Here is a 144,179-nt window from a genome sequence, read left to right as displayed (position 1 = left end):
CTCCAGCGCTTCAGGGAGGTCACTATCTACGTAAGAGCGTGATTATGTATTCTTTGCCCAATGAGGTACCGTCGCTCTTGCAGACAGACGTAGGACACTCGTCATAAGGTCCCACATGCAATTTGTGCTTCAAGGTAAAAGTGTTTGATGCTTGTGACAATCAGCTGGAGAGGTAATGCACGCACATACGAAAAGAAGAAGGGGAGAAGAACTAATCTGGAACTTGAATGGCTTTTGATTTTTATCTGAATAAACACCACTCACGAACTTACGTAAGTGAACGCAAAGTAATGCTTAGAAATTTGATCTCACAACACAATTCCCATTCCCATGACACGATAAGATGCGTAAAGTAACGAACTATTCATTATAATAGTTTCTTTTTAGAGATCGCAATCATTGTTAGAGACCAGATAGATGTCAGCCAAAACGTCTAATTGCTAATATTCAAGATAGTGGTGTATTTAAGGGGGAGGTTTCGGAGCTTAAACCCCTCCTTTAGCAAGATATTATCGAAAAAATAAACATTTACTGTACTAAAGTATATTTGTGGTTTCTGGGTAAAGGAAAACAGCTCCAAACACTCAATTTTCAGATCAAAATTGTACTCACAAGTAATAGTTGATCCTTAAGGGTCTTCACTACAGCGAAATTAAACTACCGCTAATTTTAGAGTTTTTCTGCAATCTCTTCAAAACAAATAAAAATATTGGAAAAGCAGAAACGTAGTAAACTAGACAATACGATTTTGCATGTGATACCTTTACCACAATTCACCTATCTGTTTTTGGTATACCGCTATTTACAGAACCCGCAAAAAATGCTAAATCTATCTTCAGTTCCAAATCGAAAACAGATAGGTGAGTTGTGATAATGGTATCACATACAAAATCGTATTGTCTAGTTCACTACGTTTCAGCTTTTCCAATATTTTTTATTTGTTTTGAAGAGATTACAGAAAAACTCTAAAATTAGCGGTAGTTTAATTTCGCTGTAGTGAATACCCTTAATATTTGAAATATAAATATTGAAGAAGAACAGCATTCTATGGTATTCCCAGCAAAAAGCGCTAAGAAAATGAGTAAAAATATTTAAACGTCACATCTGAAAACTTGTTTCTCTTTTCCCACGCACCAAATGTACGAAAATTCAGGTTGTCCTGAAAATACATATAATTGATTGCTTCAATCCTTGATAATGCAATTAGAATGTGAGCCTAAACTGTATCGCTGGATTATTATTATTATTATTATTATTATTATTATTATTATTATTATTATTATTATTATTATTATTATTATTATTATTATTATTATTATTATTATTATTATTGAATTTGTTATAATTATATACCGGTATCAAATGCATGGAAATGGATATATTCTACTTCGACAACATACACAAAAAATTTTAAAATATACAGCTATATACATAAATAGCACACAATATAGATAAATAGATAAATAAATAGGAAGATCATACAGAAATATTCTCAATTACTATTAATTAACATTATATATAATATACTAAAACACAATAATACACTGAGCAAGGCTATGTGATAATATGTAACAAAACACAGGATCATGTAACAGTTTCGACACAATAACTGTCTTCATCAGACTTCCACTCCTTCTCTGAGAAGTCTGATGAAGACAGTTATTGTGTCGAAACTGTTACGTGATCCTGTGTTTTGTTACATATTATCACATAGCCTTGCTCAGTGTATTATTGTGTTTTAAACGGCGTGACAAACATTTGAAGGCGGCGCTCCAAGTTCTCTTTAAATGCTGCTAGCAAATGAGAGGCCAGTGGTATTGCCACGTTTATTTTGTGCACATCCACGTCTATCCCCTGTTACCTGATCACGCTATAGTTTGTCAGCTGAGCCATAGCCACACCCCTTTACTACTTGGCAACGTCGCGCCATAGCTTGCGTTTTATTCGTTTAGCTGAAATGCCAAGATGTTTGTCACAGGCTTTAGTACAAAATGGAAAGAAGGCCTGATAGAATAGTTATATATAATGTAACTTTAGTAAAATCTTCCATTTACAGTTTAAACTTCCAGGTAACTGTTAACACGGAATTGTGTAATATACTAGCGTCAATTAACATTTCGCTTTGTTAAAATAAGAAAAAAAAATAGTAATATGTTTCGTTAGTCAGTCATTTTTTACTGTTACTGAAGCGTTCTCTGATATGTCATTTTTGATCATTTTTATATATATCTCCCCCCTCCCCTAAGTTGCGGGGCTGAATTTGGATTTAAACAACATCGAAAGTGTCACTGTTCCTCTCAGGGACCCCGAAAACTGTTTATTCCACACTAATATCGGTCACTTTCGATCATTTTCGTATATCTTCCCCCTCCCCAAGTTGCGGGGCTGAATTCGGATTTAAACGGCATCGGAAGTGTTCCTGTTCATCTCAGCGATCCCTTAACCGTGGATTCGATATTAATATCGATAACTTTCGATCATTTTTATATATCTCCCCCTCCCCTAAGTTGCTAGCCTGAATTTGGAATTAAACGGCATCGGAAGTGTCCCTGTTCATCTCAATAACCCCGTAAACTATGGTTTCGACACTAATGTCGGTCATTTTTATATATCTTCTCCCTCCCCCAAGTTGCAGGGCTGAATTCGGATTTCACTTTTGATCATTTTTATATATCTCCCCCTCCCCTAAGTTGCTTGCCCGAATTTGGATTTAAATGGCATCGGAAGTGTCTCTGTTCATCTCAATAACCCCGTAAACTATGGATTCGAAACTATTATCGATCATTTTTCATATAGACTATCTCCCCTCTCCCTCCGCTAAGTTGCACCTTCAAAGTGAAATGATTAAAACCATCCCAAGCTGAAACCTCATCTATATTGAAAATTTGATCGAAATCGTTTGGGTGGTTCGAGAGTTATTAAGTCACAAAGATATTCACTTTCATTTTTATGTATACTGTAAAAATTATACAAATCTTTTACAGCATTTTCTGGAGAGATTGTTTATTTTTCTTTCTACATAATAGATCAGTTGTGCTTGTTTTGTAAACTGCAATTCGAAATAATAATAATAAAAAGAAACCTTCAGGATAAATCGATATCTGTTTTGTTGCAAATTGTCAATTAATTTGTATTGTTACATTGCCTTCTTGCAAGAGATTCTCGTTCAAAATGGTTAGGAAGTCCCGTTATATATGATATGGTTGGAGATGATATAAAAAAGAAACAAGTCTTTCCTGTATACTTTCAACGAGTTTTTCCCCTCTCTCTTATTTTTTTTTTAAATGTCTGTGCAGTAATAATAAAATTGGTAGAATTTACAGAGACCATAATCAGTTTTACGTCATTTATTGTTTGCTTATCTGGACTATATTATGAAGAATAACAAAACATTTTCTTATCATATATATTCAAAAGGTTTAGCGACACTTGTAGCGAAGTGGTACTGAATAATAACTCAATAGGTTGATCCAATTTTAACCGATTTTTCCCATTTTAATTATTACACGTTGGAAGGAAATTTTTCCTTTAAAGCGATAAGCAATGTAATTGCATGTTTGGTGTTGTTAGAAATTTAGTTCCAACGAGTTAAAAATAACTGTATTTATTTGTATTGATAATTTCAACCTTTTTTTTTTTTTCCTTTTCCTGCTCTGAGCTTCTAATCTCGGCTAATTACTGTCAGATTATGACCTATTGGAAATTCGAAATAAAATGAAAGCTCTTCATTTAGTGTTGCATGTTTATGCTCTGTAGGTTGAAGTAGACGAATTACTATTGGTGGAATTAAAAGAGTCAGAATAAACGACAGACCTTGACACAAAACCTCATAAATCAGAGCATTCATGAGCACCAACTTGTACAACTTGGAATCAAGATTTGGGCCATATACGAGATATGATCAAAAATACGGTGAATAATGTTATTAGAAACAAAGTAATAACTTTATTAGAATAATTTTATTAATGGTGAATAATTTTATTAGAAACAAAGTAATAACTTTATTAGAATAATTTTATTAATGGTGAATAATTTTATTAGAAACAAAGTAATAACTTTATTAGAATAATTTTATTAATGGTGAATAATTTTATTAGAAACAAAGTAATAAGCTCACATGGAACTTGATTTAATCTCCTTCAAAGTATTCTCCTTGGCTAACAATGTACCAAATTTCACAGAAGTAAATCCCCACGTTAAGCGGGTTTGCATATCCAGGCTCCTAACTATGAAAACTCCAACCCCAATCGTTTCACAGATTCAACCTGTTGTATATAAGTTATTACGACGTAAAATTGAATGTAGTTTATACGAAAAAGACTTTTATGCATTGCAAGACCTGTATAGGAAAGGGGGGCCAGAGTACGCAAATTTTAATTAAACTTATATATTTTGGTAAAAAATAGTTACAACAGAAAACTTTTACATGGAACACAAAACTTTAACTCTCCTTTACGAAATAAGAACTGAACTTTTATATACCTCTATTCTTAGAGGAACTAGAACTCATAAAATGAAAACATTCAAATTCGTACTCTTGCCCCTATATGTGGGGCAAGAGTACGAAATCAAAGGGGCAAGAGCACGCACCCAAAAGAGCATTAACTATTATCAGAGATGAAGGTGTTTAGTCTTTACATGATGTGCATTGTTCGTGCCACCATTCATGGCATCTTGCGCACTTGATCCAGTCTTCTATTGGTGGATCACTGTCCATGATATTGCATAATGGACACTCGTACACTACTTCCTCACTGACCTGAGGAGTTGTAGCTACAAATTCGGTTGTAGCTTTCCTGGTGCAAGATGATGTTTGCCTTTGCTCTTTGGAGGGCGCCGTTTCGGAAGTAAGTTCTGCTTGAAAGGAGAGGATGTCAGAATCTCTGACTTCGAGAAGATCAAGATCTACTGGTTGAGTGCTTGGTAGCAGTTGGAGGAGGACTGACAACCACCAAAGGAGTGCATGATGTAGATGGTCCACATGGGCCCCTGCTTACCTCTAGTAAAGATCAGTTTACTGGTTGAAGGTTTGGTAACCGATGAACGAGCAGCCAGTAAAGAAGTGTTTGATGTGGACAATCTACATTAGCTCCTGCTTGCTTCTAGTGAGAATCCAGTATTACTGGTTGGTTAGGTAACAGATGAATGAGAACGAGCAACCGGCAGAAGAGTATTTGAAGTGGACAGTCCTCATGAGCTTTTGCTTGCTTCTAGTGAGGATCTAGCGTTATTGTTTAAAGGTTTGGTAACAGATGGAGGAGGACGAGCAACTGGCAAAGGAGTGTTTGAGCTGGATGAACCGCATGGGTCCCTTTTTACTTCCAGTGAATCATCCGATGAACGATTTTGGGCTCTATTCAGGTCTGATGCTTGATTTGTTGCTTCAGGAATGCTTTTGTCTTCAGACCTGGCTTCTACATTTAAGTCTACCACATCCACAATAGAAGGAAGAAAATCTTCTTCAGTGAACACATCTGGATTCAGTAGGACAACTCCAGATTCTTGAAGGCTGGATACCAATGGTTGCAGCTTTGTAGTAAGCCTCAGTAAACAAGCTCGCAACTTGGAATTATGTGGGACGGATGATTCCTCATCCATTTATCACACGCTGTTGAATACCAGGATTTCAGCGGGTCAAAAAAGGAGCGATCTAATGGTTTCAAATTATGACTGGGATTTGGTGGTAAACTCAACATCACTATCCCATTTTGCCTGCAGAAATTAATCGCTTCAATTGAAATGTGAGAGGTCTGATTGTCAACAAGTGAAAACACCTTTTTCGTAACCAAATTTGATCGCACATGTTGGTGTAAATAATATAACCATTCTACGAAAAGTTGTGAGTTGATGAACCAGAATTAGATATTCCCACAGAACCTGGCGGCGAGCCATCGAATAATTCTTGTGTCATTTGTTTTGTGGGAAATATCTTCGGAATAAAAGAACCAGATGCACTCCGTGAAACAGCTGTTATGTTAACTCCAAAATCACTAGATACAGTTTTATTCACAATTGATTTTTAGTCGACTTTTGGAACTTTATGAGGAACCGTATTTATGCCAGTTTCGTAAATATTGTAGATACCCCGTGGAGAAAAGCCGTTTTGTCTTACAAGATTTTTAGACAATTAAGAAAACATTCAACTTGTGGCTTGCTAAAACCACGAACTATCACAAGACCAGTCTTTGAAGGCTGTTGCAAAGCAATTGTTAAATGTCTACGACGGAAAGACTCTGTCCAATCTCTTTCTGCCATTCGATTCACATGGCTAAAGGATATGGGGCAACTAGTTACGTTTAGCAAAATTGTATGCCATTCTTCTTAGATCTTTTAAAGTTAATTCATAGAAGAGTTGATCCAGTAATGTGATCTATTCCACTAATTCGTTCTCCATTTCTTCGGTAAATAGGCCTACTGGCTTTATTGTACCTAAAGACGTTGCAGATTCTCATTCAAAAAAAAAGAAAAAGAAAGAAAGAAAGAAAGAAAAAGAAAAGAAAAGAAAAATCCTTAATTCTCCTCATATCAGTAATGGGAATGCATAGGATACAAAAAAAAAAATCAGATAATATTTAGACCCTTTATAAAAATATATTTCCAAATTCAGCTTATTCCATCAGTTACAGAATGCTTGTAACCTACGAGGGTAACTTGAGAACTTCTCGACCAATCCTTGATGAAACTACATACAGATGGTAATAAGAAAAATGGAAACACCTGAACGAAATTGCAACTTGCCAGATTAATATGGTGTCGGGCCACCTTTCGCCTTCAGAACAGCCTTGATGCGACGTGGGATGGAGGCATAGAGGTCGTGAATAGTAGCAAGTGGAATTTTACAGCATTCCTCGTGCAGGGCATCGGCCAGTTCTGTGAGAGAGGATGGAGGTGGAAATCGTCGCCGGAGTCGTGTTTCCAAGACGGACCACAGATGTTCAATTATGTTGAGATCTGGGGATTGGGCGGGACAAGGGAGGTGTTGAACTTCATCCCGATGTTCCTCAAACCACGCTGCAACAACGCCAGCTGTGTGAATGGGTACATTATCATCCTGGAAGATGGCGTCATTGTCCGGGAACAACATCCTGACCATAGGATGCAAGTGGTCTCCTAAAATTGCGACATAATCGTTGGCAGTGATTCGTCCGCTAAGTGTGACCACAGGACCCAATGAAAACCATGATATGGCGGCCCACAGCATCACCGAGCCGCCTCCATGTTTCACAGTTGGGCGGAGACACTGCAGATCATAAGCTTCTTTGGGCGTTCTCCACACATAAACACGGCCCGTGGTTGAGAATAGGGTGAAGGATGACTCATCCGACCATATCACACGTTTCCAGTCCTCAACAGTCCAAGTTGCATGGTCGCGGCACCATTTGCGGCGTGCGAAAGCGTTATGGTCCCTGATGAGCAGTTTGGCCCGTGCAACACGACCCCGTAAGTTCATGTCATGTAATTCGCGGCGGACTGTGATTGTCGAAACAGGGTGGGGGAGATGCTGATTGAGTTCCTCCGTCACTTGCTCCGCAGTGGCACGACGGTTCTGCGTGACAATGCGCTTTAATACCCGGCGTGACCTGTCACTCATGATTTTCTTCCGCCCACTGTTCCGCTTCCCCGATGTGGTTTTCCCATGTGTTGTGTAGGCCGTCATCACCTTCGACACTGTCCCACGCTACACACCTAACACAGTAGCCACTGCCGTCACACTCACTCCACATAACCGCGCACCAACAATTTGCCCTCTTTGAAAATCTGAGAGGTCTCCCATTTTACACTACCTCCGTTTGCTGCAGCCACTGGACACTGCTGTTCCACTGCGCCTGACGTAGTATGGAGACCGGCCTAACACCCCACCAGCAGCGGTCCGACGCTGCGGGCGCCACGACACCACTGCCAACCCATACATCTGACGTGTTGCCAACTACAGGTGTTTCCATTTTTCTGATCACCATCTGTATTGTCAAATGTTAGGTTAGCTTCATATATCTTTATAGGATCCCATAAAAATCATTGGACTGATACCGCCTTATGCAGAGTCGTTTTAACGTATGATTACTAAAGGACTGACTACTACAGGAAATATACGGTAGTCGAACTTTTTAGTATGGCACTAATCACGCGTCAGAACGACTCTGCGTAAGGCCCATTGAAATTTCTTACTGAAGACTACTGACATTTAAGATAAAAGAGGACAAAGCATAGTATTTCTGAAACCTGAATAAAATAAGCAAGCGTAACGTTATTCAATAACTGCAGATGTCACTATCTCACACGTTTATCTGTTTCGAAAACAAACACCACCTTAGATACTGTTATGTAAGGAATGGTATTTAGAATAAAAATGTATCCCTCGTACATAAGAAAATATCAGGATTCTTCAGAATTCTTAACGTTAGAGGCTACATATGGGAACCAGTATTCGTAAAGTTTACCGTCACTCTCTATTATCTACATTCTTTTTTGATTGTTAGTTCTAAATCAAATTGGATTCTTTTTCATAGAACAGAAGGGGCAAGAGTACGCACGCGTACCCTTGCCCCGTAGGTATCTGCGTACCCTTGCCCCTCACTAAACAATGGACTTTCCCGTGATGTTGTACAGCCAACTGTTGGAAGAAAGGCAATTTACTCCATCCTGTCAAACAATGGATATGTTAGAAACTAACGCTTTATAGTACTATGAAATAGTTATAAAATTATGTAAGTTATTCCTTAAGTACTTATGTCCCAATATTATATCAAACTATTAGAAAAACATAAATAATTACCTAGATAGCTTGTAGTTTGCCGCAGCACACTCAAGCTTGTTTAAGTTCTAGACGCCATTAACATCAAACTCCACGTGACGCATTATTGCCATACGCGAATATATTCACCTGATTTTAGGGAATCGTATCCTTACCCCCCACGTACTCTTGCCCCCCTCTACTCTAACGCCCAAATATTCACCACAAACTTATAGTCGCATCGACATAAACAAAAAAAAGTGTGGAGCAGGAAACCATTTTACACAGAAGTCTAAAGAAGCACAGTGAAGACGTATGAACTGCTCGAGCGGTTTGGGTCAATAGTCTATCAATCATAAGTTTGTGTGTTCAAACCCTGTACGAAGTGTTCGTTTTGCTTATTTTTCTTAAAAGTGTGTTTCTATTTTCATCAGAGGACTGAGAACACTTCTTTGAATAAATCTTTGGCAACTACTTTTCTCTCAAATTCGATTAGAAGGGAACATTATATGAATTGCAAATCTAAAATCCACAGCTGAAAACAAAATATTAAGTATGTTCAATATTTCATTATTACCTTTGATTTGTAATGAAAAACTAATTATTAGAATTGATGATTTCAGAAGATTCTCCCCGAGTAGTGGTCAATATATGAATGCGAAAATTGATAGAACACTATTAGTACACTTTGAGTATGATCGAAGATATGGCCACGAAGGGAGAAATTTAAGTCGACAGGGTCTCAAATTCTCTCACAGGTCATGCCCTGAAATCATCATTGTTTAAAAGGTTACCTTAACAAATACCTAGGTAGAATATTACATTTATTTCTCGTTCTACGTTTTGAAATGGCAAAATCATAATTTTAAAAAGAATTATAATACGATAAGCATAAAGATTTATAGAACTAATGAAGTAAATATTATTGTGTAAGTTATCGATTTCTAATCGGATTAAAACTAGAATATTCGTTTGCATCGCACTTTAAAGTAAATAATCTCTATATAATTCTTACTAGAAAGCATGTTTAACTCTAATTACTTAATCAATATTTTTAATAATATATTTTTAAAGTAATATTTTTACTATTCAATGTCGTATACACTTCATTTCCCAAGCAAAACCTCGCAAATGTATAGTGGGCTAGTGAATATTATCAAATAAATTATCATTTAGTTTACGTAAATACTGCATCACCTGATTTGAAACTTCGTACTTTAACTAATAATAATAATAATAATAATAATAATAATAATAATAATAATAATAATAATAATAATAATAATAATAATAATAATAATAATAATAATAATAAAATCATAGCCATATCTGATAAGAATTTCAGGGTTACTCAATAAATGAATTCAACGTAGTCTCTATTCGAAGTTCTATTTATTCGAATCCGATAGAAATAAAAAGAGAAACTTCGAGAACAGGTAAAAGAAAAATGTTACTTTGGTGGGACTGGAACTAACCTTTAAGAGTTCCTTACAATTTACAGACAAATGCCTTAGACACTTTGTTTCTTTTCTTTAAGTTAACTGATTCAACGAATATATCTGAGTTACTTGTTTCTATTTTCTACTCGGTTATACACGTTTCACAATCATTTCTTTTAAGCTTGAAAGACAGGAACACGAATACAAAAACATCTAGAACGGTTAAAATTCCTAAGTTCCCCACCGGGAATCGAACCCGGGACCCCGTACACCAAAGGTACACGTACTAGCCAGTAGGCAAGCGGTAAGAGCGAATGAAATGTATTTTATAGTGTCTGAAGTTTATACCTATTTCATCCTGATATAATATGTCTATTGATTTTTTAATGTTTACCATATTCGTTACTTTGAGGAATGGTGTATGTTATTGATATAGGCTCTATTACTTATTTGTCCATAAATATTACATAAATTATCAGAATTATTCATGATCTTCCATGGAAATTCAAACGTGCATGCGCAGTTGAGACAGAAGAATACAGTTTACTGATATTAGTTCGAATGCAAATTTCTAACAGGCTGTCAGAATTTCTTAATGGAAGCAGTGGTTCTTAACCTGAGGAGGCGCAGCTTACTCCTGGTTAAGCATGAAGAGGGAGTAAGGAGGCAAAAGCGACTGGCAGAAATGAATTGTGAAATAAATAAATAAATAAATAAAACACCACTTATAATGACTCTTTTTCTCTCGACCCATCTATTTCTCTCCATTCTTCTCCACGCACATATTTCGAAAGCTTTCAATTGTTTCTCATCATTTTTGCGTAATGTCCATGTTTCTGCCCTATAAATACAGTAAAATACATTACACGAAGCATTTTATGAGCCTTTGTCCTAAAGGCCTCTTCCGCCATTTCTGTCCTTGCTTTTATTTCACGTTCGCAAGTCATATCATCACTAATAATACTACTCAGATATCGAAAACTAGTCATTTGTTGTTTTCTCCCGTTCCTACTTCTATATTTGACACCGATCGCTTCGTTTCAATCACCATGCATTTTGTCTTTCTAACATTTATTTTCATCCCATATTCTTCAGAAGCCTTTCTGAAGTTTCCTACATCTTATTAATTTTCTTTTTAGATTCTGCAACAACAACCATATCAACCCCAAACCGTATACACCTCATCATTTGATCTCCTACCGAAATTCCATCTTCATTAGGTAGACTCGGTGCGGATTTAGACGAAATCGATCAACTATCGACCAAATATTTACCATTCGCCAAATACTCGAAAAGAAGTGGGAATACAATACCCCGGTACATCAACTATTTATTGATTTTAGAAAGGCTTACGACTCGGTTAGGAGAGAAACATTATACAACGTTCTTACAGAACTTGGAATACCGAGAAAGCTAATTAGATTAATTAAGATATGTTTAAGTGAATCCCAAAGTAAAGTCCAGGTAGGAAAATTTTTGTCCACGAGCTTCCACGTCGAAAATGGCCTGAAACAAGGAGATGCGTTGTCGCCATTATTATTTAACTTTGTGCTGGAATACGCCATAAGGAAAATCAAAGATAGCAACCAGGGCCTAGAGTTGAACGGCATTCACCAGGTTATGGCATATGCTGATGATGTGAATTTAATAGGGGATGATAGGAGAACAGTAGAAATAAATGCAGAGATCTTATTAAACGCTTGCAGGGACATGGGTTTAGAAGTAAATGCAGAGAAAACTAAATACATGGAAGTGCGTCGGGACCGTAATACTGAAAATTGTGAAGGCGTTAAAATATTAAATAATACTTTTGATAAAGCGGATACTTTCAAATATTTAGGATCAATATTAACAGACGAAAATCATATTCACGAAGAAATTAAATGTCGACTAAAAGCAGGGAATTCGTGTTACTATTCGGTTCAAAAATCTCTTGTCGTCGCGAATTCTGTCGAGGAATTTGAAGCTTAAAATATATAAAACGATAATCATGCCTGTTGTTCTGAATGGTTGCGAAACATGGTCGCTTACTCTGAGGGAAGAACATAGACTGAAAGTATTTGAGAACAGGATCCTCAGAAGAATATTCGGACCCAAGAGGAACGAGAATGGGGAATGGCGGAAGCTTCATAACGAGGAACTACATAGTTTATACGGTTTGCCGAACATTGTTAGGGTCGTCAAGACTAGGAGGCTTAGGTGGGCAGGTCATGTAGCTAGAATGGAAGAAAGTAGAAACGCTTTCAAAGTCTTGACTGGTAGACCCATAGGAAAACGACCATTAGGAAGACCTAGGCGCAGATGGGAGGATAATATTAAGATGGATCTGGCAGAGATAGGAATACAAAGTAGAAACTGGATGCAATTAGCTAAGGATAGAAGTCAGTGGAGAGCTTTTGTGAACGCGGCACTGAACCTCCGGGTTCCATAAGCCATAGAGTTAGTTAGTTAGTTAGAGTTAGTTAGGTAGACTCGTTTTCGCTATTTTTTCTACATAGTTATTAAATAATGTCGGCGAAATACATAATCTCTGTTGAACGCACCTTCCAATTACACTGTCTGTCTACTGTGCATGCACCAGTGAATTTCCATGAAAGATTATGAATAATTCTGATAATTTATATAATAATTATGGACAAATACGTAATAGAACATATATGAATAACATATATCATTCCTCAAAGTAACGGATACGGTAAACATAAAAATATCAATAGACATATTACATCAGGGCGAAATAGGCATAACCTTCAGACACTTCAAAATGTATTTTATTCGCTCTTACCGCTCGTCTACAGGCTAGCACGTGTATCTTTGGTGGACGGGGTCCCGGGTTCGATTCCCGGTGGGGAACTTTGGAATTGTAAACGTTCTAGATGTTTTTGTATTCGTGTTCCTGTCGTTCAAGCTTAAAGGAAATGATTGTGAAACGTGTATAACCGAGTAAAATGAAATGAAATCTTTAAGTTTTGCGTCCCACGGTTATGCCGGTTAGGCTAAAGGAGATGGTGACGATGAGAGACGAGTGAATGGTGGAATGAAGAAAGTGGGAGGAAATGGGAGAACCCCGAGAAAACCCACAAGCACGGTGTTTATCCACTACAAAGTCGACACGGTGCGAGGCTGGGATCGAACCAGGGACTCCAAGCACCGGAGGTGAACGCTCTACCACTGAGCCACCGCGTATTTCGACATCGTAAATTGAGCTGTCAATAAACAAAAGTTGAGACATGTTTTTCTAAGGAACATATTCTAAGAATGGTAAACATTTATATCTTTAGCCCTCTCGTTGGTCTAGGGGTAGCGCGGGTCCCTTTGATGTACGAGGACCCCGATCGATTCCCCGTAGGAGAGCATCAAACGCAACAGCTGTCGTTCTTATACCCTTGCTGCTGCAAAAGAGGTATATTAAACCATTAATCTATTTTTAGAACTATTTTTTGAAGATTGAACACACGAGGCCAGTTTATAATGGATTCAAGTCGGTAGTCAGTGTTTGCATTTAACCCTCGCATTCCTAGGTATTTTTTGTAAAGCGGACTACCGAGGGGGGGGGGGGGCATTTTATACTCACGTTTTAAGATTACATATATCTCGCAAAAGAAACAAATCAGAAACTCTCCCAAAAATCTACAGTGACTGAAGTGAACAGTACATGGGATAAAACTATATATTATGTTGCCATCTAGGAAATGAAATGAAATGAAATCTTTAAGTTTTACGTCCCACGCTTATGCCGGTTAAGCTAAAGGAGATGGTGATGATGAGAGTTGAGTGAATGGTGGAATGAAGAAAGTGGGAGGAAACGGGAGAATCCCAAGAAAACCCACGAGCATAGTGTTTGTCCACCACAAAGTCCACACGGCGCGAGCTGGGATCGAACCAGGGACCCCAAGCACCGGAGGTGAACGCTCTACCACTGAGCCACCGCGTCCCCCACTGCCATCTTTTAAATGTCAGTCACATTTCCTACCAACGAGGGCGTAATTTGTGCCCACCAACTTAAAATAGCAAATTTATGAGAGACACTAACGTTCAATTTGCAACATCGTAAGGTATATGCTTCAGTTAAACATGTTGAGCAATAACATTCTTTTTTTTTTTTTTTTACAGTTTTGAAGAAATTATTAGAAAAGTAATTACATACTGTCGTGGGCACAAAGTACCCCCCCCCCTGTTGGCAGTGCAAGGGTTAAAGATACCAACCCGACATTCACTAGGTTAAATTGAGGGAAACCCTGCAAAATCGTTCTGAATCAGAATGGACGATCCCTGGATAGGATCCAAGACTTCTCGAAGTAGGAACGCTACCCACTAGCCTACCCCAGAGATAATTACAAGAAATAAAGAAAAATACTTCGATTCCGTTTGAGAATAAAGTGTAATATTAATTGCTCTGTTCGATATTTGAATATTAAGGCACAATACAAAATAATACGTTGTTATCGATTTGGAATGGGAATTGCTGATAGTCCTTGGATGCACTATAACACGAGGCCATGCACGCTTCGCCGTATCACTGCATCTGTTATCACTAAACACCAGCCATACTTTTTATCGTCAAGCAAGTTGAGCTTGTTCTTCACATGTAAAGTGTTATTTTCAGTTATCTTCTACCACTAGACACAAAAGAATAACAGTATCATAGATTTATAGCACATTCTTTAATGAAAATCTATTCAACAGAGTATATATATATATATATATATTGGCCCCGCCTAGTGTAATCGCTAACTCTCTCGTCTTTTATACGAGTGGTCCTGGGTTCGATTTCTGGTGGGGACACTCGGTAGAAAGAGTGTAAAAGCTTTTGCAGACCAGTCATTCTAAGTGAGATTTTCCTCATTCCCACCAGGCAAATGGCAGGATGGTACCTAGCATATAGGTTCCAGACAGGGCTGTAGTCGAGGGTAAATGGTGGTACACGCCGTATACCCTCTGCTTAATCTTAGCCATGAGAGTGTACCTTCTGCTTCAAAGCGTATAGCACTTTCTACTTTTGTTTCCTTTATATTTGTTTCATCGAGGCATGACTCCAATGATAAAGTGACTATATCACGTTGTCTTTTTTTCTTTCTGTTATATTCTTAGCAGATATTCAAATATGTGAGTTCTTATTATACACGAAGGAACCAAAACACAAAATTGTTAGTTTTAAGATAAGGGGATAGATCGATACATGCTTGTTCTGACAGGATATCAAAGCGTTTTAAGGTCGATGGCTGTGATATTTCAATTCCTTAATATCTTGTTCTATGCTGAAGAAAATCAAACTTGTTCGATATTTTGAAAGTAAGATATGAATATTTTCAATGTCATGTCGATGGTAATACGTAACTTTGAGCAATATAGAACGTATTGTTGAAAAGAAAAGTCTTAATAATTTTATAAGAGTTAAATTTGGGCACAATTTTCTTGTTTCTGACACATCGGGCGCGATTTTTTGTTTCTTCTCGGAGTGGTTCTTTTCCCATCCATTTATGTTATTAATAGTGTGATTTAAGTAAAGAGTATCATCAAGAGAATAGCATGAAATGCTTTTGAATATGATACGTAATGTATCCTTTATATTTTAAATGAATTACCTTGTATGTCTTTATTGATAATCATAGATGATCACAAAACAGCGTATACCCTCTGAAAATTTTAGGACTACAGCACTGATTCCAGATCACTTCCTTCATTTCCTTTCCTTTGATAGTATTATCACCGAGGGTCATCATCCCTCATACGTGACTGTTTAACATGGCAGTAGATGCTGAAAGCTCAGAAATCTAACTTCTAATCCTAATCCTAAAAAATAATATAATAAATTATTGACTTTACAATATTTACAAAAGTTATACTATAAATAACTTTCAGTACGCACTCGGATTTTGTCCACCCTGTACACAGTTATATCTAAGCACTGTTCTAGTAGCTAATACGTGGATCTTGGGTGCACGTAGTACCGGGTTAGCTTCCTACCGGAGAGGTGCTAAAAAGAGACGTTTAACTTCAACAACGCAACTAAATCAAGGCCCACACACAGGCCCGTAGCCAGGGTGGGGCTACAGGGGGCACTGTTCCCTCTCAATTATTTTTGCCCCCTCTAAAAATAACGCTGAAGAGAATTTTAAAACTGACTCAAAACCAGTGACATTCTTGCAATTATATTTACCAAATTAAATTCGACTTTGTGAATTCTACTCATTTCTGAGTGAAATTATGTTTGTTTGCTAGATGCACCAAACATTTTCCATTGCCTTTATCCATTTCAAGAATTTCAAACCGTACCCTATCATTGAAACCATGACAAGCATCCAAGGATACCAGGTGCACTTCCAAACAACAGTATCATAGTCCACAACGTTAGTTGTGAATAATAATAAACTGTAGTGTCTCGCTTATTTTGGAAGGTAGAAAATTGAGTGCAAACGTTGAATAAAACATATGCTTCTATTTTGTATTGATATAATCTAAAGTTGATGTAATATAATTTTGTTCTAATGTTTAGAAAATAAATACTTCAATTTTAATTATTAATATGAAACGAAGCACCTCACAAAGAGCTTGTATTAAACACACAAAAATGAAACAAAAATTTACAATTTCGATAATTCAAAAATAAATACAGATTCTGTAAATAATAAATAATTTTATGATGTTCTTTGATGTCTTTGTCACTGCCCCCCTCAGTCTTCATTTCTGTCCCCTCCCTAATAAATCAGGCTGGCTACGGGCCTGCCCACACACGCCTGCCAACTCAGGCCTTTCTCGAATATCATAATTTCGTTTTCCATAAAGATAGTGCAATGAAGATTAGCTAAGCCACTAAACTGCATCAGGTCATTTTCATTATTCATAGATTCTTTACCGATTTTTTTAGTGTATCAGTTGTTGTTGTGAACAAACACGACATGCAAATAATTGAATTTGGCACTCAACGAAAACCATAATGACTTTGAAAATTTTAAAAAAACGTCGTCCTATATCTAATGCTGAAAATTCTATTTTCCATTGTTTAGAATGAGAATTCGGACGCCAAATTCTCTTGCAAGATTAAGTCAATGGGTATCCCGTTTTTTCGGTGATTATTCCTCAATGGTATGTCCAATGCGGGACATGCGACTCCTTACGACTCTCAGCGCGCACTCTCGACTCATCATGTCAAATTTGATTAAGAGTCTTCATCCCGGCGAAATTAAAATACCGCTAATTTTACATTAATTATGTGATTTTTCAAATAGATAAAAGATAGTCGAAATGTGGAACAAGAGCGCCCTAGACAATATTATTTTACATGATAAATCGTTATCACGACTCACTTATCTGCTTTCGATTTGCAGTCATTTTGAAAATCGGCATTTATTTTCGCGTTTCTAAACAGCTGAAAACATAAAGCCACTAACTAGGTGACTTGTGATAACGGTACCTCGCGCAAAATAATGAATACGCGACAAAACGTACTAGCGACAAAACGTACCACCGACAAAACGTACCACTTACCCTGAGGGCTGCTTGTGAAGGGTTTTCTTAAAACACTTTAAATAATGACAAGCGACAAAACGTACCACTTGCCTGCAGGGCTACTTGCGAAGAGTCTTCCAATCAGCCATCAAATAATGTCAGGCGACAAAACGTACCACTTGATAGGACGGTATATAAGTATATATATATCGGCCAAAATAAGGTTAAAAGTTGAACAGATTGGTGGTGAGAAAAGTACCGATGCAAGACCAAGACTAGGACTAAGGCTAAGACTAAGACCATGCCTGCAAGATTCTCGCAACACCAAGACCATGCCTGCAAGATTCTCGCCAGACCAAGACCAACAAGAATCTTGCATATGCAATATTTGAATATTTGCTGATTTTCATCACACTTTATCCAGGCTTTGGACCAGAGACGGATAGGCATTATTAGAGGGGCGCGGGCGCTTTCTCCCACAAGGGCCACCACCATCTCAATGTCACAAATCAATTGCACAGTTTTCTTTCTACAGGAAGTCAATAGTATTAACAATTGACAATTAAAACCTGATATTCTTTGAACAGTATATTATTCTGAATTGTTCAAAATATTATATGAAGTTCAAGGAGAACGTATACTATATTACAAAATTTTTTAGTGTACTAGTTTTTGATGCTACTGTATCTATCACTTTTGCATTCGAAATATTTTTTTAAATAAATCTTTTTCAATAGACATCAACAAAATGTTTTCAAATGTTCCTGAGACATGGTACTCGTTAGCCTATTTTTAATGTATTTCAGTTTATTTCAATTTTGAAAAATTTCTTTCACATGTTACCTGAGTTATGGGCAAAGTCAATAAAAATTTGTATGTTGGAAACCTGGATAAGTATTACTGCACAAATTACAATTCTTCAAAATTAAAAAGCAGCACATTGGACAATTTTGCAATACGTTTTGCATTCGCTTTCCTTGTAAACAAATGTATTTTCTCCTAATTCTGAATCATTTACACCATCAGCACAGCCATTTTTCCTCGGTTGTGTTCGTCATCAAAACTGACTTTCAAGGATATCCACGTCCCTCAAAAGTCCAAGAAAATACATTTATAGTATCATTGGAAACTTCTTAACTGAAGGTTTTCAGAAAATATGTAAGTTTACCGAAAGGCACGTCTGGAAGTTCTGTTACTTGGTTCAAGTGGCTAGGGTCCAAATAATCCATAAAGTACATTGCTTCTTGAATCTTGAAGAAATACTCAAAACTACCATGTCCAATATTGTGTTGAATGCTTCGATGCAGTACCTGGTCATTGGATAGAAGCAGCTTCATCTTCATATTCACAGGAAAAATCTTTGTCCATCTCTGAAGGCGAATTGTCGACAGGCCAATAGAAAAAAAAAATCACGTTCTAAGTCTTCAAATTTGTTATTGGCCCATTCTGCAAATCTTAATGCTGCATTCTTAACGGATTCAAAATCATCTCTCTACTCTTTCAGTTTGAATAGAGTAGTCTGCACCATGCGATAGGGCTACACTAGCAGCGCCCTCTATTTGGAGATAGTTTGACAGAGAGGTAGTCACTTGAAATATCTTAAGGAACTTTTCTGCTGTCCGAATTGTTTTAAACTTGAGAAGATCTTTTATATATCCTTTCGCTTTACACCTAGCTTTTGGTTTGATATTTTTTGTAGAAGCAATTTTCCTAATTGTTATGTTCAACTCTATATACAAAGCACTTTTTGGGTTCGAAAAATGACCAAACTTTTTCTGAACAACAGTGTTTTCTACCATCTTGTCTCCGCAATAACTCTACGACGCCTTTGTTAACATTTGATCTTCCAAATGTACATTCGCTGATAAGACTCACGCATAAATATCGCACAGTCATTCAGCAGAACAATGACACAGAATCAATGGAATTTTTTGTCAGATCACATATGACATGATTGAGTATATGAGCGTAACACCACACGTGTAACTGAGTTTCTTAATAGTTAAGCAGTTAGCGTATGCGCCTTTGTGGTGGGAGACCTGGGTTCGATTCCCGGCGGGAGCTCATGTGCTTCGGATTTCCCGTAGATCAGTATGCCCCGTCTCATATGGCCTCGCTGCTAAAAGGGCCGTTAAACTCAAAATCAACTGAATCACACGTGTAACTGATCATAGGTGAATTGAAAAAATCCGAATATTGTCCTTGCATGTTACTTGAGCCATCGGTTGAATTTCAAATACACTTCTTAATATCAAGGTTCAACTTCTGCAGAATTTCCAGCAGTAAACCGCAAAGACACTGGCCTGTGGTAGATATGCATTTTACAATGACAACAATACTTTGTTTAACAACCATTTTAACAACATACCGTAAAACAACAGAGCACTGGCCTGAAACTACTATATCTTGAGTAGTGTCTAATAGAACAGAAAATATTGAAACTTGAGAAAATATCTTCTTTGATAAGTGTGCTGATAGCATTCAAAACATAATTCACCGTGTTTAGTAGAAGTTATGCCACCACAATCCTTCTTACTTCCTCGTATATGACTCTTCTCGGTGACCTTATCTAAATTACTTTTAAGCAGAAGATCAAATTTGCTTAAGAGAGGAATAATATCCAAAAAGCTTCCATGATCTAAAGCTGTGTCTTTCAGTTTATAGGCTGCTACATTTCCTCTGTAAATGAGCCCTCTTTTACCAATGAGTTTCTGCACTTTGACAACTCGATACATTACCTGTCTGTTCTTCTCAACCTTATACTGCCGTTGTTTTACCTGTTCATGGGGAAGTAGTTTCTTAACATGAAGTGGTACGTTTTGTCGCGGATTAAATATCCGAAATGTTTTAATTAGTCCATGACAGGTTGTAATTTATGTAAGTGGTACGTTTTGTCGTGGAATAAATATCAGAAATGCTTTAGTTAATCCATGATAGTTTGTCATTTATGACAGGTCGTCAAAAGTGGTACGTTTTGTCGCGAAAATTCAAGTGGTACGTTTTGTCGCTGGTACGTTTTGTCGGGACACCCAAAATAATATTGTCTAGGGCGCTCTTGTTCCACATTTCAATTATCTTTTATCTATTTGAAGATATCACATAATTACTGTAAAATTGGCGGTATTTTAATTTCGCCGGGATGAAGACTCTTTAAGAACGATTCCGGCATCTCGGAGCAGTTGTCCACAGAAACGATCGTCTAATTCGAATAAAAGGGGGCTTCGCTCCAATAACATAGTTTCTATGAGAAATTAAGATACAAATATGAGCAAAATAAATGGCACCTCTTTAATCTAACTTTTTTTTTTTTTTTTTGAAAATATATCCGTTTTCTCTATATGTTTGAAATTTTGGAAAGTTTCCACAGCAAGAAAGGTTAATAACAAACATGTTTGCAATGGTTGTATTCAATATTATTTTAAAATAAAGAAATTAGGAACAAAAAAGCCTTAATTTGCCCGAAAACGCGAAAATTACCAACTCTGTTAAAAAGGGTATTTTTCTAGACCGGGAGGGAATTCTGTACTATCGAAAACGACGAAAACTTACGAAGTTTGACAATTTACAATATTAACAGGTTTCTTGTGTTTCTAAATATAAAACCGAAATTAAGAATACACTTCTAGTCCAAATCATTATGTAAAAAAATACATGAAATAAGTAAAATTTATAGTTTTATATCCCACGACTATTCCCTGTAAGCTAAAGAAAACAAATGACTATGAAATTTACTAAATGAAATTGTGGGAGGCAACGGGAGAACCAAGAGGAAAACCCATGGACACGATGTTTTCCATCACAAACTCACGTGCTCTGGGGTCGAAACAAAGACTCCTCATACTAGAAGTTAGCGCTCTACCTCTGCGCCACTATACCAACCCCCGCATAGGAGAGACACAAGCAATCATTAAAATATTATAGGTAGGCCTACTTTTTATATTATTAGAAATTTATCGAAGTACTGTCTCCTGGATACAAGTACAATTAACGAACACGTCGGTTAAGTCCTCAACAGGCCCATAGCCAGCCCAAGAATGTAGGGGGGCCCGATCCAACCATATTATAGTTCATCACCATATTATAATTCATTTGCAAGGTTACCGTGAAAATTATACGGGGCCAGCAAAAATTTGGGGGGGAGCCTTAGACCCCCCTGGGTACGGGCCTGGCCCTCAAAGCAATGACTGGATCTAATTTATTCAAAAAATGTTTTGAAGTGCAATCAAGTTGCACGAAAAGCATTACTTTTCAGTCAAGTGGCCTGTTCAAACCAAAGAGCAATTTCCGAGCAATACACTTTTAGATCATTAAAAATGTATGAATGCAAACAGGATGTAAAAATAATGCAACACATAATGGAATATGAAACGCATTGTTAATTGTCGTTTTAAAAAATTCAAGTGGCAGAAATCTTACGTCAAAAAATAAGTAAATTTTGTACTCTGTATTTTCCTTTTGTATTGATCAATTACAAGGTGACTTCTTACATAATTGCCAATTAAAAAAAAAAAAAAAGAAAGAAAGAAAAGAAAAGAAAACAAACGAGGGTTCAATCCATAGTAAAGGATTTTTATTCATGAGTGATACAAAGTACAGACTGCTTCATACATTGATGCCACGAGACGATCACATGCAGAGTGTAGTTTGTACTTTTGTTCCCACACACGTATACTGCCGAGCACATGCCGGTAAGGCAGGGTTGCACACCGTATAAGGTGTTTTTATCTGTGACAAAGAAAACAATTAGAAACGTCTGTAGCTTTGTTCGTTTAAAGCAGAGAGACAAGTAAAATAAATGTGAAATCAATCGCCATGATAAATGAGAGAGTTTTTGTGAGCTTATAACATCTTTAGGCCAGGGCCGGATTCAGGGGGGGGGGCTTAAGAGGGCTATAGGCCCGGGCCCCCAGGGGGCAGGGGTCTCCACTCTGATCAAAATCTCAACTGGCTATCTAAAAAGAATCATGAAGATACAATCATTATCATAAAATAATATGACAAAACATATAAAACATACTAATTTAACTCTCCTACTGTACTTCCACAGAACTGTATTAGGTGAGATCAGCAGGGGCCACATATTTTTTCTAGTCCAGGGCCTAAAGATAAAATCTAAAGGGGGAGGGTAACCAGAACTCAGAAGATGATAGGTACATCATGAGTTTATTATAAACTTTCAAAATATATAAATCATAGCTTGAATTACTCTTCTCACTCAAAAAACTGAGAACCATAGACCTCTAAGACCCCGAGCTACATCCTGGCTTTAGGTATTAACTTGGCTTTCGGATACCGAATGAGTATTGGTTCTCGAATCATAGATTGAGCTCCTTCAGGGCTAAGCGGTTAGCTTACTCGCTTTTGGCGTGGGAGACCCGGCTCGATTCCCGGTGGGAGCTCATGTGGTTCAGATACCACGTTAATCAGTAGATCCACGTCTCATACAGCCTCACTGCTGAAAGAGACGCTAAACTCAAAATCAACTTAACTCGAATTGTAGGTCAAGATCCGAAGTTCGAACCTTGATCAAGCCCATATCCAGGGTAGCCTGGATCATGGTTCTCTTTTCCATGGTCATGTAATTTAGAACGAATAATGGTACGTACAAATCTTCTAATTTTATGCAGTAAACTCATGATTATCCGCGGAATTCGGTGGCGCGGTTAAGGTGGGAAATTCACAAAATAGGCGAGAAAGGAGTCATATCAACACGAAAATGTTTTTGAACACTTTCTATTTATGGTAGAGGAAATACACATGCAAATATGACTTAATAAACTTTTTTTTTTTTTTTTTGTATTTTCAGCTTTGTTCTTTTACTTTTTTCATCAAAAATGATCAACTAATTTTGTATTTTCATGTAAAAGAACACCTCTTCTTTATTTGTGATTGGAGTTTTTAACAATATTTCGTCACAAAGTTTTTTGGAATATTTGTTTTTAATACGGTAATTAGAAAATGAAATAAAATGAAATCTTTACTTTATCATCCCATAATTATGCCCTTTAGGATAAAGGAGACGAATGATTAAGGCAAATAAATGATGGAAGAATTGGTGGAATGAGAATGTGGAAGGAGATGGGAATACCCACAGATACAATGTTGTCCACTACAAACTAACTTGAACCGGAGTTCGAACCAGGGAGCCCACACACCAGAAGTAAGCACTCTACTACCAGGCCGGTAGCCAGCTCAAAAATGTAGGGGGGCCCGACCCAACCATATTATAGTTCATCACATATTATAGTTCATTTGGAAGCCTATTGTGAAAATTTTCGCGGGGGGGGGCAGCGAAAATTTAGGGGGGCTGGCCCCCCTAGACCCCCTGGATACGGGTCTGTCTACTACTGAGCCACCGTGCTTCCGAAATTACAAGAAAGAAGCCACAACAAGTAAGCTATTATTATTATTATTATTATCTTTACCAGTACAATTGAGGACTGCTGCCTTAGAAACGTATAATTTGAGATTATACACCATGTATGTGTGTATTACCCGTTTCAATCTGTTTACATACAAAACAAAAATCTTTAAATACGTATATTATCAACTTGTATTCATTTCTAACGGCATTTAAATAGGTAAAAGTGTATTTTCAGTACAGTACTTTATCACTTTCATTTTCAGTTAGGTTAAATGCCGTCTTCAAATTGATGTTAAAATAATACAGAATTGAACTCATTTTCTGACCTATTGCCTTGGACATATCATTTCATGTAGTTAGTAGCAAAAGGGAATATAGTCTTATCGTCAACAAATCTGTGCTTCTACGCTTTAGAAAAAAAAAATCTTTTCTTATCTTTCTTTTTTCTCTCTTTCTGTAGTACCAGTTACTTAAACAGCTCCATACTATACTTGCGATGCGCTAATTTCTTCTGGGCAGAACTCGTTTTCTACAACTTTCAGTTGAACTTCGGGTTATTGGCTTTGTTAATAAATAAAAATCACGTTTCATATCAATCCAACAGAGCTCCAAAACTAGAACAACTACGTGTGAATGTTATGAGGTCTAAACGACCTAGTCCCCACTTAAGAATGTGCAATTCTCATACACGTGGCTACACCAGTGTGGGACGGAGATTGATTTTTTTTTTTTAAATTTATTTAGCGCAGAGGGCTATATGAGAATTAAGACAGCACGTACTGCAAAACTACGGTCTAAACTCTAAACCAGTGTTTTTAAAACTGTAGTTCGCGGACCAGAGCTGGTCCTCGAGAACTATTTTGTGATCTTCTTACATTAAAGGTTAGTCCATAAAAGGCAGAAAGGTAAACTCCAAGTAAATTTTGTATAGTTAAGAATCAGAGTTTGAAAATTAGCCCCACATTAGCAAACGTCTTTAACTTTGTCTCTCATGACTAATATTTCATGAAGTTTAATACCCTATTCTAATCTCAGTAACAAACATCGGCGCAAATCTGTCTTCAACATTGTGGGGGGAGGGGGGAGTAAGACTGTTCCCAAATATTTTTTTAAACCAATGTCAAATTATTTATGAAGTTGAAAAAAATGCCTTCAACATTAGGAGGCGAGCAAATTTGAGGCTTATTCTGGGGGGGGGGGCACCAATTTCATTTCCTTTGTGGCAATCCGATAGAAATCATCACATTTCTCCCCCAAAAAGATACATTTCAAATTGGATTATTAGGGAGACAGTTCTCCCAGTTAAAAGGTTGGGGGACATGTCACCCTCATCCCCCCGGGATTTACGCCAGTGATAACATATTCTTCTTCTTCTTCTTCTTCTTCTTATTATTATTATTATTATTATTATTATTATTATTATTATTATTATTCTGTTGCAGAAATACATGTTTAACAATGTTTAAGTCAGGCCTAATGAGTCTGGAATTCAGGCAGAACATTTCGAATCCTTCTCTCCCATTATTAATATCATAATTTAGAAAATGTATTTTTTATTGCAAAATATTCTGAATAGTCTTTAATTATTTTAAAAAAACAAAAAACAAATATCAATGTCACGGTGTACCCCACTTGACAGAATTTGGTTTATCACAGTGTATACAACGGGAAAATTCAAGTTTGAATTTTTGTATTTACATTCATTCCATTCCCTATCAAAAAAAAAAAAAAAAAAAAAAAAACTAAGATGAATGAATGTTTGAAATAGAAAATATTTTAAGTCCTTAGATCTGTTCAATAGAAACTCATTTTGTTTCTTTTAGCATTACCTTCACGGACAGATTAGAATTTTACATCCTGAACATTATACTAACCCGCTAAGCTAAACATGACTGCGGGTAGTCTATCCAACAAGGATAATATCTATACTTACTCCCATAGGAATGCATGAGGAACCGGTTTTTGATTGTTCATATCTTGGGATCAACTTCAAAGATGACTCCATCAAGGAAATCGATTCTGAACTTATGATCTAGATCCTGATCGAAACTAAATAATGATCCATTAAGTAGATCTTCAGATTTATTGTCTCCTGAACACACACGGACAAACAGGGTAAATATACGTATAAAGGAGTGTTTAGTAAAGCAAGTACCTTAAAAAATAAGATGTACTTCCTTGTATTAACATCAATATTAAATTAAAGGCATGTTAAAACTATTTTAAATATGTATACTCGTATTAACACGCGCTTAATTAGTGTTGGAATGTTTCACGAAGTCCGTGACCCATGACCCATTAGACCCAGTTTCCTAGATACATCCATGACCCGGAGAGACTCAAAGAGAACCAGTATGATCCGGAGAGACTCGGACAGACTCAATATGACCCGGAGAGGTATGGCCAGAACCAGTATGACCCGAAGAGACTCAGACAGACCCAGTATGACCCGAAGAGGCTCGGACAGACCCAGTATGATCCAGAGAGACTTGGACAGACCCAGTATGACTCAAAGAGACTTGGACAGACCCAATATGGCCCAGAGATACTCGGATAGACTCAGTATAACCCGCAGAGACTCGGACAGACCTAGTACTACCCGAAGGGACTCAGATAGATCCAGTATGACCAGAAGAAATTCCTATAGACCCAGTATGACCCGAAGAGACTCGGGCAGACCCAGTATGATCTGGAGAGTCTCGGACAGACCCAGTATGACCCAAAGAGATTTGGACAGACCCAATATGGCCCAGAGATACTTGGATAGACTCAGTATGACCCGGAAAGACTCGGACAAACCCAATATGATCCGCAGAGAATCGGAGAGATCCAGTATGACCCGGAGGGACTCAGACAGACCTAGTATGATCCGGGAAACTCGGACAGACCCAGTATTACTCAAAGAGACTTGGACAGACCCATTATGGCTCAGAGATACTCGGATAGACCAGTATGACCCTGAGAGACTCGGACAGACCCAGTATGACTCAGTATAGCCCGAAGAGTCTCGGACAGACCCAATGTGACCCAAGAGACTCGGACAGACCTAGTATGACTCGGAGAGACTCGGACAGACCCAGTATGACTCAGTATGACCCGAAGAGTCTCGAACAGACCCAATATGACCCAAGAGACTCGGACACGAACAGTATGATACGCAGGAATTTGGACAAACCGAGCATGACCCGAAAAGACTCAGACTCAAACAGACCCAGTATGGCCCGCAGGGACTCGAACAGACCCAGAGAGACTCGAATAGACCCAATATGACCCGGAGAAACTCGGGTAGATATAGTATGTCCCGGAAATGACGAAACATTGTCATATACACGGATAGCTAATGCAATTCTAACAAAACACGATCTCTCTCTCTCTCTCTCTCTCTCTCTCTCTCTCTCTCTCTCTCTCTCTCTCTCTCTCTCTGTCTTCTCACTAAATTTATAATATTCTTTCTCGCTTTTATATGCGTCTGTGTATGTCAAAGCATTATACAGAAAGATATCTGTCCATTATCATTCCACCTTTTACTCCATTATCATTAATTTGCCCTAATCATCTGTCTTTCTTAGCCTAAAATTCATTTCAATAATAATATTTCCTGGTGCTACAGCTCACTGAAGACTCTGATCAACCAAATTATTCATTATTCCGCCAAGTAATCCGTGACCAGCAAATTGATTTGAACGCCTGCGACTTTCTTTTTCATATCTAACGAGTCAAGTTGCGCTTGAATGAAGGAAGAACCATTAGTGTAGAGATTAGAAGAGGAGTCAGACAAGGATGTAGTATGTCGCCCCAATTATTTAACATTTACAGTGAATGTTTAACGAAGGAAGCATTAATGGGAATTGGGGATTTCAAGATTGGAGGGCAGATCATTAACAAGATCAGGTATGCAGTTGATACGATTATTATAGCTAGAACCGAAGCACTACAGAAGACGATTGACAAAATAGTTGACACTGAAAAACTATATGTTATGAAAATCAACATCCCAAAATCGAAAGTCAAAAAAATGTCCTGTGGAAACGCGCCCTTACGGATCAGAGTAGAACAAAGAGTACTTGAAGAGGTTGACCATTTCAAATATCTGGGAAGTATTTTGACGAGAGATGCTTACTGCACCAAAGAGATCAGGTCAAAAATTGCCATAGCCAAAGAAGCATTCAATAAGAAAATGTTACTCTTAACTAATAGGCTTAATATTGGACTTAAGAAGAAGTTGGTCAAGTGCTATATATGGAGCATTGGACTGTACGGTTCAGAGACTTGGACATTACGGAAGTTAGAGAAGGGATATTTGGAGAGCTTCGAAATGTGGTATTGGAGAAAATTGGAGAAGATAAAATGGACACAAAGAATAACAAATGAAGATGGTTTGAAACAGATAGGAGAGAAGAGGACGCTTCTAGCCATCATCCTTCGCAGAAAGGCCAATTGAATTGTACACATCTTGCGAAGAAATTGTCTTCTTCTTACCGCCATAGGAGGAAAGATGGAAGGCAAGCGAGGAATAGAAAGAACACAAGTGATCGATGATTTGAAAACTAGAAGAAAATATTGGGAATTAAAAGAGAAAGCTGAAGATCGAGAAACGTAGAAGAAACATTTCCTGGTTCAAAATTAAAATCAAGAAAAAGAAAAAAAACTCGTTAGTCCCAGGATCTACCAAAAGGCAGAATACTTAATAATAATAATAATAATAATAATAATAATAATAATAATAATAATAATAATAATAATAATAATAATAATAATAATAATAATAATATAGATAACAATTACGCACCAAACATATGCATCATACACTAATATACTTGCTTCGTACAGGAGTTCTTTCGATTTTTTTTTCACTTCCCAAAAGTTTGGCAATTGAGGCGGTCGCATCAGTTCTGCGCTCGAAGGGTCCCGCATCATACGAGAAAAGAGTTAAACCCTTCAGGACAAATAATAAGTTTCCCATTTCAAATTCATTTTTGGAATTCGAAATATTTAGAGATTATAGACAATCATTTTCTGACATATTTTTACAACTGTACACTGTACAGGCCAGGTGTATATCGAGTTGAACTGATTTTAAAACCCTTTCAGCAGCGAGGCTATATGAGACGTGGATCTACAGCTTAACGTGGAATCCGAACCACATGAGCTCCTGTCGGGAATCAAACCCGAGTCTCTTATGCCAAAGGCCCGTATGCTAACCGCTTAGAAACAAGGGAGCACAGCTGGGATGTCAAAATTGAGAGAATAAAATGTAACTGTTAATTTGCACTCTGTCACAAATAGGGATGCGCACGAGACAAGATTTGAGACTGTCTCGTCTCGAAAATGTGCTGTAAAAGTGATGTCTCGACTCGAAAAATATATATTTTTGTATTGGAAGAGCTGTGCCTCGACTCGAATTTTGTGTGGAAAATTCTGTCTCGACTCGACTCGAGCGCATCCCTAGTCACAAACAATAATAGGCAACCGATGGCAGGGCTTCGGCTCATAAATACAATTGCAAAATTAATTTTAAATATTAGCAAAATTAATATGCATAAATTAAAACAGATTCCCCTATTAAAACGAAAATTTCCATAACGTAAAAACAATATGTAGGGGAAAGATTAAAGGTAATCGAATTCAAGGCCCAGAATGAAATTAAAGCCAAGATTTTCTTCCCTCATATACTTTATTACATATATTAAGATCTCTAATTAAAACTTTCTTTAAGTTTTGTTTCCTGTAAACAAAAACCAAAACAAGATCTCTGAGAAAATCTCTAGCTTTTTCTCCAACTTGAGAAAATATCTCCTCCATTAAGTAAGAATGGGTTTTCGCTCCATTTTGCCACCAACGGCCCCTGGCTCAGAACACAAGGTCCCTCACCCGGGGGCAATGACCTAGGGGTAAATACGATCATTCTCTCTAAATTTAGGCAAGAGTACCACGACCAACCCCTTAAACTTTAGAGAGAATACAAGGAGCTCGCACCTCTAATTTTAGAAATTGCCAAATTTAAAAATTTAGTACTGTAGTATAGGACTGGAGTAGGACTGGACCTCTGTAAGTTCGAGTGGTCCATCTCGTTCCCTTTTATGAGTAAAAAATGTCAAAATTTAAATTCCGGAGTTTTTGACCTATTTTATTCTCTTTGATTAAGCTTTATTCCCTTATGGATGAGTACAGGGGGTCCATTCACTTTCATAGATATTGATACATTCATACACTCCTCTTAAATTTTGGAGGGGTACATTGGCCTACTACTTAAATTTGGGAAATGTCAAAAGCAAAAAATGGTCAATATTCTCTAGGATCCAAATATATATTTCTGTATGGGTAAAAGCTTGCGTAAACTACAAATAAGTAATACGTAGTGCCACATGGTAGATTAGATCGTAGAGAAAGAACATTGATGAATTTTTGTTTTTGACAATTCCCAAATTAAAGGTGTGATCCAATGTAGTTTCAGTTCTAAGTAAGTATTATTATTATTATTATTATTATTATTATTATTATTATTATTATTATTATTATTATTATTATTATTATTATTATTTTGGCCAATTAACATCTCCATTTAGGACTAAAGCATTAACATTTCCTCTGAATGGTTGAAGAATATGGCATTCCAAATTAAGATAGGTGGCTTAAGATTGAACAAGACTAATTGTAGGCTACCTGAAAACGAGACGGAACATTATTGTAACAACATCTTAAGAAACGTATTTTCAATCCAAAAACTAAAGGACCATGCTCCCTCTACTAGTAAAACTTTGCATTACTTAAGTGGGTGGCTCTTATGTTTTTTTTCTGAGGCTTGAGTTCTTTCATTTTATCCCAAGTTTCATTTTTAACTTCTTCTTCTTCTTCTTCTTCTTCTTCTTCTTCTTATTATTATTATTATTATTATTATTATTATTATTATTATTATTTCCAAGAATAGCCTCTCATGAACCCCTGAAGTTAAGGAGATAAAACTCAACTTTAAAGTCCCCATTGAAATAACTGAAAACATTTCAACGAGTTCGAAAATTCCACTTGTAAAGGGGAAAGAGTGGGACAAATGTCTATAATATTCTAATTTGCGATTTTGTATTTGTAAAATGCTCAATGTGAGGATTTTCTTTGAGTTGTTGCGTGTGAAATTTAGTACCGTTCATAAATTCTTCGTTGAAAGTAAGCGAATATGTGTTGCAACATTTTCAAAAATTCCGCTTCTTAAAGGGGAAAAATTGGGGAAGGGAGTGTATGAGGATTAATGTAACTCCAGTGGAAAGAAATTTGCATCAACAAGTATCTTGATCAGAAATAGTTCGCATATACTATTTCACTTTGAAGTCTATTTTCTCAACTTTTGATTATTTCTTTCTTTCTTTCTTTGTTTTTTCAAAGCATTAGAAAAACAAATCTTCAGCTGACAGAAATGTATACCGGTATATTACGCAGCACAATAAATGGTATTCAGACAGTGAAAAAACTAATAGGAAGGTCAAATGAGTATGCATTACCTTTATGTTCTGTGCTCATTGACTATGGAAAAAAGCTTTTGATTTGGCGGTTATTGACTCTCTTGACTCACGTAGTATCAAGAAGCTTATGTCAAAAGTTATAGATAACGTCTACATGCAAGCCAATGCGAATTTAAAACTGTTTGAGTGTACAAAGACTAAGAATAGAAATCGCAGTATGACAGGGTGATATTTTTCCCAATCTTTTACAAACGTATTTGATTATGTGTTTCAGACTCTCAGCCGAGGAATCAAAGCGATAAATATAAGAAGGAAACACCTGACACATTTTCATGTCACTGATGACGTTGTTCTCTTTGCAGAATTGCGAGATATGACGTAAGAACAAACTTAATTGGAGAGGAGGGAAGTCGGTTGAGAATAAACATGGAAAAGACAAAAAAAAAAAAAAAAGTTGGACAATGTTGTAAGAAAGTTTTGGAATTAGAAAAGAATGAATACGTACGCCTATCGTGGACGGCAACATTAAAGAACAAAACGTTTTGAGTTAGGTTAGAGTGCATTCCGAAAGAAGTTCATATTGAAAAATCGGAATGCCAATGTGTCTAAAGCTTTAAGTTCTTAATGAATATATTCTGCCTGTTTTAACATAGACATTAGGAGACTTTCTATTTCAACTGTGCCCTCGGAAAATATGTGAAACATACTTCGGCCCCACCCCGCCGCCCTCTTACGGAGAAAACCCCCCTTTTGCTTTGGTGAAAGAAGTGAATGACCTCAACTGTGTTGCCAATTTGTCATTGAATCTTGGCGAGTGAAGATCGTAGGCTACTTAGAACGGCTAACAAGACACTTCACAGCGAAGCCCGTGAAATAATTCAATGTGGCAACTCTGTCCATATCCAACTAGTGAAGGAACTCAGCCACAGCAACATATCTCACCTCTTTCGAGAGAGGTATAGGAAAGCAGCACCACACATGGACAGCAGCACCAGCAGGGGCACATTTGAAATAGGAAGGCTCTAACACAATCAGACGTTCACCGTCTGCAGACTATATAACGAAATACGGAGAGATCTATGTTAGAACAATGGTTCCCGGTTACTTTAGGGTTGTGGACCCCTTTTCTTTTATTTCTAATGCAATGTAAGAACTCCACATCTTTGAATTTTGATTAGGGATGCGCACGAGACGAGTCGAGACAGAATTTTCCTGACAAAATTCGAGTCGAGACACAGCTCTTCCAATAGAAGAATATATATTTTTAGAGTCGAGACATCACTTTTACAGCACATTATCGAGACGAGACAGTCTCAAATCTTGTCTCGTACGCAACCCTAATTTTGATATCTATGTAATATTCGTGGTTTGGAGATGGGTAGCAGTATTACCAAGAATTAAATTATAAACTGTTATTTATGTTATAAGTATACAACATACAGTATATTGATACACGTATTCCATAGTAATATTTGCGTCTCTTATAAATTATGAGAAGAGGGATGACCCGCGGGTAAATCCCCCCTCCAGGAGCTCCGAAATTTCCCTATGGGCATATTTCTGATCGTGCTCAACATAGGCTACCAGCATTTTTGCAGTCCTGTCCGTGCGTATATTGAAAGTCTTTTTTAAATCATCACTGATGCCATATAACGACTAAATTTGTTCCACTTATCTCCCAGGAGTTTGCGGACCATCAATTGGGAAACCACCCACAAAGAGAGGAAAAGAATTACATGAGTAAGAAAGATAACAAGAAATGACAGATATAATCGTGGAAATAAGGATATAAAAGTAGCAATGGGCAGGAAATATCGCAAGAGGAAATAATGATTGACGAACAATAGCAGTTATTGGCTGGATATTAACAGGCAAGAAACGACTCAGAAAACGCCCTAATACGAAGTTATGTGATGAAATTATTAAGCGCTATGGTGTAGAGCAGTCATTTCCAAACCACGTGTGTGCCGGGAGAAAGTTAATATAATGTATGCTTTATAGACAAATGTATTGTTGAAATGTAGCTTGAGATCCTGAGTTGCACAGTTAGTGTGACAAAAACTGAAAAAAATATTTTAAAACGCTGGTGGAAAGCAGTGGCGGATCTAGAAGGTAAAAACGGGGGGGGGGGACAGCTAGAATTCAGACTATGATAGGTATATCATGAGCTTACTATAAACTTTCAAAAATATATAAATAATAAATTAAATTATTTTTCACTGATTATTTCACTGATTTAAATTATTTGCCACTGATGGAAAGTAACATGAAAAACAGTTCCCAAGATAAATGAATCCGCTGCTTTATATTTAAGTTGTTATGATCTTTTCACCCCGTTTTCATATGCCCTGAGGGAAGGAACATGATGGCTTAGTGGTAGAACGCTCACCTGGTTGTGTGTGTCTCAAAATTGATTTTAACCAGGGATAAAAACAACCGGTTCTGACCCACTATTGAATCGGTTCAGGCACCAAGAACCCATGCTAAAGATAGGAACCTAGTCCGGAGCATTTTCATAAGAACCGGTTTATTTTCCATCCCTGATTTTAACTTAATTGTTAAATGCTTCATGATTTTAAAATCTTAAATCGCGATACATTCTATGGGACTATACAACACATCGGTTTGGAATAAATGTCTTAAACTTATAATACACTTGCGAAACGCTTTACCTCAAGGCAGATAGTCCATATAGATGTTATCATGCGTGTTACTTTCCTTACATTGATGATGTAGCCAACTGGAATAAAATAAAATATCTCCTGGTGCTGGTTAGGTACTTTCTACAGAGGGCGTTCAAAATGTTTTGCATAGTGGTCTTTATTGTTTTTTATTTGTTGCAGGAGGAGAATGATTTTTTTTTTTTTTTTTTTTGTGAACATACTTGCAACATTTAGCTATACACTGAGCCTACTCAATGTAGCCTCCATTAGCTGCGACGCATCTGGTCCAACGTTCTTTCCATGATGTAAATGCACTTTGGTAAAATTCTGGGGATTGACATTTACACTATCGCTTGACACAGGAAATAAGGTCTTTCTCACTATCAAATGTTCTACCGCGCAGGTGGGCCTTCAGACGACCAAAGAGGAAAAAATCAGACGGAGCCAAGTCCGGACTGTAGGGAGGATGAGGAACAATTTTCCAACCCATTTTCGTGAGTTTCTCCTGTGTCACAACAGCTGTATCGGGTTTGGCATTGTCATGGTGTAGTCTGATGAGCTTACTCTGAAGGTGTGGTCTGTGGGTCTTGATGGCACGTCGCAGCTTGTCCAATGGCAAACTGTAACGGTCCTTGTTAATTGTGGAGCTTGTCCTTGGATGATTTGACATCACTTACTACCGTCGATGGTCTACCGCATCGTGGATTGTCCAGTAGAGAAAAATCAAATTCTTTAAACCTCTGCAACCACTACTGGATACTGCTGCGATCCAATGTGTCCTCCCCATGAACAGAGAGCAACTTCCTGTGAATCGATGTGGCAGAGTCATCGCCGGTCTTGAAGAGGAACTCCATCACCGACCGTTGTCGCAACCTGACATCTACTTCACGGTCCATTATGGCTCACCTGTAAATAAAAGAAAATACTTTTATACACCAACTTATAGCTAAATGTTCCAAGTATGTTCAGAAAAAAATTCATTCTCCTTCTGCAACAAATAAAAAAAATAGAGACCACTGTGCAAAACTTTTTGAACACCCTTTGTACTGATGGAAACCATCTCAGTTTAGTAACCCTATACTTATATATATACGTGTATGAGGTTCGATTCCTGCTGAGAAAGATCAAGCGCACAGCACGTAATATGTGTTTATGTGATCCTTCGCTAATACAATCATTCTAAGGGAGTCTGGTTTACCAACCAATACCCTTATATATAGGCCTATCTATATCTGTTCTATATAGATAAAAGTGACTATATTTGTGATTTAATAACTCTTGAACCATCCGACCGATCTCGATCAAATTTTCAACGTATATAAGGTTCGGGGCCTGGGATGTTTTTTTATCGTTTCACTTTGACGGAGCAACTTAGGGGAGGAGGAGGAAGGATATATTTTAAAATGGTTGAAAATGACATTTTTGTCGAATCCATACTTTTCGGGGTCGCTGAGATGAATAATAATACATCCGATGCCGTTTAAATCCAAATTCAGCCCACAGAACAATAGTAATATTTAATTTTTATAATTTCGATTATATATTTTACTAAAAAGTGATTGACTAACGAAACATATTACTAGTTTTTTTCTTTTTTTATTATTTTATCCCAGCGAAGCGGGTTCTGTCTTTCCATATGTGTATCCGTTTGCATTTGATTTCAATTTGAGCTTAGCATCCCTTTCAACAGCATAGCAATGTGAGACGCAGAATTACCACATAAGCTCCCACCGGGAATCGAACCCGGATCCGAAAATGTCCCCGCGAGCTATTATTAGCTCGAGATCGACGGTTTGGTTATCACTACTATAGACTAAAAACGGTAATAGATAGCGATAAACTGTTTTCTGCAATCAATTAAAACTCTTAAGAATATACTCCACCTCCATTCGAATCTTTCTACTAACTAACTCTATGGGCTAATGGAACCCGGAGGTTCAATGCCGCGTTCACAAAAGCTCTCCACTGACTTCTATCCTTACACAGAGAAAAATCCGTTCTCCGGACAGCGGTATACTGTACAAATATACGGAATCCTCTTGCTTACTATAGAAATCAGTACGGAGCATACGTTATCTGTATGCTACATAGGCACTGCCCTTAGATGTTACATCATGCCGTTGCAGGATGTCTGACATCTAGCAGTTTTCCATATATCACATGCATATACTTATGTTACCTTCGTCAGCTATATGTTATATACGTCTATTTGTGTGTGAGATCCTTACCACCTACATTGTTTCATACAGAAAGTACGTACAAATGGAACACTTATACAGAAAGTATTATAAAACATGCGTTTTCAGTTATACGTCTGCTGTACGTTAAGTCCAAAAACTACAGGAATTACACATGTAACCTATCTTTTTAAGTACGCCACCTACAATTTTTTTTTCTCAGTGTAGCCAACTGGATCCAGTCTCCAGTTTGTACTCCTATTTCTGCGAGATCCATCTTAATATTGTCTTCCCATCTGCGCCTAGGTCTTCCTAATGGTCGTTTTCCGGTTGGTCTTCCAGTTAAGATTTTGAAAGCGTTCCTACATTTTTCCATCCTGGCTACATGACCTGCCCATCTGAGCCTCCTCGACTTGATGACCCTAACAATCTTTCTACTACCCCATCAGGATTCTGCCGCCTATAGTCGGACAATTTGTCCACGCCGACCAGATGCCGCGGTCGGATTGCCGGCGCCGGACGCCGGCATCTTTCAGCGCGATTTTCGACCGCGACGAATAGTTGCCTTGGCGAGCGGTCGGCAAACAGCCGGAAATGAGCATTAAATGCGCCGGCACCGCCGTCGGAAAGTTGTCTTGCCGAGCAGTCGGCAAACAACCGTAAAGGCGCAGTAAATGCGCCGGCGCCGCCGTCGAAAAGAGGCCGGTATAAAGAGTCGGCAGAGGGTCGGAAAGAGGCCTTTCCGATTGTTTTGCCGGCTCTGACGGTCGGCAACAGTCGGCAAAGAGTCGGCAAAGGGAATTTTACTTGACGATTTTCGACCGCTTGCCGCCTCGGCAAAAGGTCGGCAACTTTGAACAAGTAGATCGTCGTGCCGCCGCGGACGGGTGCCGGCTACCTCTGGCGGCCCGCCACCGTCGACGGCGGCAATCCATCTTTCCGACCGCGACGTCCTGATGGGGTAAGACCGGAAGTTGTAGACATACTTTCGGTTTCAATATCGAGAAAATATACAAATCAAACACTTTCACGTGACATTGTTGCTTGTTTTCTGCTTCAAATGCTGTGAATTGTTAACATGCAATATTATACGTACATAGCTACATTGATAACGATTTTTAAATAGTGTGTGTGAAAAGGAAATATAATGTTTCTGGAACACGGTCTTCACGAACAACATAGACGATTAATCTCGGAAACAGATGTTCTCATTTCCTTAGTTTTTAACGGTACAGTACAAATAAAAGGGACAAATACAACACCGTGAGTCCCGATTGTATTAGCTATTTTGTTGAAAAGCAATCGGCTTATTGGAATAGCGAAACACATATTGTCCAATTCGTTTTACTGTTTTACACCATATTAGAAAACCGTTTATATTTTCTCAGTTAATCTGATAAGAAATGTCTGGAGAAAATGAATATTATACTTACATTTGACACTATTATTGTTGATGCAGAAAACTGTGTTTGCAACTTCAATAATTCGAAACGCACGATTTCCTCGCTTTTAAGTGTTTTACAAATTCTCAAGAGAAATTGTCCCTACAAAGGACGGGATTATGTACAGTATATATTGGCTACTTTCGATAGGACTCAAATATTCAAAACATGAACTTTTACACTTCGTTGATGTTACCTGCGTGAAATCAACAGAATGGGCAATGAACTGATATTTACCAGTTTTAAAGCAATAAAATTAAGCTTGTATGAATACATCGTTGCAGAATACAAATGGTTTTCTTGAAATGGTTCTTTCGTAGAGTTGCTAGCTTGAACTGAAGGCAACCTCAGGGACCAACGATATTTGAGGGTACACAAATTTGTGACAAGATTTTTGCATGGTTTATATTACCACTGTTACACTAGCGCTTAAAATACTATTATTGTATTACTATACTAACTACTGGCATTACTACTAATCAAACGTATAGATAGGCTACTGTGGGCCTTATGCAGAGACGTTTTGACGTCTGATTAACGCCATACTACGAGGTTGACTAACGGGTGGTTATCAAAATTGTATTCAGAGTCTTTGATTAGGACGTAGTATTTGACGAAGTTAATCATATGAGACTGATTAATCTAGAGCAAAGGCTAATCTTTTACCCACGGTTTAGCGTGCGACACAACATTTCGTATTTCATATATTTTCATTTTTACAGACTACGCATGCGCTCATCTACTTTTCCGTAGTTGCCACATTTATATTTCTCACCCGATGCATTGGGGTTATATAAGTTAATCATACCCAAATCATCATTTTAGTTGTACTCAAAGTAGACTCTGAATACCATAACGTGCACCTCCTTAGTAAATTGTTAGTATGCGTACCAACTAGTCTGAGATTAACCCTAGATTAACGAATTCTCTCTGAATACCGCCCTGTATTACTATACTAACTAACTACTGACATTACTACTAATCAAACGTATAGATACTGTACTGTACTATACCAATATAAATGAAAATGGGTTATGTTTAGCAAAAGGTGTCCAGAAGCACGTAAAAACATCAAATTTACAGAAGAAATGGATGATGCAAGTGCTTAGACCTAATATAACGTAACCAAATCTAACCTAAACTAACCTAAGCTAACCTGAACTAACCTTATATTAGTAGAAATAAGCCAAATTCTATCATTTTTGGAAAATTATGCTGGACTCCTACACTAACATAATGTAACATAAATTAGCCTAACCTAACCTAACCTAACCTAATGTGAACAGAAATTACCTAAATTGTAACATTTTTTGAGAAACAATTGCTGGACTCTTTCTGCTAAACATTAGCCATGAAAATTAATGATTATTCACACTAATCTTATTATTAATATTTTAGATCTCTCTCTGAAAGTATTTGAGAACAAGATCCTGAGACGAATATTCGGATCCAAAAGGAACGGGAATGGGGAATGGTGAAAACTTCATAACGAGGAACCACATAATTTATACGGTTTACCCAACATTGTTAGGGTCATAAAATCTAGGAGACTCAGGTGGGCAGGTCATGTAGCCAGGATGGAAGAAAGTAGGAATGCTTTCAAAATCTTAACTGGAAGACCAACTGGAAAACGACCATTAGGAAGACCTAGGCGCAGATGGGAGGACAATATTAAGATGGATCTCACAGAAATAGAAATACAAAGTAGAAACTGGATGCAATTGGGTAAGGATAGAAGTCAATGTAGAGCTTGTGAACGCGGCATTGAACCTCCGGATTCCATAGGCTATGCTCTCCGCTGAGTCATAAGACGTCTTCCATTAGGGGCGCATCCACAGGTTTCACCGGGTCCAGACCCTCCAAAACTTCCTAATTAACATACATTTGTATACTTTCGCAATAAAACTAAACTTGTTTAACATGGAAATGATTGTTGTAGTATGAAAATTCTACCTTAAACTTTATCTGTACCGTACTCTTTCTCTTATAAAAGCAATCTACTGTAGTTCTTTCATTTTTCTGAAAATGTAGGTGGAAAATTTTACAAAATTACTTATCGGGCACAGAATAATACTTGTTCAATACTGCATAGACGTAGTGGCTCATAGTATTGTACCCCCTCCCTCAATGCTTGGATCCCTCCGAACAATAATTTCTGGGTGCGAGCCTGTCTTCCAGAACAGGGGCGTCATTTCAGAATTCGCTTGGGAGGGGCAATAGCACCACCGACATAAGACTTTCACGTTTTGTACTAGTATATTAGTAGACAATCGATTAAAGTACATGTATTCCTCAAACTCTTGGGGGGGGGGGCAATTGCCCCCTTCTGTCCTCCCTAAATGACGCCCCTGTTCCAGAACCGTTTCCTGGAAATCTTGACGAATTATTTTCAGGTAAATTTCAACACCAATTTCGATCATCATAAGTTCTGTCGTTTATATTTGTAATCATCTGACCCAACCCCTTTCATTTACAATAAATATTGGTTGTGCTTTGCACTGGTAGAGCCAAAAATACTGCATTATTTCGAACTGGCTTGGTGTATCTGTTCTCTTGATAAATGTATTTAATAATAGTTACGATTATTCTCTCTATCAAGTGTTAATATTATGCAAAACAGTAGGCAAGATTTCGTAACAGAAAAAAGTTCATTTCCATCGAAACAAGTTTTTTAGTTTCAAATCATTAAATGAAAACATTGTTGCTGTATCGCGATAATACAGACGCAACAATGAAAAGATTTTAATCCTAGTGTTTGGAGACAATAAAGTTAAGTTTTGAATAACTAAGAACAACGAAGTGCAAGATATAAAGTATAAATGCCAAAGATCAGGATTTCTCAAACTATTTCATATCACGCCCCCCTTTAATCCAGTGGTAGATATAGAAGGTAAAAACTAGGAGGCAGCCAGGACTTAGACTATGATACACAGTGGCGGATCCAGGATATGATCAAGGGAGGGGCTAAACTATAGTTTGCCGCTTTATTCAGTGTAAAACAGGATTGAAGTCCATTTTATCTAGTGTATACCTGAGGGTCAAGGAGGGCTATAGCCCGTATAGCCCCCCTTGGATCCGCTCTTGATGATACGTATATCATGAGTTTTCTATAAACTTTGAAAAATACATAAATAATAACTTCAATTATTTTTGTCACTCAAAACCGAGGTCCCCTTCCCGGGCTATATCCGCCACTGCTTTTATCGCATTCTCTTCCCAGCGACTGTCCACAAGTAATTTTCGGTACTTTTATTAGTCCCAATAACAAATCACCCTGCTCTTGCCCTCTTCGAAAGGAACATTTACTTTATTATTATTATTATTATTATTATTATTATTATTATTATTATTATTATTATTATTATTATTATTATTATTATTATTATTGTTATTATTGTTGTTGTCTCTCCATTGCTCTTATGCTGGTGGCAATATCGAATCGACTGCTTTCGGCCTGAGCTTCCGATCACGAGACTCAATCCATTGGCGATTCGAGTTCCTCTCAAGAGCAGATGGTTGGGTTTCTAACTGTTCTCGATATCTTTCTGTAGGAGGCTCAGTGGTAGAGCGCTTACCTCTGGTACGTAGGGTCCCTGGTTCGATCCCCGGCCAATTAAATTTGTGGTGGACAACATCGTGTCCATGGGTTTTCTCAGGATACTCTCTTTTGGTCCCATATTATCATTTCATTAATTTTTCCATAATCATTCACTTGCCTTAGACTAAAGACCATAACGTGGTACTTTAAACTAAAAGATTTCATTTCGATATGTTTGTATTTGTGTGCCTGGTATGTTTGATTACATAGAGTCATGAAAAGATAACCATGGACACAAGTATCCTGGTTGGGACAAACTGAAAAAAAAAAAAAAAACAGTGGCTACTGCGTGCACCTTTTGGTACATGTGACCGCAGGTTCGATTCCCGGTGGAATAATATGAATACATTTGAACGCATTATGATGCTTCGGATTCCACCTCATACTGTAGATCCATGTCTCCTGTAGCCTCGCTGCTGAAATCATCATCATCATCATCATCATAGGTATTCTGCCATCATTGGCAGGCCACTTGCCGCAACTGAGAAGCTTCCATACTCCACGGTCTTCCGCTAACCTCTTTATCTAACGCTAACTAACTAACTCTATGGCCTATGGAAACCGGAGGTTCAATGCCGCGTTCACAAAAGCTCTCCATTGACTTCTGTTCTTAGCCAACTGGATCCAGTTTCTACTTTGTATTCCTATCTCTGCGAATCCTTCGTCTTCGTTTTCACGTACGATTTCTTTGATCTGATATCGTCCATCAATTATAGTCTTCTTCATCCTCTCCCTCTCTTTCCTGTTATCATACCTTCTAGCACGTCCCTCATGATAGAATTCCTTCTTAGCCAATGTCCCAACTAGTTTCTCTTCCTCTTCTTAATAATCTAAAAATGTTCTTTTTTTTTCGTACCATCTATAACACCTTATTCGTTTTTCGCTCGACCAGCTAATTCTCTTCATTCTTCCCCGCACCCACATTTCGAAAGCTTCCAGTCGTTTTTCATCACTTTTGCGTAGTGTCCATGTTTCTGATCCATACAGTACAATACTACACACGAAACATTTTATGAGTCTTTTTCTCAACTCTTTATTCAAGGTCCCACAAAATAGTCTTCTCTTTCTCCTAAAGGCTTCTTTCACCATTCCTATCCTTGCTTTTATTTCACGTTCACACTCCTTATCATCACTAATAATAGATCTCGAAAACTATTCACCTATTTGACATTGACCGCTCCGATTGAAATGGAGCAGTTCTGAAAAGGGACGCTAATTTTCAATGAATAAAATTATTTAGTTTTAAATATGTAGCCTATCAGTACATATATTTCTAAATTAGTATTACCTTAAATTCCCTTAACTTAATTGATACTAAAGAATAAAATAACATTAGTTTCATAATAATGGAAGAATATGAAGAATACTTGTAATAAATAGTATATTTACATAAGCTTTTACGGTTTCTATAATCTTTACTTTGTTAAATTTATAATCCATTATTTATATCTTCAATCTATAGCTTCAACCTTAATGTATTATACGCAATTCATTTGATTTTTTTCGGTCTTCTTGGGCAAGAGTTTAACCTAAGAGGATCACAAAAAAAAATAACTCGAGGACTATTTAAGGTTCGCGTACCACAATTTGAGAAACGATGCAAATAGACTCGGAGCTTGATTTAAGCGTTCTATATCTTAGCTTCACCAGATCAATACTTTAAAAAATGTTCCACTTGAATTTTAACTGAAAAAAAAAATCAAAGATGAAAGAAAGCATTATGTGTTTCTACTTTGTTGCATTTTTCGGCCTCCGTTCCGCCAACGAAGCTAAACAGAACAAGACGTGCTGTGATGTACCTTGCCGGGAAATGTAATCCGTGACAAACTGGTGGGAAGACGAAGAATATCACTCACTAACTACTCGTCCGATTTCCGTGGCATGCACAGTCAATGTACTGAAAAAAACATTTAACAGGTGAGCAAGTTTTTTTCTACGTTAAATTGTAATGAGCTGGAAACCCTGTTTGCAGAAAAGAGTTTGAAGCTGACGTGTTGTGCGAATTTCAGCCTTATCAACGTCCACGCCGCCGCACTGGGCACGACGGTGAGTATGGTTATGGGGTTCAGCGGAATCACGCCACCCTCCAGGTCACATGACACCGTGGTCCGATGTACACGTGAACCGGGTGGCTCAAATCATCGCGAAGCTCTAATATAAGAGTGGACGCATTGAATTGCAGTTACAAAGCTTGTGTGCAAGTCTGTGAGTGAAGTGTGATTTTTACTTTTTTCTAAAACATTCATTAGTGGTGAGTGGAATATATAAATTCGTAGATTTACTTAGAAATTCGCAAAGTGACTTCTGAAATATAACAGGAAGCATCGTGTGTAGCAGAGCAAAGAATATTTGTGATTTTTTTTCGTTTCTGTGAGCAGTGCTATATATATATTTTTTTACTTTTAAATCTTCAAATTGTCTTCGTGATATGATGTGAATATTAACTTCTACCATTATCAAGGAGAATATTTCTTACAGCATTCAGTTTAAGAAGTGGCTTTTTGTTATTTCAATTTGGGAAAATTTGTTCTATCGACAATGTGTTAAAAATTATTATTATTATAGTTTCAAACGACTTGGATTATGTTTCGTAATATCGTAAATAATTCGTGTTCGTGCTGTTTCACGTAGCTAGATAGAAATTTAATCTCAGTGTTCTTAAACAGGGAGTCGAACCATGGACATTATAATTAGAAAGCAATCCTAATTGTGTTTAGACTGGAATATTAAGGGCGTTCGAGGGATTTTAGTTTCTTTTACTGTGAGCACAGGACACGATAAATGAAATATAAAGACTAAATAATTTGTGATCTAATGCAAGTAATCTCTATGTGGTAAATAAACAAAATACGATGTGACCCGGGTTCGAATTCGGGAATCTGCGTTTCTAGAGTTAGCGTTTTCCTTGGATTGGTGTTTAGTATCCTCTTACCATCGAGGCTAAGCCATATGTGTCGTGCCCAAACTACTTTAGGTACCGGAACCTAAACCCGGGTACCAACATTTTGTTTCAGTAGTACAGTTACCATAACTTCAGCCTTATTAGAGAGGCACGGTGGCTTAGTGGCAGAGTGTTTACCTCTTATGCGTGGGGCACCTGATTCGATCCCTGGCTAAGTAATCGACAACATCGTGTCCGTGGATTTTCTAGGGTACTTCGGTTTCCTCCCACATTGTCATTCCATCGATTCTTCAATTATCAATCACTTGCCTTCTCTCTCAGCCTAAAGAGCATAATGGTGGGACGTACCGAAAGTTTGAAGGTCAACCAGACCGTAGGTAGCGAAAACAGCAATTGAAGTTTATAACTTCACTTCTACTTGAGGGAGAAGATACAAATTTTGAAGATGACTTGATGGGTCTATAGTATAGGAGCCACGTATACATTTCAGTCTCAACCCCGTAGAAATTCGAAATTGCTGAAATCATTTTCGCTAACTTAAATTAAAAATCAGCGTTATCGCCTACACATAAGCTATCCGTGGAAAAGAACTCTTGTTTCTTGCTGAACGATATTTTATTTCTCTCGAAGTGCGTTGAAGCAAGTAGTTTATTGGTTTGTTATAAATTCGTTAAATGTAACAAGGAAAAATAATTGCTAACGGAGACAGCCGGTTAGTCGTACTAAGCAGAAAAATGTACAACGTTTGCATATCGAGGAACTCACAAGAAGCTGAGAATGTAAAACTTGCAGTCGATAAAGTTGATTTTTTTTCTAGGTGACAAAAGAAAGAGAAAAAAGATCATACGATATTACCTTAGATATATTTTATTAGCGATTTATTCTTCTCTTTAAAACCAAAAAAAAAAAAAAAAAAAGAGCGAATTTTTAGTTTAACGTCGTAAGGCTATGGCCTTAAGCTAGAGGAAACAGATGATTAATGAAAGTGATTGATTTTGAGATTAAGTTTTTGTGCTCTCCCACCGGGAATCAATCCCAAGACTATTGGCACACGCACAATAGTCTCTAGACCGGCGGAGAGAAGAAAAATAGATTACAATTCTTAAATACATGTATTTATATATGCAGTCGGACTTATTGCGAAAATGCATTTGATTAAGATAGATTACTGTGCATTAAATATTGCTTTCTGATGACTAAGACATGTTAAATATAAGTTACGTGTAAAGTTTGTAAATTAAACGTCCATTGTGCAGTGGTGGATTTAGAAGGTAAAATCTGGAGGGGGGGTGCAGCCAGAACCCAAAGTTACAGTAAACTCACCATGAGTTTTCTATAAACTTTCAAATATCAGCTTAAATTATTTATTCATTCAAAAAAAAAAAAAAAAAATGGGGGAGGGGTCCTAGGCCAACCCCAAGCTAGATCGCCACTGTTATCGCGATGTGTGCCCTCAAGGCAAAATGGTAAATGGAAAGGTATGATTATTGGTAACAAATTTTGGGAAGGTCCTAGAATGTTAGCCCGCTCATATGGGAAGATGAATTAGTATCCAGTTTGGTTCACAAGTTACGCCGAGCGAATGAAAGAGAGTGAAGGCGGGTTAGTAACCAGTTTGATTACTTTCTTTATTACAATGGGGCCGCGGTAGCTCAGTGGTAGAGCGTTCACCTCTGGTGCGTGGGGTCCTTGGTTCGATCCCAGCTCGTGCCAAGTGAACCTTGTGGTGGACAAACCGTGTGTGGTTTTCTCGGGGTTCTCCCGTTTCCGTCCACTTTTCATTCATTTCTCATTATCACCGTCTCCTTTAGACTAGCCGGCATAACTGTGGGACGTAAAACTTAAGAGATTTCATTTCAGTTTTTCTAAAACAGTGCCGGCGGAAATGACGTTAAAAATTCGCTTGAAACTAAGGGAAGCAAATTTATCTAATATACTAATTATTATAGACAAGAATTGAAACATTGGACAAGTTTGTTTCTTTGGTTTGAATCTATAAAATTATAATTTTATCAGCATTGGACTTCCTTCAAGAGCCACCGTTGCTGAAACATAAAACAAAGTACGACTGTTTCCGATCAAATGTTTAATAATTTTGTTGTTCTTTCGAACATGAAATTTGAAGGTTGACATGGAGATAATTCAGCTGATGCTTATTAGCAACACTTTTCTCCATTGACAGTTTTGTAATACGTCTCTTTAGATTGATGTGTTAGTTATCATGGCGCGTGGCATATTTTCGTATCTCATTTTACATGTTATCTGAAAAACATGACCTTTCACTAGTAATTTACATCTTATTAATTTCATTTCTCTTTCTTGAGAATATGTTTATAAAACATAATGACTTGAACGAACCAAAGTTAAGAGAGTAAAATAATAAAAAATAAAAAAAACGAGTTTTTTGTGTGTACATTTATCGAGAATAGAACTCTTCAACGCCTTAATTACAAAGCTAAAAATGCACACTAAAAAGAAAATCTTGTCCCAAAATATGTAATGAATTTATATAGCCTAAATAATTATTGCACAATTTAATGTAATATTTGCATTTGATACACGTCATTCAACTAATGTGTATGCGTGGAAAACCCCCTGGCTGTTGAAAATGTTATACATAATACAAATATAGCTACAAATGGGTTAGAAATGACACAATCTAATGAAAGCAGGAAATATTATCTCGAATACATCTCCCCACATTTACCAGGAAATGTACCGTATGAAATTGGTAGCACGTGCGTAATGATTCACATACAAATTAACATTTTATTTTGTTTATTATATGTAAAATTCAAAGAAAAAAACTAGTTTATTTCGAGTCCCATGAGCATAAGGGATTAAGTTATCTTTCGAGTAAGCATTTGTATGGTTACACACCGTATCTCTAAAACATGCCATTTAGAACAGTGGTTCCCAACCGGTGTGTCGCGTAGTCCTATAGAATATATCGCGAAATTTTAGAATTTAAAAAACCATGGAGCAGTTAATAATCTAGTTAAAATTAATTTTGAGACAGACTTTACCAGTTAATACTTCGAGCTGCAGCAACAATTCCGAGTACTATGTAGTGTTGCTACTTTATACACACTTATAAGCGTATACTATTACAATTTAGGCTATATTATTACGAATAAAATAATAAAGAGGTTTGTCTCGATGTTGTGGGCATTCAGAGAAGAGCGTCATCCGTCAAAAAAGCTTCGGAACCAATGCCTTCGGAAAGGTTCGGATCGTTAGTCACCAGAGAATGTATCTTCATCATGACAGCAAATGAAGCCAGTTCTGAAGCGAAGAATTATCCAAATTCTTTTGGTATTATATAAACACAGTGGTCGTTTTATAATAGGAATGCCGCGGCCATAAGCCATCTCGACAATTACTCTGTAATTGTTAAATAATAAGAAATTGTTTTAAAACAAAATTGATATACACTTTAATTGTCTTGATAAATCAAAATCAAAATGGCGCAGGCAAAGAGCCCGAAGTCGCCCGTGTTAAAATGTTTTGTTATTTAGCTAACTTTTCGTTATATTGAAAACTTGTGATACTAGAAAAGTCCACAGTCTTTAAAAGTTGTAACAAACGTAAAATGAACTAGTAACAAATATAACATCCTGTCACGACGGAACAGTGTTGCCTATCACGACGCCATTTCGCCCCGAACTCCTCAATTCTTTTGCTTTGAAACTTGTGATCCTTTTTTGTAACAATTAATTACAATGTTTTATGTTGTTGTCAGTGATAAAACCTACCATTGCGGCAACAATTCGTACAAAATACTATAGCACTACATTTATATGTTGTTATTAAATTTGTTAAAAATATATGTCCAATGAACTGTAGTATTTAAAATTTATATTACACTGTGCCATATTATAATGTACATCTCTTCTTTGTTGCAGACAGTAGCTAAATCAAGCTTAGACAACTAAAACAAGAAAAAATGGCCCCCAATATCACTAGTCATCATCCAACTGGCGTACTCAACGAAGATGATTTGGAAGTGTCGGCACCGGAAGTGAGGGAGGTGTACAAGAAGCAAAAGCAGCGATATGAACTTCAGATCGTTTGGCGAAACGTTATTCTCTTTGCATACCTGCATTTAGCTGCAGTTTATGGGCTATACCTGATGCTGACGTCTGCTAAAATTCTCACAATAATTTGGGGTGAGTTGACAGGATTGTAAGAAAAATATATTTCGGTAGAGTTTTGAGAAATAGTCCTTATACGTTAATAAGAACAAAATGGCAGTTTTTCAAGTTTTCCATTGACGCCTGCTAAAATCCTTTTTAAAATTTATCTTGCAAAAAGAAATAAAATTTTATCTCGTGATTATGCCCTGTACGTAGAGGAGTCATATATCAATGAAAGTGTATGATTATGGGAGAATTGATAGGAGGAGAATGGGAAAACCCCAGACACAATCTTGTACACAAGAAACGTAGATAACTTGGAATCGAATCAGGGAGTCCTTGCATCTGAAGTGAGAACTCGTTTACTGACCCACCGTGGCCTTCCGGGCTACGATATATCTTTAAGAATACCCTTCTGTGTCATCTTTGCCTAATACACGGGTTTTTGTTTGTGTCTTCAAGTGTCGAATAGGTAACGCCAAATATTTAATGTTCTCGCTTGAAATTAAAAAATTGTATTTCGAGTTACGAGGTTCAAGGTTCAAATCCCACGAACATCCATCCTAATTGCGACATTCTGGGTTTTGTTTTTTGTATTCACTAAAGAATTCCGACAGAGTATCTTCGAAACTGATATCAACCATGTTTTCACCTATATTGTTAAGCTTTCTTATAAAAAAAAAAGTCATACCAGATGCATGGATATCTGTTGATAGATATATATGAATCATTACACTCAAAATCGGAGAAAATACTGAAAATTCCCGGTGCTTTTGATTGAATGAAAATTATCACCAGATGGGAATAACATAACAGGATGGATACATGAAGAAGAAAATATGAATTCGCCTTAGTTGTGTTCTTTTTCAATTTTTTGTTTCTTATATAATTTCGGCACTTTATTTACCCTGCGATCTTCTTCAAAGGAAATAGAAATGGAGAGTTAAGGGATATGAGGTATTTCAGAAGATAAATTTATATGAAATTAAAATGCTTTTACTTCAGTAAACTGAATGTCTTTGCATTATGTGCCATTTGCATTCTTCAAACTATGGGTAAACGATAACATTAGACAATAGTTATTTCATATCAAGGGCAAGTTCATAATACAATTACTTTATCACAAATTGGTTGCTGATGCACAATGTACTCATTCAGCAGTTTGTTATCTGGCAACACTAATAAAGTTTGAATAATAGAAAGCAAAAGATAGAGGAAATGAAACAATACTTCATCATCAGGACTACTGCAAAGGATAAGATATGTTTATTAATGTAAAAATATTTTAATTTCATATAAATTTATTTTCTAACATGTCTGAAATCTCATTAATTCTTTCTAAGTATCGTGATTAAAGATTTCAGAGTAAACAAATCACCGAAATTAAAGACAATTAAAATCTTGAAATAGAACACAATTGAAGTGAATTCGTATTTATTGTAAATACTGTCGTCTGGTTGATGCTTATAGAAAATTTGAGGTATTCATGGTGTATTTGATGAAATAAAAGAGCAATGGGACTTTTCAGATGGTCTATTCGATAGCATTGGGGTTTATAGCAATATTTTGCTGTTATTAATTTGGAATAGTATTAAATATATATAAAAAAAATACTAATTGATATCTGTTATTCCCTTGTAGCTGTTCTGTTGTACCAGGCTGGAGGATTTGGCATAACTGCAGGAGCTCATAGGTTGTGGTCTCACAAGTCATACAAGGCCAAATGGCCACTGAGGTTTCTGCTTATGATCTTCAATACTTTAGCATTCCAGGTGAGTTTTTCTTATTCCTGTATTTAAACAATAATTAAATATGACACCTCTCTTTGTTGCCGAATATAAATGTAAATAATTTGTAATCGAATGAAAGAAGCATACTTTATATCCAATAGAAGTAACTAACCTTTTGTGTTCCAATTTTTGAACTCTACAATTTTGCTGCGGTCTTTCTTAGGTGTTAAAGTAAGGATAGGTTAAAGAAGCTTACGTATTGCGTGTATGGAAAAGGATATACATTCCTACAAGAACTTTTTCCACACTTTTATTAGGATTGAACACTCTTTTAAATTATTTTCCGTTAACACTAGAACTCGTAAAATTTTAATTTTGATGTTATTTCATATACAATATATTGCACATAGTATTAACAGACATGCCTTATTTTCATTGATTGTTGGATGTTTAATGGGAACACTAGCACCGATGCTCTTTGTCCCTAGAAATACATTATTTTACCAGTGCTACTGCAACTAATAAGTAATTTGAGTGATTGTTTATGGTAAGTCCTGTTGAATCAAAACAGACAAAATCCTGCACGAGTGTGTCCGTTTTATATACCAAACCCAAACCAAACCACTTAGCATAACGGCCCGTTTGTGATCCTAAGCCTCCTCCAGCGCCATCTACAAGCAACCGGCTGAACTATGTCGTCTAGCGGCGGGCACATGGTCAGAACACTGCGACGCCCTGTTCCTAACAGACGCACCGGGAGCTTTCTAGACTTAGTGGTCGTCACGTCTTGTTTTCACGTGACTCCCCAGTTTGCCTCACCACACGGTGCACGCCGAAAACAAGCATCGGCTGGGAATCGAACCCGAGACCACGCTGACATAAGTGCAGCGTTATAACCATTAGACTGCAGTATTTCCTCCCTTTTATATATAGACAATATTAAAGTGCTTATACCGTATTTCTTTTTGCTGATGCAGCGATTGAAATTAGGCTATTCGAAGCGAAGAGTCCGGCGATAGGCGAAGAGTTCGAAAACAAACAGAAAGTTTTTAGTTATTTCTGTTTGATATATATATACACTGTAATACAATATTTATCCAACAGAAATGACTAAATTTGTTTCAGTTTTTGAACTCGCGAGGTATAGTATTTTTTTTTTTCCAAGTAGTATTGAAGAGAGAGGTCTGTACTTAATTTATTTCATATTTTTTCTAATTTCGCAGCTAATTTGTATCTTAAAATTGGATTTTATAGAGTAATTTTGAGTATCATTCTATGTACAAATTTCTGTAATTTCTGAATTTTTATAGTTCCAAGCTCTGGACTGGCTCCTATCGCCTTGGTCACGGAGGTTAAAAACATGAAGAAAAAGAATAGGAACATAAAGGAATAAGAAGGAATGGACGTACCAAGGGAAGAGCGTGTTGTACGGAAACACGTAAAGTACGTCAGCGATCAACGGATGAACATGTTATAGTTTGCATCAACTTCATCTGAAGATTACTGACGTTCTTGACAACGGGTCTCCATACAACATAGCTCTTCCCTTGATAAGTCCGTTCCTTTTTATTCCTTTATGTTTCTATTCTTTTTCTTCCTGTTTTTAACCTCCGTGACCAAGACTCCAGGGAAGAGTCCAAAGCTTGGAAGTTTAAAGAAAATTCAGGAATTACAGGAATATAGTGTAGAATGATAGTTAGAATTTCTGAGCGTGGTTTTGCAATCTCTAATTTCGAGAGTTTAAATACAAATCTGTTCCTCTCTTTAGCCTGAAGATGTACAAAGCCTTCATAAAGATAATTGGAAATATTGAACACACAGTATATTTTAAATAGACATGGATACCAATTAATTAAATGAAATATTTGTTTGTAAGTACTGGGCGATTTACATTATTTTTATTTCTCTTTTCTATTACAGAACCATATCTACGAATGGGCCAGAGATCACAGAGTGCATCATAAATTTAGTGAGACTGATGCAGATCCACATAATGCCACCAGAGGCTTCTTTTTCGCCCACATGGGATGGTTGTTGTGTCGCAAGCACCCGGACGTCAAGGAGAAGGGAAAGCAAATTGATATGAGCGACCTAAAGAAGGATCCTATTGTCATGTTTCAGAAGAAGTAAGTTTATTCTTTATATATAATGTCAGTATTCTCTTCTTTGTTGCTAAAGTAGGCAGTCTTCTGTTTCACTTAATCATGTAAACATTTTCTTACAAAAACTATGAAGATATATATAAATATAAATAAAACTATGTATAAAACTACATGAACTGACATAATATAAAGGAGTATTCCCGTTTGACGTGGAAAATTGAAATTTGGCATGATTGTAGCTTTACGGGACTAATCTGCAGGAAATTTGCCAAAAGGGAAGATTTTTAATTTTTAGAGGGTCTAAAGAGGGGATGAAGAGATTCCCCACATGCTATGTAAATTTTTTTTTTTATACCTATGATTTCCTGTTTTAGGTACTTGGAATAAAAATTAGAAATTCGGTATGCTTGTGCGTTTTCTCTCAGATTATTTAACAAAATCACTAAATATAAAAATTTTCAAATTTAGAGTGGTTTTATGGGAAACTGAAAAATCTATCCCATGTTATTTATATGGGACACCTTTTACACTCCAAAATGTTTAGGCACTTCCTGTAGGGCTACAATGATTAAATTAAACATAATTGTAGTTTTTTCGGGACTAAGCGACAGGAAAATTGCCAAAAGGGAGTGTGTTTAATTTTTAGGGAGTCTAAAGGCGCGATGAAAAAAAAATCCCCATGTCATTTAAGGGGGCCTTTGGGGGGGGGGGGCTATAAGTTCATATTTTAGGTACTTGGAATTGGAATAATAGCTTTTATATATATTTCTTGAAATAATAACTTATATATTTCCTTCCCTGAAGACAATTGGAAAACTAAAAAATACTAGAGAACTAGTTTGGTAGAAACCAGATATTGGCATTTAGTATACCTTGCCTTAAAACACTTTAATGAAATCGAAACCACATTTCTTTAGAACATAATCAAGTACTAGTTATATATTTTTAATTTATACTTGCTGTAGGGGTAGGTTTTCTAATTTGATTTTTCTTTTTGTTTAATTGCAGATACTATCTTACTTTGATGCCAATTATTTGTTTTGTGATACCTACTATGGTCCCCATGTGGTTGTGGGGTGAATCATTTCTCAACGCATGGTTTGTGGCCACTTTGTTCAGATACACCGTCACCCTGAATGCTACTTGGTTGGTAAACAGTGCGGCGCACATGTGGGGAAACAGACCCTATGACAAGTAAGAGCACTTTTGTTATTAGCAGTTACTTATGGTGCTTTTGAAGCGAACCGTAGAGCAAATATGGCTGAAACTTCTTGAATTCATTTCAAACCCTTTTTCATTCATAGGTAGTATTCACAGTTATGTTGCCTTCATATTTTCAATTGTAGATTTATGAGTAAAAAATTCTTTAAAAGCCTATTAATATTATTTCAATTCAGCAATATATCTTGCGTTAATTTATATTTTTACTTTGGGTAATGAGAATTACCGTATAATTCTGAATACAAAGTCAGGTTGTTTGCAGCAATTTCGTGCCCAAAAGTATGGGATCTTGTTTTCATGACATATGATCAGAGCAGAATCACGAGCTTCCATTAACCTTTAACTTTACCCTGTTTCTCGCCTACCACTTTAGTCTTGACTCGGTGAACTCTTCCAGTGAGAAAGATTAAAGGAGATCTCTATCTGATTTGATTTTAGTGTAGTTTTATAATAAATTCTGAAAATACACTCAATATGTGGTGAAAATTTTTTTCTTATTCTTTTTTAAAGATATTGGGCATCGTCTCGGATTCAGAAATATACGACAGTTTAAATATGAAAATAAAAAAAAATAAAAAAAAATTGGAATACCAAAGTTCAGGTGTCAATATAATGTCAATATTAACCACAGCGATATTTCAATAAATTAATATTGAAGGAACTAAGTTAATAAACATAGTTACCAAGTCTTCAATAATTATAGTTTCTGACATTAATTTCGGTAGCTTAATGGTTACTATTATTTTACAGAGATAGACTAAAGGATAGGTTGCGATCTTTGGCTTAAAAAGTAGAATAGTAGTGTAAAGGTTAAAATACCACGAGAATTTTTCTATCAGTTTTCAGATTAATGAGCAGTTTTATTTATTTCCTTCTTTGGATCAAAAAAGATCAATATATTTCAAGGGGGAAAAACTAACTACATAGTGTAGCCAAACCCAAATTATCACTTAACTCAGCATGATGTGCTTATTCCCTAGAAAATACAAAAAATCGATTTAGGGGCCGTTCAGAAATTTTTGTGGTCCCTCATCCAAAAACTAACTATTGGCCAAGACCTCATCTTTCAATTTACTTTTTTATTTTTTTAATATATATCATTCCTAAAATGTTTGTTTAAATAACTAAAAATGCAGTCCATCCTTCCATTTTGCTTCGTAAGAGATAGCAACTTTTGGGCCACCGATATGCATAAGTGGAAATTATAAATTTTAGGACACATGATGAGTACCATGTCCTACCTACCGTTCCTAGTTTAAAACGATGTGTTCACTGCACAGCTTAACTAACCGAATGGTTTTCGTCTATTTTCAGGTTTATTAATCCATCCGAGAACCTTGGTGTAGCCGTAGCTGCTTTGGGAGAGGGATGGCATAACTACCACCATGTTTTCCCCTGGGACTACAAGACTGCTGAACTGGGCAACTACAGTGCCAACTTCACGACTGCTTTCATCGACTTCTTCGCTAGAATCGGCTGGGCTTATGATCTGAAAACGGTGCCAATGTCTGTGGTGCAGAAACGCGTTCAAAGAACTGGCGATGGGAGCCATGAAGTGTGGGGTTGGGGAGACAAGGACCTTCCTGAGGAGGAGAAAAAGGAGGCCATTGTTTTAAATAAGGATGACTTTTAAGACTCCATAACTAACTCTTTAATGCAAGGGATCTGTTTTGCTAATATAAGAAGGAACTAATCGCTACCAGAATGTTGGCTCTGTTGTTCTGATAGTCGTAATACAACGCCAGTGATATTTACAAGATCAGTTTCAGGGACTCTAGTGTTGTTGTGAGCTTATGTCAGTATTTTCCAAGAAATAAGTTCATGTTATCATTTCTTTACTAAGTGTAGGATAATACTCTTAAAGATGTTATGTTTTGTTAATATTTTGTTGTACTCTGAAATACTCAACTTTTGTTTTCCACCAAGATAGTATCAAAGTTCATTGTCTTGATCAGAATAAAGATCAAATAGAATTACGAATTGTTCAATTTTAGTAAATATTTTACTTAAAAGCACTGCAATTAATAAACAGTTGAGGTCTTCTACGATACTCTTTTGTTCGAATGGGGAACTTTAACTAAAGAATCACTAAGTGTTAGCTCAGTTGTAAAACAAGTGAAGATTGTTTATTTTGAGGCATTGAGTAGCTCCAATCATAGGCACTTGCTACATACCAATAACGTGTTAAGAATATCATGAGCTATTTTTTTAAAAGATACTCAAGTCAATATCAGATTGTAAAATTTGAAAACTTTTTTCTTAACTATACTCCACATCACCCGAATTGGCGTATGGCGCCAGCCAATAAGCTCGTAATGCGTTGTTACTAAACCTTCAGGGAGGAATCTTAATCATTCATAATTGATTTTATTTGTGTTTGTGAACAATTATGAATGATTAGATTCGTCATTGAAGGTTTGGTAACAGGACACTGCGAGCTTATTGGCTGATGCCGTGAGCCAATGCGGGTGACGAGGAGTATGGTAACAAATCGCGTGCTTTTGAGGAAAAAAAGAAAAAAACCTTAGCAACACAGATAACATTGCTGAAGTATTTATGTGAGATAAACCGTAAATTAATCTGAATTGTTTAATTACTAAGCAAGATAAAGCATCACCAACCTCTATTCTATCAAGACAAGATTTTGATACTTTCTTGAACATTTACGAAGAGTTTTAAATTGAACCTGGAAATCAATTTGCTTTTGTTAAAACTGAAATGAAGTCAGAAAGGCAACGGAGAAACTTAACGAAGACTGACTTCCAAAGTAATTAGAGCAAAAAAGATGGTTCAGTTAATGCCCAGAAATTTTACTTCTTTTTTTGTTGAAGTGTAGGTTTTTTCATCCTACGCTACCATGACCAAGTGATATTTAACATGGGTTCTCCATGAACATAATATATGTGTATATAAAATAGTATGTAGCTTCTTAATGAGTGAAAATGTGTGTGTGCATGTGTGTGAAAAATACGGTATGAATGTTTGACGTGTGTAATAAGAGGAAATATCAATATTTATTGAGAATATTTTTGTTACAAGTAAGTTAAGACTTTATTGAAAATGTCTCTTATTGAAGGGGATAATAATAAGTAATAAATATATATTTCTGCACAAGTAGTGTCCAAAGAGTTTTATAGAAAATACTTACTTTTGGTTATGCGTAGTAATCCAACACTGGGATAAGAATGCTCAATTAGCAATGTAAAGCAACATTTTTTTTTTTTTTTTTTTTTTTTTTAAATTCAGGAATAGGTGTAAAAGTGCTTTTCTAAAATTTTCTTGATACCACTTTCGTGATTCACACATACATTTTGAAAAATTAGATTTTAGCTAAATCTAATTTCTCGGAAAATTTAGAGAAATAGATTTAGACGAAAATTATCATATAGATACTAAAAATTTTGGAAGTTATGATTTTTTTTTTACTATTTTTGTTTAAAAAATTGTAAATAAACTTTATAACGAAGTTATTTTCCATAAGAAAAGTAAAACTAACAATTAGATCAAATTAATATATATATATTTTTTAAATTACCATATAATTTTTCAACATTGAATTGATATTGTCTAATTATTTCAGTGGTGGATTATATATAAATTAAAGGGAGGCGAAGCTGATTAAGAATGCACCTTTTGATCTACCAACAATTCTCTTAATTATGAAACAAGTTAATGTTATTTTCATTTATTCTGAGATAATTGTACAATTGGTGAAATTTTCCCATATATGATTTACTGAATTCTGAAACTGGAAGGCATTATTATATTAACTTAAGATTTAATACATAAACGAAAGGGAAAAATATTTTTATTGAATGATTGACCTCAAAATTTGCCCTTAAATGAGTGGACTTCTACGAATTTCAATTTTGTTAAGTAAAAACTAGATTAGAATTGTTGCAATAGTTTATTTTATGTATAAGATAGATTTATTTTTGAATTAAAGTATGTAAGTTCCAATACTTTATATTATTAATATTTTCTGTAGGCAGGAAATGTCAAACTCTTATAGTCTGCCTTGATATTGGCTTAATCAATGTACGTTACTTGTTAACATATATTCTATAAGACTTCATGTAAACTTTAGTATATAAAATCTTTCCAGTGAGCGATTGGGTGCTATTGTTATTTGACACTTAAGAAATACAGCTTGTGTGTAATGATATTTGTAATACACCAAGGCAAGAAAGTATATAGATTGTATTTTGACAAAATGTTTCTTTTGGAAACGCGGAAAGTAATAAAATTTTTCTAATCCGATATTGAAGACCAAATTCACATGTATTGTTTGGTATTGTTTAATAAATATGAAACAAATATAAATTTGTTGTTCTTGTTTGCTTTTTAAATACTCCTGAAGTCGAAGTTACAACTCATCGTATGATACAAAGATAGCCCAGTTGGCTTTTTCCCAAGAGGAGAATCTACATGAAATTTCACTTTGGATTTCACTTTCATTATCTTCCAATAAGTGGTGCATTTGCATAAATACTTGTAAATTGAAGATAAATTAAAATTAGAACATGAAGTTCATTCTTAATAAATTCACATAGCTGTGGTTTAAAGAGAATGGTGGCTTGAAAGTACAAATTACTCCTCCTAGATGTTCATTTTCTAAAACAATAAAATTAGCTTAACCATTGAATGTCAAGAATTCCTACTATCGTCATTTAAAAAAATAAAAAAAAAAAAACTACTCTTTTAGTAATATCTCATGGGTTCCATTATAGTATAATAAAAAAACATTGCCAGAATAGTTAAGATTTGCCTGTAACATTCTTAAAACAAAGTTCATAAACAATGCTATGATGGATAGTTTGTAATAAATACAATAGTTTTAAATTAACTAATGTTTCTGTCCATCACTTGTTATCTTTAATCGTATTGTGAAAAATATTACCGGTAATGTGCTGAAAATAATCTAAATGATAATAAGTATTACCTCAGTGAATAGTTTATAATCACGATAAAAGATTTAAATACAGTACGCTTTGACTGGTGGTTTAAAAATAATAGATGTATCCTGCTTGAAACTTTTCGATCTGAAAAAGATTGCTTTAGCCGTGGACCTCTTAATACGATGATTCACTCCAGTGGTTGAACTCAATTGAATCCATTTGTAGGTAATGAAGGGAAGCATACTTGCTGATGAATGCAATAGGATATATATTTATAGATTTAAAATAACAACAGACCTAGTGTTCAGGAAGATGATTTTTTGAAAAATCTATTTCTTTTCTGAATTATTCATCCACTTAAGAGAACATTCTTGAAATACCAGAACACAAAGTTTGCCAAAAACCATGAATGATTAGTGTTCGTAAATCCTAGCTCATCTTCACCTATAGAGAGTATTCAACTGGTTCTCTCTCTCTCTTAGATAGATAGATAGAGAGAGAGAGAGAGAGAGAGAGAAAAAAAAAGAGATAGTAGATGGATTGGTAGGTAGATAGCCATAATTCTCTTAGGAAACAAACCATACAAGGTAGACAAAAGTAATTTTTTTTTACTGGATACCACAAGTGACAAGCAAAGACCTACACAGCATCCTAATACAAGGTGGTGTGACGAAATTAGGTAGCACTGCGAATATCTTGGAAACGAATTATTGAAGGTCAGATGGTTGTCAAAAAGTATTAGAAAGGTTTTATTCCAGCAATGGATCAACATTGTTGATATGTATGCGTTTCAAATATAAACAACCCTAAAAGCTACATTCATGTGATCCCAGTTCTCATTCTTGATATCTGAGCATTTCAGATTAAGGAATAAACGCTTATACCTTGTTCTGAGAGATCATATATTTAATCTTGTAGCTGTAAGAATTTCTAAAAACGAAGTTAAACTAAAATTTACTGTTCTTGGGTACAACTGGGTAAAATTTACTGTTATGTATGGGTACAACAAACGTTTCTGTGAACTAGAAATATTTTAACAACCTGTTCTAGCGAACCGGCTGAATAGCACCGCTGCTTATTGACGTCTATTCTTGAAAATAGAATTTTAAGCCACTTTATGATTATTATTATTAAAAAAAAAAAAAAAAAAAGAGAGAGAGAAGTATGCTACTAATAAGGATGAGATACTATTTACCTACACTGCTCAAAAAAATTATGGGATCAGCTGAAATATCACACAAGACCTTAAGATAGTGTATTGATAAGCTTGTGTTTGACTCATATACATGGGCGGAACTATAGGGGGCGTTGCCCCCCCAAACTTTTTGACAAAAAACAAAAATTACTTATAAGATCCTTCAATTCTGATTTGTATTAACCGTGCTCCCCAGCAGACAAAAGGTCTCCCCCCCCCCCCCAGCAACCAATTCCTAACTCCGCCTATGCTCATATATATCATACAAGAAGGAATGCTTTAAGATACACCAGAAAAATGGGACACGTACTGGTATTCGGGCACGGAAAACCTTGTTCACATTGCTCATGAAACAAGACGGTTATGTGTGCACCTCTCGAACTGCTCACAAACAGGCAAGGCAACAACACTGATTGTTCTTTAATATGGCGTATGATCACCTCGAACAGCCAACACAACCTCGCACCTGCGTGGAATGGATTCAATCAAATTATCGATGAGTTCTTGGGGGATGTTGTGCCACTCATCCAGAAGAGCGACTTCCAACTCTGGAATGGTTGTTGGAGGTACTAGCCTAGCGGCAATTCGTCTGCTAAGCATCCCAGAGATGCTCAATTGGATTGAGATCCGAAGAGCATGCTGGCCATTTCATCCGAGCGATACCCTCAGCTTCCAGTATCTCATCCACTAACCGTGCTCTGTGAGGACGAGCACTTTCATCCATGAAAAGGAACGAATAACCAATGGTATCAGCATAAGGAAGAACAAAAGGTTGCAGGATCTCATCCCTATACCTGAGAGCCGTCAAAGAGCCACTTCGGATGATGTGGAGCTCAGTATGCTCACCAATGCTGATTCCTGCCCACACCATCAGTCCACCACCATGATACTGGATCCTTTCTCGCATAAGCATGGGATTGTGTCGTGTTCCACACTCTCTCCAGTGAAAACACGTCGATTATCAGGCTCCACACTGAATCGAGACTCATCAGAGAACAAAACATTGCCCCATTCATTGCGTCCCCACCCACCATGTTCCTCCGCCCACACTCTTCGATCAACACGGTGTCATCAGTTAATGGGACACACACTATAGACCTACGTGCGTAGAGGCCATTTTCTCGAAGGCGATTGCGGACCGTTTGAGTGGATATTGTGCGTCTTGCTGTTCTCACGGCTCGCTGGAGCAGAGTTGCATTTTGGCGCCGGTTTCGACGGGCTGTTAACAAGAGATAACGAATATGTTCTTGACCACATGTTTGAACAAATATGTCCTTCTAACACAATGGCACATAATGAGTTCTATTTACATAAAAAAAAAAAAAAAAACTATGAAAGTTTGTTATTATCCTCTATTAATTTTGAGAATTAAAATTTAAGACTATGTTTAAAATATTCTCTTGCAAAATTTGCGTGGATGAATAGCAAGAACTATCAGCAAGAGAGAAAGTTCCTAGGGTTGGTCGAAATAATACGATAAGAAGAAATAATCTTTCTGGATGCAAGGTCGGTGAGGTATTACTTTAGATTTGTGTGAATGTTTTACCTATTATGTCAGTAGACTAGGAATACAATAGTTTCTTTCCTCTGCGTTTCGAAAGATATTTGAAAAACTGGAAATGAAAAGGTCAGAATTGAGGGACAGTTTAGGATTATGGATACCACGTGTAAGAGAATTAGGAATTTCACATGTACTAACCTGCACGCAATTGATATCCTCTAATATCGTAGCCTTAATAGAAAAATGATACAATTCAAAATCATCAACTTTTCAGGAGATTAAGTGAAATATTTTCACTACTGCAGCTAACAAAGACGAACAAATGATACAGGGTGTCCCACATAAAACCGGCACGACTCACTGTCTACCTACTTTTCACGCAAAAGACATTTTACGTTACTTTTTATGTAAATATCGCAAAGTTACAGGCTTTCAAAGTATGTGTCAATATATTTTAACATTTTATGTAAACTGTCTATTTAAAACTCGGTTTATAACAAATACGTCCGATTTGTGCTGGACGCTTATTTTTCATTATATTCCCAATGAATCTTGTATCCTTTCACTTTTTGTACAGATCTTGAAATCTACTGCTTGTGGGAAGCTTGATATCAAGGTATTTTACCATAAACATTTCTTTAGTCTCTTCGATGCAGCCTGTTTTTGTGTAAAATTCCAAAATATCAGCTCAGCATGCAATTGCTAATTGGACCATATCTCCAGGACGACTAATTTTAAATTGTCGAAATCAACAATGATGTCTTCCGAGAAGCCTGACAAGAGTGAGACCAATATTCATTTATTTATGATCGCGTGTGGTGGACAAACACCGTGTGCGTGGGTTTTCTCGGGGTTCACCCGTTTCCTCCCACTTTCTTCCTTCCACCATTTCATTCATCACTCATCATCACCGTCTCCTTTACCCTACCCGGCATAACCGTAGGACGTTAAACTCAAAATTTTCATTTCATTTCATATTTATGATCGCCACAATAAAAGTGAGGCATACCGGTTTTAAGTGGGATACCTGATACAATTCCTCCTTCGGCGAGGGTGGGAATTTGTACCATCAACTGTGATGTTTTTACACAAAACTCTCTTAATCTTTATAACTATTTTCAACATTATATGACCCCATGAGCGTAAAACACTCAGGGCGGTATTCAGAGATAATTTGTTAATCATGCGATTAATTAGTGTTGTATTAGCTCTGTACTAAAGAAGGTGTACTTTTTTAGTATTCAGAGTCTGCTTAGAGTTCAACTAATAACTTGATTTAGGTATGACTAATTAATACAACGCCTATACATTAGATGAGAAAAATAAATGTGGCAACTACGGAAAACTACACGTGCATGCGTAGTCTGTAAAAATGAAAACATACGAAATTCGAAATGTTTTCTTTGTGATTTGACATCACAACAGCTTATAAACAGTTAAGAAATCGGATTATAATTAACGTATTCATTTCTAAAGGATGTATTTACGGGGGAATAAATAGATATAAATATTAGCGACAATAGAAGAATTATGATGTAATTATTTATAAAAGGAAGATAATTTATCGATCACTTGTATGTATCTCTGAAAATGGAAATTTTCTACTCATATCTCACTGTTCACTTTAAGAAAAAGTTGTGCTATTGTAGACGACTCGGCTTAATAGCTGCTTCATAGTTAATTCACTCAATGACGTGAAAGTAAAAACAGGTAATTAGTTGTCTTAGTATTCTCATAACGTAAGTTTATTGGGCTTAACCAGGATATCCGCTGCTCTAAACTAATTAGTCACATGTGATTAGCTTAGTCAAATATCACGTTCTAGTCAGAGATTCTGAATACACTTATGATAACCATGCGTTAGTCAAACTCTTAGTATGGTGCTAATCATACGTCAAAACTACTGCATAAGGTTCTCAGTCTCTTCATCTTCATTACTCTAAAGAATTGGTTAATTGCGAATTTTAGATGTCTGAAGATTTTCTTGTCAGACACGACCTTGTAAATTCAAAATCCAATTGAGTGTAGAAAATCCTTCAGCTGAAGCAGATTCATCTGTCAAATTGTGTTTTGATTTTGTCTTATTTTCCTGGTGTTCCAGTTGCTAGATGAGTGTCTTACTGATTAGGCCCTGTGGACTTCACAGTCATTTTATACTACTACTAATACTAATACTTTTCCATCCATTTCCTTTGAGACGAAATCAACAACTCGTTATGACGAATTTTGATGCTTAATCTATATGTTCAGGCTGCAAAACCATGACTGTTGTGTAAATGTTCTGCCTGAAGTCAGGTTCTAGCCCACTTACCAAACATAGCATGTTAGGACTATCAAACGGGTTGAGTACGGATACGATAAGCAGTTCCTTTCATCTGTAGTCCGAAAAGTACATGAAACACGAAATGAAACGCCGGAGTGGAGGGACAGATTAGGAATTAAAATTAAAGATGAAAAATGCACGAGAACTATAATTATTAGAACAACCCACATTATGCTTTATTTTAAATTTGTTTTTAATATAAATGATGGACTGTAAAAAAAATATTCAAAATACCTTAGTTTCTGCCTCTTTATTAATATTTATTTCTTTCATACCAATGTCACAAGCGCTATTCAACTTAATTATTAAACTTTTGTCCGTAATTGTATTTTGTTAATTACTCTTCAAATAACTTTCAAAATAACAATAAAAAAGTAATCATTTCAAACCTCAATTATAACTAATTAATGAATTCTTTATCTGTAAAATCTACTATGTAATTCTGTTTTTCAAATTGTTTCCAAGTACAAATCGTCGTGTGAGCTCATGCATTGACAAATATGATGAAAAAAATAAGTTCATAGGTACATATACTTAAAATTTCACCACAAGTACAAAAAGTTCATAACCTCAGCTCAAGTTTATATTGCAAGGATCCAAGGGCGCTCATCAGGGGGGAAAGGTGGGACGCTTGCCCCCCCCCCCAGAAGAAATTGTACTTCAGAATATCGAAAATCCAATAGAATTTTTACATTAGTTGCAGCAAAATTTGAAACTATTTTTGAAACGTCGCTTATACTACTTGCCCCCCCTTGGAAACCACAACATGGGCGCCCTTGCAAGGATCCCCACACCATGACAAGAGCACATGTCAACACAACACGTGCTATTGTTTGAAAACAGCATAGCAGACGAGAAGCCGACACGAAAGGCACCGAGGAACGCCGAAAGAAGACGGACCTCACGGAAGAACCCGAAGAGGACAGATAAAAACCGGACCACCGAGGGACCCAGCATCAGTCGACCAACTGATTGCTTAACCTTTACTTACCTTCCTATGTCGCTGTGGACTAGGAGCACCTCTTCCTTACACTATGTCGCACTGGACTAGGGATCCCATCTTAAACTTATAATCCTAATCTAACCTACAACCTGCCAAAGTGTTCTGGAAACTGCCATCAGTGGAAGGACACCCGGAAAAACATTTAATATTCCTTCACTTGGTCATTGAGAAAGAGACATTGAATTAGAGACACTTGTATTTATTATATTTTGTAATAAAGCTTGGTGAAGGGAAAAAGTCGCCCGGTCCATCATTTGACTCTACCTATAAAGACATTGCGTAGTGGAGGCGCCGGGTACCCCTTCCACTTACATATAAAATTATAATCCACATATATATAATCCACTTTCCAAAATCGAGAGTAGTTCCAACAAAAATCTCAAAAACATCTTATCACCTTTTAAAATCAATTTCACCGTTAAAAAAAAGGTATATCATTTTAAAAACTTCTATTTTACATCATAAGTCTAAAGTATGTATTCGTTTCATATTTGTCAACCGTGTCATAATTCGGTGCTTAAAAAAATTCAACACAAAAAAATGTAAAATTACACGTATTAAAATCATCCTCCCAAAATTCTATTCTTTCATCTCACCATAGACAAAGTATTCATGAAGATTGGTGTACATATCAATGTCTAAATTTCTGAAAAAAAAAGTTGGTTATTGCTATAACTACAATACCTCTCGCGTACGTCCCGTTTTATGTAAATCACAAATAACACACATCATAACTGCATGGTGGAGGCTTAAACTTCTCAAGAAAAACTTAGCAAATTTAGTTTTTTCTTTTATTCAGTTGTCTTAATCTAATAGGGGCCGCAGTGGCTCAGTGGTAGAGCGTTCATCTCTGGTGCTTGGGGTTCCTAGTTTGATCCCAGCCCGCGCCAAGTGAACTTTGTGGTGGGTGCGTGAGTTTTCTCGGGGTTCTCCCGTTTCCTCCCACTTTCTTCATCTCCCACTTTAGCCTACCCGGCATAAGCGTATCATTCGATTCCTCTGCCAAGTAGGCCTTTCAGTAACAGTACTAGTAACCATTTTGTACCTGATAGGTCCATTTTTCACAAATCACAACTCAATATTTTCAGTGATGTTCTAATGAAAACTATTTATGTTGTTTTGTTTTAGGAAGTATGTAATAGTTACTTTTATTTTAAGATTGCACACTCGATTTACGTGGAGGGAAGATTTAGTACGGGCTGATAGCCAGCCATGAAATTTAGGAGGTATTCAATAACATTTAGAGGCAATACTATAATTTTGTGTGTGTGTGTGTGTGTGTGTGTGACTCGGGCTGCGGTGACTCAGTTGTAGAGCGTTCACTTCTGGCGCATGGGGTCCTTGGTTCGATCCCAGCTCGCGCCAAGTGAGTTTTGTGGTGGACAAACATGGTATGGGTGGATTTTGCCGGAGTTCTCCCGTTCCCTTCCACTTTCTTCATTCCACCATTTCATTCATTTCTAATTATCATCGTCTCCTTTAGCCTATCCGGTATAATCATAGAATGTAAAATTTAAAAGATTTCATTTAATTTCATTTTTCCTGTCTGATGAGACATTTTAGCGAAAGCTCCAAACTTTTTTTTTTTTATTCGTCTTAATTCTGATGTATAATTTTTCCATGCTCGCTTCAAGATTCTTTTTTCGTAGCCATAAGTATAAGTATACGAGAGGTGATAGTTAATTCACAGAGCAGCTTGGAAAAGAAACATTGCCTTACACACACTTTAGGGGCTGGTGGCATCTTCAAACTAATATTCTTAGTGAAGCTACGCACTCCGCTTGAAAATTGTGGCACTGCCAGAAACTTTGCTAGACCTATTTCGCCGAAACGTTGCCCAACTTTATTAGTTTCCGTAATATTATCAAGTCTTTGTTTTAAAGTAATTATAATTTGGAAATAGTCAAAAAAGCATATGATCTAAATCAGAGGAACGAGGTGACTGCTTGTTTCAAAATGTTTTTATTTGTATTATTTCAGATAAAACACGTCGCCTGTTTACACTGAAGTATGGAACAGCAATAATAACAATAAATAAATAAATAAATAAATAAATAAAAATAAATAAATAAATAAATAAATAAATAAATAAATAAATAAATAAAAATAAATAAATAAATAAATAAAATATAACAGAATATCAGCAGAGACAAATTAACGAACAAGTAGCAGTCTCACATGTACACCGTGTAAAGGAGTTTTGTTTGTGGGGCTGATATCTTCTAAATTATTATTGAAACCGGAATTGGTAATATATTTCTCTCACTTCCAGTTTTAGCAGAGAGATTAGAGTGGAGATGTAATATATTCTTGGAAGCTTAATTGATTACAGGAAATAGCTTTTCACTGTCTATTACTGTTTTTAGACTATATGGCGATCACATTAAAATCAGAAGTGGCTGATTTGTGCCCCTTCCGGTTTGAATGAAATGTTACACTATAGTTACAACGCTAAATTGATTAAAAGTAACAGCTTGCTATTATCTCGTATCGTTCTTGCTCAATGTAGACGAATATTGTAATCGGAAGTTGTAGTGAATTTCTATCACTTTAGATTTTAGAAGAGTTAAGGATAGAAATGAAATGTATTCTTCAGAGTATCTCGCTATCTATTACCGTATTTTCTCTATAGTGATCAACGTTAAAACTGGAAATCGCTGATTTATACCATTTCCGGTTTGGATGTGATCTCCATGAACGAACTCCTTTCTTTACTTTTGATCCACTTCATTCTGCCTAAAATTGATGATCCATTAAGCAGTTCTTGAAATATTTTGTCTTCCGGACGGACAGACACACGAACACAAATGGTAAATACGAGGGGGACCCAAAAATAACCGGAATTGTACTCCTGCACATCGTGTACTTACAGTATGAAATTGAGCTGCTAGGGCGCTGTGGGAGAACCTCTCCTGAGTGAATATGCCAAGTGACGCAAATCAACAACAACGCGTGTGATTTCTCTGGCAGTTCTGTGTACGCATCTGTAGTGCACTCGTAACACGAGGACATGGCAGATTCTCACGAACAACGTACAACTGTGAAGTTTGTTTTTACTCAGCAAGAAGGCAGCAGAAACTGTTGTGATGATGTAAACAGCTTACAAAGAACATGTTTTCAGTAAAATGCAAGTGCACGAATAGTTTGCTCAATTTAAAAGGGGGGAAATGACCATTGATGATCAATCTCGTTTTGATCGTTCTTTCAAGTGTGCGAACCGAGGACAACATCACCGATCTCCGTGATCTCACCAGGGAAGATCGATGTAGAACAATCGACCAACTCGAAGACTTATTGGTCTATCCTGGAACTCCATTCAGCCCATTTTGCATGACGGTTTGAGAATGTGACGAGTGGCTGCTAAATTTGTGTCCAGATTTCTCACCGACGAGCAAAGGGATCGTCGCGTGGAAACCTGTCGTAAAATGAAGGACGTAGTCACAGAGGATCCAAAGTTTTTCAACAAAAGCGTCACAAACGACGAGTCATGATGCTATGGATACGATTCCGAAAGTAAACAACAGTCAAGTCAATGGAAGTCATCTGACTCGCCTCGTCCAAAAAAGTTCATTAGTGCTAATGGAGAGTACTTTGAGGGTGATTAAAGTTGTATTTAAAAGAAATAGTTATAGTAAAAAAAAATAAATAAATAAATAAATAATAAAGTCCATACTTTTTCATCAGGAAATTCCGGTTATTTTTGTGTCCCCCTCGTATATAAAGGATTTTACCCCCCTCCTCTGTATATAAAGGACTTTTGGTTGGTAAACCAAACATTTTCAAAATTTAAATAGCAATACTTACAAGTTGATTTTGCACAATGACGATCGTAATATTTTTCGGCGGTTAACACATCTATGGTGAATAGAAGCGTATTGAATTCAGTATGAAGCCTATATAAAAAACAACGAAATGAATTTCTGGGCCTGAAACTCGCAAACACATAACGCTGCTCAGATTCCTGTCAGTCACGTTTCGCCAACATACACTGATTTCCTCTGCTCATCCGGAGTCAACTGGTCTGCAACCCAGTCGGATGTATATTCTAACATATCAGAACACGCTCAAGTGAGAATTACACTACTCTCTACACGCTCGAGGGAGAACAACTATTTACAAAAAATTACAAAAAAAAAAAAAAAAAAGAAAGAAAAATACGTTGTAGGGGTTTTCGTTGATACTTCATCAGATAATAAAGGGACAAAAAGGAAGGTAAGGATGGTAACTGAAAATCATCCGATGTCATATTAATATTATAAGCTATCTAATAGTGTTATTAGATTGAAAATGAGAGTTAAGTTGAGGAAGATAAAACTCTCGGGACGAATTTACTGTACAGAATGCAGGAGGAAAGTTTCGTTAATTGGGGTTTGGCGTTCTTTTTCAGGTTATACGAGACATGAACTTACAGTTTTAGGTGAAATCCGAATCAGCGTAATGGATTAATGTTCTCTCACTGGTAGTTGAACCCACGACTCCGTCCACCAAAGGCGCACACGCTAGCCCAGTGAGGAGAGCTCCAAGAAGAAAAGGAATAGTTAAGTAAACTCATGTGTCCCTTTTTGTTTGTTCGTTTGTTTATGTTACAAACTTCCAGATACAATCAGAGGGTAATTTACCCTGAAACCAGTGGCATACGCAAAATTTCATGAAAAGAAGTGAGGAAATTTGATGCACACAATTTCATATCCTTTCCGGTCTGATTTTTTGTATATATCTTAATATAGTAAATGCTTATTTTTTCATAATATCTTACTCAAGAGGGTTGAACCCCATTTGCGTACGCCACTGCCTGAAACTTTTAATATAATCTACAACAATAACAACAGAAACAATGAGAAAGAAAGTAGGTCAGGGCATTTATTTATAATCATTCCTGCATTCGCTTGATGGAGCTGGAGGAAATCCCTCGAAAAACTTGTCAGGACGGGCAGTCACCGTATTCAAACTTGAACCCTCCCGATCGCGAAGCAAAAATCCTAATCTATGCTCGCTAATCTAGTCTCTGCAATCACTTTGTACAAAAGTCGAACTAGTTCAATTTTATCCTAAAAACAAACATCTCCATACTTGAGGTGTCTGCAAATCAAGGACACTCCCGTAGGCACTCATATAAGTCTCTTATGTGTCAATTTATCCACGTGAAATTTAAATAACATTCCCATTCTCCGCTCGCCACCATTCCAGTCTTCTTTCTGCCTTCATACATAGCTTTCCAATATGGACTACCACAATTGAAACTATCGTTACAGTCACTAAAATTCTTTCACCATGTTCTTCTCCAAACAAGGATCTGTTTCACAAAGGTAATAGAACCTGTCTATTTCAAGTGTGCCCTCGGAAAATATGTCAAACATACTTCGGCCACACCCTCCGGAGGAAAGCCTCCCTTTGCTTTGGGGAATGACCTCGGTTGTGTTGCCAATTTGTCATTCAGTCGTTTGGTCTTAACGAGTGAAGATCGTAGGCTACTTAGAGTGGCTAATAAGACAGAGCACAGCGAAATCCTTGAAATAATTAATTGTGGCAACGCTTCCGCATCCAACAATTGAAAGATCTCGGCCGCAGCAACTTGTCCCTTCTCTGTCGAGGGAGGTACGGGGAAACACATATCGACAGCAGTCACAGTCAAGGGCACAGTTCAAATAGAAAGGCTCTAATGTTTTACTCTAAAGTAGATCTGATCAAAATCATAAACTTCACTATTTTATAAGTAGTATGTACATAACTGTTAGAATTACGAGTGTCATCCTTAGAAGAACAAACAACAAGAGATACAAATTTTTATTTAAGAATCTTTTCACATATGCAGTAAGAAAATAAATAAATAAATAAATAACATTTTTCTAATAGATTAAAAGCTTTCAATTAGGAGTGACGTACTTTTTAGCCCCATAAACATTATTTTTCTTCGATTTTCTCGAAAACTACGCATTAGATATATCATTTTGTTCAGCTTGATGTAATCTATCAATTGATAAATGTATCAGCTTTAAAAGATTACTTTAGTTAAGGAGAAATTTGAAATTTAAGATTGAATGATAAACTTGGGCTGTATCTCATTATCCATTCTATGTACTGTCACCTTGCTAGTCGCAATAAAAAGTTTGATAATAGTCAGGGCCGGATTTAGGGTTTACGTAAACTATTAGGGTTTCCAACTTTATTAAAATATGCATTATTTCCCTTGCCTCAGAATCTAAATACACTTCCTCATTTTCAATATCCCGATGGAAGCTTTATTTTTTCTTCAGCTATATGTTATCAAAGCCTACTACGCCAAAGATTAACAGAAATTACTTAAATAATGAGACAGTGTTTGAAACCTTTTTGTACTTCTATCATAATAATTGATAATCAGCGAAAACCTGCGTTATAAACACTACCTTTTTTCAAAATTTTATTCTTCAATTTTATTTTTTTAATATCGTGTTTTTAAACCATAAAATGTGCTGTAAAACTCAACCAATAGTAAAACAACCAAAAATCAACTAATACTTTTATTTCATCTTATATTCGCTACTTAATACATTATTTTATTTTATATTTGCTATACAATACAAAATTAAATAAAGAAGAAACTATATTAAATTTAAGGGCTGTTTATTTCGATATTACACATTCTAGAAAAAATAATTGAGAGATAAGAAAGGAATAACCGTGATTTACTTGTGCCAAATCCCTTGATGTACCGAGTACGACTCTTTCCAATAAATTTTCCTTTCTATCTTTCTCTTTGCATATAACTACACTGAATCAGTCTTTCTGTTTATAACTTATCTTCATTCCTAACTCGATTTGGGTTTATTTTCAAAAGAAGCTTCCTTTTGTTTGTCTTCTTCGTCGAGATCTTTGGTACTCTCCGACGCAATGCAATCTACGATAGATATCTTGTGTTTCACAGCTCTCTCCAAAGATACCTGAACCATCTCTTCTGTTATTGTCTTCAAGTCGTAAGCCTGGCCCATCTTTTCAGCTGTTTCGATGAACCAAGTGATGAAGCCTGTGCCATAGCCTCCAAATTCATTAGTTTTGTAGTCTCGTGGGACGAAATAGTGATAACGAGGCCAGAAGGTACGAGCAACGAAAAAGTCCCATTTGCTCTCAGATGGGAATCTGAAAATAGAGGGAAAAGAAGAAAAAGTTAAAGTGGTTCTGTACACAAAAATGATTCTATTTTTTATACAAATACTCAATAAGGAAAAGGAACATTTTCAGAGTGAAGTTTATGGAGCCATTTGTCAAAACAAGATATTACATAGAAATAACAAAATATACGAACTAGAATTTTCAAGAGAATTAGAGAAACAAGAGCAAAAAACACAAGAATTTCAGGATTGGCAAGACATTTATTAAAGAATTAGCATGTTAATGAGAAAAGAAATGTTTTTGAAGCACATTATATTCATCCGGGGCGTCATTTAGAAGGGTAGGGAGGGGCATTTGCCCCCTCCCCTGAGTTTGAGATTTGTATAGATTTTATCAATAAATAGTACCCAGACAACACGTACGTGTACGACACATATGCACTATCCATGCGTAAGCCGTACATGTGCACATGTGCATTTATGTAGATGATGCACACATACATAACCTGTGCATAAGCCGTACACGTGAATTTGCGTGGATGAAGCATACATACATAACCCGTGTGTGTGCACATATGCATTTGCGTGGGTTGTGCACACGTACATAACCCGTGACTAAGTCGTGCACATGCACATGTGCATTTACATGGATAAAGCAAACATTTATATAACCCGTGCCCAAGCCGTTACGTGCACATGTGCATTTGCGGGGATGAAGCACACGCACAGAACTCGTGCTTAAGCCGTTATGTGCACATGTGCATTTGCATGGATGAAGCACACATTTATATAACCCATGCTTAAGCCGTTATGTACACACGTGAATTTGCGTGGATGCAGCGCACGTACCTAACCAGTACTTAAGCCGTTATGTACACATGTGCATTTGGGTGGATGCAGCGCACGTACAGAGCCCGTGCTTAAGCCGTTATGTGCACATGTGCATTTGTATGGATGAAGCACACATTTATATAACCCGTGCTGTAACCGTTATGTACACATGTGCATTTGCGTGGATGCAGCGCACGTGCATAACCCATGCTTGAAAGTTGCGTGTGCATATGAACATTTGCATGGATGAAGCAAATTTAAGTTACCCGTGCTTAAGCCGTTGTGTGCACATGTGCATTTGCACGGCTACTGCACATGTGTATGACACATCCATAATACCGTGCAAGTGTACACTTTTACTTTCATTCTTTTACTCTCATTCTCATCAACAATATAAAGTAACCTCCATTTTTGGTAGGTGTCGTTTCTCCTTCAGGCGGTGTTATAGAGACTTTTCGACGAATAACAGCTGAATGATTGTAAAAAAAACTGCGTAACGTCCGCTGAGCTAGGATACAAGATGAACAGGTGGCAGCACTGTACTGATGTAACTACTGTCTGACAGTTCATAGGTTTACAAAATTATTTTCGTGACTGATTACAGCACATGTTGTGTTTTTTTTTTTTTTTTTACTTGGCAAACATGTCAAATATACTATCTAAAGCTTTACTCGTTGTAAATAATGAACTCCAAAAGTGAAATTCTCACTCACAATTACTAGTTACTTGTGATATATTATGAAGGCGATGTGTTTGGTGTTATATATGATGTTACTGTGTAAGGCGCCAAATATATAAACTCTTTTCTTCGTTGCATCTCGAATATGTTTTTACATCACCTCTGCACTACGAGGAAATCACCTCTGTTCTACATGTAAATCATCTGGGTACTGCGTGTAAATAACATATGTGCTACGTGTAAATGACCTCTGTCCTACATGTAAATCGTCTGGGTACTGCAGGTAAATCGCCTGTGTGTTATGTGTAAATCATCTTTGTCCTACATGTAAATCACCTGCGTGCTACGTGTAAATCACCTCTGTCCTACATGCAAATCAACTGTGTGCTACGTGTAAATCAACGTTGTCCTACATGTAAATCACTTGTGCACTACATGTAAATCGAATATGTGCTACTTGTAAATCACCTGTGCACTACATGTAAATCGCATATGTGCTACTTGTAAATCGCCTACGCGGTAGGTGTAAATCACTTGTGCAGGACGTGTACGTGTGCATTGCACATGTCCTGTGCACGTGAAGATGTTGAATAGAACTTGTGATGTATATGTGCATCACATGTACAGGCGTGCATCTATACAGATGATGCACATGTTGCATCCGTGCAATTGTACATATACTATACGGGTACTGTACGTGCATTGTGCTGTCTGGGTAGTAAGTCAGTGAAAAACGCGAAATTTTACTTATATCAAGGAGTCTTGCCCCCCTCCCTCAAGCTAAATCTGAAATGACGCTACTGATATTCATATCAAGAAATTCACAGAAAATTTGGAACATGATAACTTAACAAAAAATTGGGCTAATATAAACAGAAACGAAGAAAAGTTTAGTGAAACATCTGTAAATTGTTGTAATATTTTCATCCACTTCGACTCCAAAAGTGATCGGTAATTAAGGACAGAATTGATCGTAGCAGTGGCGTAAGGAAGGGGAGCCAGAGGGGCCGTCCCCCCAAAGAGGTCCGACAATGTACTTTGGTGTTTGTAATTTTTTATATATTTTTTATGTTTATATATTTTTGTTTGTAATTTTTCTATATGTGCCTATAACAGCACTTTCCCCCCGCCCCCAAACACACATCCTGGCTACGCTACTGGATCATAGTAAAAAAAAAAAATCATATGATGCCAACATTGCCGGGTAAACAAGAATAGGAAAATGCAAGAGAAAGTACTTCTTTTTTGGAAGTTCCCCTTGAGATTATTAATGTCTTCTACTACCCATCTTTAAAAAGCCCTTCCAATAAGAAACCACTCTTCCTCACCTTCACACTTGACTGAAGAAAACATTCATGGGTGTTGAAAGCTTACTGCCAATTAAGTGACGTCAGCACACTCCAATATCCAATGAAAACATGTTGAATATCCAATATTCAATATATCCAATGACAACACAAGATCATTATGACATTTCAGAAAACAACGAGGCAGTCTTCCTGTCCTTAATAATAATAATAATAATAATAATAATAATAATAATAATAATAATAATAATAATAACATGTGTATGGATAATATCAAACTATACGCGAGCATGGAAAACCAACTGAGGAATCTACTGAAGATCACCGAAATCCTCTCAGCAGACGTAAGAATGAACTTTTGAATAGAAAAATGCAAAACAATGCACGTTAATCTAAGAAAGCAAATAACCAAAGAATATAAGTCAGACACAGAAGAGACAATAGAAGACATGAAGCCAAAAGAAGTATACAGTATTTAGGAGTCAATCAAACCAGAAAAGTCATTAAGAAAACACAGAAGAGCGTAATATTGAACACATGCAAAATTGTAAGAAATTTCCTGCACTGCCCTATCGCGACAAAACGCTGTAACTTTGGCGAAGCAGTTTTGAGAAAAAGAGCCGTAAAGTCGCTACAGACCGGCTAATTTCCTAGTTACATCGAAATTCTCTTTGGTATATTTTCAAAAGTATTTCACTCAGCTCAATGCTGGGTCTGGTGAACATAAATATCGGTGGCGGGAAATTCAAAAATGCTTATAGCGACAAAACAATGTAACTCAAGTTACAGCGTTTTGTCGCGACACGGCATTGCAATAAAAGAAAAAAATAATATATTTGGGTTATACATATATTATTATAGTGCCTGCTCAGATAAGGAATAAAGAAAATAATAATAATAATAATAATAATAATAATAATAATAATAATAATAATAGAAAATATAAATAACTAAACGCATACAAAAATGTCAGTTTTCCTTTATCTATATGAAACAACCACGCTGACCTAAGTTAAAAACAAACTTTCTTTCTTTTCCAAAATTAACAACTGTCTTTCAAGTATTACATAATAACACATTTTCATAATGGTATTTTATATTATGTACTCGTTTATTTATTTATTTATTTATTATTTTTTGTAATTTTGTACTTCTATTTTTAACGACAGTAATAAATATTTATAATTCACATATTGGGATTACTAATTCGTTTTTTTTCCTTTTAAATTCAGTTAGTGTGCTTTGTAATTTTTGAAGTTAAAAGAAAAAAAAAACTCTCATGCTTATCGTTCCGAAAATAATATTAAATGTCATGTACTGTACTTTGAATCCAATCATGGTTCTTTATTGCACAGAGGAAAGTTATAAAACCTAAAAGATAAAACGTACAATATACAGGGTGTTTCAAAACAACACGGACAACGTTTGGCAGGTGATTCCTGACACCAAGATAAGACAAAAAATATAGATCAACCTGCGTACACAAATGCTTCCTTTCGGAGTTGTAGGCTGCCGAAAACATGAAAAAAATGAACTTTAATGGTCCATAGCTCCAATACTATGGGATCTACCATAGTCGGGTCAAGAATTTATTTAGGAACTAGTATTTGTACGCTATCTAAATATACATATTTCAGAATCCTAAGATACTCATGCAACAATTTTTGTAGGGGGAGTTTGGCTACTGGCATATAATTTGAAGTATTCACCAACTACCTCTATAAAAATTGTTGAGTGAGTATCACAGAATTCTGAAACATGAATATTTGGATAGGGTACATACTAGTAACTAAGTGAAGTCTTAGTCGGGCAAATTTTGGGGGGGGGGGGCTACCATGTGGTATAAAGTTTTTCTCCTTGCTTTTTATTATAAAATAGAATGTCCTTTTTCAGATTTCGATTGATGCCACCTTGGCATCCTTGGGCAATTTTCAATATTACGTCATATATGACGTCACCGTTTCATATCTCTAATTTACGTAGTAAACGCTAATAGATGGGTTAAAATCTCAGTAACATAGCAACCATACACAGTAAAAACAATTTTTGGCAGAATACATGTAGTCAAACCTTCCCACAATTTGGAACATTTTGGTGACCATTCCTGGTATGGGAATAATGTAGTGATGTCACAATTTTGCAAAAATATTCATTTAAAAATGTACTTTAATAATTTGCTATGCACAAAATATATAATCGAATTGGACCAAACTGGAAATAGCAAGGAGAAATATATATATGTCTCTTGCGTTCATGAGTCCTAATAGGCTGTGGCTTATATTTATCAAACATTACAATGACATCGTGTTCTCTACAACAATAATGAGTGAGATTTTTGAGCAGATCATATACGGTTCCTTTGTTAGGCTATTGTATGTGAACAACATCGCATTCCCATCAATTAACTCAACATGTGGAGATATTGTCTCGGAGGACAGCAGAGCCAGTTTCTTCATAAAATTACTTTTATAGCCTTTCTTCATGTTCCCATACTCACCAAAAAGAGTAAATGGCAAAGGAGATAGTTCAAAATTGAGAACATATGAGAGATTCATTTGCCCCTTCTGCGATATAACTAAGTGGCTGTATACTTTTCCAACATCATATCCTTCCTTCTTTCTAAGTTTGATTTTATTTTTCAATGATGAAAGAGTATTCACGATTTTCCTTAGGCTGTGATGGAATTCATGCGGCAAATTATTTTTGAAATCTGAAACCATTTTATCACCAACCTCCAGAGCATCTTCTACATTTACATTGACGCCGCCTGTCTGTCAGTACTTATGTTAACAATTTCAGTGTTTAGTGGATGAATGCCTTGTTGAAAAGCTTTTCTTATCTTCTTTCGGTCATTTTGATTAAGAGCTATACGGCTGGCTCCCTCCTCTTTATGAAATATTCTCTTTCGAATTCTCTTTCATCAGATCCATTAATATGGACATTCTATTGCAGATATAGTGAGAAAGAATTCATCCGGAAACTTGATTTGGAGAAAGTCATGTAAATGAATTTTTAGATATGTAAGTGAATTTGTCTATTGATAATTTTGGAAATATATATTGTTTTGTACTGCTTTTATATTGTAGATATAGCATAGTAGTTTAGTTCAATTGTCTATTGATAGTTTTGGTAATATATATTGTTTTGTACTGCTTCTATATCGTATATGTAGCATAACTAACTAACTAACTAACTCTATGGCCTATGGAACCCGGAGGTTCAATGCCGCGTTCACAAAACCTCTCCACTGACTTCTATCCTTAGCTAACTGGATCCAGTTTCTACTTTGTATTCCAATCTCTGCGAGATCCATCTTAATATTGTCCTCCCATCTGCGCCTAGGTCTTCCTAATGGCCTTTTTCCGATTGGTCTTCCAGTCAAGACTTTGAAAGGGTTTCTACTTTCTTCCATTCTAGCTACATGACCCGCCCACCTAAGCCTCCTAGACTTGACGACCCTAACAATGTTGGGTAAACCATATAAATTATGTAGTTCCTCGTTATGAAGTTTCCGCCATTCCCCATTCCCGTTTCTCTTGGGTCCGAATATTCGTCTCAGGATCTTGTTCTCAAATACTTTCAGTCTATGTTCTTCCCTCAGAGTAAGTGACCATGTTTCGCAGCCATACAGAACAACAGGCATGATTATCGTTTTGTATATTTTAAGCTTCAAATTCCTCGACAGAATTCGCGACAAGAGATTTTGAACCGAATAGTAACACGAATTCCCTGCTTTTAGTCGACATGTAATTTCTCCGCGAATATGATTTTCCTCTGTTAATATTGATCCTAGATACTTGAAACTATTCACTTTATCAAAAGTATTATTTAATATTTTAACGCATCCATAATTTGCTGTATGCCGGTCCCGACGCACTTCCATGTATTTAGTTTTCTCTGCATTTACTTCTAAACCGATGTCCCTGCAAGCGTTTAATAAGATCTCTGCACTTCTTTCTATTGTTCTCCTATCATCCCCTATTAAATTTACATCATCAGCATATGCCATAACCTGGTGAATACCGTTCAACTGTAGGCCCTGGTTGCTATCTTTGATTTTCCTTATAGCGTATTCCAGAACGAAGTTAAATAATAATGGCGACAACGCATCTCCTTGTTTCAGGCCATTTTTCAACGTGAAAGCTCGTGGACAAAAATTTTCCTAGCCGGACTTTACTTTGGGATTCATTTAAACATATCTTAATTAATCTAATTAGCTTTCTTGGTATTCCAAGTTCTGTAAGAACGTTGTATAATGTTTCTCTCCTAACCGAGTCGTACGCCTTTCTAAAATCAATAAATAGTTGATGTACCGGGGTATTGTATTCCCACTTTTTTTCGAGTATTTGGCGAATGGTAAATATTTGGTCGATAGTTGATCGATTTCGTCTAAATCCGCACTGATAATCTCCATCCGCACTCTGCGTATGGGGTCAGTCTTGCTAATAGAATATTTGAAAGGATTTTATAGGATGTTGACAGAAGAGAAATGCCTCGATAATTATTACAGTCAGTTTTGTCGCCTTTCTTGTGAATTGGAACAATGATTGATTCTTTCCACTCTTGTGGCAATTCTTCCTTGTTCCAGATAAGGAGAATAAGTTTGTGTATCTTGTTCCACAATTTTTCGCCTCCAGCTAAAATTAACTCAGCCGGAATTTCATCTACACCCGGAGATTTGTGTTTCTTTAATTTCTTTATAGCGGTTTCTACTTCTATTCGGTTGGGTTCTGGAATATACGGTTCTGCGGTGTGTATCTCCTTTTCTCCATTCAAACTAGCTTTTAGTTGCGTGTTAAGCAAATCGTCAAAGAAATCTTTCCATCTATTTAAGATGCTATCCGTGTCAGTGAGAACTGTACCGTCAGATTTCTTTAATATATAAGCACGAGGTTGATAGCCTTTCTTAAATTCGTTGATCCCCTTATACATGTCCCGGATGTTTTTTATTTTTACTATTATATTCAAGTTCCTTAATTTTAGCTTTCAGAAAATCGCGTTTCTTTGTTCTAAAAGTTTTGGAAGTTTCCCGCCTGATATCTGCGAAATTTTGTGTGGTTATTACATTCGGATTTTGTAGCCAGCGTAATTTTGCCTGTTTTCTCTTCTCTGCTAGTTTTATGCATTCCTGGTCGAACCATGGTTTGTTCCTACGTATTTCCGCGTGTTCCAATTTTTCTTTTGCTGAAATTTTAATGCTATCTCTAATTTGAATCCAGGTATCCTCAACACTAGTGCACTCAGAATCTTCTAAAGCCGAGAATCTATTCGAAACTTCAATCTGGTATTTCTCTCTTACCTGGCTCTCTTCTAATTTCTTTAAATTGAATCTCTCCATTTTCGGACAATGAATATTACCTTTATTCAACGATAGCCTCTCTCGTATTATCGCTGCTACCAGGTAGTGGTCAGTGTCACAATCAGCCCCTCTAAACGACTGGACATCAATTATGCTAGATTGCCTTCTTCTATCTACTAAAACGTGATCAATTTGATTATGTGTTTTTCCGTCTGGTGATGTCCAAGTGTATTTATGAAGTCGCGGTGTGGGAATTTTGTACTCTTCACGATTCGGTTTTTGGATGTTGCAAAGTTCACGAGTCTAACACCGTTGTCATTACTTTCCTTATGCAGCATAGTATATGCAGCATAGTAGTTTACATACCTCGTATATGTAGCATAGTAGTTTAATTCAAGCGGTATGTATATTTTACGTATGAATTACGTAATTATACGTATTTTATATTCTTGTACCTTTGACGAGCCTTATTCATACGCACGTAATTGTGCAATATGTATGACTAAAAAGACGAAATGAATGAATGAATGAATGAGACCTCCTTTTGCCTTCCCCTTTCTAATATTTTTTTTTTCCAAACTGATCTACAGAACATCATTCCAAAATCCAGCTCTATTTTGGCAAACACAATGTTTTTTTAAGAGAGTGTCTTTAATCTCAGAAGATGGAGTATTTTCCATAATATGCCACGTTATGTATTTCGCATAGATGAAGTGTTCAGCTGAAAAAAAGAAGAAAAAATGGAACCGTACGCTTTACACAGTACAGCTCAATTAACCAGTCACTCTCTCTTTGTGATCTAATAAACAAATGAATAATGACAACAGGGATGATGAACATGTCAACCCAGAAACGACTACCTGGATTTTCCCTTGCTTTGTCAAGTTTACACTACAGCTCTCCTACTGTGTTAGTTCCATTGTGAATAAAGTTCTCAAGAAGAACGGATGCCACCATACGCAATCCTCGCACTGCTTTTACCCATACTTTCCCGGAAAGCATGTTGCCCACACCCCCAAATGCTGACTGTAGCAAATCCTCCAAAGTGCCTCCTCTCATAAGATATCCAATGGATCCAATGAATGGCATTAGTGTGTGCATCATACCTGGTCTAGCAAAAAGGTGATGCCAGCCTCAATATCAGACCACTTGATATTCGTTATGACTTTCTATATTTGCATGTCTACTGTGATATGTATATAGGCATATTTTTCTCTGACAACTTCTTCCACGTAACACAACGTTTTAAGAACAGTATCTGGATGGGACGGTGGAGAACCAATAAGTGCTCCAAACTTATAGCGTGTTGGAGTTGGCGTATAGTTTGTTCATCTGGCAATTCTGTTCATGTACCCCAACCATTCTATATTGTCATCAATCAGAATATTTTGCAACCATTGAAGTTCATGTTCATTCCTGTCATGAGAAATATTCTCTGAAGTTTTGATGACATCGAGAGATGTACCTTTCCTGATAGCCACAAAGGGTGGGCACTGTTCCTTTAGACCGCGATAGTGCATAGGCTTTACTTGTAGGAAGTCACTGAGTTTGAGATTTTGCAAAGATGAACCTTTCAGAGTGGTATTGTTAATCCATATGATCGTCTCTTGTCATCAGGTATATATGATTCCTGTACGCTGTACATATTAGCATAACATAAACACACTTATTCCACTTTTTTTTTATCTTATCCCACTTTCTTTTTTATCTATAAGTTTTTTGTAGTGATTTCATGAGTGAGAAATATTTATTTTGTATATTTCTTTGGATATTTCCTTTAGTTTAGTTCAATTTGTTTAAATACTTTGTTCATAGCAAATTATTAAAGTGCATTTTTTTAAATGAATATTTTTGCAAAATCGTGACATCACTACATTATTCCCATACCAGGAATGGTCACCAAAATGTTCCAAACTGTGGAAAGGTTTGACTATATGTATTCTGCCAAAAAATGTTTTTACTGTTTATGGTTCCTGTGTTACTGAGATTTTAACCCATCTATTAGCGTTTACTACGTAAATTAGAGGCTTGAAACAGTGACGTCATATATAACGTAATATTCAAAATTGCCTAAAGATGCCAAGGTGGCATCAATCGGAATTTGAAAGAGAACATTCCATTTGATAATAAAAAGTAAAGGAAAAAGCTTTATACCATGTGATACGGTATCGTGAATTTTACCATTGCTATCTTCTCGACTATCTTGACCCAACTACAGTAGGTCCCATAGTATTGAGGCTATGGACCTTTAAAGTTCATTTTTTCATATTTTCGGCAGCCTATAACTCCGAAATGACGGATTTCTGCACCCAGGATTATCTATACTTTTTGTCTTATCTTGGTGTCAGGAGTCACTTCCCAAACATTGTCGGTGTTGGTTTAAAAGCACTCTGTATAATGGAGTTGTGTTTAAACTGTTAAGAGTGTTGAACAATGATAATCTCGGTCCTACTTAAAGGAGCAGTTCGAGTTAAAAACAAGTTTGGTGCAATAGAAAGAGAAACAAAAAATAAGAGACCCGTATTTTTTTATCTTGATAGGCCGTCTCGTTCAGACATTTGTTTTTGATGAATCGTAAATAGTGACGTCACTGGTGGGATACGCGAGAAACTCAATGTGAGTCAGCAACCACTCCCTTGTACGCAGCTGATAAACCTTTAATAGTGCATTGGATTTAATAGATTGTGTTTTGTATTTGTTAGCAGTCTTGCTCTGTTGAATTCTTGAGGGAAGTTTTTGTTAGTTGTTTTTCCTATAGCATTAGTATAAAAAAGAGTAGAGAGAGAGAGCAGTAATTACATTTGTTGTGCGAAATAGTGTTTCTTCCAGACATGTTTTTAGAGTGGCACTGTCTCCCGGAGCTCTGAGAGATTCCCCCGGAGGAGACCAAAATATTACGTCTATAATGTAATAAATATAATAATACTGTGTAAAAATAATGTGCCTCGCCGAAGTGTCCCTTTGCCCCCCCCCCCTCCCCGGATTTTTTTTTCTGAAAGAAACACTAGTGTGAAGTAGAAAACACGTGTTAGTACAGCGCATGCTGTGTCTGTGAAGTGAAGTAGAAATGCCTAACACCTGCTGTGTTTTCGGTTGTAATTCTTGTGCAATTGAAGCTGAGGACGTAAAGTATCTTTTCTTACGTTTCTAAGTCGTGAGAAATCACCAGATCGATATAAATTATGGCTCAAGAAAATCAATGGAAAAAAATGTACCAAATAAAATAACTCGTGTTCCAAACATCTTGAAGAGCCTGCCTTCGAGAAGTCAAGTCTACTGGAAGAAAAGTTAATGCCAGTGGCGGATCTAGGCCTAGGCCCCCCAGTTTTTGAGTGACAGAATTGGTTTAAGCTATTATTTAGATATTTTTGAAAGTTTTTAGTAAACATGATATACATATCATAGTCTGGGTTCTGACCCCCCCCCCTGAGTTTTTACCGTCTAGATCCACTTCTGGCTAATGCCAGGAGAATTATTTACACGCAAACTGAGAAAGAATGCTGTTCCAAGTATATTATTGAAAGGTTTAAAATCCGAGCCATTGAACAAGCACCGATCTATGTCCAGTTACCAACGTACAAATGTCGTACAAGACGCAATTGACGGCTGTAGGCAAGACGAGGCATTAGAGGGTAATAGAGACGATGTCAATCATGATTCTGAAGATACTGCTTTAGAAATAAGCTATACAATGTGAATTAGGGAGTAAAATATACCGGCTTGTAGAAGGAATCAGTGACGATGACTGTTCCTCAAGACATTGATTCATCGTTTAATTTCTCTGTATCATGTGACAATGATGAAACGGGTGAGGAGAGTTGTTCCGCGGACAGCTATGAGAATAAAAGAAATTTAACCGGTGAAGTGTTTTTCGTATTCTGGCTAACTTTACAGATGTTACTTCATTTTTGCCTCATATGTTGCGCTCCTGTACATACCTTGAAGCACAAAATTATAGCGTCAGCGTTAAAAATTGCAACAAAACGTGAAAATGAACATACTTATGTTCGGGAATCGGAAGAATGCTTAAAGAAAAGGTACTTAGGTGTTGCAGCAATCTCGTCCGCCATCTATTTACATATTGGTTTCGATTTTTTTTTTTTTTTTTTTTTTTTGAAACGCTGAACTCATGCTTTATAGGATACGTTTTATAATATTACAAAAACGTTTGTACATCCTATCAGATATCATTTTCTACATGCAGATGATATTTGTAAGTCTTTGCAATCAGTTCTGGAAAAGGAAACCGTATTTAGAACGTACCATCGCACCTCTCACAAACGAAATGCTTGGCACTGTGTAGTGTGTAAGCCTGCTCTCGCTACTTGCCCACCTATGACGTCATCACAAAATCTTTCTTCCTCTGTTACTCGCTAACGACTAAACGTTTCGCGATCAAACAAACACCATTCCTTTTAGAATTTTCAACTCTACAAATGGAAATAAATTGTAAAAATGCATTTCTAAGTCGAACTGCTCCTTTAAAGCATCTACTTGCTGACGGCAGGATGCTTTTTATGTATTTTAAATAACCTCCATAATATGTGATTCTATTTCATCTCTCTCCCTTTTTATAATTAGTCTATTCTGTGTTCAACTACCTCCAATCATTTTTTTATGTATAAAGACCAAGATTAGGAATTAATTGTGTGTCGAGCAACTATGTTTAAAAATTAAATTATTATAATTTTAATCGGAATGATTTAGCTTGTTGCATTGTTGTACCACCATGTGAACGGTAGTATATGAAAAGTGTTGTTTTCAAACAGTTTGTTTCTTCTGACGAAGTTATGAACTCTCAGTTTATAAGTCGAGAAAATAAATGACAATTATATATAAAATAATTGTCATATATATCCATATGATGAAGCAACATTTTGGGTTTGAAGTACGAGGCATTAAGTACTATTATTTATACTGGTAAGTGGAAAAGGATACTTTTCTGTGGTATATTTCAGCCCAAGTTTGTGAAAACACTAAAACAAGAACTTACTTTTCTCCTGGTCTGAGACCCCAGATGAAGCATCCACTGTTGATAAGCCAGGCGAGATTCAAAGTAAGAGCGTATCGAATAGCGCCAGCAATGAAAAAGGATCTCCAAAAGCCTTCGCCCAAGTAAGCATACGGGATGTAAATGGGCAGAATCAAGAAAAGTGTTGGCATTAGCAACCAATGGAATCTACAAAATAGAAAAGAAAAATTTATAGTAATCATTGAGAGATTTAATCACCAGGTCCTTATAACAAGTAAGGAGGAGTTTTTTGTCTTTGTAGTTTTCCACAAATTATTCAGAAATGTAATGTAAGGAAGAAAGAACAAGTCATTATTTCTGAACTAAAGATTACTTGATCTCTTAACAGCAAATGTAGAACTCTATTATCATTAAAAAGTGAGTCAAATGATTTTTGTCTCTTTTGATGACAGCAAAAGTTGCAAGGTTTCAAAAGTTAGATGACCGCTATGTTAAAAAGCAAAAAAGTCAACTGTACTTTACATTTATTTTTATGCAAAAAGTTTCGTCTCCTTATTTTAATTACTTTTATTTATTTATCTATCTATTTATTCATTAAAGCTTTCTTTCCGAAAATTTAAACAAAAATGACTCAGTTTAATATTTTATAGGTTAAATGTAGCACATTTATTTGAAGCTCTAGTACCTGATGAAGCCAGTATGTTCAGTTAGTTGGCGAAACTGTTACACAGTTATTGTTTTAAATAAATATTGAATTGTTCAGTGAAACTGTTACACAGTTATTGTTTTAAATAAATATTGTTTTGTTCAGTGAAACTGTTACACAGTTATCGTTTTAAATAAATATTGTTTTGTTCAGTGAAACTGTTACACAGTTATTGTTTTAAATAAATATTGTTTTGTTCAGTGAAACTGTTACACAGTTATTGTTTTAAATAAATATTATTTTGTTCAGTAAATTGTATTTCTAGTAAAGTTCTTACTGTAGTTGATCAACTTTCCATGGCTGTACATCCGTTTCCGCTTTGGACGCTTTTCACCAAAAACAACTAAAAGAATTCTGAGAGCAAGTGAATCAATCAAAAACGTGAATTCTGAAGGAATAGATAAACAGGAATATTGAACAAAAAGTAGGAGTACATAGCTTAAAATATACTAAAGCCTACTTACTTCCTTTGAAACATGATAACGCTATCTGCTTCCAAATCACTTAAGTCAATCTTTTTGGCCTCTTCTTGGATTTTAGGATCCAGTTTGATGAGACGAGACACTAAATGCGTGAAAAGAAATCCTCGTCGTGGGTCAAATGGATCTAAGTCTGTCTCATAGAATTTGTGGTGAAGTCTGTGACCACGAACCCACTCGTACACTGTTCCCTAAAACAAATTGCATATGTAATGATAATAAGATAAAATTGATAATTAACTCTTAATTACAGTCATTTTCTTCGCTCTATCGATTTCTTTTCTGATAATTTCTTTGATCATATAATAAATAGTATCTCTCACTTAGTAAAATCATTAATTTCTTGTATCAATAAGTATTTCCCTTCTAATAAAATGTCTTAATTTAGTGATTCTTAACCATAGAACTAGTCTTAAATATAACATATTATAATGTACCATGCGCTTGTGTTTATAAACATTCTACATGTGCTCCTATTTAAAATAACAACCACGTGCACTTTACGGTGGAGTACTACGCCTTACGTTGGAGTACTATAAGTTGCAGTCGATGGAAAGTACAGCGACACCATGGATCACATGACGACGAGGGAGCGCTATATAACCAAGAGGATTCCATGGACAGCCATCACTTTCGATTATTCAAATTCCCTTTCAGGGCTTGCAATGCAGCTTAGAAGCCCTAAGCCAAAGGCTTAGCTTGCAATGGAGCTAACGGTTCTTTCTTCTCCTGGCTTGCAGTGGAGCCTTGTGGGAAACTTTACCTCTCTTTCTGCTTGCAGTGATGCAGCGAGAGAATCCTAATCCCAACTGGCATGGCTTACAGTGGAGCCTTCTGGGAGACTTTACCTCTCTTTCTCCTTCCGTAGAGCAGTAAGTGTCCTACACCTCCTCACGTAGTTCGCTATTGAGGGATCTATTCCAAGGCCCTCTGGTCGAAGGGACGCTATATCTACCATATATTAGAGAATTTATTGTACTATACTTGTAGCATATTGTTTGTAGTGGATTTTATAATAAAAACCCATAGTGGGAAACGATTCCGAACTATAATTTGCTCTAGTTACTCCTATACAGGGAGAACGTTACAATATATTAAAATTGTAACACAATATTTTTTAGTTACAGAAATATAAATGGAGAAAGATCGCGGAAAAGTGTTGCCTATGTCATTAGTTAACGAATTAAATTGACGCATATTAATATTTAGTGTATACTTGTCTTGTCTTTTCTTCTTCACTATGAACAGTGATAATTTTTTGCACCAGGTTTATTTTTTTCACCCAACTGTGATTCTAATGAGTACTGAATATTCAGTAAGTTTATATATCATTCTAACAGTGTTGTAGGTTGAAAGCTGGAAGCCATATATTTTGAATGAAATATATCCTTTTTATGTCTCTAATTTTATTGTTGTTCCCATTTTATCAGTGAGGCCCTTGCCCAAATTCAATTCAAGTTTCTTGAAGTAATTGTAACTGTCTGATTCATATATAGCTTCTTGAATGTTACTATTTTTGATCTATATTTGATATTATTATTATATAACTTGTTGTCTTGGTTTTTTATTTGTAATGCGTCTTCATATTGTTATTCGATGTAATTTTCCTTTATATAAACTTTTCTTCTTGTATTTATTGTGCTGATACTTTTATTTATTTATTTATTTTTATAAATTGATTCCGGTTGCTATCAAGAATTGAATTGATTTTTATTGAAGTTCAATTGTGTGTGGCCAGAATGTGCTTATACGTTAAAGAAGTATATCCATGTATTCTATACAGTTGTTTGAGTAAGTTGATCCTTAAATGTTGGTATAATTCACATTCAAATAATATATGATTTACTGTGCGAATTCCTTTGTCACACCAACATTGATATGTTTGCTTTTTTTAAAAATTTGATACAGTTTATAGGTGTTAATGTCGTTCCGAAGAGTAATCTATAATAGATAATGATCTCTCTCTCCTGGACCACGTCTTGAGCAATTGTTCATGCTTATTATTTTTCGTGGAATAAATGTTCCAATATAATTTTCCTGGAAGATTTTTTTTTTGTTTTTGTTGTTGTTGATTTCTCCAATCATTTAATTCGTTTTTTGTTATTCTTATTATATTTGGGTAGAAATTTTGAGGATTAAGTTTCAATGGAATTTTAATTCCTTCTGTACATGAGCTCTTAGCAGCAAGGTCAATTATGTAACTGTTTTCTATGTTAACATGCAATCTCATAGATATTAGTATTATTGAGTATTTTTGTATGGTCAAATAAGAATAGAGATATTTGATGTTAAGTATGATCCATGTGACTTTGCTGTTCCAATGGGAAGTTGAAAGAGTAGTCATTACACTTAATGAGTCTGTACATATAAACGCTTTTCTGATTTTATGTTATTTTTTTTATGTATAGAAGAGCTTTGCCAATGTCATATACAAACATGTTAAGGAGACAAATCACGGAATTAAATGGGATAAGACTGAAGTATTGGAGATGGAGAAAAGAATGATAATAAGGAAGTGGAAAGAAGCAGATTGGATAAAGAAGATAGGAAGAGATAAACTGATGAACTGGACAGGGGCTTACCTATTAATGAATTATGGCAAGGAAGTTTGGATAGCATAGACAAGAAGAAAATAAAAGAGGTCCTTATACGAACCCAAAATGGCGGAACGTGATTATTTAGAAAGTAACACGAAGACTTACGGGACTGGCTGAAGGCCTCAGCAAATAGAATAAATAAAATATATATATATTACAATGACTATATATATATGTCTGTTAAAAGAATTTAAACTTTGTCATAACAATGACTATATATATGTCTGTATTTTCCTTTATGCTCGATAATGTCTGAAGAAGGATATGTTAGATATCCGAAACCATTACATATTATAATTTAAAATCCAGTGGGTTAAGCTTTGGTCAGTGTTTCTTTTGTTAAAATAGAAGAGCTTATCTTATTGCAAATGCTTCTCCGTCAAAAATGGTCATGTGTTTTGGTAGTTGATATTTTAAAGTGATTTTAAAGTGATTGATATTTTCAAGTGAAGACGTATCGGAACAACAAGCTAGTTCCATCTTCACTGGTAAGGTAACAAAGGATGAAAACGGACAAGAGGAATATGGTATGGGAGCAGTAATACATACCACCAAATGAACGTAACATTAAAAATGGTTATTAAAAAGAACGAGCAGAGCATAGTGGAAGAAAGAAAGAGTTGAATTTGAAAGAAGCTTGGTGTCTATGCTACGTCACTGTTGTCAGAGACAAAATATATGAAAGGTAGGTAACCAGATTTTATCAATATTAGCAAAATTCAGATTTAAGACAGGCTTATATTTTTGAATAAAAATGATTCTTTAATATCTCGTTTTTTTCTTTGAACCTATTACATTAGCCTGTTTTATGTTGCGTGCTTTAGATGAAATGACAATCCCGACATACCCTCTTCTTGTAACGTTTTTGATTATCTAATGTGTTCCCTAATTAGGTTGTTAATATTGCGCTTGGTTTGATCTATATATGAAGACTCACACTAACATTTCTAAAACCCTTTTCTATTTCTTGCCTGTATCATAAAGTAAAGGAAGTCTTCAAATTTGAAGTTTTTGTGGTAAGTTATTTTGAGTGGGTAACTAAGTCACTTAACACTTCATTTATTGAATGCTGCTCGTTCTGTTTTCGGAACTAGGGGTAGCTTAAATAAAAATACAATCTGTCCAAAAACAAGTGCTTATTATTATTAATAATCTGTGGTTACAGTTTTGGAAATACATTATTGTCTTAATCAGGATCATATCAAAATAATATACCCGATGAAGGTTATACATATTGCCGAAGCTTATAATTGGTCTTGGTGTCTCCAAACTAACGCTGAGACCAATCGTTACCAAACAGGAACGAACAGGTATTAAACCTAAATGTTATAAAAATGGCGCCCGAACCGGGACGAACAGGAAATCAACCTAATATGTTATGAACACAGATTAGTAATAATAAGCATTTGTCTTTGGACAGATTTTATTTTTATTTAAGATGAAGTAACATGTAACACACAAATGACTAATTAAATATATTCACTTTTTAAAATATATTAGATCCTATAATTTTTCTATTTACTTTTCCTTTCATGACTAATGCCTTACACACTTAAAAAATATGCGAAATAAGCAGTTACGAACAATTTTATTGTAAGTATCAAAAGCCCCGAGGAACAGATGACGTTCAAACACTGCTATTGTTGTCCCAGGAGACTGAAATTCGTTGCAAATTTCGATTTGTTGGAAGTAAAGCATAAACGAAAGAGTTTCATTATTGAATTATCTCTCAAGTAGTTTTAATATTACTAAAAAATCTATTGGAAATGTCCATTGTACTGTCGAAAAAGCTTCCCAACCACTAAATTTTCTTTTGCCAATAAGTTTTGAATAATTTGCCTTATTTCTTTATTCTTCGACTTCTTTTAGTAATGTATATAGAATTATGTTCTTTCTACGCCCTAGGAAACTTTATTTAAATATTGCAAAGTTAATGCTAAAGGTAAAAATTTAGTTTCCTGGGGGGTGAGGTGTATCCAGCGAGCATACAACTTATATATCAATCAACTTACCTAGATGAAACGATCAGTACGGATATTGTATACTTCCGATCGCCCACTTCCAGTACGCGGTACCTAGTTTACTTTCTAAGGGTGGGGTATTTCTAGCAATTAAGCATATATAACCTTAATAACAATCAGTTCCTTTTGACGAAATAAAGCGAATGCAGCCGAAATTTGACACTTCTGATACACAGTACCTACTTTCAGAAGGTGGACAATATCAAGTAATTGCGTACACGCAACATATTCATTGCGTACAATATATGAAGCAACTCGCCTTGTACCGAAAGTGTCAAATTTCGGCAACAATCGCTTTCTTTCATCAAGACGAATAGGTTGCATGTGCGCTGGATACATCTGCTCCGGAAAGTAAATTATTCTTTTAGTAAAATTAAATCTAGTTGTAGAAAAGTACTTCTAACTTCAACTATATGACAACTATTTTCAACTATTATTAGCGACTAAGAATGATCACTAATGACTTAGCCAATACATTGCAACTGATAAAAAGTCTCAAAATTCTTTATGCGTTTCACTTCCATAGAAATAAAAGCACTGTTTCTAGTTTACTACACTGAATAGTTTTATAGATTTCCTTGTAACATTTACCTGTCCTGCCATTGTTTGTAGCAGTACCAAAAGCATTCGGAGTGGCCAGTGGGCGCTATATGATCGATGAGCCCATAATCTGTGAGCACCTGCCGTCACGCCAATAATCGCCAGAAAAGTGAACACAAAGGCTGCGTAACAAAAGAAATAACATACCTCAGAGATTTCAATATGCCACATGGAACCATATTAATGTATAACAAGTAAATATGTTGTACTAAATAAGTGTGTTTTAATAGTAAATAAATATTTGGTCTAGGAATTAATTCGTGCGGTTGGTACGCACACATTGAAGCTGTAGTACAAACACAAAATACATAAATACCTTAAGAAAAATATTGTCCATCGCTAGCCACCACTTTCGCCCATCTGTCAGGCAATGTACGGATTCCGTGGCGAAAGAAGTCCTCATCCTTGGAAGCGATCCAGTCAGAGACCCATGTTTCGATATCTCCTGAAGAAGTAAACCGCTGTCCAATCAAATCGTTGTTCATGCAATCGAACAAGTAGTAGTCCGAAGGAGCAACGTCTGGTGAATACGGCGGGTGGGGTAAAACTTCCCATCCGACATTTTCTAAATAGGTTTTGACCGGTTTTGCGACATGTGGGCGAGCGTTATCATGTTGAACAATAAGTTTATCATGTCTGTTCTCCCATTCTGGTCGTGTTCTGGCCAGAGCTTGCTTCAAACGCATTAATTGTCGTCGATAACGTTCTCCATTCATAGTTTCACCCGGTTGCAGCAGCTCATAGTACACCACACCTTTCATATCCCACCATATGCCCAGCATAACCTTTGCACAGTGAATATCTCGTTTTGGTTGTGATGGACCTGGTTCACCTGGTTTCACCCAGGCCTTTTTTCGTTTAGGGTTCTTGTAATTTATCCACTTCTCATCACCCGTAATAATTCGATGCAGAAACCCCTTTCTGCTCTGTCGTTGAAGCAGCAATTCGCAAATGGTTTTTCGTCTTTCAACGTCTCTGTCTTTCAATTCATGTGGAACCCAATGTGACATCTTTTGAATCATTCCCATGACTTTCAAGCGTTTGGAGACTGTTGTTTGATCAACGCCTAATGCTGCTGCAAGTTGTTCCTGCGTTTGACACGAATCCTGCTCGAGCAATGCTGTCAATTCTTCGTCTTGAAATTTTTTTGGCTGTCCAGCTCGCTCTTGGTCTGCCAAGCCGAAATCACCACTTCTAAACCGTGCAAACCATTTCTGACACGTTCGCTCAGCTAGAGCATGGTCACCATACACTTCCACCGAAATACGATGACTTTCAGTCGCACTTTTCTGCATGTTAAAGTAATGCAGCAGGACACCCCGCAAAAACACTTTATCAGGCACAAATTGCGCCATGTTCACTTAACTACAAACTGGTGTTGTTGACGCTTTAATCCACTGCCCTATACTACGAACGATACGCGATGACAGGGGTTTGCAACACATGTGTGGATACACGGAACTGTGGGACGCTCCGTTCGTTGCGCCATCTCTTGTCCACCCGCACGAATTAATTCCTAGACCAAATACATTCCTTATTTTTTCAGACATCTGCACAGGGACGAGTACATGAGGCTTCTGAAAATTTGGAAAAAAAAGTTCTAGAAAAATTAGTTACATCATTATTTAGCAACTAAAATTGCGTATATAATTTATGCAAGACCAACACATTCTAGTTAAGTCTGTGCTGAAAAGGGTATTAGAGATAAGAACTAAGAAGTTGATATTGTCTTCCGGGGAGACATCAGGAGATTTTATGAGGTGTCTCGAAGATCATAGGGAGGGATACCGATGCCAGAATTTAGATGGAAATTTCTTTTATATCTTTTGATTTTAACGCTTGTTAATTATTTTCTGCCTTTCACCACTTTTTAAACACTATTAAAAGTTATTTTCTGTTTTTTGGTGGTTTTTTCAAGTCGGTTAATATTATATATACAATATATAATTCTTTTTAGCGTTTTCTTTAAAGTCGGACACTTCTCGTTAGTTTAAGCACGTGCTATACTAGTTTTCTCTAAAATGGGCCAGTCTACGAAACATGCGTGAAATGTAATACAATTAAGAAAAGTTGGATTACAAGTGGTATTCTTAACTCCAAACGAAATTTAATTAAGTATGCTAAATTGCTTAATAATACAAATATTTCTGATGTATTCAGAAATTACGTTAAAAAGTATAAGAAAACTTATAAGAAAGTTATTAAGACAGCAAAGCTGATGCATAATTCGAAAATGATTAATAGTTCTAGAAATAAAATTAAAACTATGTGAAATATTATTCACCAGTCGGTACATACAAATGAAGGTGATATTGTTAATTTGAATCACGTCATTTTTGATAATAAATGAATTACAAACCCTACTGAAATTACAAATAAATTTAATAATTATTTTAAAACTTCTCCTGAGGAAGCTCTTGGTACTCTATCCCACCAAGCTGATACAAGTGGTTCTTCAAGGATACCTTCTTGTCCAACATATATTTTTGTTACCCGAGTAACTATTGATGAAGTATTAGCTATTATAAGAAAGATAAGAAATATCAGTTCTGCAGGTCTTGATGAAGTACCGTCCGCTATTATAAAACAATCTGGTTCGATAATTGCTCCCCACCTGACTCATGTAATGAATCTTTCCCTTGAATCAGGCATTTTCCCACAGATGTTAAAAGTGGCTAAAGTGATTCCCTTGTTCGAAAAAGGCAGTCGTTACAATATTAAGAATTATCATCCTATCTCAGTTTTGTCTGTATTTTCAAAAAATTGTTGAGACGGTAATATCAAATAGGATAAGGAATTACTTACATTCCAATAATCTAATATCATTATCACAACATGGGTTTTTAACTGGCAAATCTACTGATTCTGCAATTTTCGATTTTCTTAGTACTGTTATGCATGCGATAAATAATAAAAAAATATGCAATTGGAATCTTTGTTGATCTTACTAAAGCATTTGACACTGTAAATCATAATCTCTTACTTTAAAAAAATATGCTTTTTTGGTATAAGAGGAACTGCCAATAAATGGATCGAGTCTTACTTGAAGGATAGGTATTAGATAGTTCAAATTACGAACGAAAATAATGGCAAAATGCATAAGTTTAGTAGTTATAAAGATACAATACTAACTGGTGTACCTCAAGGATCAGTGCTTGGTCCATTTCTCTTTCTTATATACATTAATAATTTGACACATGGAATGTTGCCTAATAAATGTGTTTTATTTGCTGATGACACCAATGTTATTATTAGAGATAACTCACGACATGATATTGAATATAATCTAAACACTACATTTTCACGATTAAGTAACTGGTTAAGTAGCAATAAATTAGTTTTAAACAGTGATAAACTTCCTTGCTAAATTTTTATTATCCTCTTCAAAACAAATTTGTTTCTTATGTAATGGTAAATAACAAAAAGTCGACTTTTCTATTTCAACAAAATTTCTTGGTGTCACAATTACTTCGAAACTAACTTGGAATGAGCATATTTCTCAACTAAACAAAAAAATAAGTAGTAATTACTTCAGCCTCCGTAGAGTAAGAGGTAATGTCACAACAGAGGCTTTAGTTTCAGTGTACTATGCAAAATTCCATTCTTTAATAAGTTACGGTATTATTTTTGGGGGTTATTCTACCGAATATATTAGCACGTTTCGCTTACAAAAGAAAGCACTAAGACTTGTGTTTGGATTGTCACCAAAGTCTTCTTGCAAGCCCATCTTACGAGCCAAAAAATATTACCATTACCTTGTGTGCATCTATATAAAATTATCTTGTTTACCGTAAGTAACAAACACTTATTTATTGAAAACAGTAACGTTCATAAATACAATACTTGATTCGTTAATAATTTGCATGTTATCCCCAAAATTTCTCATATTTTCAAAAAAGCGTGTATATTAACTGTACAAAAAGTTTAAATAATTTACCTGACTTTCTAAAGCAAAACAAAATATATTCTATGTTTAAATCTGATCTTCACAAGTTCTTAGTAGATAAATGCTACTACTTGGTAAACGAGTTTTTTGAAGACAATGTATAATTTTTTTTGGTTAATTATATTATGAATGTGTAAGCTTATAAAAGTCATAGTTATGTATGTATTGCTCTATTTGTAAGTTTTTTATAGCATATATGTAATTATTTTGTAATTTTGACAACTTTTTGCGTACTCGAGAATAATCTCATTTGTATGCAAAACAGGCAAATAAATAAATAAAAATAAATGTAAATATTTTTCCTTCAAACCGATCTACGTCTACTAAGTTATACTTGAACATACACTCAATTTTGGTATTAATAATGATAGCCATTTTGTGGTCTATCTCCGAAGACTCTTATCAGATTCTACATGGAACCAGCAGAAATGCATACTATTTCAAACAAAGAAAGTTGGTGGACCTCTGTCGAAGTTATAGAACTTATCACAAACTTGGGTTACCAATTATTATGGGCCAAATTAAGAGCCTTCTCATTTTTGAAAGTTAGTTAAAACTATATCTCAGAGCCCCTCAAGTTAGGAAAATAATACTCGGTATAAAAGATTATGATTAAAAATAATTGAGCGTTTTCCACTTCTAAGGGGAGAAGGAATGCAATTTCTATTTTTCTAATCCAAACAGACACTGTTTCATCAATATGAGAAAATGACTGAACCGTTTAAAACTTTTTTTTTTTTTTTGTTTTTAACAAAGTTAGCATTTGTACCGTATTTTTTGTCATGTTACTTTAATTAAAATGTGTATTCTAAGAGGAAAGTTAAATGTGCCAATAATAGAGTATCTCTTGAACTCCTCATGCTAGGAAGGTGAAACTTGGTACATAAACTCCTTATTAAAAATAATTCGACACGCGCCTCAGCCTTTTAGAAAATTCTGCTTTTATAGGGGAGAGAGCTAAGGGGTAAGTTTCTATATTTTTTCAACATATAAAAGTGACCCAAATATTTTTTTCAAATATTTTTTCCATTAACCTATACTTCCTGTGCGAAAAACGCCATTTCAGCTAGTTTACTTTTAAATAGAGTGCAATATAAGTGTAATTATTGTGCCATATCATTCTTGTTTACCCTTTGGTACTTACCTACAATCAAGGTGGAGAAATTAGCTTCCTTATAAGCCAGGCTCGCGCCATAAAGTGAGCCGAGACTCATATAAATGAAGTAGAGAACATTTGGCCAGTGTGTTTCCATGGATCGAGATGACTGGTTGGGAGTCTTTGGTTCAACTCCTTCAGCAACAGCTACTTTGGAAGGCCCCGAGGCTCCCCTCTCGCTCGTGCTGGAAGTCATTGCTACAGCTAACAAAAGAAAAAGAGGGAGATATTATATATATATATATATATATATATATATATATATATATAGAGAGAGAGAGAGAGAGAGAAATATTAAAAGTTACAGAAGAAGTTCTCAGGTCACTAATCTTATGCATAAAGCTGAATGTATGTTTGTCCACTATACAAATCCACGCCGTTGGCTTGGCATAATTCTAGGTAGCTGTAGGGAAGAGACCGTATTATTTAGAATGTATAGTCAGCTGATTTTATTATTATGAGTATATGAGACCGAATTGTAAAAAGCGGCGTAACGTTAGGAACCGCAATGAAAGCGGAGCCGACCGCAGATTGAGGGCCAGCAGACTCCTTTTCTGAATCAGAAAGTCGTATTGTGTATTATGGCGGATTTACATAATTGTTCTAAGTGGTTTATGGGAGAACAGAGGAATTATCACAATTTCAATTCCACACTTTAGTTTTTCTAAGGTCGGTGCAATTGTTGAGAATGTTCACTGTCTCAAAAAAAAAAAAAAAAAAAAACCAATATCGCTTGCATATGCTATATCGTCTCTCTCTTTCCACCATATTGCTTTCCTTTCTCCCAGTGTTGCTATATACATAGGTTGAAACTTTAACAGTGACAACACTGCTTTAGAGACGCTACGCAACGGACTTAAATAATGTCCCTCGTACCATATATTAGACTTACCTTACCTCAGCACAAATGGACTCTCCCTTCCGAAGTCACGGGTCACGCGCAAGGGTAGTAGACGAGAACAGAGCCTCGTGTAGCGGACCCGGACAGTTCATTTTACACACAAACACACACGTACACAATTGGTGTAAGATAAGGTTATTATTGTCACGATGTTTCCGAAACAAGAACTACGGGATTGGCTAAAAATTGAATATGCAAGAGACCATATAGTATGAGAATGTCATCAAGGCCTTCAAAAGGCTTGAGGAGAAACTGCATTGCCTTACAGAACAATGGTAAGATAGGTACGAGCCTTCAAGGAGAGACGTCAAAATGTGGGAGGCACTTCGCTTCCGTTTCAGTGAAGAAGATGTGAATGCTGTTACCGCATTACTGGACGCTGATCGACGTCATAGTATTCATGAGCTGGCCCAAGAGAATTAGCGCACTCGACTGTTTTGCACATTCTGGAGAGACGATTGGGCATGAGAAAAATTGCATCACGGTGGATTCTGCAGAAGTTAAGGGAAATGTAGAAGTGGCTACAATACGACGCTGCTCGTACCCACTTGGAACGCTACAAGCGGGTACGAGAGGCTTTCTTACGGCGTATTATTACGGTGGATGAAACATGGGCCAAATCATACGAGTCACAATTGAAATGTCAAACAAATAGTGGCATTATTGTTCACCACGAAAATTCAAAGTTCGTCAGAACTCCAGTAATGTGAAAGTTATAGCAATTCTCGTGTTTGTATGACTGGGATAGTGTAATCCTAACACACATCGTTTCCCCATATCCGACCTCAATGCTCAGTATATTAAGGAACACAACTTGCGATCAGTCTTGAGAAAGAAGAGGCGACACTTTTTTTTTTTCTTTTTGCAGAACCCATCCATCATTTTCCTGGACAACGCTCGAGTGCATACAGCGCAATGTGACTGATTTGTTCGATTGATGGGGGTGGGGTGGAAGTGCTCTACTACTCAACCTACTCTTTGGAGTTAAGCCCTTGTGACTTTGACTTGATTTCTAAGATGAAGGAACTTCTTTGTGGCGTTCGTTTCAGAACTGTTCAAAAGATTCTTCAGGGAGTAGACAGGTACATTAGAACTATCAACACAAAGGGTGCTGCTACAAGTATTTAACTACTTCCACATCACCGGCAATGGGAAATACACAATGCTAATGACTATATTGATGTTTTTTAAACATTTGTAATATGTATCTATTTGTATCAATTGTAAATAAATAGTCATCATCATCATCATAGGTATTCTGCCTTTATTGGCAGGTCACTTGCCGCAGCTGAGAAGCTTCCATGCTCCACGGTCCTCCGCTAACCTTTTCGTCTTCGCGTATGATCTTTCTGTTTTAATATCATCCATTAATTGTAGTCTCCTTCGCCCCCTCCCTTACTTTCCCGCCACCATACCCTCTAGGACGTCCCTCATGATACAATCTCTTCTTAGGCAATGTCCCAACCACTTTCTCTTCCTCTTCCTAATAATATCTAAAAGTGTTCTTTTCTCACCCACCATTTCTAACACTCTCTCATTCGTTTTCCGCTCGACCCAACTAATTCTTTCCATTCTTCTCCACACCCACATTTTGAAGGCTTCCAGTCGATTTTCGTCACATTTACGTAATGTCCACGTTTCCGCCCCATACAGTACAACACTCCACACGAAGCATTTTATGAGTCTTTTTCTCAACTCTTTGTTCAAGGTCCCACAAAACAGACTTTTCTTTCTTTTAAAGGCTTCTTTCGCCATTCCTATCCTCACGTTCGCATTTCATGTCATTACTAAGAATACTACCCAGGTATCGAAAACTATTCACTTGTTCTATTTTCTCCTCTCCTACTTTTATATTTGACACAGACCCCTTCGTTCCAATCACCATGGCTTTTGCCTTTCTAACATTTATTTTCATCCCATATTCTTCAAAGCCCTTTCTCATTTTTTCTAACATTTTATTAATTTTCTTTTCAGACTCTGCAACAAGCGCCATATTGTCTGCAAATCTTATACATCTAATCATTCTACCTCCTACCGAAATGCCATCATCATCATGTAGGCTCTTTTTTACTATCTCTTCTAGATAGACATTAAATAGTGTTGGCGAGAGGCAGCACCTTGTCGAACTCCCCTTCCAATTGCACTCTCTTCCGTCAGTTCTTCCCCTATCCTAACACTTACTTGTTGGTTCATGTATAAGTTTCTTATTAGTCTTCTATCTTTCCATTCCAACCCTATCTTTGTTAGAACTCCCAACAACAATTCCCAATTCACGCGGTCAAAAGCCTTTCTAGATCAATAAATACAACATACACCTCTTTCCCTTTTTCTATAAACCTTTCACCGATCACCCTTAATAATCCAATAGCATCTCTTGTGCCCTTGCCTCTTCTGAACCCGAACTGCTCTTCCTCCACGTCTTTATTTGTTCTTCCATATAACCTTCTGTTCAGTATTCGGAGCAGAATTTTAGCTGCATGAGATATGAGACTAATAGTTCTATAATCCTCACATCTCTTTGGGTTCGATTTCTTAGCCATCGGTATCATGATCGTTTTCAGAAAGTCTCTTGGCCATTCTCCTGTTTCATATATTTCATTGCATAGTCGCCACAATTCTTTCTTTCCCTTGTCTCCTATATTTTTAATGAATTCGATTGGTATGTTATCTATTCCTGTTGCCTTTCCATTCCTAATCTCGGATATAGCCTTTTCAAGCTCATCCCGAAGAATACTAAATCCTTTATCATCCTCGCCTACTTCATTTTCCACTTCAACATTTAGGCTACACGGTCTATCCCTACTCTCATATAAGTCTTCAACGTATTCTTTCCACCTTCCTATGACCTCATTTCTCTCGCTGACTACCTTCCCATTCTTATTTTCTACTGCCATCATAATACTCCCTTGTTTCCTCCGAAATTCCATAGACTTCAACTCCTTGTACATTTCCTCATATTTCCCAACTCTTTCTAATTCTTCTATGTCCTCGCATTTTCTTTTGTAAAACTCTTCCCTCGCTCTGTCTGTTTCTCTTCGTAATTCATTATTTAACTTTCTGTACATCTTTCTGCCCTCTTCTGTATCAACCTGTTTCCACAGTTCCAATCCTCGTATTTATCAATCGTGAAACAAGAAGACGCGATTATCTCGGCCGAATCCGTTATTAGAGTCAATCCATTAACATTTTAACGGGTAAGGGTGTCTTAAACGGTGGTCATCCATATCCCATTTGCAACTATTGAAATAAAAGTGTATAATTGTAAAATGCTAGAAGTTACACATTGCCCAGTTAGATGGCAGCAAACACCGTCCATAGGCTGACATCTACAGGTCAAAATTGAAACTTCTAGACACGATATTCTTTACTGTTTCTAGCAGAGTTTATTCTTAAATTATTATTGTATTATTATTGTTAGGGGTTGTCCACATATTACGTAACGCGGCAAGGGGAGGGGAGTGGTTCGGCATTGCTTTATGAAGTTTGCAAAAGGGAGGAGGGGCTTTGCGTCTTCGTTACGTAATGTATGTTTTTTAATTTTTATTCTCAGGTTTACAATGCAATCTTTTATACAAATAATTTTACTCAGTTTTTTCTTTTTTATAAATAAATAAATATTTCTATTGTTTTGGGAAATTGCGAATATATAACGTATATAAAATGAATCATGCAGAAGGATTCGTAGACACTACTAGACACCATCATCACTGATGGCGAACCCTGTGAATATTACAATACAATAAAGCTCCGTTTTGTGGCTATCTTTACATTGCATTTAGGGCGTACAAAGCGTAACCACGAAAATAAGTAAAAATTGGTAAAAAAACAAAAATCAAAAAGTGTTACGTGACTAAGAGAGGAAGGGGTTTGGCTTTGTGTTACGAAGTATGACAAGCGTGGGAAAGAGTAGAAATTTGTTAAAAACAGCGTTACGTAATATGTGGATAGCCCCTTACTCCATGGACGCTACGCCCCTACCATTTTGACTCTTGCCTAAGGTTCACCTGGTTTCGTATGAGCTTTAGATTCTATTCTATCCCAATTTTAATTTCCACACGCCCAACGAAATTTTCCGAACACCATTTTCATTTAGGAGAGGACAAGAGATATAGCCTAGACCAATGATGGGAAAACTTTTTAGGAGAGGGGGGGGGCACAAGGAGAAAATGAAATATTTTAGGCGGGTCAATATAATTTATTAAAAACAATAGCAACCAGAGTCTTCATTCATCAGATCAGAAATCATGCCGCAAGCCAGGGGCGGATCCAGAATGGACTTCTGGGGGGGGGGGGGCGATAGGTTGTAATACTAGAGCTACTTTTAAGAGCTCTAAACTTTAGGATGGGTTTTATTTATATATAAAATAAGAAAGTTTCCTCTTCTGGGGGGAAGGGGTCGATCGCAAACCGGATAGAATTTTCAGGAGGATTGCGTTTGAACCACAAGCCTTAGTTTGTTCATCATTTGCTTAGATCTGGTAGCCATATTAAACTCCCAAATAATTAGATCTTAAAATAAACTTTACTTTAAAAAACCAAGAACCATTACTTTATTTTTCTTATCTTTTTACCAATTTCTCTTAATAAACATACATCATACTGTACCTAGGAAATTCAATCTGTTGACTCTTTCAACTTTTTCACTTGTTGTGTACAGGAAATACCGTTCACTCGAATCTAACGTGCGCCTGGGTTTTCGCCGTGAAACTAGAGAGCTTTTTTCGGTGGCGCAGATATGTAACACGCACATGGAACATTTATTTTGCGTTCGCAAGAGGCGTCAGGTTAAGGGGGAGCCAAACTGAAAAAGATATTTCTTTTTAAAGGTTTACTTCTATAAACCAAACCAAAACAAATAACTATGATCTAGCTTTGTAAAGCATACCCTTTCTTCATCGAACTCTGCCTAGAAGAAAATCAGTTTAGAACACTTTCCAAGTTGCAATCGTCTGACATTAGATTTTGAAAAGGAATCATTTGATTTTTCTGCGTTCTGTACAGACTTCGAGACTATCATGAATGAATTTAATGCAAGATTCTCAGATTTTGACAAACTAAAAAACACATTGCATTATTTACAAATCCATTGGCAATGGACATCGAAGAACAACTTCCAAACTTACAGCTCGAACTTTGTGACCTTAAGGCTGATTCATTCTTTCAGACGACAAAGAAAGGAGTAGATTTTTTCAGACTACTTTCTAATGAAAGTTTCCCTAAATTTTGGGAGTTTGGTCGGAAAATAGTGTCACTATTTGGTAGTACTTATTTGTGTGAAAGTGTGTTTTCCATCATGAAAATTTTGAAGAATCGCTTCAGAAGCTGCTTTGGAGATTCTTCTCTTTTATATCTTCTGCGGCTCGTAACAATAGGAATGGATGTAGATATCCCAGCCCTTGTAAACACTGTCAATCACCCTCATTTGTCACGTTGAATAGGTATGTAATATTTTTTCAATTTTTTAAATATTTTTCTTTTTTAATAATAATAATAATAATAATAATAATAATAATAATAATAATAATAATAATAATAATAATAATAATAATAATAGCTGCGGCCCTCCACCTTACTAGTAAAGACGGTTATGGCCCTCAGGCTCGTTATAATCGGACACCACTGGTTTATAAGAACTATGACTTGCCGAAAGAAGTACTACTGAAAATTCGGACAATGGCAGGCTACATAATCACAACCAATCCACAATCCAACGATGGTTCACTCAGTTCCAACGCCTCGGATAGCTGTGATGTCATCGATGATGATTTATTTCAATTAAACTGATAAAATGGCTGTTAATTTTTACAAATCAGATGAGTTGATGGATTTTATTGTGATTTAGTCATGTATGTTCCTTGTTAGTCTTCTGTGAGTAAAATTTAACATTTCATATTTTACTGTAACTCACTTATAATCCTACACACAAAAAGGGGGTTTAAAATCTACAATGTGGGTTATAGGTTAGCAGTTCAAAATCTAGCTATTTTTTGCGTAAAAAGCTTATTTCTGAAGACCATCTGGCCTATTTTCTTCAGAGGTTGTTGGCAACACTGAATATTATGTTGAAATGCGAGTAGTGTCACTACCGACGAAACACATGTACATTACTTAAATAAAACAATGCAAAACGAATTTATCAGACTTCTGCTTATCAAGATTCAAGACAATCTTTAAAAAAGCTTAATAGCAATGGCCGAACCTTAGATCTTGTTTTCACAAATCTCTCAAAAGTTACAGTTCAAAGGGAATGCGATCCACTGGTAATAGAAGATAAACATCATCCTCCCCTTCTTATTCAGTTTACAGCATTGTATTCAACCCAACTTAAAACAGTGCCTAACACAGTAGGTTATAATTTTAGGAAAGCAGATTTTGAAAGACTTTACCGAAACCTATTAGCTGTGGATTGGGGGATGCTGCAGAATATTAAGGATGTCAATCACGCTGTCGATCTATTTTATGAAGTATTGTATCAAATATTTGATGATTGCATTCCCCGTAAAAGAGCAACTAATAAAATCTACCCTACATGGTTTACCCCGAATATTATTAATAAAATTAAACGTAAAACTTATCATCGTAAAAAAAGTCGTCTCAGTGTAGGCAACACTAAGTACCATGAAAAGCAATTTCGTCAACTGCGTAGGGAAATTAAAGCAGAAATAACTGCTACTTATAAAGAGTTTTTAAGCAGCACAGAAGATAAATTAAGGAATGATCCGAAATTATTATGGTCCTTCATTAAAAATAAATCGCGTCACTTGTCTCCTGACCGCATACAGTACAATGGTCACGACCTTACTGATGATAGGGACATAGCTAAAGCATTCGAGCAACATTTTAGTTCAGTCTATGGCTCCTTAAGAGTGGACTATGATGTATCGAGCATGTCTCTAAATGATCATTCCAGTGCTCTTCTTGATATATTTTCACTACCTCTCATATCTGAAAAAGAAATAAAAGAAGCAGTAAGGAAGTTGAAATCGAAAACAGCAAGTGGCCCAGATATGATCCCAACGTACATTGTGAAAGGCTGTTCAGATATATTCTTACAACCTCTGAATATTATATTTAATTTATCTATAAAAACATGTACCTTTCCTGAAAAATGGAAGGAGTCAGTTGTGTGTCCAATACCCAAAACAAACTCAGCTAGTAACATTGAACAGTTCCGACCAATTTCTATCTTATCTGCGTTTGCCAAGGTGTATGAATATATACTGCATAAGCGAATAATGGATCATGTTAAACCTGCATTATCTGTCAGTCAACATGGATTTCTGAAGGGCAGATCTACTGTATCAAATCTAGCACTAATAGCAGACTACATTTCGAAGGAACTTGACAAGCAAGGACAAGTAGATGTCATATATACTGATTTTTCTAAAGCATTTGACGTCATTGACCATGACATTCTCTAAAACAAACTGGCATCCTTTAACTTCTCGAAATCAACTCTGCAATATTTTGCTTCCTACCTTCAAAATCGTAAACAAACTGTACTGTATCGTAATCATAAATCTCAAATCTTTCATGCAACATCTGGAGTCCCTCAAGGCTCGAATCTGGGACCTCTACTTTTCATTTTGGCGGTAAATGATCTTCCTGAGTGCTTTCAATTTTCTAAAAATCTACTCTTTGCTGATGACCTTAAAATATTCAACAGAATTGAAACAATTTAGGACTGTTTAGAACTTCAGAGTGACTTACAAAATCTTGAAATTTGGTGTAAAAACAACAAATTTAAGTTAAATGTTCGTAAATGCAGTTATTTAACATTCACTAGAAAAGAAAAATATATTCAATATAATTATTCAATATTAGGGGAAAAACTAAAAAAGCTTGATTTTATAAGGGATTTGGGAGTTATTTTTGACTCAAAATTAACCTTTATTCAACATATTGAAACTATTTGCAAAGAAGCCTACAAAAATCTTGGATATATTTATCGAGTCAGTAAAGATTTTCAAAATGATCAAACTTTAATTGTGCTGTATTATGCATACGTCAGGTCGAAATTAGAATATTGTAGTAATATATGGAACCCTAATATACAGAAATACTCATTCTTGATTGAGCGTACTCAAAATAAGTTTTTAAGGCTTCTTACCCTTAAGAAAACAAAATTCTATCCAAAATTTGAAAGCTACATTAACTTTGTTGAAAATTTTAATTTTGAAACATTAGAACTCAGGAGAAGAAATATTGATTTATTGTTTTTACACAAACTCTTTCATGGCAAAATAGACTGTCCTGATCTTAACGAAAAAATATGTAGGCTATCCAAGTACCATCCATTAAATTGCGCACGGCTTCGAAAAATACTTTTTTTTTTTTTTTTTTTTTTTTGTATGACAGCGAAAACAAACGTTTTAAGCAGATCTCCTATATGGAGAGTTAGTGCAACCTACAACAGGTTAGTTAAAGAAAATTTCAACCTGGATGTACTGGCAATGGATGTAGGTAGTTTTAAGAAGTCTATTAATTTTGTAAGACAAATGTAATTATTACCAATAGCTTTATTAAACTATATAATCTGTATAACGTATATACGGTACTATGTAACACTGTAATTAGGCCTGTGCCTGTTGTGTTATATGTCAATAAATTAAATTAAATTTGAAAATGCAAAATAATGTTTAATCATACCTGATTGCACACTTGATTTAATCCACACGATCAGGGGCGGATCCAGAATATGATCAAGGGAGGGGCTAAACCATATTTTGCCGCTTTATCCAGTGTAAAGCAGGATTGAAGCCCATTTTATCCTGTGTATATCTAAGCGTCAAGGGGGGGAAGGGGGCTATAGCCCCTATAGCCTCCCCTTGCATCCGCCACTGCACACGATGACGATGTTGAACAAATGACGATGGTAGTAAAATTTGTTAAAATTATTAAAAATGAGGCTGTAAATGTTAAGGAATACTACTTAGGCTTGGTATCTATCACAAGTACCACAGGCGAAGGTCTAACAGAATCTCTACTTAATGAATTATGCAAACAAAATATCCGTTTAAAAAACCATGAGAGGACAGGGGTATGACAATGGCTCGAATATGAAAGGAAAGCATGGTGAAGTTCAAAAGAGAATACTGGACCTTAACTCTCGGGTCATTTTTGTGCCATGTGGGAACTGTTCTTTAAATTTAGTAGTAAACGATGCTCTGTTTCGCCCCCTTCCAGTAGACTTTTTTATCCGTAAAATTCAGCAAATGTACAACTTCATTTCAGCATCAAATTACCGCTGGTGCATTCTAACTAAACATTCACCAACACTGACAGCTAAACCTCTCAGGAGCACTCACTGGGAGAGTAGAATTTAAGCCATATTACCATTAGGGTACTGTCCAGGGCAAATTTCTTGACGCTGTGTATGAAGCTTTCCAAGAAGAAAAATTTGACGCCTTTGGCAGAAACGCTGGTTTGGAAATTACTAGAAAATTGCAGTTTCAAATTTCTTTGCTGTACAGTCACCTGACATGAGATATCGTTTAAAATTAACACGGTTAGTAAAATGTTACAAAATGTCACCTCCGATCTACAAACTTCAATGAATTTTATCTAAAGTGTCCAAGGAATTCTGGAAAAAATTAAGTCTGATGATGGAATGAATGGTGTAATTATAGACGCAACAAAGCTTGCAGACAAAATTGGAATCAGTGCTGAGTTTGGAAAAGAAACTCAAATCCATCCAAAGAATATAAAAATGAGGATGAACCTATTGAGGCAGGAAAAACATCTTTCAAAGTCAACTTTTTAAATGTTATGCTTGACAAAGCAATCACATTACCAAAAGAATAATTTCAACTTACAGAAAACCACAGTAAATGCTTTGAATTTCTATAACAAATACATCATCTGCAAACATAGGATAAAGAGGCTTTGAAGAAAGCACATATGAATCTTGAAACTATGTTGAGTGATGAAGAGGAACGTGACATTATTGGAAACGATGTCTTCAGTGAGTTTCATCATTAAAAAAAAAAAAAAAAAAAAAAAGGATATGTGGATTTATTTCCAAACATTTTAGTAAGCTTAAAAATACCCCTCACTCTCTCGGTGTCAACGGCCAGTAATGAACGAAGTTTTTATACGCTAAAATTAATAAAGAACAACTTGAGATCAACTATACCTCCAGAACGATTAAATGGACTACCTCTGATGGTCATTGAAAATGACATACTCAATGAAATCGATACGGATGCAATAATAAGAGATTTTGTCAAATTAAAAGCCAGAAAAGTGTCTTTATAACATGAACTTTTCAGTAACAAAGAAAACGAAAAATTAACCTAATTACCATAATCGTATCACTAGAAAGTACTGTGTAAATATGCTTTTAATGAAGCATAATAGCATACCTCTTTGTCAAAATCAAATCTGTATTAATATTTGACTTGAAGCTCATGAGTTTTATTGTTTCGATTTTTATGTTTCAGTTGTACTTGTCAAAATACATCTTAGGTAAATATCATAGTTGTGTCTTGTGCTTATTCAATAAAAATGCTATTAATTATTAAAATTGGAACATTGTTCTGTATTCATCTACAGTCAATTAGTTATAATTTCGCCATTTCTCGTTAATATTCACAGGAAGACTACAGATATTGAAAAATGTTGCAATTGCAACAATTATTTGAAGAATTTTTGTCCATTACAACTTTCTAATCTTTTATTATCATTTAGATGGGGGCGCCGAAATATTGTTTGCTTACATTTAAGAAATGTCTAGAACCGGCCCTGGTTATCTTGCACAATAAAAAGCGCTTTTAACATTTTATTCCTTATCTAACGCCTTGCTGAGACTCTTGTTATTTCTTGATAATCAAGCTGAGTTTGAGTTCTTGTATTTTACGCCCTTATCCAACACCGAGGTTATAAGGAGCCAAATCTACTCTTAACGTGAACAAATAAGTGTTGGCCAATGGTCGATTTTTAGTTGCGATTACCATCTTTCGATGGTGCTTCAATTTCACCAGTATAGCAATAAAATTGTCAACCAGTTTTCGACTTAACTACCAAAACTAAACGTTGTATATACGGTGTGAATATTGGTTGGTTGAATTTAACGAAATTAGGAACCATAATTTGTAGTTGAATTAAAAGAGAAATTCATTGGTTGAAATTAATGGATGTTACTACCATAAATGCTTGTGTCCCAAAGTTGTTTCTCACTCACGAAGAATCATAAGAGAGGAACATGTATACGGTTAAAGGCTACAATTTCTGTAGGAGGTCAGAAGGATCCAATTTCTCAACCAAAGAAAAAAAGAAAAATCAACTCTTTTGGTCTCTTGAGGAGCTGGGAACCACACAGGCCCTTAGCCAGCCCAAAAGTGTAGGGGGGGGGGCGATCCAACCATATTATAGTTCATTTGCAAGTACCGTGAACATTTTTGAAGGACCAGTAAAAATTTAGGGAGCCCAGCCCCCTAGTCTTCCGTGAATACAGTCCTGGAACTACGACCGATGCTTGAATTTAACTTCCCGTTCAGCAGCAAGGCTATATGGGACGTGGACCTACTGATTAACGTGGAATCCGAACCACATGAGCTCCCGCCGGGAATCGAACCCGGGTCTCCCACGACAAAGGCGCGTATGCTAACCGCTTAGCGACGAAGGAGCTCGACCGATGCTTGAATCGATGCAGTTCGTGAAATAACCATTGCAAACTAGCACCCAAATTTTATCACAAGATAGTTTTTGTACTCGAATCAAATGCACTATCGATTCTTATACGCATTCTGGCTCAGTGGCACCTAGCTTCTTTTTGCTTTCGATATACTACATGGCATCGCAAATATAAATTATAGTAGTGTAGTATATACGTTTATATAAAGTAATGACTCTATGTAGTGCTGAGGATTGTTACTGTCACAGGAGACATTGACTGATACAGTTTTTCTCAAGTAATGGTATATAATTTTTAAGTTCCAAAACTTCGCAACAAACCTATGGGACTGCGTTATCTGGTTGAGAACCATTGCTCTAGCCGACCTGCATGGACGAATTATCTAATGATAAAGTCACCTAAGACCTTGGTAGATTGGTTGGATAGAACTTTAGCGTTCGAGTTCTCCTTCAGCAGCGAGGCTATATGAGACGTGGATCTACAGTTTATGCTGGAATCCGAGCCACCGTAATATACAGAGCGATACAATATTTTGGGAACATATTCCTCATACCAAAATAAGAAAAAAAACTGTTCAGATGGATATGTGCTCAAAAGTGGATAGTTTCGGAGCAATAGGGTGCCGAAAATGTGAAACAAGTGAAAATTAAAAGTGCATAGCTCTACTACTATGGGGCCTATCGTAGTCGGGTCAAGACATCACTGAAGTACTGGTAAGTGAACTATCAAAATATCCATGTTTAAGAATGCTCCAGTACTTCCACACTAATTTTTAGAGAGGTAGATGGAGAATGATCATTTCCAAACAATCCCTCTAAAAATGATTGTACCGAAGTACCGATCTGATGAATCTGTTCCCAAAATATTGTGACCAACTTTTGTTACACCCTGTATTCAAATTTCAAGATTCTTCCACTTGTAATCGAACCTGAGATCCCACCCACCAAAGATGCACTTTCTTAGCCACCATCAGAGAAAGGGCTATCGCAAGCCCTCTGTGTCACTGGTTGGAATCACTTTCAAACAATGGATGTTAGGTAGTGTTCCCCCATCATTCACTTAATTTTCATCATTGATTTCTTATCGTAAAACTGAAGAATACATATAATACGCATTCTAATTTTGCAGTTCCCTACTCCAAAATTCGCATTTTCAAGGTTAAAGAGGATGTGTGGATGAATATTGACGGGGAAGAGAGGAACGGATTTATCTTTAGATCGATATTCCTATTTAAGAGTCTTCATCCCGGCGAAATTAAAATACCGTTAATTTTACAGTAATTATCTTATATCTTCAAATAGATAAAAGATAATTGAAATATGGAACAAGAGCGCCCTAGACAATATTATTTTGCGTGAGGTACCGTTATTACAAGTCACCTAGTGGCTTTCCGTTTTCACCTGTTTAGAAACGCGAAAATAAATGCCAATTTTCAAAATGGCTCGAAATCAAAAGCAGATAAGTGAGTCGTGATAACGGTTTCTCATGTGAAATAATATTGTCTAGGGTGCTCTTGTTCCACATTTCGATTATGTTTTATCTATTTGAAGATATCACATAATTACTATAAAATTAGCGGTATTTTAATTTCGCCAAGATGAAGACTCTCAAAGGAAAGTGTAACTAATTATCTACATCATACTTACCGGAGGCCAAGTGTGTCCGTTGTGCTCGGTGAGCCTTCCAAAAGCCTACTGATCGTTCTCTTCTGGGTAGGGAAAACAACAATGAAATATTCTTATTAAAATAAAAGGTTAAACTCCACATGCATATGGGACGCTCCCTGACCTTTTGATTGCAAACAAACAGGTTTCTGTTCCTCTGATAGTCAAGCGTTTGTCTCGTTGACTCTGAATCCTTAATGCCATTTGCATTTATTTAATTTTATGCTAATGATTATTTTAAGCCTGATTGACTGCAGCGTGCTTAGTGTTCAGCGGCTTTTAGCAGTGAACAGTTTAAAAATGAGAGGTGTATGATTTATGCCCTTATTCCGTAGTAGCCTTCTCAAATATTGCGGTGTGTAACGCAACGCAAACCTTACAGAAATTAAATATTAGTGCTATGCCTGTTATCGCAAACTAAAACACATATTTTGTTTTGTGACACTGTAAACCGTTTTACAGGATGCGAATTTTCGTCTCCTTTTTAGTTCTCTACGTTACAGAACGATGGGAATAAAATGAATTTTTTTTTTCAGTTTAAGATCCCACGATTACGTTTTTTTTAATCCTAAGGGAAATGGATTATTAAAGGCAAATGAAAAAATGCTGGAACGAGAATGTGGGAGGAAATGGGGGTACCCCCAGCGACGTAACTAGATTAGCTGTCGCCCAGGTCAAGAACTCGCCTTCGTGACCAACCAAATCAAAACGCTCACCGAACACCTCTTATTAGCATCACACAGTAATTCTGTTGTTCCATTTTTTTTCTTCAAGTGGTAAAGCTTGATTTTAGAATGGGAGTACATAATTTAATTTTTAGTACAAGACAGTGCTTAAAGCGACACCAGATGAGGTGACGGTATGAAACAAATATGACCACTTAGAGCAGTAATTTTGACAGCACCCTAAAGAGCATCTCTACTCCTGACATTTTTTGCACCATTTTTGACATGAAAAATTTATAGAAAGAGAGACAGAGAGGGAGAAAGAGTGAGTGAGGACTAATATGTAAATGTTTTACTCCCAACTATGAGAGTTTTTGTAGGCACTCTCGTCTCGTCTCTAGTATCTAGTTTTTAATGATTCTTTCCAATCTCATTTCCATTTTCAAAAGCTTCTTCTTATCTCTTCTGGTCTCGCAGTCAACACTAATTTCCTTATAATTGTAAACACAGAAGTTAAGGCAATATAAAAAGAATAATTTTGAATTTAAAAAAAGAGTCCTGTCAATACCAGGGGCGGGTCCAGGTTAAACATTTTAGGCGGGCGGTACAATAATTGAAGGGTTTGGTGCAAGAAGGAGGCAGCTCCACTTTGTGCCGCTATAAAAAGGCGCTTCATCTGCAACAAGAATGAGGCAGCTCCACCCGCTAGTTCCAACGAAATGCAACAGATGGAGCTGCCTGCACTCCGAGTTTGCGTGAAAACTGAATTTTTAAAACTTTTCTACATACTGGAAAAACTGGAGCTGCCTCCTTCTTGCACCAAACCCTTCAATTAGAATGTTTTGAGGGGAGGAGGGTGGAATTGCTCTCACAAATGTTGAAAAAGATCAAGAGCACAAATTCTACTATTGAATAGGATGACAGGAACTGTGATTTACTTTCGAAGCAGGAGCAACGAATTCTTTGATAATACAATTATTTGTTGACTCATTGCTAACATACTTATTTCTGTGGAAAATCTGTTTTCTTCTACATGCAAATTACTATTTAAATCAGTTGTTTTTACCGGTATGCCATACCGGCCGATTTTCTAACTTTCGGATGCATAACTGGCTCATACCGGCTCACTTTAAGCACTGGTAAAGATAAAACACAAAACTGATTAGTAGGGGAAGGTCGTCTGGTATCGGACACCTTAGCCTTTTTTAGTCTTCCAAGCTGAAAAATAGCTACATCAAATTACTTAATGCACAAAATGATATCTTGGTATCTCATACACAACATGTTAAATATGATTTGACAGGTAAAAACTCATAATATATATGTTTTAAAAAATCAAAGGTAACACAAATTATTGTTCTTAAAAAGTGAAGGGTGGTATCGGACAAAAATAAAACTATAGAGAATTGGTCTTTTGACGTAATTTAGTAACAGAACAAATTACAAATGTTAGCTGTATACTTACAGGGTTTCTTACAAAATACAGTTTGTTTTGCTTTGAAATACAGCCTAAAATAGAAATAAAATGTAGATAAACTTCTTATTCTCATCAAGAGTCGTTATTTTTATATTTTGGAACGAATCACAATAATAAAACAGTCTGCATTCAAACTTGGCACATTGTTTATGGACCCAGTCTTTACATGTATTGTGCTGTATCCAATCTTCATCAAGAGACTCCCTCAGATTATGATATTTAGTTTTCCAGCAAGGTTTTAAATTAGTTTTAAAAATTCTAGTTTTCTTGGTGGCATTAGACTAGTTAACTATACAAAGCCTTTACAAGATTGCATACTATTTCTTCTTGGTCAAGACCAAAAGTTCTACTAAATGTGCCTTTGTTATCTTAGCAGCGAGACTTAGCTGTTGCCTCTATCGCTTCCAACAGTTTTTCGACTCAATCTCCTAATGTACTCTTAAGAACACCATATGTAGCACTGGCCGCACGTACTTCTTTGGAAATAACTTTGTCCATAATCAACTTCACATTTTCTTCATCCCAATTGCCACATAATTTTCCCATGGTTTCCTGAAAAAGCCAGAAACCATTCTTAAAAACCTTCAAGTTTATTTCCAGTGTTTTGTCCGCTACTCCCCAATTCCACTTTGTCCGATACCAGCCGAATAACTTATGAGTGGCTATCTGCCGGGTTGTGACAACACGAATGCAACTACGGGAAGGCGGGTCGGAACGGGGTACTTCACATAAATGGTTATGTAAGGGCAATAAAAATGACAAGAGAATACTGAAAATGAAGTAAATATATTATTTGAAGTTTTAGGTACAAAAAGCTTCAGTAGTTGGTGGATATGTGTTTAAATCTAAGGACGCATACGCGTTTATCGAAAGTAATGTTTTTTCGCATGGACGTGAACACACGGGGCACAATGGGGTACACTAAATTACGGCTGGCAGTACTTACAAACGTAAACTTCTTCGTCGTCGTCACTATCTACACCTGTACAAGAATTATGTGACCAAAGTTTGGACAGCACACAAGCAATCTATCCCTCATGACATTGGAAATACCACCCAGCACAATAAAGGCATGTAGCGTTCTCTATTGCTGTGCTTAATTTTTTCTTCCTTGTTGCTGCTGTAAGCTCTCTTGCATACTCAAGTGCGTTATCTGTCCTCTTCGCTAGCTTCTCCCTGCCCCGCTGCTTCCTCTTCTTTATTTATTTATTTATTTATTTCATTTTCCGCCGTAAGAACTTAGCGTTCATGGCTTCGTCAAGAGATACAGTTACTATTACAATTAATAATAATAATAATTACAAGAGAAACGCTACAATTAATAATACAATCATTAAAAAAATAATATATAATAATACAATATATATAATAATAATACAAAATATATATGTAACAATAAAACTTAAACTAAAAGTGTATTTTTAAAGAAAATATAAATTATACCTTATTTTATATATTTCAAAATTCAAATAAATCGTAATATTTATATTACAAAGAAAGATCACACTGAAGATATTCATCTAAACCATAGAAAAGATGTTTAAGTAACAGTAACTTGAGGTGCCTTTTAAACTGCAAGCTTGGCATTTGTTTGACACGATATGGTAATTTATTATAAAGTTTTATTCCTATGTGGTGTAACGAATTTTAAGTTCTTGTTAGACGGAAATTTTGTATATGAATATGATTGGTTGTTCTTGTGTTGTATTAGTGTAGGTCCGAATTGAGTTGGAAGTTTTTTTTTATTCATATGTATGAATGATGGTGTTTCGAGAATGTATACACGGCAATGGTAATATTTTAAGTTTCTGAAACAGTGGTCTACTTGGTGTATGAAACGGAACTGATAACATTATTCGTAACACTTTCTTCTGCATTGTAAATACTTTCTTCGCATAACAGGTATTACCCCAGAAAATGATTTCATACGATAGAATTGACTGGATCAATCCGAAATAAATTGTTTTCAATGTTTCTGTAGTTAGAATCTTACTAACTTTACGTATAAGATATATTTTCGCGCTTAGTTTCCTCAACAAATCATTCACATGATCATCTCATGTTAACTTAGAGTCTAATTTTAACCCTAAAAATTTACAAGTGTCAGATATCTGCATGAGTTCCCCGTCTATACGTATTTGATGTATATTTAGAGAGTTCAGTTTTCCTTCATTGAAACTCATTATAGTTGTTTTCGCTGTATTTAAGTTAAGTTGGTTTGTTTTTATCCATTCTGCAATTTTATCTGTTGTGTTCTTAAATATGAATTCGTCGGAGCAAATGTTATTTGGAATTTCAACTAAAATATTTGTATTATCCGCAAAAAGTACGCTTTTGTTTGGAACTATATAATCAGGAAGATCGTTAATGTATATAAGGAGAAGTTCTTCCACCTTTTCCTTCTTCTTCCTTGGCTCTTGTTTCCAATGCTGCTTTATACGTCGATGATGTCAAAGTTGCTATTTTTCATCTTCCTTTGGTCAGTTTCCTGTCACCAGTTTTAACTCTGGGGAAAGGTAAAATATCCTTCAGTGACGTGTGTAGAAATGGCAGATTCGGAATATCTGTTCCTGTGCTTAGCTCGAAGATCCTGGAATCGATTCGTCAAGAGATCTACTTCCTGAAATCTTGGTCACAGCTGGCATTTGTGATTCTGTAGATGGCGTCGAAGGTCCTGGTTTCGATGCTGCAATGGAACAACTTCGTGGAACAGTTTGTAGACATTTCTCGCTGGTATAGGTTTCTTCTTTTGTTGTAATGTGATATCAGTAGCCTATTTCGCCCCTACCCTGTTCCACCCCAATGCATATGTTGGTGCTTCATATGGTGTCAGCGGTAACTGTGTGGGCAATATTGCATACTCTAGTCATTAAAACATGCAACAATTATGATACTCTGAAACTATAATTGCGACTTCAGCATTCTGTGCATTCTTATTTGAGTTTCCCTAAGCTTCGTTTCTATTGATGTTGCAACAGGCGTCGAAAAACACAGCTCAACCACTAAAACGATTCGCATATGACACACGCCTTTTCCAACCCTGACGCTGCTTGCTTCACAAACCGGTAGGGAGTCGACATTCTGTTTCCTGCTGCTTCTGCAAGGCTGCAGCACCATGGTGGGAAAATAGGAAAGGTACCCTATTACACCCCGCTAACCCGTTCTGACCCGCCTTCCCCTATATGCCTAAATTATAATACATACACTCTAATAAATGCTGTGATAGCCATAATATATCAATACAGTTACTTTGTGATAAGTTACAGCCACACAAATCTATCTCCGTTCACCTGATCCCTCGAAAAAAAAAAAAAACAAAAACCTAGAAGCACAAGACGCACCGTTCATCGGATAAATTCACTATGACGTGGGCTTGGCTAGTTCATTCCGAACAACTCACTGCATGCTTGATAGGTGCAACCTTAAGTGGGAAATAACGAAAACTGATTTTGTCCGATACCACCCGCTGTCCGATATCAAACGACTTTCCCCTATTTGATTGCCATATAATCTTATCATAACTGAAAATCACAATTTTTTGAATTATATCGGGATGTGCATATGTGTAGAATGAATCAAGTCTGTTGCTTTAGAATAGAACAAAAATTTAATTATGAAAAGTAGTCAAGTCATTGTCTCGAGTATTATAATTACTCAGACATTTTACAAATCTCTTAAATCGAGGTAAGTTAAATGAAAACACACAAAGCTGGAATTCAAATTTAATTTTGCAGGCTCTTTTGGCTGCGAATGTTTATACAACGTTCTCAAAAGGTAGCTTTGAAGCTAACTTATGCTCTGTGGATCTGATTGTTGTCCTGTTAAGTTTCTGAGGTATATTTTAAAATGATCTTTAGTTTGCTAAAACTCCTTGCCTTGCCTTATAGTAAACACAAATATTTGCTGTTTTGCGCCCGGGGCACATGCCCCATTTGCCCCACCCTAGTTACGTCACTGGGTACCCCAAGAAAACCGACAGACACAATGGTTTCTACCACAGCCTTACTCGTTAAGTAATTAATCAACATTAACCAGATGGAAGTATCTCCATATTTTTGGTAATGGCAATCCAAGTCATTTTGCAATGGGGGGGGGGTCTTTCGAGGCTTTCACTATTCTTAATACAACTTGCGCTCATTACCCTTTCTCCCAGAAAATTTTGTCACGGGGAGGGGGTAAAATAAAAATGTGAAAGAGCTGAAGTCAGACACTGTTTGTCTGTCATTAATCGAAATGTCAGTTATCTTAGCTTCAGAAGTTATATGATTGGCTACCTCAGAGAAACGTGTGCTCCGGACAGGGCCGGCTCTACCATATGTGAATTTGGACGGCGTGGCAAAATCTGTCAGAACTATAGTATTTAAAATAAATATTTCTTGTTGGAAACAGAAAAATGAAAATGAAATGAAATCTTTGAGTTCTACGTCCCACGATTATGCCGGTTAGCCTAAAGGAGACGGTAATGAAGAGTAATGAATGGAATGAAGAAAGTGGGAGGAAACGGGAGAACCCCGAGAAAACCCACGCACACGGTGTTTGTCCACCACAAAGTTCACTTGGCGGGGGCTGGGATCGAACCCGGGACCCTAAGCACAAGAGGTGAACGCTCTACCACTGAGCCACCGCGGCCCCCAATTGTTGGAAACAGACTTTATGATGATGCTAGTTAAATTTACTAAGCTTACCTTCTATTTGAATACTATATTCGTAAACAGTCGTTCTTTCAGAAAAAATGTTTCAGGGGGGCACAGTTAGTATTCCGGGAGGGCACTACTGGTACTATTCTACTTATTATTATAGACGTATTATTTTGGTCTCCTTCGGAAGGTACTCTCAGAGCTCCAGGGGGCAGTGCCTCCCCCCAAAAAAAACATGTTCGGAAGAAACACTGTTCGTAAATCATGTTCAGATCGCGTTACTTTAAAGTGACATGAACAGTGTTAAAGCAAATGGTCAAACAAATCCCAGCATGAATTGCTTGAGTGCTATCAAATAGTAGAACTGAATTCTTGAACAGTAGCGAACACCTGTTCCATTTAGTTAGTTATCACAGCTTTGATTGAAAACTAATCTTGTCTTTGTCACAAACAAGTTCCTTATCATTTAAGGTGGAAACAAGTTTATTGTTTTAATTATTTAACAAATGTAGAAGGAAAATCAAGAAATAAAGATAAAAAAGCTAGTTGCACTGGAATTGCAAACTGATATATTGAGATTGAAATTCGATATTGATTTCTTTAAAAGGGATTACCTCTAACAGAACAAGATGTGCTACACATGTGCTATTTAAGTGTCTCAGCTACTTTTTAGGTACCCGACATTTGGCACATATTATATTCATGTGCTAAGTATGTACTTCAGCTACCTACAGCTTTAGGTACTTGTTACACCTAATTGATATTTGCAACTATGTACCACAAATATAACATTTATATACCTGGCTCAGTTTCGCACTCTAACATTTGTCATGTCGTCACTTGGGATATATATCTATCATGTTCTAGGTACGTCCCTTAGGTACATATTGTTTCAGATAGCCTAACAGCACAACATGTACTAGGCATTCGTCATTTAGATGTTCTAAATTCATCTCCCACATTTGATGCATTTGTTGCTTCTCTTTCTAAGCGATTGTGCACTAGAAGCAATAAACGCATCAACTTTATTAGATGGTAACTGTCGTCGATCATTTGAAAGTGAATACGGAAGAACCATGAAATAAAGTAAATAGACACTCGTCAATTTGTTATAAAATTACATGGCGAGCAGATTTTATCTGATCCCAAACAGTTATACTCGAATATATGCAGTTAAAGGAACACTCTGATTAGGCGAATACAAAAGACCTCAATAATTTATCTCTCTACAAGCAACGTTCTGTTCATCGCTGCTATGGCTAAGTCGGAAGAGCACGCGACTAGTAATCCAAAGGTTGGTGGTTCGCGCCCACCCTAGGCTAGCTCTACATTTTTTTTTTTACTTGTGTAAAGTGTTGTTTAGACTCACCTTAATGTAAACACATTACGCATATAGGCGATTTAACATATTTTGGGGGAGTAAATTTGTGGTTCATTGACGCTTATGGCATGGAGAATATATCTAGAACATACTAGGCACGTTCCCCAGGTACATGTCAGGCATGTGCCTAGGGGCGGACATAGACTGTGGCTATCACTTGCCATCCATGTGATTTCCTTGCCAGAAGTATATAAGGCACATACTTGACACATTCCCATGTACCTGAGGGAACAAGATAGGCATATGCCTGCTATGTAATTGTGCTGTTAGGGACCATCTTTCCCTTCACAGGTGTGTTTGCTTTATCTTTCAGTAACATAATATATGATTGTTTAAAAGAAAGACACAACGAGATTGTATTTGTTGAGTTTAGGCCCTTCTGAGTGCGAGTGCTATTTTCCTCGCATTCGTTGTTCATTATGTATTATACTTAAAATCATGGCTTTTAAAAATGGTTCTTTCTGGAGAAAGGGGCGACAAACAATGCCATTGCAGGGATGGCAAATTGCCTAGGGCCGTCCCTGCCCCCGGAAGTACAGCTGAAAGGAACACTGGCGGACGTTAATCTCAATATGTCTCACACTAGCTCAGGTTTGCTATTCTCAATAAGAGCAGTGGCGTAACTAGTTTTACTGCGCCGTGGATCGATCGATCATCGATTTACTCATACCCACTTCTGCCCCATGCATTTCAGCTCCTGCGTTATATATATAGTGTACAGTGTACAAAGTATATACTAACAGTATATGCGCTGATTGCAACGACTCATTATGGAAAACTTTAACTAGGCAGCTAGCTAAACAAACATAGCACTGACGATTGTCCGGGTATCGCCCAGTGCGGATCCAGAAAGGGGGCGCGGGGCTCGCGAGCCCCTATGAGGAGTAAAATATATAAATTAGTCCCTAATGAAGTGGCTGTTAAAAAAAAAATATTAAAATTTCTCTCAAAAGGAAGATTCTGAGTGTGTTCTCCACTCATTGTAGATAATGTATGCGTTTCCAGTTCATGGTAATCCTGGATTCTCTCGTGTTGAACAGCATGGCTTTCCTGAATGACGCCTTCAGAAGGATAGAGATAAATACATATTATGAAGCACTGCAGTCCATATTTTTAGTTAGCGAACCAAATATCGAAAAATGTCTCAAGTTTGTTTTTCAGACCTGCGCCCCCCCCCTCAAATATTCCTGCATCCGCCTCCGGTATTGGCTGTTGCCAATTAACTGCTAATAGTCATAGCGTACCTTTTGAAATGTTTTCAAACGTTCTTTGCATAAAGAACAGTTTCCGTTTTTTTTTTTTCCCTTAAGTCTTGAAGCAACTGCTCCACTCGCTCCATTGTAATTACGCCACTGAATAAGAATGATGATTGCAGGGGTGCCTCTGGAGAATTCCCCGGGGTAAGTGTCCGATCATGTTTGTAGTACTTCTTTAACCCTGTGTATTAAAATTCCCCAGGGAGAAATCGTCTCAAACGATTACTGCTCAATAAAACTCGCACTCATTAACTTCATTAGGCTCGGGCTCGTTATCCTCAATAAGGCTCGCACTCGAGCTTTGCCTTGCTATTTGCTTATAGAATTCATGCTCGCACGGGATCGCGAGTTTGAAAAAAAAATGAAATGAAATCTTTAAGTTTTACGTCCCACGGTTATGCCGGTTAGGCTAAAGGAGACGGTGATGATGAGAGATGGGTGAAATGGTGGAATGAAGAAAGTGGGGGGAACGGGAGAATCCCGAGAAAACCCACGAGCATGGTGTTTGTCCACCACAAAGTCCACACGGCGCGAGCTGGGATCGAACCAGGGACCCCAAACACCGGAGGTAAACGCTCTACACTCTACCCCGCGAGTTTGGACACTTCACGATCTACATATACAGGGGGTTAATGAACTATACCGACAAACTGTAAGAGGTGATTCGTTACATCAAAATAAGAGAAAAAGTTCATATGGACCTGTGGGGAAAAGTGCATAGTTTCAGAGCTAGGGCTGTCCAAAATCGCGAAAAAGTCAAATGTAAACAGGCCCTATTTCGAATACCAGAAACTGTGCATGGTGGTTCTTATCAGCGTAAAGGAAGCCAGGCATACGCAATCCAAAAATGCATATTTCATTAATTTTCAGTGGGTGTACAGTGTATTCCATACAGGGTGAAATTCCCGGACATGGATATCAACCGAATTTTGAGATATGCTCTGATTTTATGGTTGGTTCAAAGTAGGCAAACGATAAGCCTTGATAGCAGTGAACAAGAAATCCTTTGGCGCGATATCGGAAGTGTTAAGGATCGTCAGCAGCACGGTCTCTCGTACTCGGGAAAACGCATGCTGCAATGTTTTCTTTCACGCTTATAAGTGAAGAAAACGTGAAATATAGCGTGACGAAATACATCGCATCACACATTATTCTGAACACAAAAAACATGGAGCTGCCGGTTCCTAACACTTCCGACTTCCCTCCGAAGCCTTGGGTGCCCATGGTTGTCAAAGCTTACCTTTTGCCTACTTTTTACCCTCCTTGAAATCAGTGTATATCTGAAAACTCTATTTAGAGCATATCTGAGAATTACACCCTGTAAGAAATACCCTGTATATCTATTGAATATTGTCGAAATATGCACTTTTGGATTGCGTATGAGTGACTTCCTTTGTACTAATAACGACCACCTTCCACAGTTTCTGGAATTCGAAATAGGACCTGTTGAAATTTGGCTTTTTTGCGATTTTGGACAACCCTAGTTCTGAAACTATGCATTTTTTGTCATAGTCCATATGAACTTTTTCTCTTATTTTGATGTGAGGAATCAATCACCTCTTACACGTTGTCGGTATAGTTCATTAACACCCTGTATGTTATCTATATAATTTAAATCAATTGGAAGCTTTCGTTTTGAACAATTATAATGCTTTTTTGTGTAACCTCCATCAGGAAATAGGCTACCTAACCGAAAGGAACATCATCTGCATATGATTGTAATGCTTTACCGTGACCTTAACAGAAACAATGCCCGTTTAACACAATGAATGTTCTCGATTGTCTTCTGTGTTAATCATCTTCTCTTTTTTTCTCACAGAAAACGTTTACTCATTACCAGATAATGAATTTCTATTCATTTCCTCTTAACTGCCTATGGGATCCTCATTTCGAGCGTTTACCTCTTTTTTTTTTTTTTTCCACTATGACGCAATCTTTCTTTATATTGCCATAATGCACCGTGTACTACGCGAATGTTTCCCATTGTTTGAAATTGCGCCTAAAATGTCCCTAGAAACTTACACCTACTATAGAAGAGTTGAGTTGATTTTGAGTTTTACGTCCCGTTCAGCAGCGAGGCTATATGAGACGTGGACCTACTGATTAACGTGGAATCCGAACCACATGAGCTCCCACCGGGAATCGAACCCGGCTACTATAGAAGAGAACATACTTTTAATATTTAGTAAGTACAGGGTATATATATATAAACACAACCCATTCGTGTACGAAACTAAATTTAATATATGTTAGGGACACATCTCACAGTGTTTACAGAAAATAACAGATGTTTTTGTGGGAGATCTGGAACACACCTGCAGTTTTATTATTATTATTATTATTATATTATTATTATTATTATTATTATTATTATTATTATTATTATTATTATTATTATTATTATTATTATTATTATTATTATTATTACAAGGAAATTTCATCACTTGAGGATTACATCTTAAAACAAGATGTGATTTCCCACTTGCCGGTAAATATCGATCGTCGATATAACGACGCATCGAAGGATTGCCGCTAGTGTACCATTGGTGGCAGGGTTTCGTCGAGTTGAAACAGATATCTAGAGTTGAGGTGTTGAAGTTAGCACCGTATAACAGCGAGGACTTCATTTTCGTCCGCGCACCTTCGATCCGCTGCGGAGAATCGCGAAGGGGCCAATACGAACTATCGCCAATCATGTACATGCGGTTATCAGGGTGCAAAATCGTTTGAAAATGGTGGGGGGAAGAAGTTAAGCGATTCACATTAATGCCTCACTGTGCTTTACACATGAAGTGGGAGCTCCAGAAAGTTGAAATATTCATGGATTAATAATAATAATAATAATAATAATAATAATAATAATAATAATAATAATAATAATAATAATAATAATAACAATAAATGTTCAACTAGTAGTCATTGTTATTTAAATACTTTAATAATGTTATTTATTCATTTATTTCACGTTCTTTCCGTGTGTAACTAGAGTTGAACATGTGATGGAAGACGAGATCCATGGGAATGCTACACACACACACTACACAACATAACTCCTTCACCATTGTATTCATGATTCATGAATATCAACCACTAACGGTCCTTTCCCCAAGATGATGAAAAATTTATCCATAAAATTTCAGACGTATCGCTTATTGATTTTGATGCAGTATAGGTGCAGTATAATCACTAAAATGAGATTGACTTGGTAGTTGCTCTAGAGGAAGGGATGTATCTATCTCCACAATGTTCGATGATTCGACGTCTATTTTACGCTTCTTGTTGTTACTTGTTCCATGATTTTCACTCATAGCCCGATTATCATCATACCTGGCAAATTGTTCCGCGATCTTAGGATTCGTTTTTTTTTTTTTTTTTTTTTTAAATAGTAATTAAGCCCGATTTCTCGGATACACCGCTTTTTGCTCGTTTCATAGTTACACGATATTTATGAAAAGAACCCCCACCAACATCCGAACAAGTTGAAGCAATTCTTGTAGAATTTTATTTTACATTCTGCACTTTTCAACTGGAACAAGAGAACAGCAAACCTTTGTTTTTCTTTTATATTAAAGTCCCTAGAAGCTGTGACCATGAAGATTTTTTTTTTAATTTTTATTTATTTATGGCACTTGCTTTCCATCTGGCCTTCTAGTCTAATAATAAGGTGTTCCCCCTACAGATTTTGGTGGGGGAAAATTGCAAGCATAAAATTTTTGGTGGGGGGAATTCCCCCGTCCCCCCGGGATTTCGCACCCTGGCGGTTATTACTATTATTTTTTCCTGACGAGTTGTTCCTATATCTCGAGGGTCATGAGTAACCCCTGCCAATACATCACGAAGTAAAAAATCTTGATATGAGTATGTATAATTGAATGAATTTAGATGGCAATTGTCGCCGATCATTAGAAAGTGAATATGAAAGAAGTGTGAAATAAAGTAAATAGACCTGCCTCATTTTGTTATAAAATTGCATGGCGAATGCATTTTATCTGATCCCAAATTGTTATCGTCCAATATACATGTATACACGGTTAAAGAAGCACTCTGATTGGCTAAATTAGAAAGACCTCAATGATTTATCCCTCTACAAGCGAAGTTTTCTTCATCGCCTCCATGGCGAAATCAGAACAACATGCACATAGTAATCATAAAGTTGGTGATTCGCGCCCACCCCGTTTTATTGTGCTTTTAGACTTACCTTAATGCAAACAAATCACACACATAGGTAATTTAACATATTTTTCGGCAGTAACTTTGTGGTTCATTGGCCTTTCGTCGTGTCTCTGGGAGAAGGCGGTTTCAACCTCTAATCGGGGTTACTTTGCACCGGTCCAAAATATCTCTTAGGAAATTGTTGCTACTGGCTCCTTCTGCCTTCTAAATTTAGGTAAATTTGCTAATTAGGTAGATACCGGAATAAATTTCTTGTTGGAAAATAGATTATGAACAGTGGTGGATCCAGAAAAATAGTTTGAGAGGGGCTTCACTCACAAAGGTTTCGTGTTTTTTTTTTAATCACTAGATTTTTTCGGGAGGGGGAGACTTATACACATACACATACACAAGCTTATACCTAGGAATGACTAACATTAGATTTTTAAAAAAAATCAAGCAATTTGGGTGGGATTCAGCCTGAAACCCCAAACTCCGTAAATCTTCCACAGATTACGGTTGTGATGATATTCTCGAACATAAGAAATAACCAAGGCAAATCAGTTCACGGGGATTTTTTGTTTTCTGTTCCTGAGTTGGCATTTTTGTGGAACATATGCTAAACTATCAGAATGTGGTTCCTGTGTCAGTACCAGAAAATACATACTATTCTTTACAAATATCGGTAATTCGTACTAAGTATCGATACTGGTACCATCATCTAACATCAATATTTGTAGACTGCATGCAATTTTGTGTTGGAAGTGAAATGTATAAATACTGAAGGGAAAACATTGCACAGAAACGTTATATTCGTATGTTCAACATATATTTTTGTATGTTGTGCAAAGTATCTTCAGCTATGGGGTTACTTTGCACCAAAGTTTAAATTTCAATAACTACGGTCATGCTGAGTGTTTACTAATTCTTTTGCACGAGTGGTTTCTTTATATATCTAGATATTATGGGCCTTATGCAGAGTCGTTTTGACGTATGATTAGCGTCATACTGAAGACCTGACTACTGCAGAAAACATATTAGTCGAACTCTTTAGTATGGCAATAATCACGTGTCAGAACGACTCTGCATAAGGCCCTATATGTTTAAAATACAGTGTGCTTAATCATTACGTTTGTAAGTTACTTAGGTACATACGATTTTCTTTAAAATTCCTTTAATATGATGCCAAAGTAACCCCGTCTTACGGTACATTATTTTGTAGTAAAACCAGATTTATTGATATTCTGGATTTAACACCGTCTTCCAAACAAAATCCTAAATACGACGCAGATATTCCATAAAATAAAGTTTTCACTTGAACATCTTCAATGGTAATCCACATGTAGTGGTCCAATAATGAATTTCTCAGTCGATTTCTTACTCATCTTTTTAACTCAGAATATATTTTAATGTTGACGTCCCTTTCAGCAGCGAGGCTATATGAGACGGGACGTACTGATTAACGTGGAATCCGAACCACATGAGCTCCCGCCGGGAATCAAACCCGGGTATCCCACGGCAAAGGTGCTAGCGCTAACCGCTCAACCACGAAGGAGCTCTCTAATACTTGTTGACAGACAGACAGATATAGCCGTTCTATAAGACTTCCAACACTTATACATAGTGTAGTTTGGAAGTCTAATAACTTTTTACTAAATACTATTATTTAATTTGCTATAAGCTCGCGTAGGCATATGTTGGTCATCAATATTGAAGACGGGAACACTTTGAACGCAAGGGGAAGAGTACTTGTCGAAAATAGAATTGCTAATTTTTGTATTATAATTATTCTATAGTTTAGCAGATTGCTTTCATTGTGTGAAATTTCACATCCACAATGTATGATCAGCATTCTTGTAACTTACAGACATGCAGTAATAATAGCAAAAGAGATAATTAAATCTACTCTTTATATATTACTTTCATCACATCATGAAGGTTTCTTAATACAATGTAAAATAAAGTTTTGCAGCACCATATTAACATTCAGCTATAACATGTAGTTATTTCTATTACCTTTACTAAACAACAAAGTTTAATTGAAGATTTAACACCATGAAGTTTAGAGACTTATTTAGGACCGGGACTCCAGACTCCCCAAAATTCATATACAATTACTATTATTATTTACACTTTATATTCATTTCATAATTTACATTCATTTATATCCAGACTCAGTTACTTCCCCCACTCAGAAATCCAAGGACTCCCAAAACCAACTTCTAGACACATACACGCTCTGGCTTATTTAAAAAAAAAAAAAAAAAAAAAAACTTTTACATGTTTTATTATTGATTCTTTCTTATTTCAGAGACTGATCTGAGTCACAGATTTCAAAATGCTTCAAATAAATTCAAATTCTTATTTCACAAGATTTAACTTCTGATATTCCAAGTAGTGTAAATTGAAAAAAAAAAAAAAAATGAAATGAATATGCACAAGAAGGCATGTTTGTGTCTAGAATCTCGGTTTTTAAGGTGGGATATCCTTGATACATACCAAGGATGGGACATCCTTATTACGATGCAAAAACCAGTGGCGGATCTAGACGGTAAAAAGTGATGAGGCCAGCCGGAACCAACACTACGATAGGTTTTTCATCAGTTTACTATAATCTTCCAAAAAGATATTAATAAAAAAATATTTTTGATACTCAAAATCTGGGGGCCTAGGCCTCCCGGGTTAAATCCGCTATTGGTAAAAAATTACTATAGAAATATAGAATGAAATATTAACAAGTGTACTTAGTATCTTCAGTGTAACTTGAGGCAGTAGTATCAACAATTGCTGAATCTTTTTTTTTTTTTTTTTTTTTGCGGGTTGTTTGTAGGTTGGATAATCAGGAAAAACGCTTGGTACAGAACTCGTCTTTAATTTTCTTCTTTTGCAATCTTCCTTGATTAAATGAAGACTACAAACAACAGAATGATCGGAAGGAATCCACTGACTTCCTTTCTTCTCACCTTCTCTGGATATAATAATAATAATAATAATAATAATAAATTTTATTGCAGAAACATCTGAGAACATCAGATGTATTACAATCGTCAGAAATAGAAGTTGAAATTTTTAGGGTTACATATATAACATAACATAATATACCATAATATAAACAAAGATTACTGGATAACAGACGCAAATATTTTAACTATCAATTTTGAGTTCAAAAAATTCTTCAACACTATATATACAATTATTAATAAGTAATTTCTGTACTTCTTTTTTAAAAGCCAGAAATGGAAGTTCTCTTAGAAATATAGGAAGAAAATTATAAAATTTAACTGACATGTAGTAAAAGGTCTTCTGCGTCTTACTATATTCACATCTAAATAATCCTAAACGGTTTCTGTTTCTAGTTTGATACGTATGAGAGTACCCTAACTCATTGTAAATATGATTGTTTTCCTTGATGTAAAGCAAACATTGGTATATGAAAATTGCAGGTACTGTCATAATTCCTAATTTAACGAAGCTTGACCTACAATGTGCACGACTAGGGAGACCGAGCATTAATCTTACACATATCTTTTGTATTTTCAATAGGCTTTTAATGGAGGACTGATGACCCCAAAGTATCGTTCCGTAACTTAAATGACTGTGAATTTGTGCATAATAAACAGTTTTAAGTACCTTTAAACTTACGCACAGTCTTAATCTACGAATTAGATAAACCCCTTTACTAGCTCTAGATTCCACTTTAAGGATATGGTCGTCCCAGTTCAAATGATTATCAATTAAAAAACCCAAAAAAGAAGCGGAATATTTTTTAAGTTCTGCATTCGAATTTTTGTTATTGTAGGTAAGCACCAAGTCTTTGATCTTATCAGAGTTAATACAAAGCAAGTTGGAAGTACACCAGTCTTTAATAATATCTGAGGTGATGCTTAATATAGACTGAACTGAGTCTTTTTGTCGTGAGTTAACACAAATATTCAGATCATCAGCAAATAAATAACTATAACACGTAACCACTTTATATGTAGTTCATTATCGGATGGTATTTCGTGAAATGACACTCCACTATATTCTAACTTCCCTTTTCTTGCTTTGCAGAATGGTACACAACAATACAAGACCATTTTTTTTTTCTAAATTATTGGAAAAGCGTGGCCATCCCTTTACAAACCATAAAGATATACTCACAAAAATGGACAGTACGTGCTGCACTCTAGCGTCGGAATTAGAAAGCAAGCGTTCACGCAGGAGGCAATGCTTTTTGAAAAGAATGAACAGTCAGGTAAGTGGATCGAGGAGGCAGTGCTTCAAACAAAGTGACCGCCAGAACGTTAACTTACGCAGCATGTACGCCACAAGATTCAATGAATTATTGTTACAAGGAAGGATAATGGCCAAAGGATTTATATTCCGCAACAAAGTTTGAACTTCATAATATTGCCCGGCCATTGTAGCATGATTATCATAAGAGTGACCTCTGCAATCTTAATATTAAGGCTATCACGTTGAAGTTTCTTTAGTATTTAGAAATACCCTCAGCAGTCTTTCCTTCGACCGAGATGAAATCAATAAATGCTTCCCGAACTTGAACAGAATCACGTTGTATGTCAACAAATCGAGTGATTTGTGACAACTGTTCCACATGAGAACAATCAGGAGTTGAATTAAATATAACGCTGAAGTATTTTGAATATTTAAACACTTGTTTTCTTACTAAAACACAATAATACATTGAGCAAGGCCATAGGCGCCGACTTTGGGGGAGCAGGGCACTTTTGGCCCCCCCAATATTTAAAGGTGGGGTCCTCGCCCCCCCAATATAATCCAGTTGAGGAAGAATTACCAAAGAGGAGCAAGAATTTCTGTCGTAAATTACGTCGTGCCTTTAATTCAATATTAGGAACAGCCTTCTTATTCGATAAAAAGCACCATTTTCAAATCGGCGTTTAACCATTTTAGGATTTCCACTTTTTGAGGTAAATTTTAGACTTTCACTCAAACAGCTACTGCTTCCTTACTATTTATTGTAGGATCGTAGTTCATACCTCGTTTTTCTCAGGATAGCTCATACTTTCCAGCGGTACCACTCTCTTGTCTGTATTATACACTAGAAATAAGAAAATTGAAAAAAAAACTAGATTTTTCGAAAAAAAATCGAAATTTTTCTGCCCTTCTGGTCCGGGCCTGGGTTCACGTAGAGATCTGAATCTTTTTTTAAAAAAAATCTTGTTATGTACATAATATGTGCGCAAAATTTCGTTCTTGAATCTTGAAAACTGAGGTCGAGAGAAATGTTTGAAAGTTTGAAGGTGACCCATCTTTTCATATATGTATATAAATAGAGGAAGTTGGGTATTATGGAATAGTCGGATAATATGGAATACCTCATTATCTCGCCTGTGATGGTTGCTTCCAAGCGGAGAGGAAAGAAACTACTACCTCACGTCACCATGATGGTCTACAGCCAGTCTCCATGTGATTGTGACATTCGTTGTGTTGGTAGACGTGAAAATCTGATTTCTTATTCAGGAATACTTTTACAGATGAGTGGTTTACAACCTGTATTTTCCTATTGAAATGTAATAGAACAACAATTCTTTATTTAATATGATGTTGGATATACATAGATAGTTTGATAAGCGCCATTATCCTATACGCCTTCGAATGCGTTTAACAGTTCTTTCGTTTCCAAGCGTGGAGGGCAATATGGAATACCCGCAAGAAAAGCATGGTATTCCGTATGGTATTCCGATTACAAAACATGGTATGTTTAATTGCCTATCGGTATTGGGCAATTAAACATACATTTATGATGACAACAATGCTAGGGTCTAAGTGTATTTTTTATTACAGCAAATTTTCTGATGATACAAGGGGTGAGCTTGGTTCCAGCGTTCATCATGTTTAATGTGAGCATACAATGACTGTGCCGATCCTGAAGCAGAGTATTATATTTACGACTTTTGCAAAATAATCACGATCAATTATGGCTTGGCATTCAGAATTTTCATATATTGTCACTGTATTCATTGTATGTTCAACAGAAAACTAATTTCTTTTCTGTATAGCATTTGTATTCCATGCTCGACTATTTCATATTACCCTCCAAAGTGGTTTCTTTACAAATTATAAATTTTACCCAACCCTGTAACGAAACTTCTTTATGAAGATATGCATAAATAAAGCCAAATATGTAAGGCGTATACTTGTTTTCCTTTTTGTTTCAATATGCACTTTTTAGCTGAGTTACAAGCGAAACAAAAATGGTATTCCATAATACCCGAACTTCCTCTCTATATAACTAGGTATAAGATATTTTAAAAATGTACTGCCTCATTCCTATTTAGCCTAGAGTCATGGTTCAAACGCCATTTTCTTGAGTATAATAAGCCCTTTCCAACGGTATCACTCACATGTCAATATCATACACCTAAACCAGATAATTAGGGGAAAACTCGGAAGTATTTTTGCAAATCCAACCAAAACATTTTGCTCCTCTGGCCTAGGCCTGGATTGACATAGGGAGCTAAATTTTTTTCTAAAAATACACTGTTATGTACATAATACGTGTACAAAATTCCAATCTTGTATCTTAAAAACAAAGGGCAGAAAAATTGTTGAAAATCTGAATTTAGGCTCTCTCTTTATACACACACATACGTATATATTTATTATAAAAATTTACTGCGTCATTACTATTTAGCTTAGAGTCATGGCTTAAACGTTATTTTCTTTAGTATAAGAAGCCCTTTCCAACGGTGCCAAACACATGTACGTATCGTATTACTGAACCGGAAAAATCGGGAAAACTGATTTTTTTTTTCTGAAAAAATCAGCCCCTCGGAACATTCGCACCCCTCGTGCCCGGACTCGGCTTCACGTAGAGATCTCAGAAAAAATTGAGAAATATCCAAAGGTACATACAATTCCAATCTATATCGTGAAAACTACAGGCGTGAAAAATTTTTGAAATTTGCTTTAAGAAAAATTAAAAAGTCACGCCCTTCCGCCCCCACTTGGCGCAGCCAAGTTGACCATCCAGTTCCAAAACGCATCTGGGGTGTTCTTTGGTCTATCCTTGACTTGACTAATAAAAAAAACGACTCAAGTACCTGTTATAGAACATAAATAAGAGGTCAAAGACCATAGTACGCCATGGTAACAAAAGTTACCAAAAATCCTAAAAGAGTTAATAGAGCTGAAGCTTCAACCAACACTATGGCAACACTGATATGAGAAGTGAAGATCAATGTGGTGCAGTGAAGTTCCCAGAATTTGAACTTGAATTTGTTTTAATGCGTTTACACAAATTTGACTTAGGTCATGAATTTAGCAGTGGAGCGGATGCAGCAGACCGAGATCTGGAGTGAAGGGGGCCTTTATCCAGCAGTTGGTAGAAAACGGCTGAATATGATTATATATTTATTCATTGTTTTGGCCCCCCCAATATTTTCTTCAAGTCGGCGCCTATGAGCAAGGCTATGTAATATGTAATAAAACACACAATCACGTAACAGTTTCGACACAATAATTGTCTTCATCAGACTTCCATTCCTTCTCTTATTGAACTCCCTCTCCTTCTCTTGTTTCTTTATTGAACATTTTCTTCATTGTAAATTTGTGGGCTGAAGTGTAAATTCATATGCCAAAAAGCAAGAGCAAAATTGGGGGAAACCAGCTAAGCAAAGGGATTTTGCTCGCTGAAAATTCGACTTGTAAAGCACAAAAGAAAGAAAGAAAAACAAAAGACAGAAGGGAAACAAGTGAATAAGCGACTACAGCTTAAATAACTAAACACTGATGTTTTAGGAAGCAGACTAGCAGATGGTGCCCTATTACTTGCATCATAAGATCTTAAGTGCAATATACTTCGACTTTCTTTTATTATATTTTAATCCACACTCAGCTTTTTTCTTTAAATTTCTCTGAGGTTATAGAACGGAGTGAAACTTTTATTTTATTCATATTTTAATCCACATACCTTTTTTCTTTAAACTTTTTTTGGGGCCCTAACAGAGTGAAACTTTTATTTTATTTCACCTACATTCAGCTTTTTTTCTTTAATTTGTTGGGGGCCCCAAGAGAATGAAACGTTTATTATTATTTCACTTAAATTCAGCCTTTTCCTTTAAATTTCTTTGGGGGCCCTCAAGAGCGTGAAACGTCTACTTTATCTATTTTTCGCCTATATTCAGAATTTTTTCCTTTAAATTTCTTTGGAAACCTCCAGGATAATGAAATTTTTATTTTCTTTATTTTTAATCTACATTGTTTCCTCTTTAAATTTCTTTGCGGGTCACCAAGAAAGTGGAACCGAAGCCATAGCTTGTTTAGCTGATACGGAAATCCGGCACTGATTAGCTTTATTAGACATCTTATTTCTGTTGTTTCATCCGTTATTTGGTATAATATTGATTGACAATTAATTGCATTTACTTTTAGGAAAGGCGTGGATTATGACGGCCCTTGTACGGCTCATGCTAACAAAGTTCCTTAGTAATTATTTTTTACCTACTAACGGGGGCCCTTACACAGTGGGGCCCGGGACGAGGGCACCTCTCGCCCCGCCCTTGGGTATGACAGCTCAAAACAAGTCCACAATGTTTCGAAACTACAGCGAAATAAACATAAAACTACACAAAACCCATATGATGCGAGGAAAGTATTAATTCTTTTACACCTGATTGCATACAAGTTTTATGAAGTATGTAGGATTAAAAATGGACAGAAATTCGATTTTGCTAAAACATTAATTCATTTTGAAAAGAATATATTTTTATATTTTACTTTTCAAAAGTAAAGTATTACACGTACACAGATAAAAAATATATGAAAAGAATCACAAACCCACCAACTTTATACACCCTCTACTAATGTTCAATATGTGCCCCTTTGGTGACACGACACACGTCCAGATGATATTTGAGCTTATTCCATACATTTTGTAGCATAATCTGTCCATTGTCTGCACTGCAGCACTAATGTGTTATTTGAGCTCGACTAAGGATTGCGGTAGTGGGGTCTTAAAACAAGGTCCTTAACGTACCCCTACAGGAAGAAGTCGCAGGGTGTTAAATCAGGAGATTTGGGAGGCCAGGTGCTTTTCCCTTTACATAAGCAACCAGTGTTCTTGAATTGTCGATACTACAGCAAAAGGCTTTGTTTACATGGCGGTTGTTTTCCATACTCTCCTCTGAAAGCACGTTGCAGACGAACATCTGGCATATTTCAAGTACACATAAAACTTTTCTCTTGCTCTCCCTCCATTTTCGGACAGGTACTAACCTCGTACTGCCACGCCCGATCGGAAAGATAATAGACTCGTACTGCCTCACAATACAAACATGGTGAGTTTGTAGTTCTTTTCATATATCATTCATATGTGTATGCCAGTAATACTTTTAAAGATACAGACTTTTCAAAACGGATGAATCATTTATGCTAAGCCTGTATATAGGAATCTCTTCTATATTCTTCTCATTAAGAAAGAATTCTTACTTTCTTTGTTATACGAATTCGTAACTTCCCAAATTGCGCAACGTTGTTTTCTAAAATTTGATTTACAGTTTATTACTGCACTACTTTATGCACAGAGACCAAGAAACTATAAGAAACAGACTCCTTAAAATGTCACCCACAATTCAAACCATGCACGGATATAAGGTACACTCAGAACAAAGAAAACAGCACATTATTAATTCTGAAAATATCTTATTTTTTGACACTATTAAACAGTACAAAAAATAAAAATCTTTTTTTCGAATTTTTTTTTTCGAGTATGCCCAAAAATCTAACAACAGAATATAGTAACTAATTATTTTGGATTTACATAATCATAATCCAGGCAAAAATAAACTATTTTTCAAAAATATTGTAATTAGATGTAATATATAGTTTCTTCACATATATACATTCAATGGATTACATTATATAGTGTGAATGTTACGCACATTTGCATTAATTCACAACAATGCCCAGCACAAAAACGAAATCACAATTACATAAAAAGATAAAAGAAAAATTGAATATAGTATAGCTTATTCACTTTGTTATTGTCATCTGTTTAATGGTATCAATGTTCTTAATAGTAACCAAACACGATAGCGAGAATTACATTATTTTAAATGTATCTCGATTAAACAACAATAAATTATAATATTATGCGTTATTTTGACGGTTTTCCATTATATATCTAAGTTAAATCACATAAGATTTGTGCTATGCATGTATGGTATAATACTGAATACTAGTTAAAGCTATCACATAGTAAAAATTTTTTGTATGTAATACAAGCAAAATATTCTTTTTCTACGAGGTGTGTTGAAAAAGTGTAGGAAGTTCCTTATTTTTTCCCGCGTAAACAAATGAAGCGCGGGAAACTTCCTTCAGTGTAGATGTAGAGGGGACACTCATGCGCAGTCGTGAATTTTTTTTCCACCCGGAAAAAACGCCAGTCGCTGCCAGTCGGCCAACGAGTAAAGACATGTGTAGTGAGAGGTAGTCGGTTTTTTTTTTTTTTTTTTTGTAAAATTACAGAAAAACTTGGGCAGCGATATTTCATCATATTTTGCCAAAAGTTTGGCGATATCCAAGCGGAAACCAATTCAATTGGATGGGTACATTGAATTTTGAACGAGAATTTGGGCATGAGCAGATTATCCGTGAAATTTGATTCAGACTTTCATCACCAAACGTAACATTCTTGTGTGTCGTCTGGTTCCCTACTCACCCGATATCGCTCCGTGAGACTGTTGGTTATTTCCCAAGCTGAAAATGTCATTAAGACATCATGCGGAATGAGATTGCACAGTTAGTCACAATTCCAAAAACTGCGTTCCAGAAGTGTCTCTAATAATGGTGGGAGCGCTGGAAGAAGTGTGCGCGTTACCAAGGAGACTACTTTGAAAGGAATTAGTGTTTTGGATTTTCAAATCAATAAATGTATTTTTGCCAACGAAAGGTTCGATACTTTTTGAACACACCTCGTAAATAGAACGATTTCATATAAATTTATGTAAGATTTCAACGCAAAAATGTCTTCTTCGGATACAACACGATAAGAAGCAAATGTGAGAAACGAGCAAAACATGAAGAAGCAAATATGGTGAACTGCTTTATAATTCAGGGACTAATTCCAGATAACTTCCAAATCTGTATTAATACTGGCAAGCAACTTAGACATTTATCTGATTTCACTGTATATAGTAACATATTCCAACTAAAGAAAGTTACTGATATGAATATCCATGAAATTTTACATCCAATTATAATCATATGGTATCATTTTTATGATACTTCTCTATTAGTGTAAAAACTAATCTACATTAACTTCAACATAATTAATTGATATATATGATCATAAATGTGTTACTTGTTTAAGAATCCATACCTATTTGTCGAATAGAAGCGAAATAATCTTGATACTACTACTATATTTTTATTTATTTATTTATCTCATGTATTTACTTTTTTATATATATATATATATATTTTTACTAACTTTGGCACATTTGGTTTCCATAATTCTGTACGCTCATCACAAATACTTTGTTTATGAATAAGGCTACATTCATAAATAGTGTCACATTGATTTATTTAAGAAGTAATTGAACAAGAATAGTTTTTGCTTAATAGCCCCAATGTATTGTCACTTGACTTCTCGTAACACAAACCTGGTACGCTACAGTGGACGGCAACCAAGGCTGAAAATTCCTTTTTAAGTTGCTACAATCTTTACACCTATTTTCATTCTACTTTGTGTGTACACATGCCATTTTAAAAAGAAAAAAAATCCATTAAAACAGGCAATATTACTTAACTTAAAGCCAATATTATGTAATTTCCATTTCTGCATCATATCTGAAGTGTATAGAACTGAAAATTTTTCTATTAAAAAAAAGAAAAAAGAAAAAGAAAGAAAAGAAAAGAAAAGAAAAGAAAAGAAAAGAAAAGAAAAGAAAAAAAATCAAACTCGATTTCAATATTGTTTGTGTGTCAAGTAGTATTTTAAGCAACCTCTAAGATCAAACTTCTTATTCACAGAACAGGAATGAAATAAAATAAATTGGAAAAGCTTCGTTTAGAAGCAGATGTGAGCAATTTCAAAAAAGATATTTAAAAAAAGTTGAACTAGGGCATTCAAACTTTTTTTTTAATAATAGGGTCTATTTATATATAAAATAGGACTTGCTACTTTTAGTAACATTGCATAACTCTCCCTTTTTTTAACAACAACTTTAACACAATTATTTATATACTCAAATTTTTAAGGTTAATTTTCAGGCTTCGGAACGTGAGAAACTAATTTTCCATTATCTAAAATGAGAGACTTTTCAACCTTAATTGAATTATTTATCAAGGATTTCCATTCCCGAATTACAAAGTATAAACGTATTTTGACAAATGAGTGTCATGCTATTTTTTAGTTTAATTAGTCACATGTCTTACACATGTGACTGCCATATTGATAATATTAGCATTGGAATATTTCTTGTGCTTGAACCCAAAGAAACTTAATACAAAAATTGACGAAATTTCCTAAAAATATAGAACGTATTGTCAGGTAACAAGCAGCAAACAGATGTGCGCCGTAAACCTTATGACGTTGTAGCTTATTTATTTCTCTTTTTATTTATTTATTTATTTATTTATTTATTTATTTATTTATTTACTACTTTATCCTTTCTTAATATCTAAACCAAGCCAAGCCATTTGGCGTAACAGCCCATTTGAGGGCCTGAGCCGCTTGAACGCCACCTGTCAGCGATCGGTTAGCGATCAGCACATGGTTAATGCACTGCGTCACCGTGTCACTAACGTGATACCCCGTCCGTTGTAGACCTAGTGGCCATCACGTAACTCCCCAGTTTGCCTCACGACGTTTGGTGGACGCCGAAAACTGGGACGCACCGGCCGGGAATCGAATTCGGAACTACGCGGACGTGAGTACAACACTGTAACCACTAGGCTACAGTGTCTTCCTTTTTAATATCTGTTAACCGAAAATATTTGCCGCGAGGGTATTCTACATAGAATATATGGCGTTTCTATTTCGGTAGTACATTAACTTGTTCTCAAGTTCTAGGTTTTAGATAGTATCGCTGATATTTTCCCATCCTTATTCTTCAACGAAAAGACTTGTGCTACCAATATTTACTAAAACTTCACTGATCGAATTTAAGTAAACGATACCCTTTCAAAATTCAAATCCTATCTTTTTATAAAAGTCATGTAACGTAACGTTTAGGAGGTAACAAATTTACAATTGCAAAAAAGTGAAACATATTGTGATAACTGGGGCATACTTCGAAATGAATGGATGCACTATTAACTCCTGAATTCGCTTGATAAATGTTTTAGTATTTACTTCAATTTCAATTCGAGAAAAAAAAATTACTTCTCTTATTACGCCTTGGTATTACGTTTTGCTAGTTTTTATTATTATTATTATTCAACACCCTAGAATTATGAGCTATGGAGCTCCATTCAGGAACTGGTACCGAGTTCGTAACTGCATTGTGCACATTTCACTTAAAATAACCTAAAATAAAAACAGTTGAATTTACATTTTTGCGTACACCATAATATAAACTGGAATGTTTTGTTACAAACAGCAGACTAGTTATTTTTCACTGCTGATCAATATAATTCTTCAGGTTAACTTTCTAAAGATAACATGAGAAATTCAGTTTGTACCATTCATATTCATATTATTTGCATATTAAAAGTCAATTTCCAATACGTAGCGATAATCATAGGTTGATTACGCTTCACAAGGAATGCTAATACAAATCTTGAGTTAAATATCAACCAATGAACAGTGTTGCCAGATCTGAAGATGAAAAAGTAGCGGATTTGTACTATCTGTAGCCCAAACATAAAAATGTCAGATGTATGGGGTTGGCAATGGTCAGGCGGCCATCGCAGTTTCTGATTGTTGGCGGTGATGCGTTACGGCAAACTCGATACTATTACCAACTGTGTGCAATGAACTGGGCAGGCGGTTAATATAAAATAGGCAACTTCTCTGATTTTCAAGAAGACATTTACTTAAGTCAGTTCAGTGGGCTCTGAAATACAGTACGCTTTTTCACTGTTATTCCTCACGAAGATTTAATGTAACTCCATTTATGCATTATGTTAATATGGACAACACAGTAACACAATTGTCCACGCTTACACAGCTCCGTATAACTTTTAGACCCAGACATTAACTGAGACAGCAACACGGTCAGTGATACTACAACAATACAAACTTAAGAAAAGTTTAGTTGACAGATCTGGAAATTAAAAAAGTAGTAAAACAAAAATAGAACTAGAATCGATCTTAGTTTTAGTAAAACTATTGTTCATTCTGAATAGAATTTTCAACAAACAAACATTTTATTGTATTACATAAAACTAATAATTCGTTATTTCATTTTTAAAAATAAAAAAGTAGGAGTTATATAGCCTGCAGGTAATTAAAAGTAGCCCAAAAGGTAGTTTGCCAGCCACTTTGAAATTTTGGTAGCGAGGGTACTTTAAAAATCGGTCAATCCGTTATTTGTAACATAATCTGGCAACACTGTCAATGAACATTGGCAACACTGCCAATTCAATTTTAAGTCGAAATAAGAAACAGAATGCCTTTTGTACTGACAACAACAGTTTTTTTTTTTTTTAAGTAAGTTTTAGACTTCAGTGTGTAAAATACAATTCTTATTTAAATAAAAGTATTATCACTATATAAAATGAAATGAAATCTTTAAGTTTTACGTCCCACGGTTATGCCGGTTAGGCTAAAGGAGACGGTGAAGATGAGAAATGAATGAAATGGTGGAATGAAGAAAGTGGGAGGAAACGGGAGAACCCCGAGAAAACCCACGCACACGGTGTTTGTCCACCACAAAGTTCACTTGGCGGGAGCAGGGTTTGAACCCGGAACCCCAAGCACCAGAGGTGAACGCTCTACCACTGAGCCACCGCGGCCCCCCTTATCACTATATAGTTAACAATAGAAAATGTAATAACAAACTAACTTCGTATTCGGTTACAGTGTAATTAAAAGCTATTCTACATGAGATAGAACTGAAAAAAATATACACATATTTCTATTACGAATTATTACATGGAAAGCTGAAGAATTCCTAATAACATAAAAACAAGCAATTTCTCTACATTGGACGCGAATCTTATGCATTCACATTTATAATATACTTTAAATAAAGACAACAAATATTCTCTGAAAGATTTTTATCTATAACTTGTGTCGACAATTAATTCTTCTACGACTTAATAAAAATATGAATACAACATAACAGTGGTCATAAACTACATATGATACAAACAACTATCATCTCAACGGAATTAAATTCATATGATACAAACGGAATTAAATTTCACATTATAATCATTAAGAAAACATGTTTCTATAAGCAACATTTTAAAGACATATATCTATTAGAATGTAAAGCCTCTAATTCATTACAATATAACGTATGTACTACCAGGTTAAGAAAGTAAAACATAAGTTCCAAACATTTATCATGCACGAAGTCTTTCATATTGTGAGGACTGTAGCATGAATTTGATATTCACAAGTTAACCTGGAATGAAAGTATTATATCGCAAGTTTTTGCCAAAAAAAAAAAAGTTTTAATTATATAGAAAATGTACAAAAACTAAACTTTTATTTCCATTTTAATACCATAGGAAATAACAATGAAAAAAATATATATACGAGTCCGAAAATAAGTTTCCCCTTTCGTTTTCCCTCTTGAGTGGGAGCGCCTTGACCATCCACCATACAGTCCTGATCTCGTACCATCTGTGTCCGGCTTTGGAGAAGACTCTCGACGGCAGGCGTTTTGGAAGCAATGCTGAAGTCACAGAAGCTGTGCGACTCTTCTTCCGTATGCAGAGCCCTCAATTTTTCCTGGAAGGGCTTTTAAAGCTTATAGACAGATATGACAAATGTCAATATATGTAGTACTTACGTGGAAGAATAAAGGTACGTCTGATCTTGAATGTCACATGCTATTTTTGGTCTTGCATCCCCACCTCTGTCCACAGTCGCCTGGGGAAACTTATTTCCGGACTTGCAATTAATAAAGTTTCATTAAAATTTACCATCTGAGGCTTTGTTCACATATACTTTATTCCTTTGTAACCAACATCAAATGATACTTTTAATACCTTATCTCCTTTACAGGTATGTGCTTGATGATGTACTTCTAAAAAAGGTAGTATTTCTTAAAGACTTAAGTAAAGTCAATTTACTGAAAAACACAAATAATTCATTAAAGGAAACGGAAAATCATTCTAATTGCTGTAACAAGAAAAATGCATATATTTAAGAACTTCAAATGTTTTAAGAAACTGTAACATAAATGGCTGAAATAACAATTAATTTCAGAAAAAACTAAAGCCAGGTATAAACTTGCGGATATATATAAATGAGAGACGTGAGTATTATTTTATATTTCACACCTCTTTTGGAATTTCACGTAAATTATTTTCGATATTACAATACTGAACAATGTTAAATATTTTAGACTTAGTTGGTGCGAGGTTTTAATTAAAAATTCATAAAATCGCAAGTTATATTCTCAAAAGCAAGTTGTTTAGCACGTTGCATATAAAAGTAACAGTCAATAATTTGCTACACTGTCAACTTAGAAATCCACTTTTTTTCTCTCTCTCTCTCTGATATCGATTAATCATGCAATTTAACACACTCGAGGTTTACTCTTCATTTACTATTAAATATATAATATTCCTTAACACTCACTACAACTAGATCATATATAGTAGATCAGGTATACTGTATAAAACACTTAAATCATGGCAAGATGTTTTATTATGCACAAACCATTTTGCTGTTGGTGTTAATATTTTTTTTCCTCAGATATTACAAGAGTAAGGCAACAGAATGCTTTATTTACACTGCTCTGGATTGCATCCGAAAATCGTACTTCGCATTTTAGTAGCGGAAAATACTTAGCAGATAATACATAGTGAAAATTGTCTCAAATGATGTTCTATAATTTACTCCATCAAATACAAAACTCACCTTATGCATATAAAGTGATTCAAATAGGGGGAAACTCCCGTAACGCTAACAATGTATTTGGTAAGTATTGTGTTCCTCAATTTGCAGCATATGAATAGACAGAATTGAAACAGATGTTGAATCCATTGCAAATCACATGTTTTCTATTTCGAATGAGACGAGTTTTTAATTTGATAGACTAAGTGGTATGTTTCATTTGTTCTTGCACTGTTTCCTCCAAATATAAAATTAGTTCAAGATGAATTATTTTCTCGTGCTTAAAAGTTCTTGAAAATATTAATTTAAATGTTATATGCGTTATTAAAAAAAATAATAATGTTTTTCCCGACTTGTTATCGTGTTAGGAACTTGAAATTTCTTATCCTAATTAATTTCACGTCTTATTCAATGCTTGGCAAATTGCATTCGTCAAACATTGATTGCGACTAGATACACTGAAACTTCAAGCAACTCTATGAAATGTCAATGTCTGGCATATGGTAGGTTCAAGTGGTATGTCTCTTTTCTACTTACACTGTTTCTATGAAAAATTACAAAATAGTCAACGATTAATTATTTCATCCTGCTTTAAAGGTACTGAATTAAAATTTTATATTTTCTTAAAATCCGACTTGCTATCACGCACGAACCCAAAAAGAATTTCCTGGGATCGTAATTAATCTTATCATTCAATGTTTGGGAATTACATCTTGCGCTAATTCAGATTTATATTCTGGCACGATAATTCACTGAGAAGAATTCCAGACTAACATTTACGCAAGAAAAGGAAAAAAGAAAAAAACAAACAACGTATCAGTGATGATATAAATTTTCAAAAAGACAATAATTAAGTTATTTATTTATTAAAATATAAATACTAATATTTTAGAAACTAAATTTTCTCTTGAACTCAAATAGTGTATCAACGAAGCTTTTATAAACAAATCACCTGCTTATTTCAAGAGTGACACAACTTAAAAGTCGCCCTTATTGACTTATGGGCAGAAAATGAAAGCTAATCTCGATGTCTATCTCTGGTAACAATTTCACAGATGTGCTTCCAAAACTGGGCGCTAGAGAGCACTTGTGTCGTTCTTGCGCCAAGTTGTTTTCACCGCATTTCGAAACTTTCAAACGCTTCTCTTGAAAAGTTAGGAAATTTGAGTATGTCACTCTTGAAATAAACAGGCAAAATGTTTATTTCTACATGATAAAAGTACTACAATGATCTTAACACAATAAATTTTAAATTGCGGGAAAGAACCAGAGCATATCACAAACAATCGTAAAAGCACAGGAATGGGCCCTGGCTGAACTTGATAAATTTCGTACATGTTAACAGAATAACACACAAAACAAACGTCAATCGAAGAAAAAACCGAAATTGATGAAAATTCGTAATGACGAAAGAAGGAATGAATAGAGCAAAGTAGTCTTGGAAAATTTCGAGACTACCGAGGATATTTCATAAATAACTAATACCTGACAGCTTCCTATTTGTCGATTTATGAAAGTTTTAAATTGCCTACATAACGAAGCCTTGTTATATAGCATGTTTGTACTACAAAAAGCACAAGTGAAAAACAAAAAGATAACAACTCAAAGAACTGTTTTAGGAATATTTCTTGAAGTACAAATTTTCTTGCAAACGGATAGGAAAGAAATCACACCATAAATATCAGACCTCGAAACTAATATTTATTTAGCTAGATTACTCAATTAGGTACCATTTCGCGCGCTGGAATATTTGCACTCCTATGCAAATATGACTTAGGGCATCATATTGAAATATACAAAATAGAAATGAAATTCGGGGAATCACATAATATTATGTTTCCATAATCAATGCAATTATCAATTATAATATTCCGCACTCTTAACTATTTGCAACAATGGCACTGCTTCAACAAACAGACCAATAACGGAGTGGAATTTCTTTTCAGAAAATAACAATATTATTAGAATAAACAATGAAGTGCCTTAATATACAGGATAGTATATTGTTAACAATATATGCGTTAATTATAATTAATATGGTGTTGCTGAAACAACAGAAATGAATTTAACAATCTGTTGGTATGCCAGCATTCCTAAATATAATTTGCAGATAGTATCTAATAGTACTTCTACACGTTCTGTTAAATATGCTAATGATTAGAAGAAAATATGAGAGACTGCTCCTTTATACGGCATGCTTTTGACAAACTTTATTTTATTATTTCGAATTTATGGACTGAGAGTTTCACGCAATTCTGAAATTCTAAGGTATCACCGGACATGGAAACTTAAATAGTGCGAGGAGAGGTCAAAAAGTAAAAGGACTTTCAATTTCTCGCACTAGGATTTGGTAACACTGCTAGTATCCAGCGCTGAATTAGTGTCGTCTGCAACACTTGTATGCAATATGTCATTCTTATTCCCGCGTTAGTTGTTGCAGTGTAGCAGACCGTTAAATATGGCAACTCCATTGTCAATCTGCACGAAGGGGTAAATGAGGGCAATGGGCAATCATGGTTCAGCGTATTCCGTCTTACGACAGGCTAAAATTTCGGAAAGTGTGTGCAAGATGGGTCCCGAAAGAATTGTCGAGAGGCAGCATAAAGCACATAGTTTGGACATCTCTCGTAAACATTTGGCCCGTTATCGTCGCGAGGGAGATGGATTTTTACAGCAAATCGTTACTCTAGATGAAACTTGGGTAAATCATCACGAACCGGAAAGTAAGGCTGCGAACATAGTTTGTAAACACCCATCATCACCTAAACTTAAGAAATTTAAACGTCAACCATCAGCTAATCATTGATGCGGTGTAAAGTTGGTTACAGGTGCAACCGAAAAACTTTTCTTGCCCGACGGAATCAAAAAGAACTTGTGAAACGTTGGGAAGAGTGCGTTGAAGTGCAGGGAGATTATGTAGAAAAATTATCTATCAAAATCCCTTTACTTTTTGACTTCACCTCGTAATTACGAAAGGAAAATGTGTCAATTGTTCAATTACTTGGATATATAACATTCATGTTGTAAATGTTAAAAAAGAAATAAAGAAAGCATAAAACTTAAAATAATGAAGTCCGTTGGACACAATAACTTGTTCGTATACTTCGTGAGATTCTTTATCTAATTTCCAATATAGAAAACAATAATATAAATTGAAAATAGTTCAAACACAATGCAATGCAGAAATACTTACATTTTACTTTAAGAAACCATATACACTGAAACAAGGTAAAGGCAATATTTTATCCAATTAAGTTCCTTAGTAATTTAGTTGCATCATTTTAATGTGATCATCAAGGATTTAATTCTTAAGATAGAAGACAAAAGTGAGTAATTCGGTCAATCTATGATGTCTGACAATAATTTGATGCGCAAACCCAATTTTGTTTTAATAATTTTGCAAGGTTTATTAACGGGG

General features: G+C 36.0%; 2 protein-coding genes across 2 annotated transcripts; one reads left to right on the top strand and one right to left on the bottom strand.

The window, feature by feature from the left end:
* The first annotated feature begins 43,410 nt into the window (after positions 1 to 43,410).
* LOC145676628 (acyl-CoA Delta-9 desaturase-like) lies at positions 43,411 to 57,731 on the top strand. The gene is made up of 6 exons (XM_081747460.1): positions 43,411 to 43,568; positions 48,125 to 48,388; positions 49,997 to 50,127; positions 52,006 to 52,211; positions 53,196 to 53,381; positions 54,723 to 57,731. Exons 2-6 carry the CDS (start codon positions 48,166 to 48,168, stop codon positions 55,039 to 55,041), a joined length of 1,065 nt encoding a protein of 354 aa, XP_081603586.1. The 5' UTR covers positions 43,411 to 43,568; positions 48,125 to 48,165; the 3' UTR covers positions 55,042 to 57,731.
* A 13,082-nt stretch (positions 57,732 to 70,813) lies between these two features.
* Positions 70,814 to 110,341, bottom strand: LOC145676626 (acyl-CoA Delta-9 desaturase-like). The gene is made up of 6 exons (XM_081747459.1): positions 110,192 to 110,341; positions 95,998 to 96,213; positions 90,899 to 91,029; positions 85,675 to 85,880; positions 84,526 to 84,711; positions 70,814 to 71,444 (listed from the first exon to the last, which is right to left on the bottom strand). Exons 1-6 carry the CDS (start codon positions 110,310 to 110,312, stop codon positions 71,117 to 71,119), a joined length of 1,188 nt encoding a protein of 395 aa, XP_081603585.1. The 5' UTR covers positions 110,313 to 110,341; the 3' UTR covers positions 70,814 to 71,116.
* Positions 110,342 to 144,179: the final 33,838 nt, after the last annotated feature.

This window comes from Thermobia domestica, unplaced genomic scaffold (assembly GCF_964235325.1).
Source record: "Thermobia domestica unplaced genomic scaffold, izTheDome1.hap1.1 HAP1_SCAFFOLD_251, whole genome shotgun sequence".
Classification (NCBI taxonomy): domain Eukaryota; kingdom Metazoa; phylum Arthropoda; class Insecta; order Zygentoma; family Lepismatidae; genus Thermobia; species Thermobia domestica.
This window is presented reverse-complemented; position numbering and strand designations above follow the sequence as displayed.

Bases quoted from the DNA above. Each gene is read 5' to 3' on its own strand.
- LOC145676628 (XM_081747460.1), top strand. From the start codon at position 48,166: ATGGCCCCCAATATCACTAGTCATCATCCAACTGGCGTACTCAACGAA. The intron at 48,389-49,996 runs GTGAGTTGACAG...ATTCCCTTGTAG, and splicing joins AATTCTCACAATAATTTGGG to CTGTTCTGTTGTACCAGGCT. The intron at 53,382-54,722 runs GTAAGAGCACTT...GTCTATTTTCAG, and splicing joins GGAAACAGACCCTATGACAA to GTTTATTAATCCATCCGAGA.
- LOC145676626 (XM_081747459.1), bottom strand. From the start codon at position 110,312: ATGTGGAGTTTAACCTTTTATTTTAATAAGAATATTTCATTGTTGTTT. The intron at 96,214-110,191 runs GTAAGTATGATG...TTCTTTTGTTAG, and splicing joins ACGGACACACTTGGCCTCCG to CTGTAGCAATGACTTCCAGC. The intron at 71,445-84,525 runs GTAAGTTCTTGT...CTCTATTTTCAG, and splicing joins GGTCTCAGACCAGGAGAAAA to ATTCCCATCTGAGAGCAAAT.